Below are 144,179 nucleotides of genomic sequence, written 5' to 3'. Positions count from 1 at the left end.
GTTCAGCCATTGATTGAGTTGTTTGAATTGGGCATGAACTCCACATTACTTTTGTGTTTTATTGTATCACTGTGAGATAGAGTAACAAAGCTTTCATGTTTGAGATTCAGCCATACAATGATGGAACACCCATCCCTCCATCAGTGCACATTTTCCAACACCAATGTCCCAAGTATCACCCCCTCCCTCCCCAGACACCCCCCCCCCCGCCGACACACACACACACACACACACACACACACACACACACACACACACACATCGCAGGCCTCACTCTGCCTCTATGGCAGAAAAGTTCCCTCTCTCTATCTAATTTTGGGCATTAATTTTGCTCAAATTTTTCCACCACCATTCAAATCTACCTGCCAGTGGCAGACTCTAAATAATATATTTTCTATAGCAGATTTCAAATATCACAAGAGCTCATGTGGCCCCAATTATAAATGTAAATTTCTAGGTTGTAAATGGTTGGGTTCCAGAGACGTCTCTGTATGGCACTAATCAATTTTTGGATTCAACTGGGAGTCTCTGGACCAGGGCTGTTGGTGTGCTAGGATGACGTCCGGAGGCAAATTGTGGGCTTGAGAGCCAGTCTTCTGGGTAGGTGGTGACCTGGGGAGCGACAGCCTGGGTCCTCTTCCACCATGAAGCCTGAAGATTTAGTCCTGAACCCGCATAACTGAGCCTTGCTTGTGAAAGATCTTGGTCACCGGGATGCCATCTGGAGTAGGCGGGGAGACTTTACCTGTTCCACCTTGGTGCCCCGGTGATATTGGCTCCATTTGGGGCCCAGAAAGATCTTCAATGCTGTTGTGTCTTCCGGGACTTGCTTCTTTGTTTCTGGGCCTGGGCTGTTGGTGTGCTACGATGGTGCCTGGAGGCTAATTGTGGGCATAACAGCCAGTCTTCTGGGTGGGTGGGGACCCGGGGAGGGACAGCCTGCATCCTCTGCCACCATTCAGCCTGGAGATTTAGTCCTGAAACCACATACCTAGGCTCTTGGTCACCAGGATTGTATCTGGAGTAGGTGGGGAAACTGCACGTGCTCCATCTGGGGTGACTCGGTGATATTGGCTCAGTACGGGGCCTGGAGAGATCTCTGGTCCTGTGGTGTCTTCTGGGACTTGCTGCTGTGTTTCTGAACCAGGGCTGTTGGTGTGCCAAGATGGCGCCTGGAGGCAAATTGTGGGCATGACTGGGACTTGCCTCTGTGTCTCTGAGCCAGGGCTGCTGGTGTGCTAAGATCCACATCACAAAATTTTCAGCAGATTGTATCTTGGTGAGGTCCATCCTGAGACGGTGGAGTCAGGCTTGGGATATGGCAGCAATTTTAGATTGTAGAAGCAAGTGGCCGCTGGGGACTCTGCTTGGGCATGCACTGGCCAACCTGTCCCCTCCAATTTTCTCTGTTCTGTTCAGCCATGTATGGGTCCAAACATAACTGCGGCTTTTGATCTCTTTTGACATTTATTTAGGGGTCTCTGAAGCACGGCCAATAGTAGAGCTTCCAGGGTGGCACTGAAGTTGTTTCGTGGGGCTGACTGTCAGTGCTTCTCATGTATTGGGAAGTCGGGGAGATAGCCCACCCCAACTCTGAGTGAGCTTGTATAGCTGGAGGTGGTTTGTGGGTGTGACTACCACATACCTAATTTTCGGCCATTTAATTTCTTGTTAAACTTGTTCCCAAGTTTTTGGGGTCTGGACAAAGGCACAGCGGCAATTTGGGGGTATCAGGAAGCCTGAAGGCAATATCAGGCTGCTGATGCACTTGCCCCGCAGGTACAGGTTGACCTGTTGGAGGCACCATACCCCCTAAGTACAGTTCTTACCTGAAATTCATTAAGTGGGAATTAATTATATTGTTCTGAAATAACGAAGTGTATTATTCTAAGTTAACGGAAGTAATACTAATGGCATAGCATTTCTGTTCATTGGGGAAGACCATCTATAAAACATTTTCTTTCTCCTTGCCTATTTAGCCTCTACAGCATACATGAGTAACAATAGCAACAGATGCTGAGTCAATGAGCAAATGGAATGTAAAATAATTATAACAATGTGCTTGTGTGCATAGATTTTTCTATCATAAATTACCATGATTATGATCTTAATTCTTCTAGAGGGAAATTTTAGCTCATAGTGTGCTTTCTATGTGTATTAGCTATTATTTTGCATACTTTCAGTAATATCTGTCTCTTGTTATTTGTGATTATGATAAACAGACATGGGTAAAAATATGAAGCAGTTCTGGATTAATAAGTATCTGAGATATGGACAGAATATCAATATACTTTTAAAAATTGGACCTACCTGGCTAAACTTAAACATCACGTGTGTGTGTGTGTGTGTGTGTGTTTGTGTATACACAAAGACAAGGATTTTCAATTAAGAGTTTTGGATGGATGCCAATAAACTCTGGGGAAGGGGAATTGTCTTGTACATATTCTTTCTCGGAGATTTTTATTGCTCACAGAGATAGCCTCTTTAAAATAGTTATTTTCTTTTTTGGGTCTTTGAAGATGCCTTGAACTAGTTATTTTTCATACAAAGACCAGCACAAAGTTCAGAGAGAGTAGGAAGGACCTTCCCTTTAAATTTTTAGTCAACAATTTGTAGTTTCCAAAAGTTAATTGACAATTACAAGGTCTGAGGACCAGTTAAAATTTGTATTGCAAAAATAATAAGAGAGGAAACAAGTGGAAGCTCTGTTAACAGGCCCCTGGTGGCCGTCAAGGATTTGTGGTTGAGTCTTTGAAGTCAGTTTCAATAAATTTTCATGTGAATTAAGTAGAGCAAAATGCTCCCAAATCAGGTTTCAGATGTGAGGCTGTTTCTTGTAAATTTATTTTAGGGAGTTATTTTAATTTCTCTAAATGACTACTATTTGTTATTCTGAACACCAGGATTAACCAAAGCAAAATAGCAGTTGAGATTACATCTCTATTTCTATTTTTATATTGTCAATAAAATTAATTCAAGCACGTTTCTCTGTTTTGTTTCACTTTGTTCTAATTTTGATCCATAATTGATGGTGTTCAGGGCTTACTCCTGGCTCTGCCCAGAGATCATTTCTGGTGGGGCTTAGGGTCCCATATAAGGTGCTGAGAATGGAACACAGGTTGGCTGTGTGAAAAGCAAGCACCTTATCCATTATACTGTCCCTCCAGTCAAAAACATGTGTCTTTTAAAAATGAAAATAGGATATAGTGTAAGAATTAAGGACATTTGTCATGCATGTGACCAACACTGGATTGACCCCTAGCACTGCCTATTGTCCCTGGCAACACTGGGTGAGGCTTCGAAACTAAAACAATTAATAAATACAAAACAGACAGAAAAGTAAATGAATGCAAGGTAACAATCTTCAATTTCTAGAAAGAAACTATTTACAAAGATACAGGTGGCAATAGACAAAATTCATGAGATAATATGAAATAACCTCTAGCTAGTAACTGGTAACTGGGTTATTATCAGCCTCATATCTAATGGAGAGAAGAGGAAACAGAAGGAGAGTGTTAGAGAACAGTTGCCTGGGTTTTATGTTAATGGCCAAACTATTCTGAGGTTTCTCTTATTGCAATATGGATTAGCCAAGTAGAAGCTGAAACACATATCCCTTCATGGGATCCTTACTGGTCATCTCTCTGGACAGAACGGAGGATTAATAAAGGTGAAAAGTAGATTTGAAGGGATAGAAAGTTCAAATAACCCCATTACAAAGTTTACTTTGATTATTACTGATTTCAACAATGATCAATACCAAATTAGATAATAACCCATACACTAACTTATTTTTAAAATTTTAGCAGATGGTTTAGAGTAGCAGTACAGTTAGTAGGGTGCTTATGTAGCACACTTTTGAGTAGAGTTAAATCCCCAGCACCCCATACGGTCCCTCAAACCCTTCCAGGAGTGATTCCTGAGCACAGAGCCAGGAGCAAGCTCTGAGTGTCACTGGGTGTGACCCCAAGAACAAATAAAATAAAATTTCAACAGAATCCAGAAAGGATTCAGCACAGATAATGTCCTTAATAGTCTGTTAAATAAATAAATGGAAGAAAGAGCTGAGGCTGGAAGGGATTTTTGAGCATACCTGGTGGTGTTCAGGGACTATTCCTGAGACTGTGCATGGGAGTAACTCCTGATCAGGCTCACAGGATAATATATGATTCTATATGGATATATGGTTATATAGGATCATGCCAGGGTCAGCAGCATAGAAGGCAAGTGATTTACCTCCGATACTATATTTATGACCCCAAGAAAAAGAATTAACTTGACATTGTATATATTATGTAAGGCAATTTCTTTATTACTAATGGAGTTTTCAGTGCTAATAGTATTAAATTTCCTCCTGGAGAGGGTTGTGATGACACCAGTCTGAAAGCTGAGGTCATACTTACTTCTGTTTCTCTAGTGGATTTATTTACATAGGCTGTCCTAGATTTATGAGATTTTACTTGCTCAAGGATCATAATTGATGGTAATGATTTCAAAATAAAATTATTTAAGTCACTTTTGGTAATTGTCCATTCCTATTTTCTCCCAAGTGTTCTACCCCAACCCACACCCAGCTTAATTGAGTTAAAATTGAAACATAATATCGTGTATATTTAAAGTATGTAGTGTGATTATTTGACACATGGTTATCACAATCAAATTAATTAACACACCTGTCATCTCTGAGTCATCCTGCTCTGCTGAATATCAGATTCTTTTTCCCCAAAATATTCTGAAGATGAAACCAATCATCTTACTAACACTATTATCAACGTAGTACCAACTTCCTGGGTAGAGATGTAGCTTCTTTCCCTGTATAAATCTAGATTATTATTCTTGAAAATTTTCTCTGAACTGATTGATACCTATTTAATATTAGGAATGTTCACATTGACTTGTATTTGTTCTTAAAGAATTAAATGTTTTTAATATAAAAATCTGTTGTCTAGCTACTTGAGAGATTTGACCCTTTCTTTTCATCACACAATGCATAAACATGGAGTATAACACAAAGAAGCCCATTTAAGTGAAACTGAATGGATTCAGTTCAACCTTGTTCTTCCCTTTATGGGCTCTTTCTGATTGATACATTTTTGGAGATGCAACTGGAAAATTGGCACTCATTCTTGCTGAAAATCAGCATGGTAAGAGAGAATAAACTTGGGCTTTGATATAAAGCTGACCTGGAATCACATTAGTTTTGCCACTTTCAGCTTTATAACCTTGAGGTCCATTCAGCTTCTCTGAGGTTACTGGCCAAAAGTAATCGGATTACATATGGAATAAATTCACTGACACTTGAAAAAAGTATTAGCTTATCTTCCTCTATCATCTGCCCCATATGATTAACCTAAACCATGCTTGAGTCAAAGTAAAAAAATAGTCCAGCAGATTCAAATGAGGGATTTAAGAGACTTCTTCGAATTTTGAGAAAGAGGTAGCCCTCTATGGGGATCAGCATTCTTTAAACTTGGAAACAACTTTAACACTTCTTTCATTGAATAGACAACTGAATAAATACTGTAAGAATTTATGTACATTCATTCCCCGTCTTTCCAAATAGGCTTCTTTCAAAATTAGTTTGAGACACATATTTGAATCAGATATTTGGATGTTAGTATCTAAAAGGAATGTGTCTCCTATGCTCATTCAATTGGAAAACTTTATCTTTTAGACCAATCATGGTTTTATTCTTGAGCTAAGGTATCCACAAAACTTATAAAACACACACGCGTGGTAAAGTGAGTTTCACTCCTCTCTTACCTTGTACAACTTTTCTCACTCAACTACCTCACCAGGCCCTCTAGTACCCACATCTCTCAGTCCCATTTAGTCGAATGGATTCAGCATTTTTTGTGCTCATTTCAGTTTTACATAATTACGGGAGTGCTATGATAGATAAAACTATGGTATAAATGAACAAACATCATATACAAATAAAATAGTAAGTACCAAGATACATAATCTGTTCTATTATGTAATGAACAAATTTTGTTCCTAAAGATATAGAAATTATAGTCTCTGGTTATGCCATAGTCCCTTTGCTTCTGTTCACTTCAACAGTCTCATTTCTCACCATGCTTTTGTCTTTCTTTTAAGCCTTTGTTCTAGCCATATTAAACTTCCTTCTTTGGAGTATCCCAAGGAATATTCTTTTTCTTCAACTTAGATTTCTAATGACTCAACCTCTAATCCCACTCATTCCCAAAATCAGTTCCTTTTTGCTCATCCTATAGTTTTTTTCCCCCAGATTGAAACAGCTGCTTCTATGAAAGCCTTTACTGAACCCTCTGCTACTCAGCCCTTCCTCTGTTTAATGTGTCCCCTGTGTTGATGTTTATACTTATACAACTCTCTGACTCTGCACCAAATCTAAGATGAGAAGATCTGGATCTGTCTTATTTTTTGTATCTCCATTGTATCTCCAGTGTCTGACATGGTGCATTACCTATAAAAGATACCCACCAAGAAAACATTACAGATTAAAATTGAAGCAATAGCACAGCAGGTAGGGTGTTTGTTTTACACGCAGCAAACCTGGGTTCGATTCCCAGCATCCCATATGGTCCCCTGAGCACTGTCAGGGGTAAGCCAGAAGTAACCCCTGAGCATCGCTGGGTATGACCCAAAAAAGAAAAAAAGAGGAAAAAACAGTTACTAACTACACCACTACTTAGAATTATTCTTGGCTAGATTTATTTTCTTTTTGAGGACCTATTATAGCAATATATTTTAATATGAAGAGAAGAGATGTCCTCCCACTGTTCATCGATTTGCTCAAGCGGGCTCAGTAACGTCTCCATTTTGAGACTTGTTGTTACTGTGTTTGGCATATTGAATACGTCACGGGTAGCTCTCCAGGTTTTGTTGTGCGGGGAGATACTCTTAATAGCTTGCAGGGCTCTCCGAGAGGGGCAGAGGAATCGAACTTGGCTTGGCTGGGCTGGCTGTGCTCAAGGCAAATGCCCTACCATTGTGCTATCGCTCCCATTCTATTAGGAAAAAAAAACTTTCTCGAGTATCTCATATATCTTTGGCACATAAAGATAGAATGTTGGTAACTGTGCTTTTTTCCCCAAGCCATAAAAAGTTAACTCTCGGAGATGAGAGAGAGAACAGGGTAGCGAGATGGGGCATGGAGAGACTAGCAAGGGGGACAGAGGGAGAAGAACAAAGAAGAATACAGGAGCAGGCACATGGAGAGAAAGAGCAGGGCTGTAAAATGGAGCATGGAGAGATGAGCAGAAGAGACAGGAGGAGATGGGAATGAGGATCAGTGTGAGACTAGAATGGGGGGCTCAGAGAGAATGAAACAGGGGCATGGGGAGAATGGAATAAACTGTAACTGATCAAACAAAAAAATAAAAGTTGACACTCAAGGTCTTATGCAAGGTATGCATTTAATACAATGATGGACATGGGGATTGTCCATGGTTCTTTGGCTCAGAGGCATGTGGGGAGATAAGGGAAACAGGAAAAGAAAGTCCATAGAATGCTGTGCTCTCTGCTCTTCTAAAAATCCATATCATCTTCTAAAATACATATCAATGTCCATGCGAATATGATATATGATGTATCAGGTACTTAGATCTTAAGTTAAGAAATTTAAATCAGGGTCGTATTTCAAGAGAGATATGAGCAAGATTAAATGAACCAGCAACAAACAGAAAAGCACTAAGAACTATTAGACATCCAAGAAACCAAGGAGCAGGGACTTGGCTTACTGGAGTTTTAACAATGCACAAAATGTTGCAATCACTGACAGAGAAAATTTACAGCCCAACTGTGGCCCTGTGAGATGGATAGAAAGGAAACAGCTTGACTTCTACCCCACTTCAGATCTTCTATTTGTACTGTTCCCCTTTAGGACAATTCAAGCTAGAAAGCAATCTGAATGAATTGTTCACCAGGGAAAAGAAGTAGGGACAAATGGAGAGTGCTTCATGGGGGATGTATCTCAAGCATACATGTGTAGTAGATTGTACTTTGTGTGTCTGGCCGTAATCTGAGTGAAACTTTAAGTCCATGCCAATGGAATACACAAATCTCTGGCAGAGGGTGCATTTCTAGGAATTTGGTCCAACATGTTTGGGCATCAATCCTATCTTTGCTCTACTCCAAAGCTTGTGTTGCTCTCTACCTTCTAATGCCGACTCTTTTGGTGCGGGGGGTGTGAGTGAAGTGTGTGTCTCAGTAAAATGTGGTCCCTTGGTATGATGCATTTGGTGACCTAGAGCTTGCCTCCCCAAAGGAACAAAGAGACGGTGTTCACTGACAGGGGGTGGATATTTAATGAATTAAATGGATGTTTAATTCAGATATGAATAGCATACTTACAGAACATCTGAGAAGAGTTGAAGAATAGGACTGCATGTAAATGTGATTGATCATTTACAAAGGTAAAGCATTTCAACAAATGCAGTTTTGGGGGCTGAGGGCATGGTTTCAAAGAGATGTTCTGTCTAGAGGCTTCCACCCAGGGGCGACATTCCATCTATATTGCTCTTCTCTTTCCCTTCCTAATAGTACATATTAAATACATTTATTTCTTATTAATATTTGCAGTTATTTGGATAAACACAAAAATATAGAACCCAAAACTTAGTTTTCTGAGCTCCAGAGGCTAAGGTTAAATGCTGGCTGGGCTTTTACTACACATCCCAGACTAAGTCCTCAGGCAGGTTTAGTTTTTTTCCCTACTCCATGGGGTCCTGTATTTTAGGTTACTAAGGTTTGTATCAAGATAATGCTTTATGACTTCAAAACTGTTCCATTTTGAAGTCAAGATAGTTTTGCTGCTTGCAGCAGATCCATCCAGAAATCCCTTAGTGGGATTCAGCTTTTCAGGGTGTTAAGAATTACAGTGACTGAAGCCTGAACCAAATAACTATGACGGATACCTAGGAGTAAATATATTTCAGAATCAATTGACTTCCAAACATTAGGAGCATAGCATTAACATTCTTTCTGTGCTTAAGCAAAGAACATTGCTCTATAGTAAAATATGAAAAGGTTATAGGGGAAGGAAAAAACAAGTAATTCACTAGAACTACAAAATTCAGAGCTACCAGAAGGTTTGACTTTATAAGTAACCAAGCCTGACTTGGGGGATTTAATAGCTAACAGAATGACAGGTAAAGCACAAAGGAAAGGTTAAAGATAAACTCAGGGATTGGGGGTGCTTGTAAGAGCACTGTAAGCTTCTCTGGGGGGAGGAAAAAGGGGAAGACAATGATGAAGCCTGAAACACTTGAGGTTTATAGTCAACAGTGGGGTTCAGGGTGGAGGTGTTGAGTACTCCTAGCAATATCCAGCACCTACTCCTGGCCCTGTGCTCAAAAGTGACCCCTGATTGTGCTTGACGGACCTCCTATATTATCTCTCTGACCTCCTAAGTTATCTCTTTATGGTAGATTCTCAGCAAAGAATCTGTTGTGATTCCCAAATGGTTAAGAACTAGTTGGTTCTGATAAGAAAATCTGAAATTCTTTTTCCATAATTGTATTTTATCTAGTACATCAATATTTTATTTTTTTTCAGAATATATAAGTAAAATACTATATAATAGTATTTAATGCTAAAGTATTTGGAATGTTAGTTTTTCTAAACTATTAACTGAGTTCAATTTTTTGCATGTTTCTCATTTTATTATGACTGTGGAAAATCACCTGAGTTTTTTGAACTTCATTTTCTGGACATGAAACCAGGAAAACATACTTATACCCTAATATTGTTGTTAGGATTTTAATATTCACAAGAGTGCCTGTAACATTAAGTATTAAAAACTCAACAAATATTATTATTATATGTCTTAGAGAAAATATTTTATCAAACAAAACGTCAGTGAACAGTCCCTCATGGAAATGCATACAAGACATAGTTTTTGTATTGACTTCAGATTGTAAGAGGTAAAATAGACTGTCAATATGTCAGTACATGTAAACACGAAATCATAGAAGTCTGGATTATATTACCCTCAAAGATATTTTTTGTGTTATCAGAACTCATACTTAACAGACTTTGATTAGACAATGAAGTAGGTGTGTGTGGGAGAGGGAGGCAGAGATTAGCTAAATGGTCCACACAGCATTTGTAAGTACTATGGTGACTTTTGGTTATATTGTTTTTGTATCTTTAATATTTTATTTAATTTTTATATTTTGGGGGGATTTTTTTTGTTGGTGGTTATATATATATATTGGATGTTTGGGCATTTGCTCTAGAATTGCAGACGAAAGACATGGCTTCAAATGATAGTCTTCTATTTGCCAGCTCTGGAACACTAGTTCATCCTGTCTGATTATTGATTCCTCATCTATAAAATGAACACAAAACACACCCTTTTTGCTGCCATTGTAGAACACTTTGAGAACTAAATATGCCAAATGGATGTGTCAGTGATTTTAGAATGTCAAGCTTTGGACCCAAAGAGTATTGTGGTATTGCTCTTGCCTTGCACCGGCTGACCTGGGTCTTCTCAGGTAATACAAAGAACCCTGTGAGCTCTGCCCTGGGCTGATGCCTGAGTACAGAGCCAGGAGCAAGTGCTGACCACCTCAGGGTGTGGTCCCAAAACAAAAAAATTAATTTCAGGTTTTTCACAAATGCAAAGATACCTGTTACCCTGCCCCTCCTCCACACATACAGCATGTCCAGTAACAACAAACTACAATTGTTTAGAAGTCAGGTTTTAGATTTCAGACATATTTGGACTGGAATTCTAGTCCTGCCACTTGCTAGCTGTGTAAACTTGCCTGATAATTAACCTTTCTGAACCTTACATTCTTTCCTCTGTTTTCTGGATGATAGATTGCCTCTATTATTTTGAGAGTTTGTTGAAACTGCATACATGTTAAGCAAGTTATTGAATCCATTGTTCAACAACCTCTTCTTATTAACTAGTCCTTCTACTAGAGCATGGTTAGAAATAAGCACAGTAATAAAATGAAGAAGCAATCCGACACATAAATTTTGCTATGAAAAATCTGAACAGGAGTGAAATTATATGAATGTATTTTCCTCTCTGTGGAAGAAGATTTGAAATGTTAGAGTTTGGAGAAAGAATATTGAAGGACAAAACATTATCCCAAATTGTGCCTCAACATAGGCAGAAAATATCATTTAAGGGAAGGAAGTAGATAAGGATCTAGAATTTATGATGAAGTTTTTCTGCCTCTTATCAAGCCATTTTGATGTTTTAAATAATTCTCACTTCTAATGCTATACGGATCATATAATGTTCTTTTATAACCAAGTCTCTCATTTCAGAAGACACATAAATGATTCCAAGGACTTGCAGACAGAACAATATCAGGAGTCAAGGGAATTTGCCTAAAAATTGAAGGTGAGTCAAGTAGGAAGTCTCTGTAACCAAGAGCAACCAGACAGCTTTTAATGTGACTTTGCCACATCAAAGACTCTAACTACAAAAAACCCCAAACAAACCACCAGTGTTCTAAACTTTAGAATGTTGCCAAAAACACATACAAAAAAATTATTTCCTGTCTGTCATTCAGCTACCAAATTGCTCTAACTTTATGTCTCAGGGTATGACTTTTAATTTAGATTAAAAATTTTGCTTTCTTTCCACAGGTAACATAGAATGTTTGAGATATTTGTAAAATTTACGTTAATTTTATTATTAGCTTTCATGTTTTGTATAAATATAAAATATGTTTATGTAAAAAAGATATTCATGTGAGCTCATGCATATTAAATGAAAAACTGGAGAGCATTAAATTTCAAGAACATTGAAGCTAGAAAGGAAGATAATGTTTATTTGTATAAGCTTAATCTTATATACTGAATCTATGATATGATACTGATTTGCTGAAAGTCTCAGTTAGAAGACAAGACATCAAATCTTTTTCTCATTACTTTTTCCACCATTCATCTACATAAAATTACATCTAAACAGAAAAAACTTATCAAAAACAACTTACATTTTAATCAATCAGTATAATGAATATTTGAATATATGGCCATCTTTTTCCTATTCTGGACTTTGAAATTACTGAAGCAGAAGGTCGCATGTCCTAGTCTGCCAAAAGTGGTTTAGGTTTTCACTTTTTACTTGGGTCTAGCAATTAATAGCACCCTATTCTCTCTCAAAAATATATGGTTGAGAAGACACTGTATGTGGTCTTCTTAATTAAGGCACAAGTTGAATGTAGAAAGCCACATTTCACTTGCAAGAAATCTGATGTTTCTAAAACTTAGCTCCCCATAAAAAAAAATACATGAAAACTATTACAAGGGTTTAGGATTTAAAAAAAGGAAGGGGTTTATACTTTGTATTTAAAAACTAGCAATTTTATACAATTGCCATAGTAGAACTATTGCAGAAACACCCAAACATATTTGTAGATATAAGTTTTTTTTGGCTAATTGCTCTAGATCACTAAGTTTTTCATTTCTAGCATCCATACAATGACAGGATTAAATGAGACTCCCAGCTTCCAGCTCTAATTTTACTCTCCTTTAGATTATCAATTTAAATAATTTTATTGTTTCTCAAGAAAAGATATTATACATTATTCATAACCCAATTTGCTGCAAGTTTCTAATAATATAGAAAGGTAGCACTATCGTCCCGTTGTTCATTGATTTGCTCGAGCTGGCACCAGTAACGTCTCCATTGTGAGACTTGTTGTTACTGTTTTTGGCATATTGAATACATTACGGGGAGCTTACCAGGCTTTGCTGTGGGGGCAAGATACTCTAGGTAGTCTGCTCGGCTCTCCGAGAGGAACGGAAGAATCAAACTCAGGTCAGCCGCGGGCAAGACAAACGTCCTCCCCGCTGTGCAAGATGAACACCATTCAGATGTCTCTTGGAATTTGCCTCAGACATTAATTCCCCTCATATGACAAACTGGAACAATGAGAGTCAAATGAGTGGGAGAGTTGTTGCTCAAATCTCTCTCTCTCTCTCTCTCTCTCTCTCTCTCTCTCTCTCTCTCTCTCTCTCTCAACCATTATTAGCTTAATAGCAAACCAGAACTCTCTCAGTATGTACAAAGTGGATAAAACAAGGTACAGCTGACTAGTGACTCAGCTCTGTCTTATTGCCCAGTTGTTTCAGATCACAGATAAGCAAATCATGTTGACAATTAAATTGAAATGAGAGGATTTTATATATATGCATATATATGCTATAACCTTATTAGATTGCATGAATAGACCAAAGTTCTTTTTTTTAGCCTCCATTACTAAGTTTTAATGAGAAGTCTAAAGGTCAATTACTTTTTGACCGACTATGTATGAAGAGAAAACTGATAGCTGGGGAAAGCTGATTGTATTATTCACTCCACACTCATAGCAAATTGGTTTTCTATTTATGGAAAATGCTTTTAATTAGTGCTTGAATAGTAGATTAAAAATGGGCAGCTATAAATAGTTAAAATATGTGATATTTTATACCTTAACATTCAAAACTTTTTCATTTGATGAATTCTAACCCATAGCTCTCTGTTTACATGTTTGCTATTTTGGTTCTGTGTAATTCTAGAAATAACTAGTTTCAGACAGTTCTGGTTTAGTGAGTGCAGGGAATTGCTTTAGCTAAAATTATTGTTGCATATTTCTAAAACCCCTACCAAATAAATCTACAGTCTTCGGAAAAGCAGAAGTTATTTCCAATGACACATACTATTTGCTGAAAATTTATGCTCGATTGACTCATACATCTTTGCATTTTACTTAGATTAAAATACTGTGACTACAGTTGAGGGATAGACATGTCAGTGGCCTCGCTGTGGCTTAACAGTTTGTTTTGATAGCACAGAGAATGTTTACTTAATTATAGGAAGATCATTATTGGTTCTGCAGGAGGAAAGAAGTCAACTCAACATTGATTTCTTCTGGAAATGAATCATGTAATTGTATAACTTTTAGTACCACTGTCTGTCTCCAACTGGAAACTTTTTTTCTCTGTTAGTTAATGTGAAGTTTGTCGCTTCCAATGTCTGATGTCTGGAGCCATGCTATTTGTAGATTTATCTTACCCAACATGTGTCACCCATCTTTGTTTAGAATCTACAACCTTCATCCTAGCAACCTCTATTTTTAATCCTGCATTTGCATGGCTATGTACAGATCACAATGGGCTCTCTCAGTAAGAGCATAATTAATGGTGCATATCCCAAGTCTATAGAGTACAGTGAATTGCAACTCTTGGCATGAATTTGTTTTTTCCCAAATTTTATGAAAGAACCATGATTTACAAAGTTATTCATAGATGGCCTTTAGCCATACAATGTTCCATTACTGATCCAACCACCATTTTCATTTTCCTTCTACCAATATTCCCAAGTTCCCTCTCCTACCAACTTTCCCACCCCAGCCTACCATCTTGACAGGCACCCTTTTAAGTTAATTTAATTTTGAGTTTCATGATTTCAGTGTTGTTGACTCTGTGGTTTGTATATTTAGCTCTACCATTCCTTAACACCAAGATGTACGTTGACCTTGTTCCCTATTGCTTCTCATCAGTCTTTACTCCACCAACCCTCCATTTATACACCATTGCCTTTCCTTCTCCTGTCTATACTTTGGGACAAAGGGTGATCTAGGCATCCACACTTTAATCCATTGCATTTCCTCATCTAATTGTTATAAATACCACATATTCATGACATCTTCTTGTATTTATCCTTATTCTAGCTTCTTTTAACATGATATTTTCCAGTTTAATTCATGTAACAGCAAATTTCATGATTTCATCATTCCTTATTGCTGCATACTATTCCATTGAGTATATATCACATCTTCATGATCCTGATCTGTTGTTGGATATCTAGGTTGGAACCAAATCTTAGCTATTGAACTGAGTGCCTCAATAAATAATGGTGGGCATATTTACTTTTAAATGAATGATTTTCTGTCCTGGGAGTTAAATGACCAAAAGTGGAATTGGTAGGTCACATGGCAGCTCAATTTTAAGCTTACCAAGAACACTTCATACTGTTTTCCACAGGTATTGAGCTGAACAATATTCCCACCAGTAGTGGATAAGAGTTCCTTTTCCGTTACATCTCCACTAACACAGATTGTTCCCATTATTTTTGGTATGTGCCATTCTCATTGGTGTAAGATAGTATACACCATATGGGCTCTCTCAGGAAGAGCATAATTAATTAATTAATTAATTATCTTAAAATTATCCTAAGTCTATACAGTGCAGTAAACTGGAATTCTTAACATGAATTTTTTTCAAATTTTATGTTTGCCTTGATTTGAATTTTCTGAATAAGTAGTGATAATAAGCTTTTTCATGTGACTATTGGCCATTGTTGGGATTACTCATAAAATCCCTGTTTATTTCCTCTCCCCATTTTTCAATAAGGTTTTTGGGTTTTTTGTTGTTGTTGATTATTGTGAGTACTTTATATATCCTGGATATCAACCCTTTTTCTGATGTGTTGACTGAAAATATTTTCTCCCATTTAGTTATTTGTCTTTTATGTTTGCCCATGTTTCTTTTGCCATGCAGGAACACTTTAAGTTGATGTAGTTCCATTTGTTCATTTTTGATTCTGTTGCCTTTGCCATTGGCATTATTTCATTGAAGACATCTTTGAGGACCAGATCTTGGAGCATTATGCCTATATTTTCCTTAGTGTATTTTATAGACTCATGTCTGATCTCAAGGTCAGAATCCATTTTGAATTGATTTTTGTGTAAGGTGTTAGATACAGTACCAGTTTTAATTTTTGCATGTGGTTATCCAGTTTTGCCAGCATCATTTGTTGAAGAGGATTTTTTTTACTCCATTTTATGCTCTCAGCTCTTTTTTCAAATATTAGCTGAAGGACAGACTCTCCGACCAATGGATCAGAATAAAATATTCAAGACAGAACCCCCATCACATATTGACATGAATTTATAATCCCAACGAATATTGACGAATTCTTTCTTCAGAAGTTGCTTTGTAGTCGCCAATGCATCATTTTCGTGGGGTCTCTTAAAAAAAAATAAAGAAGAAAACAAGTTCTAGTGATTCATCCCAAACAGTTAATCACTAATGTGAAACTGGAAATTCTAGAAATTTTCCAAAAAAGAAAAAAGATTATTTGATTTCCAAGCAATTATAATTGTCACATCCTTTTATAGTTTTTATGTAAAGTTTTCTTGGTTTACCTGCTTGCAAGCAAACAAAAGTTTAATTCTAGCATGTTGTTGCTATTGAAGAATTAAATTCATCAGTTGAATTTTGAGTCATTGATTGTCTTCTAGTTAAGGGCCCAGCATAGGGCCATAGAATTTTCTACAACCCTTAAGAATCTAATATGAATTTATATGTCCACAGCTCATATAATAATGTGGTAGTCTTTAGGAATATCATTCCTTTGGGAAGCCTTGAAACACTGACTTAGTTCTCCAAAATAATCATAAATTCCCCAATTATATTCTATTATGAAATATATAATTTGAAATATATGCCAAAAGTTATTAATAAATGTCACTGGGATAATGCATTAACATCACAAAATAACAGTCACTTCCAATTAGAGTAAATGGATCAGTATACAAGGTAAACACTTTGATGATCTGAGTCTTGGTGAACTGGTTTACCACTTTGGCTCTCTTGCCACATGGGTAATAGATCAGGCAACCAGAAAATCATGGACTCACTTCAACTGTGGAAACTCAGGGCACTAATCCAAGCCAAAAGTGTGGCCATGGCCAGCTGTCTCATGCCTCTGTGTGTACTCAGTAACCAATAGTATGTTTTAACATATGTGGTGTCAAATTCAGCCATTTTACCTCTAGAAAAACCTAGCTAGGAGAGTCTTTCTTATATTTGGAAGATAGCAAGGTACTTTGATTAAAGTATAGGCTGATAGTAGAGAGCTTATGTAGAAACGTAAAGAGACCGAAATACAAAATGCAACATGGACTTTTTACTTTCAGGATTTTTTTTTTTATGTAGGAGCACTGCTATTTATTCAGCTACTGATTAGCTGATTGAATTGGGCATGAACTCCACCTTACGTTTTATTTTTTTTTCATATTTTATAATTTTATTTATTGAATCACCGTGAGAGCTGTTACAAAGTTTTTGGATTTAAGTCTCAGTCATACAATGAAACACCTATACCTTCACCAGTGCCCATTCTCCACCACCAAAAACCCCAGTATACCTCCATCTCACACCCTCCCGCTACCTGTTGGGCAGATGATTTCCACATTACTCTCTCTCTACTTTGATTACATTCAATATTTTGACACCAGACCCATCATTATTATTTGGGATTTTACCCCTACACTCAAATCTGCCGAAATGACAACAGTAGACAATTTGTTTTCTATTACTGATTATGAATAACATATGATGTTGTGTGGCTGCAGTGGTGGATGCGATTATGAAATTCCAAAATTTTAACAATTAAATCTGGAAGAATTTCTTGCCAAACCTGTTGGGTTCCGAGATTCGTTCCTGAGTCTCTGGGATCACGGCCATTAAGCAGCTTAATCAGGAGCCAAAAAGGCTGTTCATGGGTGGCAAATTAAGGTCTCATTGGGTTGGGGTGGAAAGGGTCGGCTCCACCCCCATCCTATGAGGCCCCACCCCACATGTCTCATCACTGAGGGCCCAAACCTGACTGTCCAATGGCCTCTGGCAGATGATGGCTACCAAGCTTCCAAGGGGAAGCAGGCGGAGGGACAGCACCCTTTCGCCCCTGGAATGCCCCGGTGACAGTAACCTACTGTAGGGTCTGGAAGCATTTCTGCCAAAAGCCACTGGGATCCGAGATTTGTTTCTGAGTCTCTGGGATCATGGCCATTAAGCAGCTTGATCGGGAGCCAGAGAGGCCGTTCATGGGCAGTGACTCAGGGTCTTGTTGGGATGGGGAGGAAAGGGCCGGCTCCACCCCCATCCCGTGAGGCTCCACATGTCTTGTCACTGTGGGCCCAACTCTGATTGTCCAATGGCCTCTGGCGGGTGGTGGCCACAGATCCCCAAGGGGGAGCAGGCGGAGGGACAGCACCCTTTCCCTGCTGGGGTGACCCAGCGACAGTAACCTACTGCGGGGTCCGGATGCATTTCTGCCAAAAGCTGCTGGGTTTCAAGATTTGTTTTACTTTCAGGATTTTAATAATAACCTATCCACCTTGATATTCTTATTGAACTGATTTTTATTATAATATAAATGCAAATTTTTTTGCTCTTTCCTGTGGCAATTTATTAAATGAGCTTGCCCACCAAGCAAGAAACCAGTTCCAAACAGTGATTTATCATTAGTAGGTTTTTTGGTTTTTATTTTTGTCTGAGTAGATGAAAGCAATAGTTGATGGTTCAAGAAACTGTCTCTAACGTGAGGCTTAAGATGTTTTACATTCTCCTCCTCCCAAGTCCAACACACACGCACACACACACACACACACACACACCCCTTTATTGTTTCTGATACTTATTTATTATATTGTATTATTATAATGCAAGAGAATATCTGAATTATTTTCCTATTTTCACCCAGTGATAGTACCTATTCATTTCTAACATCTATTTATTCACCTTGCTAATTATTAAATTCCTCTCTCTAGTGATTTTTTAAAAATTTTTATTAGTGAGACATGATGAGGTACAGTTGTAGACTACAAATTTTTGTGCTTGGGTTTCAATTATAAAATGATCAAATACTCATCCCTCCACCAGTGCCCATTTCCCACCACCACGGATCCCAGTATCCCTCCCACACCCCATCCCCCCCGTCCCACCCTGCCTCTGTGGCAGGGCAGTCCCTTTTGTTCTCTCTCTCTCTTATTGGGTGTTGTGGTTTGCAAAAGAGGCAATGGGTGACAATCATGTTTGGTCTATAGTCTACTTTCAGCATGCTTCTCCCTTCCTGGGAGATAAATGCAAATTTTTTAACATTTCTTTATGCCTGTCTGAAATGGTGAAGTTTCCTATTTAAAAAATGTTTATAAGCAAAAATAGGATATATTTACTCTCAAGCACAAATCTCAAAGATATTGATTAACTTGAATACTAAAGTTCTCCATTTTTCTATATCTTTCTAGTAGCAAGACTGCCTAGTAAAGAAAGTGTAAGTATTAACAAGAGAAAAATAGTGTATTTGAATAGTGTTCAATATCAAGAATTTCATGCAAATTATATTTTTAAGTGCTCAACTAATAAAAACATAACTCTCAGTACTAATTTAAATAAGATCAACGACTGACTTGCCTTATTTTATTTTTTAAAAAGATCAAATAACAGCTGTATAGTATTCCATTGTGTAGATGTACCATAGTTTCTTTAATCAGTGATCTCAGGTACACAGTTTGCTTCAGATTCTCAATACTGTGAACAGTGCTGCAATGAACATACAAGTGCAAGATGTCATTTCTTCTGTATATTTTTTCACCCTGGGAGTGTATTCCTGGAAGTGGTATTGCTGAATCTTATGGAAGCCCAATTTCTAGTTTTTTGAGGAATGCCCCTATTGTTTTCCAAAAAAACAATTTGGATCAGTCAGCATTCCCACCAACAATGAGTGAGACTTCCTTTCTCCCTGCATCTGCACCAGCACTAGTTTTTCTTATTCTTTTTTGATATGTACCAGTTTCTGTGGTATACAGTGAAATCTTATTGTTTTGATTTTTGTCTCCCTAGTGATTAGCTACATAGAGCATTTTTTATGTGCCTTTTGTATTTCTTCTTTGAGGAACTTTCTGTTTATTTCTTCTCCCCATTTTTTGATGGGGTTGGAGGATTTTTTCTTATAAAGTTGTGCTTTACATATCTTGGATGTTAACCTCTTATCTGATGGGTATTGGGTAAATAATTATTAGAAAAAATAATAAAAAAAACTGTCATGAAATTCTTCTATAAATAAATGGACACAGAAAGTATCACGCTGAGTGAAATAAACTAGTAGGAGAGAAACAGACATAGAATGATTTCATTCAATTGTGGGATATTAAAAAACATAGTATCAGACTAACACCTAAGGACATAGAAACAGGGGACAGAATGAATGTTCTGCGCTTGGGAACCTGCCTCAAGGGCTGGGGGAGAGGGCATTTGGGATAGAGAGGGGACCATTATGACAGTAATGGTTGGAATAGATCACTCTGGATGGGAAATGTGCACTGAAAGTGGGTAAAGGACAAGATGGCCTCTTAGTATCTGTACTGAAAACTACAATGCTCAAAAGTTGGGAGAGGGAGAGAGAGAGAAAGAGAAGAAAAGTGCCTGCCATAGAGGCAGGCTGGGGAGAAGGGGAAATGACAGTAAGGTTATAGTGGGAAATAGACACTGGTGTAGGAGTGAGTGTTGGAACATTGTATAATTGAAACCCAAGCATAAAAACTTTTTAACTCTATCTCATGGTGATTCAATAAAACAAAGATAAAATATAGGAAAATAAGTTTATCTCATACTTATTAAAGTATGGGTCCCAAGGAAATTCTAGAATTAAAATAAATTTAGTCTGCATAGAATGAGTCAGCATTCCTATAATAAACCCAAATCTTCAATACACATTTAACAGAAAAATAATTTTTCACTTAGTGAAAATAAATTTATTTTTCTTTAATAAATGCCAATGGCAACACAGTATGTTTAAATTTTTGTTTATTTTTTCAACTGGTATTTTCACAAAGAGGTAGTCTCAAGTCAACAAATTCAGTAATTCTGCACACTAAACAATAAGGTGTTTACTTATCAATTTCTGATAATCAAAATGATATTCTTTTAACACAATTATTACTAAAGAGCATTTTATTGGTTCTAAAGAAAAAAGTCAACATTTCTTTCACATGGGAAGAGAAATAACGTGCCATAACTTCCAGTAGGATTGCCAATATATATCAATAATCAGAAATTAATTTATATAAAATTTCAGTTTCCTCCAAAATTCAAACTCTCCCATTTTGGGTGAATACACCACTGGTATGGTTGAAATAGGTTTTGCTAGGAGAGACAATGCAACTATCAAAGCTTGAGTTGAGATTTCAAAGCTTACTACATCCTTTAGTACCTACAGAAACTTGGGGAAGCTATGTATCTTCTAAATACTTGTTTTCCCAGAGTGAAAGTGTCTAGTTTCTATTAACCTAGATCGTTGTGAAGATAGATACATTTTTTTACATTAAATTTCATTGAAAAAATGTTACTGGTGTTGATATTTGTCTTTTAAGAAGAGTGTTTTACTTTAGAAGTTATGGGAAAATTTAGTAGGAATCACGGAAGTGAGAAAGGAAAAATATTCTAATAAAATCAAAGCAAAAATCAATTTTTTGAATTTCTTTAGAAATACAAGAAAAAGAAAGGGTGATGTTACCTGAAAGCCAAGAAAGAGGAACAGGGGTAGAATTCTGGAGAAAAATGTTGAGAATGAAAGGTATGAGTGATATCAAAGAGGAAATTCCTATCATATTATTGGCTATATATGCCTCTCAGAGTGCCAGGCAAGCTACCAAGAGTATCCCACCCATACAGCCAGAGTGGTATATTCGATATGCCAAAACCAGTAACTATAACAGGTCTCATTCCCCTGACCCTGAAAGAGCCTCCAATACCGCAGCGCTGGGAAAGACAAGTAAGGAGAGGCTGCCAAAATTTCAGGGCTGGAACAAATAGAGATGTTACTGGCACAAGCTCAAGTAAATTGACGAACAATGAGATGACAGCGATACAGTGATACAGTGATTATTGGCTAGAGAACTATGAACACGAGGAGCACCTAATGCTTAATTTTTAATTGTTTGATGTGTTCTGGAAGCCATCAACCTCGATTATCCTCAATTATTCAGTGGGAAGAAGCTACATCACATTTTTTTATACTAAGTAAAGCTTCAGGGAAAGTAAAGAGCTCGATGTTCTATGTGTGAATGGAATAGGACAGAAATCCTCTGAGATAGAGCAGAGAGGGAGGCTTAACAAAATAGCAGCAGCAGGCTACAGAGCAGAGACTGAACGTTATCTCAGATTAACCATTTCAGTGAGGGGGGCAAGAACTAAGGAAGTTTGTAAGATGGAGGCTCAAGAAAACTTTTATTTGAAGAACACATTAGCACTGTAGCATTGGGCTCCCGTTGTTCATTGTCTTCCTGGAGCAGGCCCAGTAACATCGTGAGACTTGTTGTTACTGTTTGGCATATCAAATACGTCATGGGTAGCTTGCCAGGCTTTGCCGTGCAGGCGAGATACTCTTGGTAGCTTGCCAGGCTCTCTGAGAGGGACGGAGGAATCAAACGCAGTCGGTCAGATCAGCTGCGTGCAAGGCAAACGCCCTACCTGCTGGGAAGAACACATTGATCTTAAAAAAAAAAAAAAAAAGAAAGAGAACTTAAACTCTCTCAGTGCTACATGGGGCTCTGCTTCTCTTGACCTATCCTATATAATGGACCACTCACTTAACGCCCTTCTTATCCCTGAAACATTAGATGGGTCACCAAACTAACCTAGGTCGGTATTCCATTTATAGTGTGCAGATATTATCCACCTCTCAAGATTGCAAACTGTGTAAACTCACAAAAAAAGGGGGCACGACACACAGCAGCGGTGGCTCTATCTCTCCTGCCATCCGCATTTGGTAGTCTCACCCTTCTCCCACTCTGGGGAGGTCGATGGCAATGGGCAGGCAAAGGAAGGAAAGAGGGCCAGACTGTTTATTCCAATCCTCTCTCCATCCACACCAGTCTCCCTTCTCTGCCTCTGCTGTCTCCTCTCCTTCTTCCTCCCCCATGCTACTTCATTCTCCTTCTCCATTCCCCTTCATCCTTCTTCTCTTCCTTCTGATCCCCTGCTTCTTCCTTCTGATCCCCCAGCCCACTCCTACAGTACAGTTAAATACTCTCTCCATGAGGAATTGGGGGAACAATTACACATAGGTGTGGTCACAATCAATAGGGGTAGAAATCTTAGCCTCAGGGAAAGCCTCTCCTAGGACAGATCCTTTCTCAGCAGGACTACCCACCCTAGAGCAGGATTATATGGGCGTGTCTCTCCTCTCCTTGTCCGACAAGCATATAAGAATATATAATATAAATCATTTTGTATGGATACAGTAAGAAATATCTTAAACTTATAGAATTGTTCTCCTAGGGCCATCTTAATCTCAGACTACAGTGCTCAGGCCAGATAGTCTTTCCCACCCCTAGCAGGATCCTAGTCTCGTTGTTACTTTTGGATCATGACAGCATTTGTCTATGATCAAACTCTTAACTTATTGTTAAGAATCATGGCACTTTGGCCTGGCCCATTTCGATGCCAGGGTAGCTCACCGCTTGCCCTGGGTCCATTCAGTCCCTTGTCGGGACACTGCTTTTGGGGTGTTAGGAACTAAGGGCAACTGAGGCTTAAGTCGAGAAAGCAGATGCCCGGGAGTGAATAATATTCAAAGCCAATCAAATCCTAAGTTACAAAGCATAATGTTAATGGTCTTCCTGTATCTATACAAAAAGGATATTGCTTTAAAGTAAACTGCTCATAAGGCATAAGGAGAGGAGAAAGGCAATATTTCATTCATACATATAAAATCATAGATTTCTGGGAATCTGACCTTACAAATTAGCAGAGTCTGTTTAGGGGGAAAGCTGATTAACTGGGTGGGGAAGAGAGCATAGGGAAGACTGTTTACAGATAAAAACAATCAAATGGAAGTGCCTCAGGAGCACTGTGATGGGTGTAACCAGATAAACCTAAGCTTCTTGTGGAAGAAGGACAAAACAATGTTATCCTACAGCAAACAAAATAATATTTAAAGAATTCTTCCTAGGATGACTGGCACACACTTAAACTTGCAAATGGAATCTAGTCTCTCTTTCCCTGTTTTATAAAAAAATTATTTTAGTTACTGTGATGCACAATACTACTGATGATATGGGTTCATGAATATTATATTATAACACCACATCCTCCACTAGTGAACATTTCTCTCCATCATTTTTTCAGGGTTCATCCCCCTTCGACTCCTCCCACCAACTTGCCCCATTTCCACGCCCTGATAAACTCAGTTCTGTAGACCAGATTTCAGACTCTGCTGCCTTTGGCACTTTATTCTGAGGTTGTGTTGCCTTTGGCTTTGCCAGAGGTCTTTCTATCCCAGATATGAGATATGAGAGAGCTCATTCTGTATCTGTCCTCCTTCTGGCTGACTTTACTCAGCATGATAACTTCACTCAGCATGATAACCTCCAAATCCACCTACATAGTAGCAAGTTACATAATTTTGTCCTTTCATATAGCTGAGCAATAGTCCATTGTGTGTGTGTGTGTATGTGTGTACACCATATTGTGAATATACTTTATTTGATAATCTGTTCTTGGACATGGTTGTTTCCAGATTTCGGCTATTGTAAATAGTGCTGCAATGAACATAGAAGTACAAACATCTTTTGTAAATAGAATTTTTAGGTTCTTGGAGTAGATAACAAGATTTGCTGAGTCATATGGAAACTCAATTAGTTTTTGGAGATGTGCCATATTATAAAAGGTTCAACCAGCCAATATTTCCACCAGCAGTTCCTTGTCCCCCACAACACTAGTTGGTTTTTGTTCACTTTTTTTAAACACCATGAGGGATACAGTTACAAAGTGGTTCTTGATTAGGTTTCAATCATACACTTTTCCGAGGCCTGTCCCTTCACTAGTGTACATTTCCCACCACGATTGTGCTTAGTTTTAATTCTTTTGAATATTTTCCAGTCTTTCCTTTTCTATAACTTAATCAAATGATACAAAACAACGTGGCGATATTACTTATCAATTTGATTGTTGTCGAAGGAATTTTTTATTATCAATACATTACAAGCAGGTCATATAGGAATGTTTATAGTACAAAAGAAACGGGCTGAATATATTCATATAGGAAGGACATGAAAGAAACAGAGTACTGTTCACAGATACTCTGGTGCTAATAGTGAAGAAGAGAGCAGAAAACAAAATTTAAATTGAGTTCACTGATAAGCCTAAAATGATGTTAGCCTATATTTATGGTACCAGATACACAGGAAGCATTTTTTCTAACAAGTCAAAAGCATTCTTGGTTCCATCTTTTATAATGGATTTTTGTATCTAAATTTAAAGTGTTTATATATAAATATATACTTTAACAACAAAATGTTCATTTTAAACAAAATAATACCATTGTGTACAATGTGGCATACTCTTGAAGGCTTTCAGATTCTTTGAAAGAAAAGTAATTTCATAAATCAAAGACTTCAGTATGTATGCATATCATAAAGTAGAAATTTTAGTCATTTATGGGAACTTAGAAAATGAAAGTTATCTGTTTGGATCATCTCAAAACCATTTCATAAAAGTATGATTTTGATAATCATATAAGATTTAAGTCACCACAATCTGTGATGAGGAGTCTCTAAAACATAAACAGACTATTTAAGAAGGAGCATGCCATTTATTAGACATAAATTTTCCAGCAGGCTGAAATAAATATTTATCCCCATAATGCAGGAAATATTTTCCTGGAGATGAATTATATCATGTGTTTTAGCAGTTTAACAAATATCTGCTAGTCTCTCTTGATGCCTCTGTGTTGAGCGTCACACAAGTCCACCCGGTTAACTAAACGCTTCTGAGTCTGTGTGCAAACCCTGCTGAATTCTGCTTCTTGCTTCCCAGAACGAAGAAGTAAAGATGAGAAGGTGGTTACAGTTACCCAGAAACACACTCACTCCTGACCTTGTGAACAGCAAAGAGAGGCAATGATGGCCTTGAGTAACTTAATATGAATCTGGTACCTAAACCCTGAAGATCCAGGAATAGGAGTCTTTAATGTGACTGATTCATCTCCATACACAGACCCTGGATATGATTGAATGGATATCCATTTATGAAATGAAGGGCTAATGTAAGGAATAAATAAATCATCTTCCCATAGGCAAAATCTATGATAGAATTGAAAAGTTAGACTCAGGCCTCTTAAATGTCAAGTCCACATCTTGCCTTAATATAATATCCATTAGACATATTAAATTCAATCATGTATTTGTCCTAGACAATGTAAAGCAATTTTTAAGACTGTGCATTTGAACTAACTGCAAAGAATAAAAATGCCTTGTCAAAAAGAGGGAAATGTAAGCCTCCATGCCCGATCTCAGCTATTTCAACAGGTCCAGTTCCACAGCTCACTGCCACACCCGACCTCGCAGATCTATCTTTCAGCTAACAACTCCAAGGCCTTCTGGAATGTAGGTGGGTGGATTCTTCTCCCTTCTGGCAAGGCACAGAAGTCTCCAGGCTCGATTCCAGCATTTCAATAGGCCCAGTTCCACTGCTCCTGAAGACTGTCAGTATAGCAAGAAGGCAATTCCCAACCTAATTTCTCAGGGAGTCCCAGGATCTCTAACTACAGAGATTCCCCCTTAGCCCTCTAAGAGCATGGCAAAGTCAACGGGGAAGACAAATAGAATCCCAAAGTTCAATGAGTGAAAATAATGAGCCATAAGTCTCGAATATCACCAACCAACTCAGTAAACCTCCAGACAACGGCTTTGGCAACACCATTGTGAGGATGTTTATTGAGCTCACAGAAAAGATGCCACAGGTAGTCAACAGAGCACAAAATGTAGGAATGCTGAAATTGTAGGTAATATAAAAAACTCCACAGAATCTCTGAACACCAGATTAACAGCGGATGAAGAAAATATTTAAAATTTCCTAGATGAGAGTGAGGAAACCACTAGAAAACAACTACGGTGTAATCTGAACAGAAATGAAAAGCACACCAGAGAACTGTGGAATGAGTTCAAGAGGAACAATATAAAAATAATCAGAGATCAGAAAGGCAAATTCAATGAAGGAGTAATAATTATAGAAACCATAGAAAACAATTTACCAGGGTTGAGGAATACCGGACCAAGAGATGCAAAGGGTCCCAGCAAAAATACACTCAAATAGGAAAACTGCAAGACACATTGTACTTAACATGACAAAATCCACAGACTGAAAGCAGGTAGAGCAAAAATGAAGCTTACATACAAAGAAATGCCCATTGATTCACACTAAACTTATTAAATGATACTCTATGAGAATGAGAATAGATGGATGTAGTACAAGAAAACTCAAAGAACTGAAATTGTCACCAGAAGTATTCTATCCAGCTAGATCATTCAGATTTGAAGAAATGATATTCAGGGACAGGTAACACTTTGGGGAATCCATTGTTTTTAAACAAGGCATATAAGAAATATTAAAGGATTTTCTTTTTATTTGTTTGTTTGTTTGTTTGTTTACAGAGCATTGCGGGTAGAACATTTGCTTTGCATGTGGCCGACCCAGGTTCAATTCCTCAGCCCCTCTCGCATTGCCCTGCAAGCTATCGAGAGTATTCTGCCCGCTCAACAAAGCCTGGCAAGCTACCTGTGGCATAATCAATCTGCCAAAAACAGTAACAATAAGTCTCACAAAGGAGGCAACACTGGCACCCACCCGTGCAAATCGATGAACAATGGGAAGACAGTGCTACAGTGCTATTTATAGAGCATTACAAAGCTGTTCATCATTGGATTTCAATCATACAGTATTCCAACACCCATGTCTCCAGCAGTGTACCTTTCCCAGCACCAGTGTCCCCAGATTCCCTCCCCTCACCCCCACTGCCCACCCCTTGCCTACTTCTGGCACTTTGTCTCTCTCTCTCTCTCTCTCTCTCTCTCTCTCTCTCTCTCTCTCTCTCTCTCTCTTTCTCAAGGATTTTGTTTTTTAAAAAAAAGCAAGACAAGCTTGTCAGTACTAGGCATTGAGTATGGCACTCACGCATGGCACTTATGGTTAACCTCTATCAGAGTAAGAAAAGTTTGTTTACTCCTCTCCTGCTAAAGGATTTTATATTCACAAAAACAAATTGACATTTTTATACCAAATGTTATATATATGATTCATTGATTTTAGTTTTAACCCTAGAGATTTTTTATTATAATTCTATTAATGCAGACACTTAAGCAGTATCTATATAAACATAAAGCAAATATTCCCTTTCTTAGGATAAAACACACTTTATACATTTAAAAATTATTTTATCAAATCACATGACTTACAAAGTTACTCTTATTTAGGTTTAATACATACTATGTTCCAGCCCCATCTTCACCACCAGTGTCTTCTCCCTCAACCAGGGTTCCCAGGTTCCCTTCCCTGCCTCTTGCCCATGCCCAGGGTGCCACCTCGACTGTCACATTTTAAGTTTTGATTATTGAAGTTTGGATTTCTTATTTTCAATATTGTTGACTCTGTTGTTTGGATATTTACCTGTACTACACCTTTAGACCACCAGTGTGTTCAGATACTCTTGACTCCTGCTCCCTGTTACTTCCCATCTACCTCTTTAACCCCTCAATTTATTTTCTTCTCTGCCCTTCTCCTCCCGATACTCTGGGCCAAGGATGTTCTAGGCATTTCATCATCCAGTACTTCTACGACCTAAATTCTCCCCTTTAATTTTTCTTAACTATTTTCACTCTTTCTAATTTCACATTTGTACCATTTATCTATTTTATATAAATCTTAAAATGTAGTAGCACAAAATTGTGCATAATATTGATTTTTAATTTATCTTCCTGTAAAACAAATATATAGTTTTGAAAATTTTTTTCTTAATGGATCACTTGATCATTGATTTACTATTTTGTGAAATTCCAGTAGTTCAGCTCTATTAAACTGTATGAGTAGGGGTCACCACCACCACAATTGAAAAAAAAAGATCTTTACCAAATATATTTTTTAAAAAGAAACATAGGAAGGGAACAACAAATGGTTAAAATCCTCAGAACGGAAGATGCTGCCTACAGAACTGAGCTTACATGTGTGTGGTGGGGATGGGTCATTGGGACACTGGTAGAGGGAAGTAGGCTCTCAATAGTGGCGGATGTGGTATTGGAATGATGTATCCATGAAAAGTATGAGTAACAAACAACATTGTAATTCCCAGAAACTTAATCAAAATGGTTTTAAAAATTGGAGAGAAGGCTACAAAGTACTAATTTTCCTTTTGTGTTGCCCAAAGTTTCAAAAGACTCTTCCAATTATAAAATCCAAACTTACTTCCCCTACACATACATGACAAGCTATCAAAGTCTATTTATTTCTTCCTTAAATATGCTCCAACTGTCTTTGTTTTAAGATCTCATTTATTCTGATGACTTTAATTACAAACTGCATGTAGATGACATCCTAAACTGTACCTGGGACTGAGATTTCATTTGGACCATCAAATATAGCCCCAGGAAAATTCCCAAAGAATGTTGAACTTAGCATATCACCAATTTAATTCATCATTTTTTCCTTCAAATTAGCACTCCTCATCTAAGTAAATGGCACCACATCTAATTGTATAAGCCAGGAACCTATAAATTACCCTGACTTCTTCTCCATAACCAAACAATCAGCAAGTCTTGTCACTTCCCTTTAAAAAAAATTCCTTTGATTCTTTATACTCCCATTACTTATGCCAAGGACAGAACATTTAAAGTGTTGAATGGTACTTAAGACTCATTCTTGTTTTCAAAGCCCTGATGTTCCTCATTAAGATATTTTATCTATGAATCTCCCTTGGCTGATAGCATAGGACATAATCCAGGTAAATGAGATATAAGTGGATTTCACTCCCAGTTTTCCAGGAAGTTTCTTGAAGAAGGTGAGTAACTTAGCTAACTGGTTTACTTAGTCTACATTCACTCCTAGAATATGAATGCAGTGTTTGAAATTGCAAATGCTCTTTCTTGACAAAGGTAAGAAATGTAAACTGCATGTAAACTGCAGTGCAGCCAGAAAGAAGTCTTGCTTCCTGGTTATAGCACAATACTGCTGTGTTAAAGTTCACTGGTTTTGGATTTTTTTGTCTGAATAAAGAAAAAAAATCTTATTTCCTGAAGCCAAAGTTTCTATTGTGGAATCATGAATTTCTATTTCTGACACAGCTCTCATATTCTGATCTTCAGCTATAAAAATGGTATCCCCTTTCTTATAATCTTTCATGATTCTACCACCCTTATGGCATTTTCCAATAGACCAAGGGAATGATTGACAGAGCTGGAGCACATTCTTTCCATGTGAGAGCCCCTGTTTGGTCCCCAGTACCATACGATCCCTAAACACAATCAGGATTGCCCCACCTCTACAGTAGTTAATGTATCTGAAACTGAACTATGGACGCTTTACATTTAAAATACTTCCATTCTAAACATTCTTAAAAATATTTTTTTCAAACTTCTAAGCAACATAGAATGCCCATAAGTTTCTAATCCTTGTCTTCAATTTGAGTCTTATCTATATAACTTCCCAAACTCTAACCTAAAGAAACTGCTTTCAGGCCCCATGCAACCATTTAAGATCTTGCATTTTCTAGTCTGTGTGGATATCTTCCTTTTATTCCTTCTCAACTTTATTTAGTAAATAACACTTAAACAGTCATATACTCAAACTCACACACACACGTGTCATATACATACACAACTTTCTTAACCCACTAAACCTAGATCAGGCCCTTTATTCTGGATCATCTTAACATCTATATATCGATTGTTTTATTGGCTGAAATAGGCGTAAAGTAATGGAAAATTTTGGTGGTGGTGGTGGAGGGGGTTGTCCAGGCCACACCTGAAAGTGAGGGTTACTCATGATTCTGTGTTCAATTCTCTCTGGTGGTGTTCGGAGGAACATTTGTGGTGCTGGGGATCAAACAAGTGTTGCTTTGGCAAGGCAAACCCCTTATCTGTTATATTATCTCTCCAGTCCCAGTAATGGAAGGTTTTAAACTTTCATGCCTTGTCCAGTAAAAGAATAATCACTGTCACTGTCACTGTCATCCTGTTAATCACTGATTACTCAAGGGGACTCCAGTAGCATCTCCATTTGTCCCTGCCCTGAGATTTTAGCATTGTAAACTTTATGCTCTCTCTCCACAGATACGTCAGGCCAGATGGACATCCTTGGGCATAATGGTGATGCGCTTGGCAGGAATGGGCAGTGGTTGGTGTCCTCGAAGAGTCCCACCAGGTAGGCCTCACACACCTCCTGCAGCACCATGACAGCAGAGCTCTGGGAGTGCAGGTTCATCTTGAAGTCCTGCGTGATCTTGCACACCAGCACGGGCCACTGTCACTGCTCCACGCTTGATAGTGCTGTGACCCGGCTCAGCCGGGATAGGCAGTGATGCTGCGGTCGCAGCCATGGTCTGTCCTTGCCCCACTGAAGCGATTCTGTCCCTATCCCGCAAAGCAGTCAGCAATGTCCAGCAGGAACCATGCACAGAGCTCCAGCAGGGATCACACGCAGAACTCCACGCCCAGTGCGCTGAGCTGTGCATCACCCAGAGCGAGATGGTGAGCCGGGTTCGGGAGAGTGCGAGGGGTTCAACCGTCATCAGTGCCATCTTGCTTCAATTATGCAGGAGCACAAGTTTGATATACAAAACTCTAAGGACCTCCCAGGTACTGTTAGGAGTGGCCCAAGCATCACTGGATGTGGTCTATAAATTAAATAGGGCTTCAGAAAGGTAGCACAGGGGTAAAGGCGCATGCTCACCTTTGTCAAGAATAATAAGATAAAGACTGTCTTATTATCTATTGTAACTCCAGATGTTACATCTAATCAGCAAAATCTCATTAGATGAGTTGATGAATGTACTTTCATTATAACTATCTATCATTAAAATCAGCTTCCGTCATTGTATGCCTGTATATTTCTACTTCATCCAAATCTATTCAAGAGATGACTATGTATAATTAGTCATAAAATGAAAACAATGAAACTCAAGAACTTGACTCTACCTCTATGAGTTCCAAAAGAATGTAGTGATTCTTTAAGAAGGAGAAATGGTTGAGAATACTTGAGCTCTTTACCATAATTAATTTTATAATGTTATATACTTAGAGGTATTTATATAGTAAAATTTAGCAACATGTATTATTTGTCTTCTCACTAGTTGTTTTCTAGTGATTCCTAGGATTGGAAAGTCTAGCATATGGACATCGTTCAGGTGTGCTGAATAAGCACATATCCAAATGGAAACAATCTTAAGATTGATCATCTATTGAATCTACAGGAAATTCTTTTCAAAGCATAGGCAAAATCAAATTTAACAGGCTTATAAGCAAAATTTGAGTACTAAACTATTGAAATGCAATTTACTAATAGAATTTTTAAGGTTTTATGGAGAAATAAATGATATACTATCAGCCAATTAAAGGTGCAAAGTAGAATTTTTTAATATACCAGTGTAATTGTGCAACCATTACTATGATCCAGTTTTATAAAACAGCCATCACTCACCAAAGTGTCTATGATTCTCGACCACTGTTTTCTCACCTCTGATCTATTTTTCATTTCTTCCACTGCTAATCATTTTTTGTAATCAAAAGACAAGAACTTTTCATTATTTGGTACTGCCAATTCCATTGTTTGGCTCTCTGTAGTCCAGAGTTCTTCTCCCTCTGACTTATTTCACTTAATGTGGTATCCTCCAATTCCATCCACATTGCCTAGAGCTGCATAATATCCCATTGTATATAGTCACTACAATGTCTTTATTCATTCATCTGTTATTGGATTTGGTTCATTTGCATATCTTGGTTCTTGTCCTAAGTGCTACAATAAACATACATGTGCATATATCTTTTTAAATTATTTCTCTGTTTGGTGGGGTATATGCCAAGGAGTGGAATCACTGGGCCATATGAGAGCTCTGTTCTTAAATTTTTGAAGAATATGCATGCAATTTTCCATAGAAGTTGAGCCACGTGACATTCCCACAAAGAAATCGCAGTTTCTTTGCATTGCAACCCTACAAAACATTGGTTGTTTTCAGGTGTTTTTTTTTTTTTTACAATATATGCCATTCTTACTAGTATGAGATGATATATAAATGCTATTTTGATTTGTCTTTCTCTGATAATTAGTGACAATGAAAACTTTTTCATGTCTCTACTATATATACCTATTGGCTGTCTATCCATCTCTTTCAGAGAGAAAATAAATTTTCCCTCTTCCCAGTTGTGATGAGATTATTGGCTTCTGTTGTTGAGCTTTCTGTTTTGTATGTGATTAATATCTTGGTTAATAATCTACCAGTTTTTGTCTCTATTAATTAGATGCTGTTTATTTTTCCCAAGTTTTCTTTTGCCATGCAAATCCTTTTTAATTTGATGTATTTCATTCACTTTTTTTGTGTGTTGGTTATCTTGGAGAATAGAATCAGATCACTGAAGACACATTTGAGAACTATATCCTGTAGAATTTTATCTATGTATTTCTCAAGGACCTATTTTATGAATTAATGTTAAATCTAGAGATCTTTAATCACTTTGAATTATTTTTTTGTGAATCATGTGAAATACATTTCTAGTTTTATTATAATTTCCATATAACTACCCAGCTTTAGTTTTCCTGGCACCATTTACTGAAGAAGCTTTCCTTTCTCCACTTTACACATCAAGCTCCTTTGTCATAGATTAACTGTCCATAAATTCATGGGTTTATTTCTGACTCCTAATTTCTGTCACAATAGTCTTAAAGTGAATCTTTTCTCCAGTACCACCCAATTGTGATTAGCATTAAACTTCTTTTCAGTATATCTATTCAGAGATATAACTTTATTATTTAATGATTTATATTCTTTTTATAAGGTTGGATAAAAGACTTTTATTGGATTTGTGATTTGCAAATATTTTCTCCTAGTGTGTTATTAGTTTTTGTTTTCTTTATGCTAAGAATATTTTTAAGCACAATTGTTTAAAATTTGAAGAGTATAAGTTATTAATTTTTATGTGTACAGTTTGGTGTATTATCTAAAATTATTTTCGCCCAATGAAAGGTAACAAAATAGTAATAGTTTATTATATTTTTTCTCTAAATTTCATACTATCTCTTTTATTTAGTGTCTGATCCCCTTCTAGTTAATTTTTGTGAACAGCATGAATTATGATTCTAAATTTGTTTTCTTATGTGATGATCCAATTTGCCACATGACATTTTTTGAAACGATAGTTTTTCTGCTGAATTGCCTAAATACCTTTGTTGCTGATCAATCAACGTTTAATGTGAAGGATGCTTTTCATACTCACTAGTTATTTGCCTTTATTGATTTGTGTGTTTTCACACCCACTGCATATTGAATCTGCCAACAATTTGGCCAACTACATGCAAATAAAACTACTCTTCCAGCCACCTTAGACAGGGAGAGATGTAGCTGACTTCATTCATACATTTAATGTTCTTGTACAAAGCTATAGCATTTTGTCAGTAATAAATGTTTCTAAATTTGTTTTCTATCATAATTAATAATTTAATCGCTGTCATCGTATTTGTCAATATTTTGTCTAATTTATACATGCTATGCGGAAGAAATGCTTTATCTATTTATATATTGTTGAGAACACATCCCACGGATAATTTATAGAAGAAATATTCTTAATGAGCCTCATCTTGACACATTATCATAGGAGTTATCTAAATTATGAGATAATCTTTAGAATATTTGAATGCATAGGACAAATTTAATTATTTTTTGTTTTGGTGCCAAACCTGACAGCTTCGAGGCTTACTCCTGACTCTGCTCAGGGATCACTCTTGGTAGTGCTAGAGGAACTGTAATGCAATCCCAGTACTGGGGATTAAACTCATCAACCACATTCAGAACAAGCACCTATCACTTGTATTCTGTTTTCAGCCCTAACATATTGAATCTTTCTGTTTATGCTTTGCTCCATTGAGAAAGTCCGCAGAACAACAGTAATGGAATAGAAATATAATGTCACTGACACCCCGTTGTTCATCGATTTGCTCGAACAGGCCCAGTAACATCTCCATTGTGAAACTTCTTGTTACTGTGTTTGGCATATCAAATATATCACGAGGAGCTTGCCAGGCTTTGCTGTGCAGGCGAGATACTCTGGTTAGCTTGCAGGGCTCTCTGAGAGGGGTAGAGGAATCAAACCCGGGTCAGCCCGTTTGGCCGTGTGCAAGCCCTATCCTCTGTGCTATCGCTCCAGCCCGATAACAGTAATGGAATACAAATATAATAAACAACAGTAATGGAATAGAAATACAATAAACCACAGTAATATCACTGCAGCACTATCCCGTTGTTCATCGATTTGCTCGAGCGGGCACCAGAAACCACAATAATAGCAACAACAACAACAACAACAAAGTAAGTACATATGACAGTACAGTAACTGTGGAAGAGTCCCATATTAAAAACATGTTTTAAATTTGAAAGTCTGAATCTACAGAGAACGCAATGCATCTAAATAATGCAATGTGTAAAGATTCTAATGCCATCAGTTTTTCTACATTAAAACTAAATGTAAAAGAAAATTAATCCTTTTTACATTTCAGGTTAACATTTTCCTTTTAACCTAGACATGTTATATATATCTACTCATCACAAAATATGAAGGTAGAATTTTTTGTATTTTCACAAACTTAATATCTCAATGTCACATCCTCCACCCAGATCCTCCATATTCCAGTAGACAGGGGTCACACCCACCAACTGGCCCCCTGGCGCGGTGTAATCCCATCAACGGCCAAGACCCAGAGACTATAAAACCCAGAACCAGGAAGAGAACAGCGCAGTCTCCTGCCCCCGCACCTGGCTGTCCTTGCCGGGGCCCCTTGGAGGGGAGCAGGTTGAGTTTCCCTCCCTGCCCCGACCAGGGCTCCAGCAGCCGAAGACCTCCAGAACCAGCCACCACCATGGAGAGACCACTCTCCACACACATGAAGGTACTGGCAGAGGAACAAAGGCATGCAGGTTCCGGGGCTGAAATCTCCAAGCCTGCTCGGATCGGGGCTGAGCATCCTCCACCCAAATCCTCCATATTCCAGTAGGCAGGGGTCACACCCACCAACTGGCCCCCTGGCGTGGTGTAATCCCATCAACGGCCAAGACCCAGAGACAAAAAACTCAGCTCCCGGAAGCACATGGCCGCATTTGCGGCCACGCGACATCTTATTATCTCATCCTTACTTTGGACAAACTGGCAGGCTACCGAATGTAACCTGCCCACATGGCAGAGTCTGGCAAACTCCCTGTGGTGTACCCAATATGCCAAATACCAGTAACAATGATAGGTCTCATTCTCCTAACCCTGAAAGAGCCTTGAATGTCAGGGCTAAGATGAAGGAGATGTTACTGGGGCCTGCTCAAGGCAATCGACGAACAACAGGATGGTCGTGATCGTCATCCTGATCGTGATAATATCTCAAAAATATATATATACCACTCTATTCTGTTAGAATAGAGAATATAGAGTCTTCTAACACTCTAAACTGTTAGAAGAAATGCTAAAGCAAAATGAGAAATAAAATTAAAAAAAAGTGGATACAGGAAAAATGTACATTATAGATTTTTAAAAATGCTGAAGACGCATCCCAAGATAAGACCTTGCATTAAGTCTAAAGAATATTAGATGAAGTGAGAATTTGAATTTTCTAGAAAAAGTATTTCTAAGAAAAGCAATATAAACTAATTAAACGATTTTTAATTCCCACAGAACTGACAAGCCTTAAGGTTAATATGGAGTTTTACATTAAAAGCTATGAAAAGAAAACAACATAATCATTCATTCTTGTGAAAACAAAATTAGTACAAGAAACAAAATGTAATTGTATTGCACTATGTAGCTCAGCCATGAATAATTGTTAACAGTCATTATAATACAAACACTGAATCAAAGTGATAATATTGTAAAACAAAATAAAAATAAGGAAATGTATACAGAGAAATGTAGAGGAAGAAAAAGAAATCTGTGTTTTCTGGAATAAGAATGAAATTGAAAAACAAACTCTGGACTATCAGTAAATTTTGTTTTCTAAACAGAATGCAAGTAAAGAAGAAACATTAAAATTGCTAATAGTTTCCTTATGGGAATAAGAATCAGTGATGGAGAAGAAATGGCAGAAGGCATTTGTTCCTCCTAAACCTGTTATAACCTCTTGATTTTTAAAAATATTTTCTAAATATGTTTTTAAACGTGAAATGTAAAAAAAGTTATCTTAGGGGTACACATTGCTTTAAATGTATGCCATTAAAAGCATTCTAATTTTCATTATTTTATAAAAGGTTTTAAATTACTGATTCGCAAGAGAAAACCTTAATCCAACAAAAAACTCATGTGAATGGAAAAAAAAACCCGAGTCTATCAGAGAGTTATTATCAATTTGTCAGTATATTCCTTTAGGATCTGAGGTTGTCATTCTGTGAATATTCTGTTTTAGCTAGTAAAACACTCTGCCTTAGGATACGCTTGTTTCATATCCTGTATTTTATTTCCCTCCAGGTATCATTTAAGCTGGATGCATGTAATTAAAATGCATGAGAACAGATGTTGCTCCCCTCTCTGTCAGGCTCTGAGTAAATGTTTCCATGTATTATTTCTTTCAGTAACTGTGGATCAGTCTCCAGAAGAATGGTGTATTTGTTCCTAAATGTGCGGAGACAGAGCTTGTCAGAAGCTTAATGACTTAAAACAATATAAATATATTATTTTATAGTTTTTAGGGCCAGTTGTAAAAAATTGAAGTATAGGAGTGGCCAAGCTTTTTCTGTAGGATTCTTCTTGGCTCAAAACTTTTAGTTTCAGGTAATTGTGTTTCCCTTAGTTTGTAGCTCTGTAATTTCAACATGTCTCTGATTTCACAAAGCTACCTTTCATCCATGTATCCTTTTTTTGTGTATCTCTTATAAAGACACTGATCATTGAATGTAGGTGGTTCAGATAATCCATTTCCCCAAGCTTCCATGCCCTTTCCCTCTGTACTTATTTTATCTTGAGATTCTTGGCTTAATTATATCAATAAAGACCCAATTTTCCAAATGAAATCACATTTACAGAATTGGGGGAATCAGACATAGATATATATTTATAGGACCACCATTTGATCCATGAAAAATGAGTTTTAATTGAAGGGAAATATCACTTCTCATTCATTTTTTGTGAAGAAACACACAATATTTGAAGAACCATCAAGCTAAGTCTAGAATTTCATCACATTGACAATAGAAGGTGAAAACATTTAGGAAAATATAAAATTGCAACAAAAATTTTATAAGAAACTCATTTATTTTTTTATTTAGATTTTCCATTGAATCTCTTCCAATATGAGAGTAGCTTAATTTATGTTTGGTTAATAATAGAACTGTCTTAAAGAAAAATGCAAAATTGATTTGACGTTCTCAACAACTTCATAGATAACAATAAAGTTTTACAAGTGTTAAATTTTTTTCTAGCTGATATTAAATAGTTTTCACATACCAAAAAGAATGCATTTAACATAATTTGATGACTTTCTTCATTTATTCAATCATATCTCTTTTAATTTTTTATATACTTATTCAATCCACATTCATTGGATTGATAAACCTTTACAAACTTTTAAGTTGACTTTGGCATCAAGTTCTCAACTTTCATTTCCTGTCTTCTTCAGTGATTCATAGTCCTACTAATAGTTCGTAAGCATCATTTTTATTTTATTCATTAACAAATTTCTTGGATATTTAGTCTAGATTCCTTTGCCTCACTTGTCATGCCAATCAATTTTAATTGCATTTTTGTTTAAATGCTTTAGAAGAAATATCACACATTTGGGGGGTGTTAAAAGAGACTAATAGGAAACCAGTAAAAGCAATGAAATTGTTTATCTTTATCATTATTCCTATTCAAAAAGAACTTTTTGTGTTCTTGGTACTCCTTTCTCACTTCCTTCTTATTATTAAGCAATTTTGTTACTGAATGGTCTCTTTCATTTATAAGGTTATATTTGTAAATTACTGACTCATAAATCTCATAAATGTTCTCAAACCTCATGGCATGCTTTCTATACTAGTTGGCACAATTCGTTTAAACTTTTTTGTTCCTTTGCTTCCAAGTTATTTTGCTACTCTTTGTGGTTTGCTTTCTAGCACTTCTCTCTCCTTCTGGTCCCAAATAAAACTGTCAAAATTTATATTTTGGTATCTTCTTTCTCCCACAACATTTTAATACTCATACATCTAAGACTCTCAAATGGAAATCTTAAGTTTTAGATTTTCCCCTAAAATCAAGATCAGTTTTCCAAATTGTCTGTCTATAATCTCCATCCTATTATATCCCTGATCCTTATATTTACCCTTCCTCATTATCTCCGTTTCCCTCACCCCTCACCCCAGAAACTATCTTTCCATGGCCAGGGTTTTTTTAGTGGCAGTTGTATTTTCTCAGTTATCCATATTGAAGACAAAGAGTGATTTTTAGTCACATTTCTTGGTTAATTTTATTCTATTTTATTTTATTTTTTCTTTTTGGGTCACACTTGGTGATGCCTGAGTTCCTCCTGGCTTTGCACTCAGGAATTTCTTCTGGCGGTGCTCAGGGGATCATATGGGATGTTGGGAATCGAACCCGTGTAGACTGCATGCAAAGCAAATGCCCTACCCACTGTTCTATCGCTCCAGCCCCACTTGGTAAATTTTAGATAAAAGTAGAAAAGCCCTATATCCCCTGTCGAATTATTCTTCTTTAAATATTATGTTTATAAGTGACACAAATACCTAATCCAGATGGGAAGAAAATCAGTATTGTAATCCATAATCTCCTAGAGAAAAGAGAACTCAATAGGAAAACAATATACAGTAACTGGTAACAGTAAGTACAAATGAATAATTTTGCTCATTAATAATCAGAAAGTGACCAAAATCCAAGCATTTGTCTTTCTTAAAGAGTGAAAGAAAGAGAAACTGAACTCTAAAGTCAGTAATTACAGCCCTACTTTATTGACAATATTAGAAATTTTAAATTCCCAGCAATAGGCCATTAATATTTTAGATGTAAAATATGTGATGAATCAACTAAAGAATTTTAAATATTAGTGTACTCATCTATCAATACTATTGAAAGATATTTATATGCATTGCTGATTTGGCAGAGAGTGAGAAAGAGACAGAAAGAGAGAAAGAGAGAGAGAGTGAATGGGTCTGGAAAGAACAGGCACAGGATATTCTTTTCCTACCCAAATACTGAGGACTACTATTTGCCTCAAACTTTTACCTAGTGATTTATCAATTTGCTCGAGCAGGCCCAGTAACATTTCCATTGTGAAACTTGTTACTGTGTTTGGCATATCAAATACGTCACGGGGAGCTTGCCAGGCTTTGCCGTGAGGGAGAGATAATCTTGGTAGCTTGCCGGGCTCTCTGAGACGGGCGGAGGAACTCAGATCTGCCATGTTGGCCGCTTGCAAGGCAAACACCCTACCACTGTGCTATCACTCCAGCCCTAGTGATTTATATACATATATAAATGTAAAGAATCTATTGTTTTACTTTGTGCTAGGGAATGCCTGAGAAAGAAAAGAAAGAAGTGAAATAGATTTATATGGTAAAAATAACAAAGAACAACAATTTTCAAAGAATAGCAGAACTTGGAATGTCGTTCGTATGAAATAAACTTGCTTTATAAGTTTTGTGACAATTAAAGTTGAGTGATTTGCTTTAGTGTCATATCTAGTTATGACAGATTTGAAATTTGAGGCTTTTAACGCCATTCTATTTATTCCCACGATTTTTGTCACTATTAATCTGACAAATGCATCTACATTGGACATTTTTAGCATGTTTGAAAATTAATGTAACCACAAAACTTGAATATTCATATTTATGAAAACCAAACAGCATTTTAAAATAGATATTTAGGGAAAGGATTTGTACTCAAATTATTTCTCAGTGGGTGGCTATTAGGACAACAGAACCAATAAAATATAGCCATATCTATAATTGTAGATATAATTTTATCTATAATTACAACTACATAAGTAATTGTCCCTTTCTGCAAATATCTATATACTGATGTCTATATCTCCATCTAGCCAGCAAAATACTTGTTATAAGGACTTGACACACCATAATAGAAATTGGAAAATTCCATAATCTGTAATCTGTCAGCTGGAGACCACAAAAAATGGGGGCATATTTAATCCAAGCTCAAAGGTCTGAAAGTGAACATCACTGGTATAAACTTAATCAATCCAAGGTGAAAGACTTAAGAATCAGTCGAGTGGAAATTCAACAGTTCCAAAGCAGATGATGCTGTAAACTCTCTGAAAAGTTCAAATGGAAAAGAAAAACTGAGTTTCAGTGTTAGTAGAGAGAGACAAATTCTTTTTTTGTGTGCTTTTTGTTTTGTACAGGCTCTTAACAGATTTAATGAACATAGCAATGTTGGAGAGAAAAATCTGCTTTACTCAATATATTGATTCAAAGCCTAATATAATCCATAAAGCCTCACAGATGCATTGTGATAATATCTAGTCAATTATATGGATACCTAAAATTAGACATCACAGTCATTTTAAGCAAACTGCCTATCTTTACTCAATTTCTGGTACAGTTTTGGCAAAATTGGACATTTACTATACATTGCACAGGTCTATTTTAAACTTAAGTAAGATAAATTTAGCACAAACCTATCTTTGCACATAATAGCCATTAAATCAACGTCATTTTCTCTTTCTCTCCTATTTGGTAAATAAAAACAGTCTTACTATAAGCCATTATTTGGAGATTAGTCATTTCTTCCAGCTTAAAAAAATATCTTTATGTTAAAATATTAACCAATGAGGTATCCTGAGTAAAACCTCATAAAGAAACTGCATTTGAAGATAGGCACTCTAGAGGTAATCAAGTTATCGAGGTAAATAAGTTAAAATTAGTGTAGTATGTTTATCAAAAGGGAAAATTTTCAAGACAGAAATACATTTAGGGATCCATGTCGATGCTGGAGTTGTGCTACTATATGCAAGAAGCTATAAGAGGGACCTAGAATAAGTACCCTCTAGCTCTTTCAGAAGAAGCATGATCCTGTCAGTGCCTTGATTCCAAACTTCTAGCCTCCAGAATCATGACACCAAATATTTTTATTATTTAATCCACTGTTACAGTACTTTCCTAGCAAGTAAATATATCTATATTTCCAAGATTGATCATTAGGTTGATAATATCAGAAATACATGGAAAGACTTTCAGAAATCCTCCTATATGAGTTCTAAATGGGAATCTCTGGGTTCCTTCTTTTCCAATTTCAAGGAAAAATAGGTCCACAACTCACCCGAGTCCAACTCTTATTTAACATGCCTCTTTAAGGGTGGAGAAAGTTACACTACTTGTGAAAGTTTCTGCTACTTGTGATTTTAGTTTTAGCTTTTCAATATCTTACTGAGCCTAAAATACTCATACAGGTCAAAGATTGATGGCATAAGTAGACTAAGATAAATAGATGAATGGATGACTGGATGCCTGGATGGATGGATGGATGGATGGATGGATGGATGGATGGATGGATGGATGGGTGGAGAACTGTAAAAAAAAGGTGAGGTATACCTCTATCCTGAACTATAATATCAAAAACTCTTATGAACCAATTTTAATGAGGTTATGTCATATTCTCAATTTGTATCTATGATGATTTGCCAACCATTAACATCTTATTAGGCAACTGATCCCTCTTTAATTTGCTACATCCTTACAAATAAAATCTGATACACATTTCAGAGTATTTTCTTAGCATACTATGTCAGAAAGGCAATCACTAAGCCAAAGGCTATAAACATTTTTAATATTTTTGATACTTGCTGCCAAATTGCTTTTCAGAAAAGCTGGTGTTCTTTCTCTTTGGGTTAAATCCCAAGACATTTCTTTGTAAAAGAAGAAGAAAAAAAGTTTCTGGTAAAAAAGTTTCTAGTAAAAAAAGTAGGGAGCAGTGGGAAATTCAATGTCCAAACTCCATGACAGGTAATGAATATTATTCTATAAAAAAAACTCAAAAGGTTTTCACTACACTTATATAACATGTTGGTAATTCAAGAAATCCTCGGCCCAAATTTTTCTGGAACCAAACATCTAAATGTAATTTAGGGTATTAAATTGTCAGCTCATGGACTAAGTAGAAGTGTGTTCTTTGGGATGTTTCTCCTAGCCTGCACATTTAAGTGTTTAGCTCAGAGATAATTTTCAATAAACTCTTGTCACTTGAAAATAAACAGTCTGGACAATGTATGGGCCATTGAGAAGCCTGAGAAAATAAACAACCCAAGATCTATTTCCTTCTTGTCTCTTTTGCAGTCCTTTTTGGAATGTGTTCTCTGGATACTTCATCTTCTTCTTCAACACAGGTTTTATTTCATGTAAGGCTATTTGTTTGGCACATCTAGGTGGCTTTTGTATTTTTCGAAGAAGCACAGCAATGGGTGGCTTTAGATTGAGAGCCCCACTTCGAAGAAACCAATTGGTCCTCCTGATGCTCTTTCTCTTGCAAATTGAGATTCTGGGTCTGGACATGGATAGTCGTCCTGCCACTGAAGTCTGTGCTACACACACAATTTCACCAGGACCCAAAGGTGAGAAAAGAAAATAGGTTTCGTAAAATGCAAAGAAGCTCTCTTGGGTCATCTCTCGAATCCATGCTCTCTTTGACTCCTGTACTCTCTAGTCCCTTCCCTTCTCTTGTGGCAAATCACACCATGTTACTTATTTTAAATCTCCCTTAATAACAGGTAAAAGAAGATTGGGAAAGGGTAGAAACCAAGGGCAGAGATGTGTTGACACTCTCCAGGGAAGGGGGAAAAAATACCCTTCCTGCTACCAGTGGTGAATAAACAGGCAAAATGACAATCTTAAGAAATCATTTTCTTAAGCACATCTCTACACTTGAACAACAGTTTTTCCGAATGCCTTTCTCATGCTGATTCTGGTACAGCTTCTAGGCAAAAGCTCTGTAAAGTCAAAATTAAGTCTTTCGTTTATTTCACAACTTGGTGGGCTCCCAAGTTCCAAAGAAGAGGAAAATTCTTGCCAGAGTTTTGGAGTTAATGTAGAAATGAACATTTCTCTATTTAGTGGATGGAGTCTTTGGGGCCAAGTGCCTTTAGCTGAAAGATGATAGAATTTTGCAGAATATTTCAAGTGGAGCTAAAGTACAAATATGCTTCAAGCAACTGGTTGATAAAAAATGTTGCTGTTTTCCTGGTTTCAGTTCTGACCCTTTTGTTCTAAAAGTGGTCACTGCAGTACAAATCGGTGCTCTCTCATTAGTAATTCATGCTATGTTTCTCCAGGGCATAGGGTAGAAGAATTGCAGCTGTTTAAAATTTTAAGTAGAAAAAAGGGTCTTTCAAAAGGAAAACCAGAAATACAATGCCCTATGCTTGTCAGCTATTTAAATGTGTATTGCTTAAAGTGCATGTTTCTTAATCAGTGAATTAATTTCTCCTAAGATTGCAATCCAAGTTTTAACCTTTGATACCATAAAATAAATGCAGGGAGGAAGAATGAGACCTTAGGGCTTCCAAATAATTTCTTGGGTGAATAAATGAATAATGCGAGGGCAAATGTTCAGAAAAGAAAGCCTTGATTAGAAATATTTACTTAAAACCATTACTGGAGTTGCCAAAGAGTATAGGAAACTTTGTATTTTTTCTGTAGTATTCCTGAGAATGTGGAAAATTTAGGATTTCCTGTCCCTGAAAATGGGAGAAATAGTATGAAAACTGTTAAATAAATTTCCTTGAAGAGGAATTGCAACCACAAAACTGGAGGAATGGATAAAGTTTTGCTAAAATAATATCCAAAGCATCATTCATTTTATCTGCCAGCATTTATTATTGTTTACCTACTAAGGATTTAAGGATTGAGCCTATTTTAGGCACAAGAGATTAGTTAAATTGTGTATGTGTGTGTGTGTGGCAAAATAAAAGAGAGAAATAATTCAGAATGGAGAATGAAGGGTAATTAATAATTGTGAGATACAAGAAGGGTATCTATCATTAATATTTCTAATTTCTTTACCTAATACATATTTTATACCTTCCCTTTGGTAATCTTGTGGAGATTTTAGACGATTCAATTACTTTATTTTGATGTGTATGTTGGAGGAAGTTTACATACTCAGCAGGGCTCAGGGCTTACTCCAGGTTCTGTGCTCGGGGGTCATTTCTGGTGGTGTTTGAGGGCCCAGGTGTTTAGAGATTCATATGAGATGCTGAGAACTGAACTAGGTTTGAAGCAGAAACAGCTGAATGGAAGCAAGTACCTTACCTCCTGCATTATCTCTCCAGCCACATCAAATAGCTTAGCTCTTATATGATGATATAGGCTAGAAGTATGGCAGGATGGGGAAGTGGGGACTGAGATTTGTGAAGACCCTCTAAATAAGTGATGGACTTGTTGTTTCTTTTTCCTCTTCCCAGAGGCTATATTTTTTGCATAAAAAATTCTATCTTCCCTTCTTATGAGGGAGTTTCTGCTACTATGGAACATACTATATATCTAGTAGGTTCCGGGTATTAATATTTGAGATTAAATATTTGAGACTTCTTCTAAGGAAGAACTTGTTTTAATATTTGTATCTATATTTTTAAGCTGGTTACCTACTTAGGTTGCAGACTCTTAGGGTCAGGTCCCAGCTATTTCATGTTGCTTTCTCTTTATTTGCAAATTGCCCAGACATTTTATGGAACAAGTTGGGTTCAATTCCCTGCATCCCATATTGTCCCCTGAGCAGCACTAGGAGTAACTCCTGAGTTCAGAACCAGGAATAACTCCTGAGCACCACCAAGTGTGGCCCCAAAATGAAAACAAAGAAAACAAAACCACAGAAAAAGGGACAGTCTTTTCTCTTATTTCAAGATACATCTACCATACTATATTTGTCCATGACCATGATGATTTTTATTTCTCTAACCCCAGAAAACGTAGATTTACCAATTGAGCTTTATAGAATGAAACAAAAAAATATGAGGTCTCAGTAAATATTTTAAAGGACTGAGTTATTTTTCCTAAGAAAATTTTGCCTAAGGTCAAGAATTTGTTTTTCATAGCTAACCATACCAATACTATACTTACCAGCACTGCACTTGGAAATTTCTAGATACTTAAAAAATTAAAATTTCTCTAAATTCATTTGAGATTCTTGGACATAGTAAATTACTTCAAGTTTTAGGTTTAAAAGAAAAACTGTAATGCCAACATTCATATGATACATTGTTCAATATAGACACCATTTTTTACTGTATTATTTTCCCAGCATAGTTTAGTTGAAAGAAAAACATTGGATTCATATGTCTGATCTTCTATATATTATTTAATCTATTTATGCTCCAATTTCTTTATTTACAAAATAAACCATTTTAGATCTGTTTTAAGAATAATACAAGATAATCAATATAAACTTTCAGTTGTATCTTAGATACTTGATGCATTCTCTTTTACTTTCCTTTCTCTTCCTATCTCTTGATTAACAGCTTTGATAATAAACATTGTTTCAGTTGTCAACACTTTTTTTGTTCAAAGCCATCTTTGTTTTTCTTTCTACCCCTTAAATATATTATTGTATGTCTGGTAGGAAAATGTTCTCTGACTTTTTCCTACATTGGTGCTTTCTTTATACAATTGATGTATAATTCTGACCTCTAGTGGTTAACTTGAAAACAAGAATAATAAAACATTTTTTAAAAGCAATGTTAGAAAGAATTCTGAAAGCAATAAGAAATATTTGGGTGGTGTGTTAAAATTTCCAAGGAGCTTTCAAATGCATAATCTTGTTGGTGTTCACATTTGCCTGTGTGACTTCAATTACTTTAAGCTTATAGATAAGAAAACAATTACAATGAGGCCAAGTACTCAAATGCTTTCAAATAGGTGCAGGCATACAACTTGAAATTTACTTTAGCACTATGGTTCTGGCTTTTTCATTGCATGGTGTGATCTCTGTTAAAGGCTTGAAAACAGAGACCATTGATTTCTTTTAGATTTTTTTAATGGTTTTAAATTACTATCGTTTTTTATTAGCTTATCATTGATTCACAAAATTATAATTTCATTAGTTAGGACTTTAGCTGATGTGCTAAAGTAACACCTACAAGGTATGGTAACACCTACAAGGGTGATTAGAGATCACCCCAAAAGCCTCTATCCCTCTCGGAAAGACTGGCAAGCTACCGAGAGTATTCCGCCCGCACGGAAGAGCCTGGCAAGCTATCCGCTGTGTATTCGATATGCCAAAACCAGTAACTACAACTGGTCTCATTCATCTGACCCTGAAGGCTTCACCGACATGGCAGCACTGAGAAGGATGAGAAAGGAGAGGCCGACAAAATCTCAAGGCCGACCTAGGCTGCCACAACGAAGGAAGACAAAAATGATCGTCTGTACTTTCAATGCACGTACGCTAGCATCAGATGCATCCATCGAGGACCTGATGGTACAAGGACGAATGATCAAGTACAACATTATTGGTCTGACCGAGACAAGAAGTCACGAATCTCACCATGCCGTTTTCGACACTGGAGAAGAATTGTTCCTCGGAACATGCGATAAAAGAGGTGTTGGAGGCGTCAGTGTCCTTGTCAACACAAACTTGGCCAAGAGCATTGATTCATTCGAATGCCTAACAACCCGAATCGGACGTTTACATTTGAATAGATGTGACTCACTGCCTGCAGTTTCTATCTTCGTTGTCTACGCACCAACATCTCATTATGATGAAAGAGAAATCGAGAAGTTCTACATGGAGCTAGAGAAGTTCTATAAAGAAGACCACACCTTCTACAAGATCATTGTGGGTGATTTTAATGCCAAGATAGGACCGAGAAGATCAGCTGAAGAACTTCACATCGGGACCCATGGCCTAGAATGGAACGAACAGGGTGAGAGACTGTCTGAGTTCATCATGTCGACCAAGACCATTCATGGTAACTCACAGTTCCAGAAGGCAGAATCTAAACGATGGACATGGGAGTCTCCCAGTGGACGATTCCACAATGAAATAGACCACATCATATTCAATCGACGGTTTTGCCTGACTGATGTTGCTGTTGTCCCAAAATTTCGAACGGGATCGGACCACCGTCTCCTTCGTGCAAAATTCTACTTCACAGAGCGGGGAGAAAGGGCTGCAAAGTTCAAAAAGAGAACTCCCAGAATGACCACCACCTGGGAACTCTTTGGTACTATTGCGGCAACATGGGAAGATGCCATTGTTGACAACATTGACGAGGAATACGATCGACTGGTTCAGCACCTCCATGAATGTGCGAGGAACGCCAAGAGAGAGATAGCCACGAAAAGTCGCCTATCTTCGAAAACTCTTGAGCTAATTCGCCAGCGTGGTTTGGCGCATGCCTCAGGCAACCGCAAGCTAACGTCCGAGCTTGCAAAGCAGTGCAGAGATGCGATCAAGGAAAACCTCAAAGAGAGAAGAGCAGAAGTACTGGTAGATGCGGCAGAAGCCGGGAAAAGTATTCGTAAGGCCCGCCTGTCCTTCGCCAACTATAAGACCAAAATGACTGCCCTCCGACGTCCTGATGGATCCATCACATCCTCCAGAACGGCAATGGAGAAGATTATCCATGACTTCTACTCAAATCTCTTCGATAGCCATGTCCACTTGCCGACATACCAAATTCCACAGGATGGGTATGTTGTTCCCAACGTTCTCCCTTCCGAAATCCGACACGCCATTTCGTCGGTAAAGAAACAAACAGCACCCGGCCCAGACAAGGTCAAACCTGAACACCTGAAGAACCTGTCGTCAGTACTCATCAATACGCTGGCTCGGCTCTTCACTCGCTACCTGTCTGAATGCAAGGTTCCGTCCCAGTGGAAAACCAGCAGGACCGTACTACTGTTCAAGAAGGGAGACATCCATGACATTGGCAACTATTGCCCGATCTGCCTATTGTCTGTCATCTACAAGTTGTTCACTCGAGTCATCCTGAATAGGATTGGCAGAACACTAGATGAAGGACAACCATGCGAGCAAGCAGGGTTCCGCAAAGGATTCAGCACCATCGACCATATCCACACGATAACCAAGCTCATTGAGGTTTCTTGGGAGTTCAAGATGCCGCTCTGCTTAACGTTCATTGATTTAAAGAAGGCCTTTGATTCTTTTGAGACGGAAGCGGTCATTGAAGCCCTAGCCAATCAAGGCATTCAAGCCCAATACATCAGGATCCTCTGTGAGCTGTATTGCGGATTCACTACCAGGATCTCACCATTCTACAAAGAAGTGATCGTTGATGTCAAGAGAGGGGTGCGGCAGGGTGATACCATTTCACCGAAACTCTTCAGTGCCACCCTCGAGAACATCATGCGACGACTGGAATGGGAAGGAATGGGAGTGAAGATAGATGGTCGGCAACTACACCACCTCCGCTTTGCTGATGACATTGTTTTAATAACACCAAACATCAGCCAAGCGGCACAAATGCTGGCCGACTTTGACCGTGAGTGTGGAAAGGTAGGACTACAGCTGAATCTTACGAAGACAATGTTTATGAGAAACAGCCTCATTCCTGACGCCCCATTCGCTCTCAACGGAACGACCATCTCCGAATGCAACAGCTATGTCTACCTAGGTCGAGAGGTCAACATGACAAATGACCTGGCACCCGAGCTGCGCAGGAGGAAGAGAGTGGCTTGGAACGCCTTCAAGAACGTTGAAGAAATAGCTAAGAGGACGAAGAACCTCCGGCTCTGGGCACATCTCTTTGATTCCACTGTTCTTCCTGCATTAACATATGCCTCAGAGACCTGGGCCCTACGCAAACAAGATGAGAATGCCATTCAGGTCTCCCAAAGAAGAATAGAAAGAGCTATGCTTGGAATATCACGTTTCACTCAAATGAGAGAACGAATCCGGAGTTCTGACATCCGTCGACGATCAAGGATCAGGGACGCTGTCTCATTTGCCAAGGTGTCGAAAATCAGATGGGCTGGTCACGTAATGAGATTTAAAGACGACCGTTGGACTAGAGCTGTTACTGATTGGATTCCACAGGATGTCAAGAGACCGCGTGGCCGCCCACCTACCAGATGGTCAGTCTTCTTCGTCAAGATCATGAACGATTGGTTTGAGGCCCTTCATGTTCCTGGAGCGAACAGATGCCATTGGGCTACACTAGCACGCGACAGGGACAAATGGAGACGTTACTGGCACCCGCTCGAGCAAATCAACGACTAACGGGAAGTTAAGTGATTAAGTGATTAGTTAGGACTTAGTTTTATACCTTATATGTATATTATTCTCACCATTGTCATCAATTTGCTCGAGCGGGCCCAGTAACATTGTGATACTTGTTGTTACTGTGTTTGGCATATTGAATACGTCATAGGTAGCTTGCCAGGCTTTGCCTTGTGGGTGAGATACTCTCGGTAGCACCAACTCATCAAATTTCCACTGCTATCCCATCACCAGGAAAAATCCCTCTCCTCAGTTCTCCTAGGATCAGTCCTGGTCACTACTAAACTGTTAATCAAACCAGGAGTTAGTTTTATTGTTTCTCGCCAGTCAGTTCATTTGCCTCAGTTTCTCACATTCTGTATAAGAGTAAAACCATCAGCTGACTGTCTTTCACTTCCTTATTTCATTAATAGAATAATCATCTCAGATTCCATCTCAGTTCAATAAAATGATCCTAACATAATTCTATCTTAACTTTTAATGACAGAATAATATGCCATTGAATATTTTACAGTTTCTTTCTTCAGTCATCTAGTGATGAGCATTTAGGTTGACCCCATATTTTGGTTATTGTGAATAGTTCTGCTATGAAAATAGTGGTGGAATATTCTTTCTTTTTTAGAAATACATAAAACCATGTCTAAGAACATAAAATTCCTATATGCTCAAAGCTAACATAATATTGGATACCAAAATATACTGAAAGCAGTAGCATGCTCCTCTTTGATAATTGACCCTGGCACATCAGTTTGTTTAAAAATTAATAATATCTCATCCTATTATTTTAGCTTTCTACTAAGGCTTTTAATTTAGAGATTTTATTTTCAGTGATCTTTTTGTGCATTACTTAAAAGGTCCTTTTCAGTACACCTGGCTTCTCATTGTTTTTCCCAGGTCATTCCAAACTGCTTTTCTATGCATTTGCTGCAGGCATCCTAGCTTTTCACCCCATTCCTGGTACAGGATCTTTGCACTTGATCTTTCCTCCATTTTGTTTGTAGGAGGAAAAACATAACCTCACTCAAATTCTTCCCCCAGAAGAGTTTCCTTTCTTTTTTTTTTTTTTTTTCCCTTTATTTTATTTTATTTTTTTTAAAGTTGTAGATTTACAATTTTTTGTGCTTTGGTTTCAATTATACAATGATCAGATACCCATCCCTCCACCAGTGCCCATTTTCCACCACCATGGATAATATCCCTCCCACCCCCATCCCCCCATCCCCCCGTCTCTGTGGCAGGGCAATCCCCTGTGTTCTCTCTCTCCTTTTGGGTGTTGTGGTCTGCAAAAGAGGCATTGAGTGGCAAACATGTTCAGTCCATACTCTACTTTCGACATGCATCTCCCCTCCTGGGAGGATCCTCCAAACATCCTTTATTTGGTGCTCCCTTCTCTATCTGAATAGCCCTTTCCTCTAGGATACCCGGCTGGCCTCTAAGTTATGGAGTAATCCTCCTGGTGCTGATCTCAGCTATTCTTGGGTATTAATCTCATACTTTGTTACTTTATATCCCCCAGATGAATGCAATCTTTCTATGTCTATCCCTCTCTTTCTGACTCATTTCGCTTAGCATGATACTTTCCATATTGTACCACTTGTATGTAAATTTCATGACTTCATCCTTTCTAAGAGCTACATAGTACTCCATTGTGTAGATGTACCAAAGTTTCTTTAACCAGTCATCTGTTCTTGGGCATTCAGGTTTCTTCCAGTTTCTGGCTATTGTAAAGAGGGCTGCAATGAACAAACAAGTGCAGCTGTCACTTCGACTATACATTTTTGCCTCTCTGGGATATATTCCCAGGAGTGGTATTGCTGGGTCAAATGGGAGCTCAATTTCTAATTTTTTGAGAATCGTCCATACGGTTTTCCAGAAGGGCTGAACCAGTGGACATTCCCACCAACAGTGAAGGAGTGTCCCTTTCTCGCCACATCCACGCCAGCATCGGTTGCTTTTGTTCTTTTGAATTTGGGCTAGTCTCTGAGGTGTGAGATGGTATCTCATTGTGGTTTTGATCTGCATCTCCCTGATGATTAATGATGTAGAGCATTTTCTCATGTGCTTTTTTGCCATTCGGATTTCTTCTTTGAGAAAGTTTCTGTTCATTTCATTGCCCCATTTTTGGATGGGGTTGGATGTTTTCTTCTTGTGGAGTTTAACCAGTATTTTGTATATCCTGGATATCAACCCCTTGTCAGATGTGTATTCGGTGAATATCCTTTCCCATTCTGTAGACTGTCTTTGTATTTTGGTCACTGTTTCTTTGGAGGTGCAGAAGCTTCTTAGTTTAAGATAGTCCCATTTATCTATCTCTGTTTTCACTTGCTCGGCCAGTGGCGTGGCATCTTTGAAGATACCATTAGCTTCAATGTCATGGAGGGTTTTGCCAACTTTATCTTCAATGTACCTTATGGTTTCTGGTCTGATGTTGAGGTCTTTAATCCATTTTGATCTTACTTTTGTACATGGTGTTAGGCAGAGTTCTGAGCCTATTTTTTTGCATGTAGCCGTCCAGTGATGCCAACACAATTTATTAAAGAGGCTTTCCTTACTCCACTTCACATTACTTGCACCTTTATCAAAGATTAGATGAGCATATGATTGAGGAGAGATGTCAGTGTATTCAACCCTGTTCCATTGGTCTGCAGTTCTGCCTTTGTTCCAGTACCATGCTGTTTTAATTATTACTGCTTTGTAGTACAGTTTGAAGTTCGGGAGGTTGATTCCTCCCATTTTCTTTTTCCCAAGAATTGCTTGAGTTTCCTTTCTATTTGTTTAGGTTTCAGCTTGAATGCTACCTGCACAGAATCTTCACCTCCACTCTCTGTCATGGTTTTTAAGACATTACATTATTTACACAGAAGTATACTGAATCTGAAAAGCTCTTTTCTATATATTTGTTACAATATTGCATTTATTGTCTTCTGACCGAGAAGACAGGCTTCCAGAAAGCAGGAACTCTGTTCATTTGCTGAGGATGATTTTCAACTGCTTTCAAGAGCTCTAGACACATACAAGTGTTCAAGATCAAAAAAAAAAAAAAAAAAAGAACTCAAGAAATACCCTCAAATATCTAAGGTGTCCCAGTTTGTGGCTTTGACTGATAAAAAATGCAGTGCCCTGATAATACTCCCCAAGTATGTCTCAGACTCCCCAAATATGAGTCTGAGGAAGGACTCCCAGGGCACCACTTCGCCAGTGATCAAACAATTTCTACTGATGGCCACGGACACTGTCGCCTGGTCGTAGCATCGCCTGCCCACAACATCGATGCTGATTCCCTCAGTGTGGAAGGTGTTCCTCTGCTTCTAAAAGCATCAAAACTCCTGCAATTAACCATCATGACTCCTGCACCTAGTGAACCATGGTGAACTATTAGGGTGAAGTACAGCTCTTCCTTCTGCAGGTCCCTGATCATGGTAGCTGGAGCAGGCATTCTAACAGAGGTTGAACTCCTGCCAAATGCCTGTACGTGTGCCTTTAGAGTCTCTTTAGACTTAAATTATCTCAGTCGACTTTGAGAAAGAAGGCATTATAGTTCTCATTTGGCTTTTGAAGAAACTGAGGTTCAAACTATACAGTCACCAATCTCAGGCCAGACAGCTGAAAGGTACAAGACTATTGCTCAATTCAGATCATTTGGACACTAGGTAAAAATCAGCCTGCTCAGTTCCCTATGCGATGCTGACTGTTCTACCCTATTTATTTATTTAATCATTTATTTTTGCTTTTTGGGTCACACCCGGCTATGCACAGGGGTTACTCCTGGCTCTGCGCTCAGGAATTACCCCTGGAGGTGCTCAGGGGACCATATGGAATGCTGGGAATCAAACCCAGGTCGGTAGCATGCAAGGCAAACACCCTACCCGCTGTGCTATTGCTCCAGCCTGTTCTACCCTCTTTAATGGGACTAAGTGAAAGAACATTTTTTTTTCTTTGCTTATACTTCCCAATGATCCTTAAGAATTCATGTAGGATCAACCAAGGTGTATATCTGAATGACAGATAATATGAAATCAGCATGGTTTTGCCATGAGGGAAGCCTAGTAGAGCTCCCTGCTGGGTTTGTGTGTGTATGTGTGTGTATGTATGTGTGTGTGTGCATATGCGTGTGTGTGTGTGCGCGCATGCGTGTGCATGCACATGACTATTCCTTCAGCAAACCCCATTAGCCTCCAGGAAATGGACTTCTCTCCAGTCACTCACAGTTTTAGTCACTATGGCTTTGGATTCCAGCAATGAGCAGCGTGGAATCTTCTTGGCTTCCAGAATAACAGCTTTTCTTGTAACCTTGCAAAACAGATGGTCAGATTGGCCCAGGTAGATGTGGATTTGTTTCACATCCAAATGACAAATCTCATAACCTAGAAGCTAACTCTGAGAAACCATTAGGTTTTTAACCCCAATATGAGATTTCCAAGCCTGCTCAGATCGGGGCTGAGGCCTTCTCCACCCAGACCCCCAGTTTTCCAGTAGCTTGGCAGTCACACCCACAAACTGCTCCTCGCGACATGTAATCTCATCAATGGCCAATATCCAGAGACTATAAAAACAAAGCTTCCGGAAGAGAGCAACACAGTATTTCCAGGACGCCACAAAAGCCTCCATCCCTCTCGGAGAGCCCGGCAAGTTACCAGGAGTATTCCACCTGCACAGCAGAGCCTGGCAAGCTACCCATGATGTATTCGATATGCCGAAAACAGTAACAATAATGGGTCTTATTCCCCTGATTCTGAAAGAGCTGCCAATACGCCACTGGGCTAACTATCATGTGACAGGGACGAATGGAGACGTTACTGCACCCACTTGAGCAAATCGATGAACAATGGGATGAGAAGTGACACGTGATTGTTAAATTTATATAAAGTAAGGCCTAAAGCACAGCGGTAGGGCATTTGCCTTGTGCACAGCCAGCCTGGCTGAGCCAGGTTCGATTCCTCCAGCCCTCTTGGAGAGCCTGGCAAGCTACTGAGAGTATTCAATATGCCAAACACAGTAACAAGAAATCTCACAATGAAGATGTTACTGGGCCCACTTGAGCAAATCGATGAACGATGGGAGGACAGTGGACAGTGTGAGGCCTAAGGAGTAAAAGAACTCATTCTAGAAACACAGCTTCTAATTGGCGGCAGGACTAGAACAAAACTCCATTCCAGATTCCTGGATCCATCATTATTCCATTTGTCCATGTTATATCATTGTCCTCACGTTTTATCATTCTCATTAGGTGTGAAATGATATTTCCTTCAGTTTCAGAAATTAACATTAGAAAAGGAGTTCTGTGAGGTCAATGTATAAACATGGCACGAAATTGCTTTAACTCGGTCACCTTGATATAAATTAAGTGGCTGATTTCTTTCTGGTGACTCTATCAGAGGGGTTAAGCAAGCAGGCATTTTCCCAAAACTTTTATATTAATTGCATTAATTCACTGGATTTTTTCCATATGAATTTTAATATGTATTTCATGCATAAGGACAGATAAAAATCTTAAGTGGCTTGACATTTTAACTTTTATATTACAGTGTGTGAGTATTCTAAAACATTTTCCTCTTTTTTTTCCTTTCGAGTAGATGCCTAGAAAACATTTCCAGATTAGGTCAGGAAAGGAAGAGCAAAATTCCAATTAAAGTGAGGCAAAAATGAGTCAAGAAGTAGTAAATGGCAATGATTTTTTTAAGTTTGCATTTGAATAAGGGTCTTTTCATGCCCACAGCATTTTCCACCCCCCCCCCCAACTCTCTCACATAATTTGACTTTCTATATTACTTGCATTTAGGGACCATATTCATAGTCATTTGCATATTGGTTCAGATTTGGGGCTCTGGAAAAAGAGTCTGATTTTAAGTTTACTTACTATGTGACCTTAACTCTCAGCAACCACACAACTTGCATGATGCTGCAGCTGCTGCTGCCCATCTCAAAAGTTTATTTTTAAAACCAGATGCATTTGAGCATTTGCTTAGCTGTCATCATTTTTCATTAAAATAAAGTAAAATATAATGCCCAAAACCTTTCATAAAACCATCTTCACTTTTTCTCTCATTGAACACCTTCTTCACTCTGATAATCTTATAAGTGAAGTCCTCTGTCTTTTTTATTAAGTTGTATGTTTGTTGTTGTTGTGTTTCATAAGTTCTTTATACACCCTGGATATTAAGCCCTTATCAGATGTACAGTGTGTGAAAAGATATTCAGTAGGCTGTCTTTTCTCATTCTGCTATTTTCTTTTGTTCTCATTTTTTTTTATGTCTGCTTTCATTTCCCTGTGGTTGCAGTTATCATTTCTTTCATTAGTTTCTATTGCAATTACTATTCTCCATTAGCTTCCTCTCTTCTCATCTTCCCAAAGAAGGGCTCATAGATTATAAAGCTTTCTTTATAAACAGAAATATGCCAGGAAATGCTGATACCTTCTACTTCTTATTGGTAGTTTCTTATTGATTTTTTTCTCCCAATGGAAGCCAACTTTTATTTATCAATAACACACATTTGGGTTCTAAAACCACCTCCTCTCTTCACTTGTATGCCCACCTTTGTGTAGCTTCCAAGCTGAACCTCGTATTTAGTATCATTAAAATGGAAATAATAACTGTATAAAGATATCCACAGATAAAACAAAGATTAAATGAATTCACACACTGGTACAACCCCTGTGGAAACAGTATGGAGAGTTCTCAGTAAACTTAGAATTAAACTGCCATATGACCCAGCAATTCAACTTTGGACCATCTACCCCAGGTCATAAAAGCACTCTCTCAAAGGAATCTATGCACACTATTATTCATTGCTACACTTAATACAATAGCTAAGATATTGAATAAACCTAGGTGCCCAGTGACAAATGAATTATGAAGATGTGATATGTATATGTACACAATGGTATACTATGCTAGGGATGTTAAAATCATGCAATTTGCTGCAACATGTTTGGGACTGGAGTGAAGTAATTCAGAAGAAGAAAGACTAACACAAGATGATCTCATTCATTTGTGGTGTATCAAATGCTGGGTAAGGAAATGTGCTGCACTTAAAAGGGGATGGCTAGATCAACCTTGAGCCCGGTGTTCATAGAGGAGGACAGAGAAGGAAAGAAATCAATGGGAAGAAGAGAATGGGAAGTAATGGGTGACAAGGCAACAGGGCTTTGGTTATACTGGTAATACAGTGAAAGGTATAACCATATATCCAAACACACACTCAACAACACTGAAAACATGAGATGTAAGCCATAAGCACTGAAACTTTGTAATGTGCCTATCAAGGTTTTGGGCAGGGATGGGGTGAGGGTTGCTGTGGAGAGGAAATAGGGGAGCACACTGATGGAGGAAAGTTGTCACTGGTGGTGGAATTTGTGTTGAAATATTATATGCCTAAAAAAATTATCAGTAACTTTGTAAATCACAGTTATGTAATAAAAAAAGAAAAATAAATAAATGCTGATACACACACAAATCTGGCCTAGGTTTTCTCAACAGAAACATGGGATGATAATAGTGGTATATGTAAAGATAACTGCACTGACATAGTATCACTGTCCACTGTCCTCCTGTTGTTCATCGATTTGCTCGAGTGGGCCCAGTAATGTCTCCATAGTGAGACTTTGTTGTTACTGTGTTTGGCATATTGAATACGTCACGGGTAGCTTGCCAGACTTTGCCGTGCGGGCGAGATACTCTCGGTAGCTTGCCGGGCTCTCTGAGAGGGGCGGAGGAATCGAACTCGGGTCGGCCATGTTGGCTGCGTGCAAGACAAACGCCCTACCGCTGTGCTATTGCTCCAGCTCACTGACATAATATAAAAATGATTACTTTTATGTAAAGTTTTCATAAGTCATGGCAAGAAGAATGGAGTGTAGCCACATAAAACTTTGTTCATTGATACACTGTTGAGAATTCTGCAATTATTAGTGATCTAGTATAAAGCAAAACTCTGTAGCACTGTAGCACTGTCCTCCCGTTGTTCATCGATTTGTTCGAGTGGGCCCAGTAACGTCTCCATTATGAGACTTGTTGTTACTGTGTTTGACATATTGAATACGTCAAGTGTGGCTTGCCAGGCTTTGCCATGTGGGCGAGATACTCTCAGTAGCTTTTCCGGCTCTCTGAGAGGGGCGGAGGAATGAAACCCAGGTTGGCTGGGCCGGCTGGGTGCAAGGCAAATGCCTTTCTACTGCGCTACTCCAGAAATGAAAATGTTTTTCCTTATTAATTATTAATTGTTATTTTCTTTCTCTAATTTTCTTTTGCAACTGTCTGTGCCCCAGGTAGTTTTGTTGGCCTTGAGTCATTAATAATATTTATTATCCAGTTACTGTTTAGCTCTCTCTTGCTCTCCTTGCTTAAACTGATAAAATTCTGCTATTGAAAACTTGCTAGTTTTGTTAAATGATTTATTTGGTCTTTCTAGTTTCTTTTCTGAATATTTCAATACATAAATAATCTGGTTTGATGCCACATATTTTATCTAAAATTTCTATGATTTTGAAAAATTCTTCAAATTGTCTTTAATAGCTTAATTTAAATTTTTTTTTGCTTTTTGGGTCACATCCGACGATGCACAGGGGACCATATGGGATGCTGGGAATCAAACCCAGGCCGACCACGTGAAAGGCAAATGCCCTACCCGCTGTGCTATCACTCCAGCCCCGCTTTATTTAATATTTTGTAAAAGGATTGCACATGGATGGCAAAAATCTGAGACTCACGTGAAGTACCATCTGAATAATTTCATTATTTTCAAATTATTTATCTGATTGTTCTTGATTTGAAAAAAATCAGAAATATCATTTTAGTTCTTTTGTGTTCCCTTGAGAAACCTGTATTTGTTATGCAAATTATGTAAGCAAGTCTTTAGAATTATCAAGGTGTTCCTATTCTCTTGCTTTAATTGCATTGACACATAGAAATTATTATCCCTAAGTAAAAGAAAGAAACCTTGGGACTCTTATAAAGTATGGTATTTGGTAGCATTCAGGAATGAGTGTACATATGTACGAGTCATTTCAGCATTTCAGGTAATCAAAAACAGTGATTGGAAAGTTGTATTCTGGAGGTTAAAGAAGTACAAAAGTTTAGGAATTAAATGGGAACTGGAGGTTAAGGAAACAACATTTTACCATGTCAGAAAACATTAATAATCCAAGAAAGTTATCAATTCATGTTTTTTGATCACTTAGATTGATACTTGGAACAGCCCATTGGAAGAAGAACTAAGTGTTATCTTACCTTCTTTTAGGTGGATAAGGTTGGTCTTATAATAATCCAGAGTACAAAAGTATTTTTTAGTATATTTCCCATGGTTTTGACATATGTAGAATTCATCATTCTCTGCTAATCCTATTCACTGTAGCTTGAGTTTTATTTTTCACTTTTTTCTTTGTTTTTCAATTTTCATAGCCATTTTAAAGAAGTTGTGGTATTGTATTGGAACTGTCCATCTAAATGATACTAGAAGAGTTTATGGAAGTTTATAAGTAGAAGGATATAATTAGATTTGTTTTTCAGGCAGATAAATCTCTTGGCAGGGCTGAAGATAGATTGAAGGTTGTGAGAAATTCCTGGTGGGAGATGAATTAAAAACAAGAGCTGAATTAGGACTGCTGGGATAAGGAAAAATTGAGTATTTTAGAGAGATGTTTTTGAAGCAAAATTGACATATTATAATGAGTTCTAAATCTGTGTTTATGCTGCCTGTGGACACTCAAATAGAAAAGTCCAGTAGGCAGTTAGAAATAGTTATTATAAGTATTTCTTAGGACTTTTTTTTCAATCTACAAAAGCTGATTACATGACCTATATTCTTGACCTCTGCTTTTAATGATTTAAAAGCTCATAACCCACCTAAATGGAGCCCCAACAGCTGAAAATCTCCATAACCTAATTGCCACCATGCTCACGGCCAATTTCCACAGTCTTGGACAAGCCTCATCCAGAAATGAATCTGTTGAAAAACTCATTGTATGTGAATTTTGTGTCCAAAATCTCCAGACTCTCATGGAATCAGGGATAGACAACCTCCCCCTATCACCTGTTCTTCTGGGACCATGGAAGTCATGCCCACAAACTGCCTCTGGCACCATATAAGCTCATTAACCAGCCATGATTCAGAGTCTCACAAATAAATCTTGGAAGAGATCAGAAGCTCCAGAGATGCCTCCAGTCCTTAAAGTCACTATCCATTTAAAAATTTGACTCCAGCTATTATCACCTATTTAAAATTTTAGAATTTCTGAAGCCATGGCGGCATTTTGCTGCCAAACAACAGCTCATACTCTGCATCACTGATGTTGCAAGAGTAACACAGCACTTTGGATTGGATGTAAAGTAGAAGGCAACCAATCTCAATTAAAAAAATATTAGCACACAAGACTCAATCTGTAACAACAACTTAGTAATCTCTTATGTAAGGGCTTAATAGCTCCTGGGTGAGATACAGCATTTTTCACACACTTTCTTCTAAGTAAATTTTTTTTGATAATTTTAATAAATTATTCATAACAAGCAATACAAATAAATTATTTAGGGCCTGCTATTGGGGCAGGCTTGGGTGGTGATTGGGAAAATTCAAAATAATGGTGGTGGAAGGGTATAATTGTGAAATACTGAATGTAATAAATTTTGCAAAAAACTTAAAAAATAGGTATCATGATTTATAATACCGTTAATGTAGGGTTTCATAAAAAAATTTTCCAGCACCAAAGTAAATAAAGACATCTTCATAGAGAATTGGGATGTGCATGGATTGAATATTGGTATAGTAATAACACAATTATTACTTATACTTAATATTTTTAATTTTTTCTGCTTTATTGAATACTTAAGGGGGTTTTAGATAAAATTTTGTGTGTTGTATTCATAGAGTAATTTTTATGTTTTAATGTCAGAAAAACAAATCTCAGAAAGCAACAGTATTCAGGCTAGGAAGTTGCGAATCTGCAGTCATGATTTGGGATAAAGGGGCATTACAGAGGCAGAAAATTAGTATAAGGGTTAAGGCACTAGCCTTGCATCTGGTCCATCTGTGTTTTGATCTAGTTCACTGCATCTGATCCTGCAAGACCCCAGGACTGATTCTTGAACAATCAGTAGTAACCCATGAGTATAGTTAGCTTGTAGTCTAATTAATAATCTCACCCATCCCCCATAAAAAAGATATCACTTCCCTTTGGCCTCTTTTTTCCTTTACAACTTCTAGTGATACCAAATTCAAGGTGTCTTATTGGATGATACTGTTATAATGCAATAGTCCTCAAGTGTTCGCTGAATTTTAATATCATTCAGCTCTTTATATCATTCTCACATTTCCTTCTCTTGACAACACTGTGAAAGAGTTGGTTCATTATTCTGAAATAGTAACAAGGGAATAGAGGCTTCCAGAATTTAAGTGAATATTTCTAAGCATTAGCCAACAATATGCAAAAACATTGTTTCAAAAGAAAAAATTTTAATACCTAAGTTCACTGTATTACTTATTACAATAGTCAAAATATAGAAACATACCAATTGTCCAACTATGGATGACTGAATCAAGAAGTTGTGGTTCATTTACATAATAAAGACTATGAATCAGTAAGAAAGAATGAAACCATGCAGTTTGCTGCTACATAGATAGAACTAGAGGGTATGCTGAACAAAGTCAGTAAGAAGGAGATAGGTACAGAATGACCTTTCTCATATGTGAAATATAAACATATATAGTTAGTGAACAACAAAAGGGAAAAGGAAACAAAACTGGATAGTTTATACACAGAATTGAGTTGAGGGTCAGGGATTTGATGAGAGTGATTGCTCAGAAGGAACACAGCTGTCCTGGCACTTGGATTGGGCATTTTAAGACTCCAGAGATCCAGCTGAATCCCCTGAATTTCTGACCTAAGAAAATTGAAAGACAACAAATCTGTAACTTTTAAGGAGCTAAAATTATTTTTTAAATTCTTAAGTGAAGGGCCAGAGTGATAGTACAGCAGGTAGGCATTGGCCTTGCATGCGGCTGACCTGGATTCACAGCATTCCATATGGTCCCCCCAAGCACAGTCAGGAGTAGCTCCTGAGAGGAGAGTCAAGAGTAACAACCTGAGCATTGCTGGGTGTAACCCATAAAAAGCAAAAAATAAAAAGAATTCTTTTTTTAAGTGAGTTACTTCACTCTCACAACCGAAGAATGATGGGCCAGTGATAGAATTCATTTCAGTCAAGTCTTCTGATACCATATCATATATTCTAAACAAGGTGTGTCACCTGGTTCCTGTTACAAGCCCTCCTTGCATCTGTTTCTGCTGAGCTAGGTAAGAATGTATTCTAAAGAATTTTGTGTTTATTTGGGGGCCATACTTTTCTGTGCTCAGGGATAATTTCTGGCTCTATGTTCAGGAGTCATACCTAGTGTTGATCTGGAGACTATATGTGGCGAACTGTGTAATCACTATGCCACCAGGAATAATTGGCTCTCTCTCGCTGGCTGCATTCAGTGGCCTCGCACCACTTCCCCACCAAGGATGACTGAAGCCATTAAGAGGACAAAGAAGGAAGCTAGGGCCAGGCTGGTTGATGATCAGTTGCCTTTTATTCCATTCTCCCCATGCACCTGTTCCAATCTCACTAATCCCCTCATTCCCCTCTCCTCCTGTCTCTCTTGCTTGTTTCTCCGCCCTCTGACTTGCTGCCTTGGTCTCTCCCTAGTATCTTTCTACTTTTTTGCAACTACACCCAGGTCCAGTAGCACGATCAATGTATGAAAGCCCTCCATTCAAACGCCACCTAGGGGTTTTCTCCTTTCATTAATCCAATAACTTAATTAACACCTTAATTAACATCATAATTCTACTTTTAATATTAGTTATTTTGTATGGACACAGAAAAAGATACACTAAGCTTGTAGGGTGGCTCTCGTAGGGACATCTCACTATAGATCTCAGACTACAGTGCTCAGGCCAGATTAATCTTTCCGAACCCTAGCAGGGTCCTAATCCAGTTGTTACTTTTTGGATCATGACAGAATTTGTCCATGACCATGCTCTTAACTTGTAGTTAAGTATGATGGCTCTTTGGCTGGCCCATTTCTATGCAGGGGTAACTCATCACTTGTTCATCCAGTCCCTTGATGGGACCTTGCTTTTGCGGTGCTAGGAAGTAAGGGCAACTGAGGCTTAAGTCGAGAGAACAGATGCCCCTGAGTAAATATTATCCTAAGTCAATTAATCCCCCAAGTTATAAAAGCATAGCACGAACTGTGTATATACAAAAAGAACATTGCTTTGAATTAACTATGCAAAGGACGTAAGGAGAAGAGAAAAACAATATTTACAAGTTAACAGAATTTCATTAGGAGATAAAGGTGATTGACCAGTTGGTTACAAATAAGCACAGAGGAATGGGAGTGCCTCAGGAGCACTGTGATGGGAGTAATCCAATAAATCTAAGCTCCATGTGATGTGGCAAAACAGAAAGGACAAACCAATGTTACCCTACAGTGAACCAGGTGGGCCTCAAGCAAGGCAAGCCCTTAACCTTTGTACTATATTCCAGGCCCAAGAATAAATTTTTATAACAAATGTTATATGAAAGCAAAAGAAAACTTTCCTAAAAAACCTTGATGATGTATTTACCAATAAGTGCAACTCCTGAGACATGCAAAAATTGCAAAAGATGTGCTAAATCCAAAAATTCCTTTTGAACCAAGTAAGCCTAAAACAAAGGCTTGGTGCATTGTAATATAAGCAGGAAAGATTGTTTGCATTCTTGAAATCCTCACTGTTCTATGCTCGTTATACAGGAACCTGCTGAAGTAACCTCATGGCCATTGACATTAACAACCTGCTGTGGGGAAATATTATGCATCTTACAAATATTAGCAGCTATAATTCTTGACACTGATGGTGTTACTGCCAATTAATTGTGCTCTATTTCATTACATGTCTTGCATTCATTATTACATTAATACTGTTAAAAAGTACTTTTATTTGATTTTCTTATTGATTTTTTTTTCTGAGAAGAGAGCAATATAAATAAGAAATGCCATTTCTTCTTACCTCTTACATAACTGGTATATCTAAAGATTTTCCTTGTTAGAAACCAACAAACTATCTGGCAATTTCCCTTGGTGACATTTACCAGACCCTACGCAGAGCTTTCTTCTTAGCCAACTTTGAGATTCAGGCAAGTCTAGTCTGAGGTAGTGTTATATTCTCAGCATCCAATATAGAAATCGCTATCTTGTAGAAATGCAATACCTGTTCAAACACTGAATTGTAAAGCAAATCTGTGAAGTTTTAAAAAACTCGAGAATAAAGTATAGCATGTCTGTCTTTATCAAAAAGATACTAGCACCTTAATTAAATAGTTGTGCTTACTGCAAAAATTAAATATAAATATATTTTTGTGGTTTTTTTGTGGGGGCATTATACATTGTAGTTGCCAGGGTTTAGTCCCGGCTTTGTGCCCAGGAATCATTCCTGGTAGTGTTCAGGGGAATATATGTGGTGCCCAGGAACAAAACATGTTCAAGGTAAGAGCATTACCTAATATACTATCTCTCCTACCCAGGAATAAAGTATTTTTAAAGAATGCTTCAAGGCATGGAGAGGAAAAACAATTTTCTATATATTTTTCTTTTTTTTTCAAAATAGGATCATATGCATATGACTATCTAAGAGATATGTTTTATATAACAAAGTTCACTTTTTACAGAAATTTTTTTTATATTTTCAACAATTACTTAATATTCTTAAAATTTTCATCAGTTCCTTGATGATAAAATGCCAAGTTGTTTAGGGGACTTTTGTCACTACACTATAGACATTTCCACATATGACTGCATGTAAAATTTTCATATATAAATTTTCACATATTCATTTGTTCTTGAAGTTTTAATCGTAAAGTAGGTCCAAGGTAAGAGTGTGAATAATTTAATTTTAATTGTTATTGAACAATTATCTTCAAGACATATTGTAGTAATTTATATTACCAAAAAATGACATTTCTGTCTGCAACTATTAGGATGTCATCACTATTTTTTTAGTTATTACTATATTTAATGAGAAATTATGATATGAACTCTTTCTTATATATGGACATATTTTTTCTGATCAATGGTGAGTTATACATTTTCTCCCTGGTCTACATCTTTAAGTTTTAAATGGTTTTATTTTCACTGTGCATTTTTTCTGAAGCAATTTACAAAATGACTTTGAATGTTAACAATATTAATCATTTTGTTTTTATTTTTATTTCTAAATTTTGCTATCATATATCAGTTTATAAATTTTACTATAAAACTCTTAATTTCTCAGATGATCATTAAGTCTATCTTTTCTTTTAGTTTTCTTTTTTTTTAATCTTTTTGAGATGATAAATTCCAAATGGACAGAAAACAATCGCTGCTTCTGTTTGTAAGCAGCAACTTAAAGACATTTTGATTAGAAAATTGGAAGTCTTGCGAATCAGTGTCAGGAAATAATGTTTAAAAGTTCCACTATTGCCAGTCTGTGAAAAGGTCCTAATGTGAGATTCCTTCATTTGACATGGTCTATAATCACTTGAAGTATTTCAAATGGGGCAGATTTTTTGTTATGGAAACATAGTTTTATGAAGATTGGTTTCCAAAGCAATTTTGAACAAAGCACTTAAGTTATGACAGTGAATAAAACACTAAGAAGACCATTTAAGATCAGCCATAAAAAACAGAGTTGGAGCATGAGAAGAGGAGGAAATGAAATGATTACACAAGCCTGAGAGTTAAAAAAATGAAGGGACGTGAGAAAAAGTAGGAGTCAAGAAGAGAATTATGAAATAGAAATCATGAGAGCTGATTGAGTATTGAGCCTGGAAGAATAGGACATGAAAGTGATATTGGAAGACATAGGTCAACTTGTTATAAGGACACCAAAATATGACATTTAGAGAAATAGAGAAACAGTGACGTATGTATTTCTCTGGACTGCTTTTGTTGACTATAAGTCATCACTGCAAACCTCCCAGCAGATTCAAGTTATTTCATTAGTCAGCCATTATTGAGTATGACATTTCAATCAATGACTAATTTATTTGACTGTATTGTCATTAAGCTTACATCTATCCATCTTGTTTTTAAGGATTTTATTCCTTTCATGTTGAGAACAACTGGTGAGCAAGAATCAATTACAACCTAGACTATGCCCAGTGCTAAGGATGCAAAGAAGAAGAGTGAGGGGAGTTTCCTTTCAATAAGAGGTTATGCTAACTACTGAAACGGGAAATTGGAGGGACAATTAAGTCTCTACTGAGAAACTCTGGGATAGAGGAGGTGACACAGGCATGCGCTGTACCTTGAGGTGTATCGGTTTGGAAAGAGATAAAAATACACAGAAGTCCTCAAGGGACTCCATGAGAAACCCATTTATCCCAATTTCCAGAGCCCGGCAAGCTACCGAGAGTATTTGATATGCCAAACACAGTAACAACAAAGTCTCCAATGGAGACGTTACTGGGCCCGCTCGAGCAAATCGACGATCAACGGGAGGGCCTTTACCTAATTTCCAGAATAAGTAATTAAAAAGGGAGATAATTTAAAACTATAGAGTTGTTAAGTGGATATTTAGGATTGAAATCTGGGCCTGTGGGACTATTAATCCATTTGCTAAGGATGCAGTAAGAATAGAGCAGTCATTTTGATTTCAACAATGGACATCCATTTTCACACCTTCATGGGGGCCTGTTTTCTAAGAATAAGGTGACTGCAGATTTGGTCTCTCTTAGCTGTGACTGCTCTGTTGCCCTTGCAGTGAGGTGAATTCCCATTGTGTCCTCACATAACCTTTTCTCAGTGTGAGCATCTCCCTGATGTTGGGACTGAGTTTTTTTTCTCCCATAAGGAAACCATTTCCAATACATTAAGGCTCATCCTCAGAGTGAAATTTTAACATACCATCTTTTGTATCTCCCCCCAAAACATCAATTGAAGTGCTGGGAGGTAGAGTTTCAATTAAAGTTAAGGAAAGGAAATGACATCTGCACTTGTATGTCCATTGCTGCACTGTTTACAATAGCCAGAATCTGGAAAAATCCCGAGTGCCAGAGAACAGATGACTGGTTAAAGAAACCTTGGTACATCTACACAAAAGATGTACTATGCAATAGAATACTATGCAGAAGTTAGGAGAGATGAAGTCATGAAATTTGCTTATAAGTGAATCAACATGGAAAGTATCATGTTAAGTGAAATGAGTCAGAAAGAGAGGGGAAGACATAGAAAGATTACACTCATCTGTGGAATATAAAGTAACAGAATGGGAGACTAACACCCCAAAATAGTAGAGATAAATAGTAGGAGGTTTGTTCCATGGCTTGGTAGCCAGTCTCACATGCTAAGGGAAAAGGCAGCTCAGATAGAGAAGGGAACACAAAGTAAAGAGTGTTTGAAGGGCCCACTCAAGATGGGAGATGCATGCCAAAAGTAGTCTATACACAGACCATGATAGTCATTCAATACTTGCATTGCAGACCATAACACCTAAAGTAGAAAGAGTAAAGAGTAAAAAGGAGTGTGCCTGCCACAGAGGCATGGTGAAGGGCAGGGGGGTGGACTGGGGGATATGGGGAGGGATACTGGGAACATTGGTGGTAGAGAATGGGCACTGGTGGAATTTCATCATTGTATGACTGAAACATAAGCATGAAAGTTTATAAATCTATAACTGTGCCTCATGGTGATTCACACACAAAAAAAAACTTAAGGAAAGGGAGAGAGAAGTATGCTAATATGATTCTAGAATGTCTGTGCTGCTCACTGCAGCAAGCATGTCCCGGGCCCAAGAAATGGCTTAACAAATTGAGCTCATGCTTTGCATGCTGGAGGTGTGTTTGATCCCATGCATAATACCGTGAGTATTAGAGCCAGGAGGGACCCCTGAGCCCACCCAGGTGTGATCCCAGAACAAGACCAAATAAGTGAGTATTTTCCCTTATAATAAACACGGACTTTGTGTGTGTGTGTGTGTGGGGGGGGGGGGGTTGTCTGGATTTTTTTATTGATTGTAGGATTTGCATACAAAGCTCAAATGCATAAGGAGTTAGCATTTATTGCAGATCAGATAGATTGGCCAGGTCCCTCCCCAAAGTCCAGATCTCTCCTTTTTATTGTGTATGACGTCACTCAACTCATCTCTCTGCTCAGATCCTGGTTGCCTCCAGTATATTATGGCCTGGTCTGGAATCTTGTCACTGGGTCTTTTTTGGACTGTGCCCCAGCAATTTTCTGTCTTTCTGGCTTTCCTTAATCTCCGGCCATGGCCACGTGTGCATGGGTGAGGCTCTTATGCTCAGTACCTTGTCAGTGTCTAGGATTCTGAGCCCTCCTTGATCCTGCAACCTGTCCCACTTACAAGCCTGGCCTGTGTTCTGCCATCTGTCTCAGTGTAAAAGCCTTGCCTCATTCTGCAGTTCATCTTGGGCATAGCAAAGTATACAGAAAGAGGGATGGGCTGAGGGCTTCCTTTTATCTGCTGCCATTTCCCACCCACGGCCATCCCATTATCTATGTTGACTGGATACCTTCTCCATGGGTGAGATTGAGAGTGATCAACTAAATTAATTAGTTCACTTAGCACTCCACCCTTCTACTCTCACTGTAACACCTCCACCATTATCTCAAGGCTCCTTCCCTCCCAAAGGCCGAGTTCTCTTACAAATTGCATCTTTCTTGCTTCAGAGCTGCTATTTTTCGTATAGACATTTCCCCGGGACAGCTTAAAGGCATGTGATTTTCTTTGAAATGAGATAAGCATGGTTCTTGACTATATCTGCACTCCGATCCAGATAAACAAAATACTGACCATGTTCCCAATGCTTCCAAAGATTGTTCATTGTTTTAAAAGAACAACATTATTCCATGCACATTCATTTTAGCTGGAGAAAGTAATAGCACTGTAGTACTGTCCTCCCGTTGTTCATCGATTTGCTCGATTGGGAAGCAGTAATGTCTCCATTGTGAGACTTGTTGTTACTGCTTTTGGAATATCGAATACGCCACGAGGAGCTTGCCAGGCTCTGCTGTGCGGGCAGGATACTCTCAGTAGCTTTCCAGGCTCTCTGAGAGGGACGGAGTAATAGAACCTGGGTCGGCCACATGCAAGGCAAATGCCCTACCCGCTGTGCTATTGCTCCAGCCTGGAGGTAGTAATACAAGGGGGAAAATGTCAGAAAATTTTCCTGAGGGCATCTGTCCTACTATACATATAGTTTTTCTATTTTTGAGAAGTATCTTGCTATTTACTGTTTTTAGGATTGGCTCGGCTCTAGTTCTCTCCTGTGCACAGTTAAGCTGGTTCATGGCTACGAAGATGGCAGGCACAATGTCTACTGGTAATTTCCAGAGGGACTTCCTGAGCAGTTCCTCAGGGGGCCTGGGGAACCAGTGTGTGGACTGGGATGGACATTTCCAAACTCAGGCCCAGCACCGCTAGAGGCTGGCAGGGTTTTCCCTAGTGGTGGAGACCCTTTTGTGTCTAGGATCAAACACTGAGCTTCATGCATGCAAAGCATATGCTCCAGCCTGTTGCACTGTCTCCCCAACCCCCACAAATCATTCTTCATCTGGAACAAATGTTCGCTGCTTTTACTTCTCTTAAAAGAAATATGAAGAAAACTGCTCCTTTGTGTTTCAAATAAGGAAAAAGAGCTGTGATAAAATCCCACCAGAGCTCTACCATCTCATTGGTCTATAACCACTGCTATCAATGGGGACCTACGAACCCTATTCTCAGCTGTCTGGTTTCAACTCAATGTTACTGTTTCCACTAGCTCCCTTAACTAAGAGATGTGTGTCATAGTAGAGTATAGGCTCTGTTACACTACTGAAGAATCCTATGTGCAGGCAATGGGCAGGAGCATGTAACACCAGAAATCACCTGGCAACACATCTGACAAGGAGTAAAAGAAGTGAAAAGTCTCTTTATTGATTTCTTTCTCTACCTGCAGTTTCCATCACAAGCTATTAAAATGCATCACAGTATCAGATGTCTCAGAGAAAAGAAACAGACCTTAGTTTGGGAAGCTCTAGAATAAGTAACAACTACAGCTATTTCCAACTGCAGATAGAAAGATTCAGTGACATTAAATATCATACCAAGGTTAATAAAGTTCAAGTGCAATAATATTAAGACTTTAATTGGGGATGCATAAGTGTAGAATCCATAGGTTTTATCAATGGGCCATCCCAGTTCTCTAGGCACCCATTATCTATCTGCTGTGAATGGCCAGTGGAAATTTTTCTTTTCAGGCACTCTCTTCATGGCAGTTTCTAGGCCTATTAGTCGTTTCAGAATAGGGAAATAAATTATTTGTCATAATCTATTATAAACTAACCTGCACTGTTAGCACTGTACTGTCTTCTCATTGTTTATCGATTTGCTTGACCACGCAGCAATAACATCTCACAACAAATGGTGAGACTTGTTTTTACTGTTTTGGGCATATTGGATACACCACGGGGAGCTTGCCAGGCTCTGCCATGTGAGCTGGATACTCTCGGTAGCTTGCCAGGCTCTCTGAGAGGGATAAAACTAACCTAGTTTTACTAAACTAAATTTCTGCTGCCTCTTCAAAGGGCTCACCTATTCTGCATTAGACTATGTAGAGCACAACAGTATGGGTCCAAGAGGAACAAAATCATAGACTCTTAGAAAGTGACTTTAGCAAACATATGTAGACTATTGTCTACATATATGTAGACACACATATAATAATATGTGTGTGATTTAGAGACGCTTTTTGAGGAAGCAGACAAAACCAGTTGAAAATATCAAGTTTGGAATCAGACCACTAAACTGAGGTTGCCAGAGTGGAACAGAGAACTGAAAGGGGGGTGCCAATGTCCAATGGACTGTTATGAAAAGATAGCCATAGCCATACTTTTCTGAGGTGTGCAGTGTACCATGATGATATTCTGAAGAGGTGTGAAATTGTACCCCTAAAACACGTCGTCTTGTAAATCAACATTACCACAACCAAAGTAGCACTGTAGCATTCTCCTCCCATTGTTCATCGATTTGCTCATGCGGGCACCAGTAATATTTCATAACAAATTGTGAGACTTGTTGTTACTGTTTTTGGCATATCTAATACGCCATGGGAAGGCCTTCCAGGCTTTGCCATGGAATACTCTTGGTAGCTTGCCAGGGTCTCCGAGAGGGGCAGAGGAATCGAACCTAGGCCAGCCACGTACAAGGCAAACGCCCTACCCGCTATGCTATCACTCCAGCCCACCACAATAAAAAGTTAAAAGTAATAATCAATTTGGTGCTAGTGAGGTAGCACAACAGACAGGGAACTTGCCTTGCACATAGCTGACCAAGATACAGTCTTTGGTACCCTTTAGGGTCCTCCAAGCCTCCCAGGAGTAGCTCCTTGAGTACAGTGATCCCAAATACAGGCAGGTGTGCACCCCAATCCAAACTAATTTAAAAATAAAAAATGAAGTTGATCAAAGCACAAATTTGTCATAATATCTGTAATTTTAAGTATATCAGCAAATAATAAATAGATGAAACAATGACAATACTTTGGTAATTCACAGTAGAGGACATAAATTTATTTCAATCTATCTTTGATTGAAATTTTTCTTAGTGTGCAGAGCACACACTCAAGGAAAAAACAAGTAATGCCTGTAAAGTAAAGTAAAGGCCCTCCCGTTGATCATCGATTTGCTCAAGCGGGCCCAGTAATGTCTCCATTGGAGACTTTGTTGTTACTGTGTTTGGCATATCGAATACGTCACGGGGAGCTTGCCAGGCTCTCCGAGAGGGGCGGAGGAATCGAACTCAGGTCGGCCATGTTGGCTGCGTGCAAGGCAAACGCCCTACCACTGTGCTATCGCTGTGCTAATGCCTATAAGATAGGTATTGATATAGTAAAAAAGAAAGAAAAGTTGCAAAAGGGAAGTTATTTCTCTGATGGTGTTTATGACAATGACTATCATTTTTATTCCTCCTTTGTGTTCTCCTTACAACAAAAGCAGAGGATTTTTCTAAGTGTCAGACATGATGCTAAACCTAGTTTATATGTTGCCTCCCTCTAGTCACACAGTCCTATAAAACTAGAATCTTTTCTCCCATTTTATACATGGAATAGACTCAGAGAAATGAAAGAACCACCTTCTTTAAGCCAGGTTGCCCCCTACTTTTGCTTTAGGGAGTACTGCGTGGAAGTGACTGTTGAAAAAAACTTCAGTACAGAGATGTAGGTGAAGGTACAATAAATCTAATGAACTGAGAGAAAGGGGAGAAGGCAAATTATAGCAGGTCCCACGGAGGCTCAAATATTTCAATGAAATGAAGTTGTAATTGGAGAAGGAAAAGTACTGGAAGGAGATCCATAGATCAGTGGCACTGGTAGATTATGCAAGTTATGCAGTATAATTGATAAAACTATCAAAATTTCTGAAGGTAAGGATGCAATTTGCATGCACAGAAAGAAATTGTAAAGAAAGGTAGAGACGATTTATTTTAGGCAGGGATCTTGGCCTCATCAATAAAACATACCATATTTCCTATTCCACTCAATTCAAAAGCTGATGAGAAGAAGGATTCTTAACAACTCCTCCTCCCCCCCCCCCAAATAAGATTATTGAGCTGTCAAAAAAGTCCAACTTCCAGTGAATTTTCTTTAGCATTTTCAAAACCAGTCTGCTAATTTTTAATAATTGCTTTCTTTGAGCAGGAGGTACTGACCTGGGTTTGCTATTTGATTTCAAACTAAGATTTAATTGCAAAACACTTTCTGCTTATTGAGAAAAATAATGGGCAGGAGCACAGTGGTAGGGTGTTTGCCTTGCACACGGCTGGCCTGGCTGAGCCAGGTTATATTCCTCTGCCCCTCTTGGAGAGCCCAGCAAGCTACAGAGAGTATCTCGCCTGCATGGCAAAGCATGGCAAGCTACCCATGACGTATTTAATACATCAAACACAGTAACAAGTCTCACAAGGGAGACGTTACTGGGCCCGCTCGAGAGCAAATCGATGAACAACGGGGTGGGGGGGAGTGCTACAGTGCAGTGCTACCTAAAAAAAAAAAATTAGTCAACGGTGTACTCTGCTGGAATTCTTCTGGAGAGGTTATCACAGCAAGCGTGTGGTCCTGGGGCTAGGGTGTGTGTGTGTGTGTGTGTGTGTGTGTGTGTGTGTGTGTGTGTGTGTGTTGGGGGGGCAGGGGGAGTGAAACAAATCATTTCTATGAAATTGGAATTAGTCCATTTCATTTGATAGCTTTTCATTTAATTTTAAAATGTAAGTGGCTATTTTAAAAGGAAGGAAAGGAAGTCTAAATTGCTCTGCTAATCCAATGAAATATTGCCAAGAGAATAGAAGCAGACTACTGTGAACCAAGCGGGGGATCCTTTTCAAAGCTTGCTTTTATACCTCTCTTCTATTCTCATTAAAGCAAGTCCCCGAGATCAAATGAATTGCAGACGGAAGCTGAAGGCAAGGGCACAAGTTGTTTACTCCATCTCTGCCAGTATCCTGCTCACCACTAGGCTGGGATGCAGGCACATAGGTCACGAGAATAATAATCCTATTTTCACCCTCCCTCGAACCACCAGGGAGCAGCAAATGACTAAGTCATTCATCTGATGGCCTTCAGTTAGGTACTTGCTTGAAAGTGAATGAGAAAGCTCACAGGAAGTGAAGGATGAGAAATAAGAATTCACACACATGTGGTTTTTGGAGTCAGGAAGTGCTTCTCATACATATTTATCTTTAATCTCTCGATAAGCATGATTTGCAATTTTCCCCCATTTTATAAAATAACCCTAAAGGTCCCAGAAATGTGAATACAGTGATTTGTTTCCAATCATCTAGCTCATTCAGAACATGGACTTTGTAAGAAAATGTCCTGCTTGGGATCCTGGCTATCTTACTTACAATTTATTTAATGCTGAGAAGTTGCCTAACCTCTCTTTGACTCACTTTCTCATCTGTAAAATGGAGCTAAGAACAATATTCATATCGAAGGCTGATGGAAGATGAAATTCCAGGATGCATGCCAAGGACTAGGATCCCTTTGACACAGAGTATACTATACAGTATATTATTAACACTGTAGCACTGTCTTCCCTTTGTTCATTGATTTGCTGAAGCAGGCACCAGTAATGTCTCCATTGTAAGACTTGTTGTTACTGTTTTTGGCATATTGAATACACCACTGTAGCTTGCCAGGTTCGTCGGCCCCGTGCAAGGCAAATGCCCTACCCGCTGTGCTATCGCTCCAGCCCACTATTAACACTATTCCTGAATTTGGAAAAATTTTATGGCTCACAACTTATATTTAACTCCACTCTATTTACTAAGCATCAAAGCAAAGCACTGTGCTAAATTCAAAGGATGCTAGAATAAATTATTCATAATCTCAGGCATCCTACAGGACACAGCTGATTGTGAGAGATTGCAGAGATTATGAGAGGTGACTCAATGAGTAAAAAGTGTTATTTTAAACAATAAAGTAATTAGAGAATAGAACCCACCCTGAGACTTTTCATGAGAGAATCCTAAAGGAAAATACTTTTCTAACTTAATCTTTATTAAAGCCTTTGAGAATTATAAGGTATCATTTTGTTCATTCTCCCAGTTAGCAAAACAAGTCTCAGGAAAGGTCAAGGATTTCCCAGCACTCCTTAGCGGGTGTGTGGCAATGCCAGGTCTCAGTTTTACCAAATTATTTTAATGCATTCTCTGTGAATTAAGTCATTAAGAAAATAAACTGGGTTTTAATTTTTTGTATTCTTTTCCACTTTCTTGATTAAAAAGACACAAAAGCTACCTTCTCTTCCCCTTTCTCCCTGTGAAAATGGATTAGGGTATGTTTTCTAAAATCTACCATCCTTCAGGGTCACAGAGCCTTGGCTGAAAGAAAAAAATATTTTCCAGTGATGATTTGGAGGGATAGAGACATATTGAATCCTGTTTCTACCACCATCAAGCTTTATAGCTCTAGGAAGCACTTAACCTCCATGACACTCCTAGTTCTACATCCTACAACTGCTGTGACATTGACGCTAGTGTCCAGCACACATTGTAACTTCTGGGTAAACATAGACTATTCAAGTTAAGTAGAAAAATGCCATCTTGTCCATCCACATCAATCCTCGATCTAATCACACAAATCATCTACTCTTTTTCAAAAGTTTGCACAGGTATTCTAGAATTTCACTGCATGACATGTTGCAGTACTTGAGCAATCGCACAACCCAGAAATCTAATACTTCATTCTTTGCTTGTGATTTCATTTAAAAGATCAACATTTGGCATCACTGGACGGCTACATGCAAAAAAATAGGCTCAGAACTCTGCCTAACACCATGTACAAAAGTAAGATCAAAATGGATTAAAGACCTCAACATCAGACCAGAAACCATAAGGTACATTGAAGATAAAGTTGGCAAAACCCTCCATGACATTGAAGCTAATGGTATCTTCAAAAATGCCACGCCACTGGCCGAGCAAGTGAAAACAGAGATAGATAAATGGGACTATCTTAAACTAAGAAGCTTCTGCACCTCCAAAGAAACAGTGACCAAAATACAAAGACAGTCTACAGAATGGGAAAGGATATTCACCGAATACACATCTGACAAGGGGTTGATATCCAGGATATACAAAATACTGGTTAAACTCCATAAGAAGAAAACATCCAACCCCATCCAAAAATGGGGCAATGAAATGAACAGAAACTTTCTCAAAGAAGAAATCCGAATGGCAAAAAAGCACATGAGAAAATGCTCTACATCATTAATCATCAGGGAGATGCAGATCAAAACCACAATGAGATACCATCTCACACCTCAGAGACTGGCCCACATTCAAAAGAACAAAAGCAACCGATGCTGGCGTGGATGTGGCGAGAAAGGGACACTCCTTCACTGTTGGTGGGAATGTCCACTGGTTCAGCCCTTCTGGAAAACAGTATGGACGATTCTCAAAAAATTAGAAATTGAGCTCCCATTTGACCCAGCAATACCACTCCTGGGAATATATCCCAGAGAGGCAAAAATGTATAGTCGAAGTGACATCTGCACTTGTTTGTTCATTGCAGCCCTCTTTACAATAGCCAGAAACTGGAAGAAACCTGAATGCCCAAGAACAGATGACTGGTTAAAGAAACTTTGGTACATCTACACAATGGAGTACTATGTAGCTCTTAGAAAAGATGAAGTCATGAAATTTACATACAAGTGGTACAATATGGAAAGTATCATGCTAAGCGAAATGAGTCAGAAAGAGAGGGATAGACATAGAAAGATTGCATTCATCTGGGGGATATAAAGTAACAAAGTATGAGATTAATACCCAAGAATAGCTGAGATCAGCACCAGGAGGATTACTCCATAACTTAGAGGCCAGCCGGGTATCCTAGAGGAAAGGGCTATTCAGATAGAGAAGGGAGCACCAAATAAAGGATGTTTGGAGGATCCTCCCAGGAGGGGAGATGCATGTCGAAAGTAGACTATGGACTGAACATGTTTGCCACTCAATGCCTCTTTTGCAGACCACAACACCCAAAAGGAGAGAGAGAACACAGGGGATTGCCCTGCCACAGAGACGGGGGGATGGGGGGATGGGGGTGGGAGGGATATTATCCATGGTGGTGGAAAATGGGCACTGGTGGAGGGATGGGTATCTGATCATTGTATAATTGAAACCAAAGCACAAAAAATTGTAAATCTACAACTTTAAAAAAAATAAAATAAAATAAAGGGGAAAAAAAAATAAATAAAAGATCAACATTCTGATTCCAGAAAAAAATTATTAGAGAATTCTTGGTCATGTTTTTTCTGGAGAAATAAGTGAAGACATCTCCCTTTTCTCTATTAAGCCATTTAATTCTAGGAATGTTTTTTCTGTCTCCTTTCTACTCTCGTTTCATAATTGACAGGATTCCTCACTGTCTTGATATTACTGTGATGATAACTCAGGTCATAATATTGTGTTATTCGCTTTATTTTCAAAGTACATCCCGATATTTATGTTGTTGATTCAAAAATAACTCGTAGAGTTATTAAAGGGCAGGATTATCCTCAGGTTAAAGATGAGAAAACTGAAGTCTAGAGAAAGAAATAGTATTAAGCATTGATGCCAGATCTTCTTATTTTGTGTGTGAAATTTCTGGAAGTGGGACTCTATGACAGTACTGCAGGTAGGGTCTTTGTCTTGTACGTGGATGACCTGGGCTTACCTGGGTTCAATCCCTGGCATCCCATATGGTCGTGCAAGCTCTGCTAGGGACAATTCCTGAGTACAGCACCAGGAGTAACATGTGCATAACTAGGTATTACACAAAGAATAATAATTATGATGATGATAATAATAGTAATAATAATAATAATAACGGCAAGCTACTGAGAGTATCTCACCCGCACGGCAAAGCCTGGCAAGCTACGCATGATGTATTCGATAGGCCAAACATAGTAACAATTGTCACAATGGAGACGTTTCTGGGACTACTCGAGCAAATCGATGAACAATGGGAGGACAGTGACAGTGACGACAATAATAATAATAATAATAATAATAATAATAATAGCACTGTAGCACTGTCCTCACATTGTTCATCAATTTGCTCGAGTGGGCACCAGTAACGTCTCCATTGTGAGACTTGTTGTTACTGTTTTGGCATATCGAATACGCCATGGAGAGCTTGCCAGGCTCTGCCATTCAGTTGGGATTCTTTCAATATCTTGCTGGGCTCTTTGAGAGGGACAGAGGAATCGAACCCGGGTGTGCAGCATGCAAGGCAAACGCCCTACCTGCTGTGCTATCGCTCTGCCCAATAATAATAATGAATCTAATAAAAATTAAAAAACTTCATGGGAGTCCTCTCAAGTAGATATTTTTAAGTTAATGTTGTAGGAGAAGATAAGACTCAGAAAGGGAAGTTATGTCTCCAACTTTCTCAGAAAATAAACTGAGACTCAAGCCCATATCCACAACCAATAAACCCAATCACTGACTCTAAGTTTCCTTAACTTCTCAGTGATCATTCTGATATTGAAATTCACAGCTCCTGATGTACTATCCAGGACATTTTTTATGAAGGCCATCCATCATTGAGCCAGCTTTCCTTGACTGGGTCCAACGCAAGAGTGAGACCTCTGATTTTGAGTCACTGCTCACCATAACTGCATTTCAGCACTTCCCCATTCCGCGTTCATTTTCTGTTCCTAGCTTCCTGGTTTATGCCTACACTCTGGAGGTTCCCAAGCATGCAAACAGCAGTGGATTTATACACAATAGCTACCCCTTATACATAGTCAACCAAAGTCCAACAATAGTACATGCAATCAAATTCCATGTGAGATATTTGGAGAACACATTCACAAACCTTCTTGTGAAGGTGAATTATTATCAGTTATTGTTACTCATCTCTTACTATGTTAACTTACATTTTTTTAATTTTTTAATTTATTTTTCATTTTTTATAATTTTATTTATTGAATCACCGTGAGAGCAGTTACAAAGCTTTTGGGTCTAAGTCTTGGTCATACAATGAAACACCCGTACCTTCACCAGTGCCCATTCTACACCACCAAAAAGAGCAGTATACCCCCATCCCACACCCTCCCCTACCTGTGGGGCAGATGATTTCCACATTAGTCTCTCTCTACTTTGATCACATTCAATATTTTTACACTAGACCCACCATTATTGTTTGAGATTTTATCCCATCACTCAGATTTGCTGAAAAGGCAACAGTAGACAATTTGTGTTCTATTGCTGGTTATGAATGATATATGATGTTGCACAGCTGCAGTAGGGCCATGTGGTTTTGAAATTCCGAAATTTTAACACTTAAATCTGGAGGGCTTTCTGCCAAAAGCCACTGGGTTTTGAGATTAGCTCATGAGTCTCTGGGATCATGGCCATTGAGCAGCTTGGTCAGGAGCCAGAGAGTCCGTTCGTGGGTGATGACTTGGGGTCTCGTTGGAACGTGGAGACTAGGACCAGCTCCACCCCCATCCTGTAAGGCCCAATGAGTTTCGTCACTGCAGGCCCAGACCTGACTGTCCAATGGCCTCTGGAGGATGATGGCCACCGAGCCGCCAAGAGGGAGCAGGCGGAGGGACAACACCCCTTCTCCCCTGGGGTGGCCCCGCAACAGTAACCTACTGCAGGGTCCAGACGCATTTCTGCCAAAAGCCGCGGGGTTTCGAGATTTGTTTCTGTTTCTGAGATCATGGCTGTTAAGCAGCTTGATCAGGAGCCAGAGAAGCTGTTCATAGGTGATGACTTGGGGTCTCCTTGGGGTGGGGAGGACAGGACCGGCTCCACCCCCTTCCCATTTCATTTTTCATTTCATCATCCTGTTAATCGTCGATTGCCTCGAGCAGGCCCCAGTAACGTCTCTTTCATCCTAGCCCTGAGATTATATTCAGGACTCTTTAGGAGAATGAGACCCATCATTGTTACTGGTATTTGGCATATTTGGTAGGCCACGGGGAGTTTGCCAGACTCTGCCCTGTGGGCAGGCTACATTTGACAGCCTGCAAGTTTGTCCAAAGTAGGAATGAGATAATAAGATGTCGCGCGGCCGCGAATGCGGCCGCGCGGTTCCGGGATCTGGATTTTATAGTCTCTGAGTCTTGGCCGCTGATGGGATTACACGGCGCCAGGGGGCCAGGTGGTGGGTGTGACCCCCGCCTACTGGAATTTGGAGGATCTGGGTGGAAGATGCTCGACTCCAATTCGAGTAGGCTTGGAGGTCTCGGCCCCGGAACCCGCGTGGCTTTGTCCCTCTGCCAGTACCTTCAGGTGTGCGGAGAGTGGTCTCAGCATGGTGGTGGCTGGTCCTGGAGGTCTCCGGCTGCCGTAGCCCTGGCCGGGGCGGGGAGGAAAGCTCAACCCGCTCCCCTCCAAGGGACTCCGGGAAGGAACACCGCGGCGCGGGGGCAGAGACTGCACTGCTCTCGTCCGGGATCTGGATTTTATAGTCTCTGAGTCTTGGCCGCTGATGGGATTACACGGCGCCAGGGGGCCAGGTGGTGGGTGTGACCCCCGCCTACTGGAATTTGGAGGATCTGGGTGGAAGATGCTCGACTCCAATTCGAGTAGGCTTGGAGGTCTCGGCCCCGGAACCCGCGTGGCTTTGTCCCTCTGCCAGTACCTTCAGGTGTGCGGAGAGTGGTCTCAGCATGGTGGTGGCTGGTCCTGGAGGTCTCCGGCTGCCGTAGCCCTGGCCGGGGCGGGGAGGAAAGCTCAACCCGCTCCCCTCCAAGGGACTCCGGGAAGGAACACCGCGGCGCGGGGGCAGAGACCCCCTTCCCGTGAGGCCTCAAATGTCTCGTCACTGCGGGCCCAGACCTGACTGTCCAATGGCCTCTGGAGGATGATGGCCACCGAGCCGCCAAGGGGGAGCAGGTGGAGGGACAACACCCTTTCCTCCCTGAGGTGGCCTGGCTACAGTAATGCACTGTGGGGTCCAGATGCAATTCTGCCAAAAGTCACTGGGTTTTGAGATTTGTTTCGGAGTCTCTGGGATCATGGCCATTAAGAAGCTTGATCAGGAGCCAGAGAGGCCGTTGGTGGGTGATGACTTGGGGTCTCGTTGGGGTGGGGAGGACAGGACTGGCTCCACCCCCATCCCATGAGGCCCTGCGTGTCTCATCACTGGGGGCCCAAACCTGACTGTCCAGTGGCCTCTGAAGGATGGTGGCCGCTGGGCCGCCAGGGGAAACAGGCCAAGGCATGAAACCTATTCCCACCTTGGTTGCTCAGCACTGGTAACCTATTGCAGGGACCGGATGCATTTCTGCCAAAAGCCACTGGGTTTCGAGATTTGTTTCTAAGTTTCTGGGATCATGGCCATTAAGCAGTTCAATCAGGAACCAGAGAGGCCATGCCTCCAATTATATAGCTGAGCCGGAGGTGGTTTGTGGGTGTGTTTCCCACATACCTAACTTTTGGCCGTTTAATTTCTTTGTAAACTTTGCCCCAAGTGTTTGGGGTCTGGCCAAAGGTACAGCAATAATTTTGGGGTATCTGGAAGTCTGAAGGCGCCATCAGGCTGCTGATGCACTCGCCTCACAGGTACAGATTGACCTGCTGGCTGCACCATACCCCCCTTAACTTAAATTTTTAACTGTACTGTAGATACATATGTACAGAAAAATCACAAGATAGAAAGTTCTGTACTATCCGATATCACTGAGGCGGGTCTTAGTATAATAAATCCCTGATCGATAAGGGGTACCACTCTAGAGCCATAAATATGTATAAAGGTAAAGGCCCTCCCGTTGATCATCGATTTGCTCGAGCGGGCCCAGTAACGTCTCCATTGGAGACTTTGTTGTTACTGTGTCTGGCATATCGAATACTCTCGGTAGCTTGCCAGGCTCTCCGAGAGGGGCGGAGGAATCGAACTTGGGTTGGCCATGTTGGCCGCTTGTAAGGCGAACACCCTACCTGCTGTGCTATCGCTCCAGCCCCATAAATATGTATATACACAAAATTATGTTATATTTTAATGCTTATGTTTATACAATTTATCATTCATTCATTCATTCATCATCCTGTTAATCGTCGATTGCCTCGAGCAGGCCCCAGTAACGTCTCTTTCATCCTAGCCCTGAGATTATATTCAAGGCTTTTTAGGAGAATGAGACCCATCATTGTTACTGGTATTTGGCATATTTGGTGCGCCACGGGGAGCATATTTGGTAAATTTGTAAATTTATAATTTGTAAATTTATAATTTACAAATTTATATTTTAGCATGCATCTACATGCTGAAAGTAGACTATGGACCAAACATGATGACCACCTACTACCTGTATTGTAAACCATAACACCCAAAAGGAGAGAGAGAGTAAAAGGAAATGTGCCTGCCACAGAGGTGGCAGGGGGAGTAGGGGGAGGGATACTGGGATCATTGGTGGTGGAGAATGGGCACTGGTGGAGGGATGAGTATTCAATCATTGTATGACTGAAATGTAATCACGAAAGTTTGTAAGTCTGTAACTGCATCTCAAGGTGATTCATTTAAAAAATAATTAACTAATTAAAAATTAATTTATATTTTATATAGTTCCGATATTCATGTGTATCTATGTACATATGTGTGCATACTTCCAGAATTTGCCAGTTTCTCTAGAAAGAATAAAGTTTGCCAGGCAAACTATTAAAGAATTTGAAGGGATTCACCCACAAGTATATTCCTTCAGACATAAAATGTAGAAAAGTGAAAGAATAAAATATAGGAGTTTGTTTTCTTGTCCCAAGTGTTCCAGGTCCCATATAAGTTTACACGCAACTGAGACTTGTAAGGCAAACCTTTACTGACAGATGGATTTCAAACATGTTCTTCCTCTTCGGGGTGGTGGTGGTGGGGATGTACTTATGTTTCCATTTGAACTCTTCCATTATTTTATTTTCCACTTCTAAAGGAGATGATGGTGAGAAAGGAGACCCCGGCGAAGAGGGAAAACATGGCAAAGTGGGACGCGCGGGCCCAAAAGGTAGGTCAAATAGCACAACGTTCAAACTATGCTTCATCCTCTCCTGACCATCCTTATTCAGGAAGTGAGTTGCTTGCATGAAATCCTCCACTTCAGATTCATGAGATGCCAACATTTTATGGTGTAGTTTTCAAATCGAATCCCTGGCTGATGGGAGAGGGACTTCTGGGGAAATCCTGGAAAACAGTAGCCTCTAGGCCATGTAAAAATCATTCTATTTTAGAAACATATGTGTGTTCAGCGTTGTGGCTTTCATCGCCAGCCAATCCCAAGCAGCTCTTTTTGTCTGGCCTAAATTCAAAGAGTAAAAGAAGAAGCCAAAGAGTTCTCTGACCCAAAAGTCTATTTTCCTTTCTCCAAGACATCACAGTCTCTGGTGATATAGGAAAGAATTAAGAGAATCTAGATGAGAGCAATTAGAGATGTCTCTACCCACAAAGTGAAGAAGAGTAAGCCCCACCCAAACAAAACCCCTGGCATTTTGTGAATGTGGGTCTTTTAAGTCCTAGAAGTATTCCCTAGGGTTTGTTGAAGTCAGCTGCAGTAAGGTGGTGGTCTACAATATGATCTTTAAATCTTTAGCAATTTAAAAAGCCTCACAGTCCTTTGAAACCTCAGTAGAGAAGTTCTGAATTAGACTCTGTTTAGTTTATTATAACAATAACAATTGCAAATTGTATTTTTTATATACAGCCAATTTCAATCAATTGTATACAACCCCAAATCATGTATAATCAATTGCAAAATTATTCTCACAAAGGTATAACTTTATAGTTGGTAATTATATTTGGTAAAGGTAAAGGCCCTCCCATTGATCGTCGATTTGCTCGAGCGGGCCCAGTAACGTCTCCATTGGAGACTTTGTTGTTACATTTAGACCATCATGGAAAAAACATGACAAAATTTATAAAAGTTTTGAAGGGCCTTTCATCAATCCTAAGGTATTTACTTATTTAATAAAAGTCCAGTAGGGACGATCTCTTTATATTTTTATTTTACTTTATTTTATTATTGCATATTCCTTATTTGTCCTTAATTTGGAGGTGTGGTAAAGGGTTATCAGGAGCTAGGAGATTGAGAAATGGGTAGTTTAGTTGTTTTGTTTAGTGGTATCAAGGATCAAACGTAAAATTTCACGTGTGTCAGACAGATGCCCTATCAATAAGCAGTTAGTTCCTCTCTACTGCTTTATTAAGATGGAAAAGAGTCAAAACTCATTTTGTATTTTATTTCCCCTCATCAGAAATAGCAAATCAGGGGCTGGAGAGATAGCAAAGCTGGTAGGGAGTTTGCCTTGCACGCGGCCGACCTGGGTTCGATTCCCAGCATCCCATATGGTCCCCTGAGCACCGCCAGGAATAATTTCTGAGTGCATGAGCCAGGAGTAACCCCTGTGCATTGCTGGTTGTGATCCAAAAAGCAAAAAAAAAAAAAAAGAAAGAAATAGCATATCATGGGGCTACTACGCTCTGTACCGCTGTCTGAACTCACAGTCTATTTCTAGTAAGGTAGGCCTTTAAATTACGGACCCATCTTCCAGGCCTTTGAAATCCTATTCTTCTATAGAGAAGAAGTAGAATCTCTATGATGCTCTAGAAAGGAATAGAATTTGAATAGGAAGATTTTTCAAAATCCTTCCTCTGACCTTGGGATTAACATTACCTTTTAGAAGCACTACCATTGGCAAGCCATTTTTTTTTTTGTCTGTTTGTCTTCTTGGTTTTTTTTTTTTCTCTTTGGGTCACACCCAGCAATGCTCATGGGTTACTCTTGGCTCATGCACTGGAATGCTAGGAATCAAACCTGGTTCACTGCATGCAAGGCAAACGCCCTACCTGCTGTGCTATCACTCCAGACACTGGCAAGTGTTTTAATATCTGTTCTGACACAGCATTTTAATTTTAGTGCCTATATTATAATGATCTGAAAAGAAACCAGGCAGTTTCTCCTTCTCAGAGAGCTCGGCAAGCTACCAAGAGTATCCTGCCCACATGGCAGAGCCTGGCAAACTACCCGTGATGTATTCGATATGCCAAAAACAGTAACAATAACGGATCTCATTCCCTTGATCCTGAGAGAGCCCCCAATATACCACTGGGCTAAGCTAGCACGTGACGGGGATGAATGGAGATGTTACTGGTGCCTGCTCAATCAAATAGATGAATAACAGGAGGACAAGTGATACAAGTGATATTAAAAGGATATCAACGTAGATAATATAGGTACAGGACAGACATATAAATTTCATAGAAGAATAACCTTCTCTGTCTTACATTCAGGTGACTATGTTAGCCATATCTTTAGAGTGAATATAAAAATCTCATGCATAAAGATAATATGCTTTGTCTTTCAGGAATTAAGGGAGAACTGGGCGATATAGGAGATCAGGGTAATATTGGCAAGACTGGGCCTATTGGCAAGAAGGGTAAGAGTTATTTTACAATTCTTAAAACATCAGAGAATTGAATACTTAATTACTTGAATAGAATATAATAGTCCTCTCTACGTCTATTTATCTGCACCATTTTGTTTTGGATACTGACTGAAGTTGTACATTGTAAAATCTTATCACGCCAAAGGTTGTATGTTCACGGGCTCACTGGATGGCACTGTCTTACCACCTGTGTTCGGTGCTCTTGAGCTGCTGTGTGTGGCCTGGATCGGAACGGCTGTTGGCCAAGGGCAGAAGGAAGAAGAAACGAGGGCCAGGCCGGTCTATATCAATAGTAGTTTATTCCAATCCTCTTCACTCCTGTCTTTCTCTGCCTCCTTCTCTCCTGGGCCCCAATCTTGGAACCTCTCTCCTTCTGGCTCTGACTCTGGATCTCTGGAGCCCGAGCTCTCTCACTTCTGACTCCCTTTTCGAGCTTACGTCTTAGTTTATATAGCAGTCATATAAGGCAGTGACATAAAGGTGGGTTGAATACTGACGAATCAACAAAGAGAGGTAAGACCACTCCTCTAGGAGATTAACTCAAGGATAAAATCTCATCTACAGAGATTACTTCAGATTACTAGGAGATCCACCCAAGGGTGGAATCCCAACAAGGGTGTGTTCTTCCCTCAGTTAGTAATCTACTTAAATAGTTGTAATAAATCTACTTTTAATATTTCTAGCAATGTCATTCTGTATGAGCACAGTAAGAGATATAAATTTAGTTTGGTTCTTCCTGAGAACATTTCACTATACATTTCGCAGTCCTCAGGCCAGGTTAATCTTCCTAGCTCCAACAGGGTCCTAGTCTCGTCGTTACTTACTTTTGGATCATGACAGCATTTGTCCATGATCATGCCCTCAATTTATAGTTGAGTATCGTGGCTCTTTGGCCTGGCCCATTTCAATGCCAGGGTAGCTCACTGTTTGCCCTGGGTCCATTCAGTCCCTCGTCGGGACCCTGCTTTTGGGGTGCTAGGAACTAAGGGCAACTGAGTCAAGAAATCAGATGCCCAGGAGTAAATATTTTTCGGAGTCAATCAACTCCCAAGTTACAAAGCATAATATTAACTGTCTTCCTGTGTCCACACAGAAAGGACATTGCTTACAATGCAAGTTCAGTGTTCTTAGATGGGTGTGACCTGACAAACCTAAGCTACCTGAGGAAGGACAAAAGAGTGTTATCCTACAGTACATAATTTTAGCTTCTATATAAAAACAGAAGGGAGCTTCCTCTATGTCTAAGCAATCCACCCCTAGCAGCCTCTCATAAATCTCCTCAATAGTAGCAGTTCCTAAATTGACTATTCAGTTAATTATACACACACTGCTCTACTTGGTTTGAATAATCAAAGAAAGATGTAAATACATTGCAATGAACCCATTGACTATTTAAGAAGATAGGACTTGCTCAGAAAGCATTGCTCTCTCACTACTGTGGAAACCATGCGGGAGAATAAGGCAAGGTGGGAACAAAGAAATGACCTAAGTTTTGAAAGACAGTTCTAAGTGACTGGGGGTGAGACGTGAAAGGTAACAGCAAAAAGAAAATGCTGAATTGCAAAGTGGTTAAAATATAGTAATCTGAAAATCAGAGGGCTAACTAGTTTCATCATGTTCAGGTCCTTTTCTCATTCACACTTAGATTCATGGTCTCCTTCTGCAGACTACCTGTCATCACTGTATTCACTGCCATGGCTTGTTAACTTGCCTGTTTTCTTCTGAAACACTATGAACTTAGGAGGCAATAAAAGAAAGAAATGCATACTTGTTCCATCTGCTTAAATCAATAGCAACTCTGTGGAAACCGTACTTTATTTATTTATGCATTTATTTAGGTTTGGGGGCTACCATCGACTGTGCTTAGGTTTCCTCCTGGTTCTGTGCTCAAGGATCACTCCTGGCAGTGCTTGGGGGTTCCTAGATAGTGTCAGGGATCAAATCAGGTTTGGCTGTGCACTAGATAATCCCCTCAATCCCTATCCTATCTCTCCAGTTCCATGGGACCCCATTGTAATGTATATTATACAAATATTTAATATACAGTACAACTTTTTAAAGGTACATTTTTAAGAACGAAAATGGATGGAGAAATAAAAAAAATACATAAAATTTCTGTGGTGTGGCCTTCTTTTCTACTTTTGATTTTTGTAAATATAAAGACAATAGGCAAGGTTCTGCAGATCTCCTGTGATGACTTTCTCTTAGCACTAATTTCCTTTTTTTCTGTTCCAGAGATTTGCCATCAGAATATATAAGCATCTACGAGAATTATTTTTTTAAGGAGACTAAATGTTTTGGTTCATCTGGATTAATTTCCTTTTTAATCTGTATTTTGAAATGTCTTGTCCTCATTTTGTCAATGACCCTTCAAAATGTTTCACTGACTGAACTTAACTTTCTGGACTGGCTTAATGCTGTCACTTGCAATGAAAAGTTAGCTTTCTGAATTCTAACATTTACTCTAAGGAATAAGAAAGAAAGATTTAGTGTAGGTTAATACAATCTCCTAGCAAACTAAATGTTTTTTACTTACAGTCAATCTAATGCTTTTACAGTGAAAACATTGTGATTGTTTGTTTAAATGCAACCAGTAATTCTTCACCTTAAAGACAGTTATTGCAGATATGTTCCCACTTTGGGGCCCAAATAAGTTTTGTTTATAGTATTCAGCCAAAATTCATTTGGGTGAAATAATCATTAGAAGTACACATCCTTCATGTACTAAGTACTAACTTGCTTTTCTTTACCATCACTCTGATTTAGAACACAGAGGCTAACTTATGTTGAAGTAGTAATTAAGCAAAGAGAGCATCTTAAGAGACAAGATAGCATTGCATCATCCTTTCTCTGATTTTTTTTATTAGTTACATACCATTATTTATTCATGTAACATCATTTTCACTTGTTTATTGAATCACTGTGAGATGGAGTATTACAAAGTTGTTCATTATTGTGTAAAAATCATACAATGTTCTCACTTCAGCCCCTATTTTTACTTTAAGAATGAACAAATGAAGCTAAGGAATAGTATAATGCAATAGGGTGCTTGATTTGTATGCAGTTCACCCAGATTCAATCCCTGGCATCCTGTATAGTCCCTCAAGTGTGCCAGGAGTGATCCTTGAGTGAAGATATAGAAGTAAGCCCTAAGCACTGCTGGGTGTCCCCATCCCCATCCCCCTAAAAAAGAAAAAGAATGAAGAAATGGAAGCTTAAAAAAATCAATAACCACGTACATCAAAACATAAATATTAAAACTATTTTAACTAAACTATCTTACCTAAACTATTATATGTGTGTATACACATATATAGCTTTTGTAATGATAGTGTTAAAATTATGGATATATATAGAGAGAGATAATGTGGTCATGTGTTAAAATAGAATTTGTGAGGGTTTTTATCTGATTTTACTTGGAAAGCCTAAAATTTATCAATATAAAATATGCTGCTAGAAGTATGTTATAGGTAGTGGTTCTTTATCAAGCTGAGGGTTTCAGTTCTTTTCTGTGTGTTCTTTCCTTTTTCAAAATAAAAAATGTATATTGGTTTGTAAAATTATTTTTCTGCACATCTTGATAGGATCATCTATTTTTTCTCAGTCTTTTGGTATTTGGGTTTTTATTTATTATTTGAAATTGTTGATTTCAAGTGTCCAAACTAAATTTCAATGTTGAAATTTTAGTCTTGTATAAATAAAATAAGTTCTTTGAATTTATGAATTTCTTTTCAAAGTAATTAAGAAGCCTACCCACACTTAGCTAGTAAGTGGCAGCGCCAAGAATCAAGCTATGTTTTTTTTTCTTTTTATTTGTGTTGTCTTTCACTTCACACCTCCACCCCACACCTACTTTGTCTTCTCATCTGTTGACAAAAGGAAAGGCAATTCATGTGAAAATGCCAGAAAATCAAAAAATTGAGGCAGTGCTTACATCTGTTTTCCACATTACTAAGATGCAACTAAAGGCTACCACTTTGGAGAAGCCCTCTCTTCTGTATTCACAATGGTATCTGCTGCCTCTGAAGGCCTACCAGGCATTTCCTTTATTTCACTCTATTTGTACATGACAGGTGTACCATCTCCTTGGTTGCCAGTGCATACTTTATTTTCTTTTTAAAAGTCTACAATTTTGTCAAAACAAATATTGAGTTCATCATTAGGGTTAGCTCAGAACCAGAATTATAGCAGAACTAGAATCATCTTCCAGTCTAGATGAAATTGAACTGAATTTGCATATAAATATTATTTTAAATAGACTAAACTATATTCATATATTACTTTATGTAATTATTTTTTGGTGATAACAAAAAGTGGCTGTTTTTAGTTGTTTTTGGTTTCTGGGTCACACCCAGCAGTTCTCCGGGGTTACTCCTGACTCTGCACTCAGGAATTACTCCTGACAATGTTCAAGGAACCAAATAGGATACCAGACTTCGAACCTAGGTTGGTCATATGCAAAGCAAGTGCCCTACCCACTGCATTATCTCTTTCAACCCCCTAAAACACCCTGTTATTTCTTATACATTTACTTATATTTTTTAAAACTATGGTTTTCCTGTATTAAATCATTGGCTAACTCAATGGGGAAGCACCAGGACCTGAGAACTCAGAATGCTTGGGCTTCAATACCAGCACTGCCACTAAGTGGCTTATGTCCTTTAAAAGTTAATTTACTTCTCTAAACATCAATGTCTTCAGTTGTAGGATATAGTCATTGTAGCTAGCACATTGGATTTAATATGTTAATGCCTATAAATCATACAAAATTATTGCTGAAATAATCTGGAATAGTACTTAGCAAATGTGTATTCCCTTTCTTACATTAATATAACCTAGAAATATGGTCTTATCTTTTGAACTTTATGTGTAAGGGAAATGAGGAAACAAAACAGTTTTCAATATCAGGGTGCTTGACATAAGTTCATGAGTTTTACCCAACTGGATCTTTGTTATACATTGTCTCCTATCTCACTCCTCTCCTTAGCTGCTAAAATTTTTGATAACCAAGATTCAATGCTCCCTCCGCACTTTTTTTAACCTTCCATCTGAAGCACTATTGCTTCCAAAATATGTTCTCTCTAACATCTCTGTGATGTATTTATCACATTCTATTGTGATCACCTTCCCTTTGTGTTCAAGTCCTAAAGTTTTCCTCTATGCATTTTAAATGGTAGTCTTGGTTTCAGGGCCTCTCCATCTAAGATTTTGAGGAGTTTGTGAATGTTTGATATCACTATAAAGAAAGGCCCTTCGGTGAAATCAGCTTGAAAGGCTCCACAGTCCTAGAGACCCTAGTAGCTGTGGATTTTTGGGTGATCAACAGGCAGTATGTAGTAGTCTTTTAATGGAAAGCCTTCAGCAGTGATGAAGATATGAAGAGAGGATGCAGGCACTGAGGCTTTGAGAGTGGCTCCAGGTTTTTCTCAGGTAAAGATAGGGTAGGCAGACAAACTACTGTGAATCCGTTCCCTTTCTGCTTTGCCCCATTGGTCATACTATCGATTTAGTCACACCAAGTTCCAGTGAGGGTCCTCTTCGCTCTGTTTTCTAGCCTGGCTGACCTCCATTCTGTATTCATCTTTCTTGGTTCTTTATTTTCTTTTTCTGGATTGCCATTGAAGCATAAATTCTATTTTACTTCTATCAGGGTCTTTTCTTTTGATTATCAGGAACTTCAGCCAAGCATTTTCTCTTATAAATCAAAAGCCTTTGCTTTCAATTATTGTGTCTGATGTGAGCTTCAAGAGCTTTTTTTGAAGTTGAAGAATATCACCACCTTTTCTCTTTGCTTTAATAATCTCAATTCTCTGAGTATTATTTTTGTGGATGTCTCTGAGTGACTAAGAATATGGTCACACACAAAGCAGGGAAAGCAGATGGGGAATTTATCAAGACTTATCAACTTATCTTACCATTTGCATGTTCAGTTAAACATGTTTGACAAAACTTTATATAATAGATATTTGCACACATCACATTTCTTCTAAAAAGTGCAAATTGCTTTAAGTCAAAGTTTAATCTTGTCATGCTTTTTATTCTCATAAATTACAAACTCTTTTGTTTAGAATAGAGAAAAGTAAATACTAAATATAGGTTGAATTAAAAATTTAAAAGGTACAGTAAAATTGTTTAAAAATCCAAGGGTTAAGTTACATAGATAAGCTTGGTTTATCCAAGTTTATTTCTTAAAAATATATAAACACTGCAATATGATAGTTAATTGATTTAAATATGCTATATAAGATAATATTGAAATCCAAAATATGTGGACAATTAAATTAGTCTTGCTCAGAAGACCACATTACAAAAATGTATCTTTAGGGTAGGTGACACAAAAAAAAATTCTTCTTACACATTCTTCTAGAATTCCACACTTAATCTAAGTAAGTCATGACTTCTTTGATTAGTTGTATCAGTGCAGTCAACTCAAAATCAAATGATATTAAAATGAAGGATATCAGTTGTGACATTGCAAATGCACTTTTAAAATTGTATTCTTTGATCTTTGGCATATAAGATATAATCTGGCTAAAATAATATACAATTGTAATGATTTTTTTCTTTTTGTGGCTATGTATATGTATTTTTAGGAGATAAAGGAGAAAAGGGTTTGCCGGGAGTTCCTGGAGGGAAAGGGAAAGCAGGTATGTTATGTTCACTTTTATCTCTATGTTCTTGTGTCATTCTAAATGTCAATAAGGTAAAGGTAAAGGTAAAGGCCTTCCCGTTGATCGTCGATTAGCTCGAGCGGGCCCAGTAACGTCTCCATTGGAGACTTTGTTGTTACTGTGTCTGGCATATCGAATACTCTCGGTAGCTTGCCGGGCTCTCCGAGAGGGGCGGAGGAATCGAACTCGGGTCGGCCATGTTGGCCGCTTGTAAGGCGAACGCCCTACCCGCTGTTAAAGATATTTTAGGGAAAAGTGAGAATTTTTTTAGTGTGCCTAATCTTGTGTTATTTGGGCCAAAGATGTAGAATACAGGGATTTTCCTCTCTATCCACTGGTGACTTTCTAGATACTGAGTAAGGGGATGATAACACATTCTCCCTCTATCATCCTCAGTGTTGAGAATCAAACCCAGCACATCAATAAGACTTTCATCCTCTAAACAGGAGCTCAGCAACAAGGCTGTGTCTTTTACTGACATTTTAACTAAACACTGGTCATCAGTTTGCCAGCAACAAATGAACCAGATATACAGCAAAAAAAAAAAAAAAAGTGGTCATACCATGCCTTCAATAGCCTGGAGGAGATTCCTGAGCCTCTTCCTGTTCGTCTCCAATGCTGTGCTGGTCATCTTCCCCTCCCAGGTCAGTTACCCCTCCAGTAGTCAAACCTGGGACTTGGTTTTCTCTGCGCAAGCGCCCCAGGTGTCCACTAGGTTGCCCAGCATCCCTGAGCCTCTTCCTGTTTGTACCCAATGCTGTACTGGTCTTCTACCCATCACAGGTCAGTTGAGGCACTGTCCTCCCGTTGTTCATCTGATTTGCTCGAGCGGGCCCAGTAACGTCTCCATTGGAGACTTTGTTGTTACTGTGTTTGGCATATTGAATACATCACGGGTAGCTTGCCAGGCTCTGCCGTGTGGGCGAGATACTCTTGGTAGCTTGCCGGGCTCTCCGAGAGGGGTGGAGGAATCAAACTTGGGTCGGCCATGTTGACTGCGTGCAAGGCAAATGCCCTACCGCTGTGCTATCGCTCCAGCCAGTTAACTCACCAGTATTCGAACCTGGGATTTGGCTTTTTCTATGCAAGCACCCCAGGCATCCTCTAGGACCCACCATCAGTGAGCCTCTTCCTGTTCATCCCCAATAATGTGCCCATCTTCTTCCCCTCTCAGATGGTACCCCCACACACGCCAGGTACCCATGGGGGCATGGCCTCTTCAGAAGTGGGCGTAGCTTCTGTAGAAGTGGGTGGATAATTTGGGGCCACCAATGCTCACATGGCCGCAGGCAGTTTAGTCATACCAAGAAATCTAGTGTAACATCTCAGTCTCCATACCTCCACACCAACATAAAGAAACAACACAAATCCCCACCATGTGGGGAGGACTATGAAAAGAGTCCAGTAGCCTCAGTAGGTGCTACTAACCTAAAAGGCCCCTCCGAGAAAGAATTCAGATATGAAGTAATGAAGATGTTCAATGGACTCAATGAAACAGTAACAGATATCCAGTAACATGAGAGAAAGAATAGATAAATTACGAGAAGTAATAAGAGCAGAAATTGGAAAGCTACGCACAGAAATGTCACTAATAAAAGATTCTGTAGATGAAATAAAAAACTCAGTTTGTGCCCTCAACAGTAGAATGGCCACAGCTGAGGACAGAATCAGTGAGCTGGAAGATCAGCTGCACCAAGCCAACAGGCAACAACAAACAACTGCAAGAAACCTCATGATAGCTCTAGAGCGAATCAGGGTCCTAGGTGAATCCAAGAGGAACAACATTAGAATTATTGGAGTACCAGAAGGTCAGGGAAACAATCCCAATGATAAAGCCATGGTCAAACAAATCATTGATGAAAAATTCCCAGAGCTGGACAATGCAAGCATTCAGATTCAAGGAGCCAAAAGGGTGCCAGCTAAAAGAGACCCTAACAAAAACACTCCAAGACATGTCAGAGTTAGAATGATGGATGCCACCGAGAGAGACACAATACTGCAAGCAGCAAGGGCAAAGAAGGAAATCACATACAAAGTAGCACCCCTTAGATTCACAGCAGACCATCAGAGGAAACCCTCCAAGCCCCAAGGCAATGGTGGGATATAGTGAAAAAACTCACTGAAATGAATGCTTCACCAAGAATATTCTATCCGGCTAAACTCTCACTCAAACTCAAAGGAATGGTACACTATTTTCTAGATAAACAGCAGCTCAGGAACTTCATAGACTCAAAACCAAACCTAAAAGAAGGGCTAAAGGGGCTACTATAAGACAAGACAAACCCTACAAGCACAACAGACCCTTATAGAAAGATGTCACAAAACCCCATAACAATAATCTATCTCAACATCAGCGATCTAAATTCACCAACTAAGAGACACAGAGTTTTAAAATGGATTCAGAGACAGAACCCAACATTCTGCTGCCTACAAGAAACTCATATCAATAGTCAGAGCAAACATAGACTCAAAGTTAAGGAATGAAAACAATCTTGCAAGCAAACAGCTCCCTCAAAAAAGCTGGGACAACATAAATTTCAGGTTGAAAAAGATTAGAAGGGATAGCGAAGGCCATTTTCTATTCATCAAGTGATACATACAACAGGAGGAAATCACACTATTAAATGTATACGCACCTAATGAGGAACAGCTAAATATTTAAAACAACTGCTAACATATTTTAAGGAGGACATTGCTAGCAAAACAACAGTAGCCAGAGACTTCAACATCGCCTTATCATCTCTGGATAGATCAACAAGAACAAAACTCAGCAAGGAAACATTGGCTTTAAAGGAAGAAAAGAAAAAGAGAGGACTTATAGACATATACAGGGCTTTAAACCCCCAAAAGAAAGAATACTCATTCTTTTCCAGTACACACGGAACATTTTCCAAAATATCAATGTGCTAGGACACAAAACATACCTCAATAGTATCAGGAAGATATAAGTAGTATCAACAAACTTTTCAGACCACGATGCACTGAGAATAGAAATGAATCACACACAGACATGGAGAACCAAATAAAAAACCTGGAAATTAAACAACTCAATGTTGAACAACTTGTGGGTCAGGAAGGAAGTCAAGGACAAAATCAAAAGATACCGGAAACAAATGAGAATGAAGACACGAGCTACCAGAACCTATGGGATGCAGTTAAAGCTGTGTTAAGGGGAAAATTTATAGCTCTGAAAGCATATCTCAGAAAGGAAGAAAGGGCACACGTAAACAACTTGACGTCACAGATCAAGAGCTTAGAAAAGGATCAACAAAAGAAACCTAAATCAGTCAGAAGGAAAGAGATCATAAAACTTAAAGCAGAAATCAATGGCACGGAAACCAAAAAAGAAATCCGAAAGATTAATGAAACCTAAAGCTGTTTTTTTGAGAAAATAAATAAGATAGATAAACCACTAAAACCACTAACAACACTCACAAAGAAAGAGAGAGAACCCCAATAAACCAAATCAGAAATGAGAAGGAGAGATATCACAGCAGAAACCAAAGAAATTCAAAAGATCATCAGAGACTACTTTGAACGTCTTTATGCCACAAAACAAGAGAACCTAGAAGAAATGGTTGGATAAATTCCTGAAATCCTATAATCTCCCAAAGCCTAATCAAGAAGATCTAGATTACCTGAATAGACCTATTAACATCAATGGAATTGAAACTGTAATCAAAAGTCTTCCCCCAAACACTCAATGCCTCGTTTGCAAACCACAACACTCAAAAGGAGAGAGAGAACAAAAGGGTATGCCCTGACAGAGAGGCAAGATGGGTTGTGGGGGTCTGGGGGGTGGGAGGGATACTGAGATTCGTTGTGGTGGGAAATGGGCACTGGTGGAGGGATGGGTATTTGGTCATTGTATAATTGAAATCCAAGCACAAAAATTTGTAAGTCTACAACTGTACCTCATGGTGTCTCACTAATAAAAATTTTTTAAAAAAGTATTCCCCAAAACAAAAGCCCAGGTCCAGATGTCTTCCCCAAAACAAAAGCCCAGGTCTAGATGGATCAAAAAAAGAAAATATAAAACCATATTATAATATAAATAGATGCAGAGAAAGCATTTGACAAGATCCAGCACCTGTTTATGATGAAAACCCTTGCCAAAAAGGGGATAGAGGGGACTTTCTTCAATATAGCTAAAGCCATCTGCCACAGACCTACAGCATGCATCATCTTCAAAGACGAAAAACTCAGAGCCTTCCCTCTAAAATCGGCGACGAGATTTTAGAGGGAATCTCTCCACTGCTGTTCAATATAGTACTGGAAGTACTTACAATAGCGGTTAGGCAAGAAAAAGATATTAAGGGCATTCAAGTAGGAAAGGAAGAAATCAAGCTCTCACTATTTGCAGATGATATGATACTATACTTAGAGAACCCTAAAACCTCTATCAAGAACCCCTTGGAACAATAGACTTGTATAGTAAAGTTACAGGCTATAAAATCAATACCCAAAAGTCTATGGATTTCCTATATGCAAATAGTGAGAGAGAAGAAAGTGACATGAAAAAAACAATCCCGTTGACAATTATGCCCCATAAAATCAGGTACCTAGGAATCAGCTTACCTAAGGAAGTAAAGGAGCTGTACAAAGAAAACTACAAAACGCTACTTCAGGAAATAAAAGAGGAATCGTGAAAATGGAAAGATATCCCCTGCTTGTGGATCGGGAGAATGAACATTGTCAAAATGGCAATACTTCCCAAAGCATTGTACAAATTCAACGTGATCCCTATTAGGATACCCATGACATTTTTCAAAGAAATGGAGCAAACACTCCTGAAATTTATATGGAACAATAAGCCCCCACAAATAGCCAAAGAAATTCTTGGGAAAAGGAAAATGAGAGGAATCAACCTCCCTAACTTCAAACTCTTCTACAAAGCAGTAATATTTAAAACAGCATGGTACTGGAAGAAAGGCAGAGCTGCAGACCTATGGAACAAGGTAGAATATACTGAGATCTCCGCCCAAACATATGACCATCTCCTCTTTGATAAAGAAGCAAGAAATGTGAAGTGGAGCAAGGAAAGCCTCTTTAACAAATAGTGCTAGCAAAACTGGACAGCTACATGCAAAAAAAATGGGCTCAGATCTCTGCCTAATACCATGTACAAAAGTAAGATCAAAATGGATTAAAGACCTCAACATCAGACCGGAATCCATAAGGTACATTGAAGACAAGATTGGCAAAACCCTCCACGACATTGATCTGAACAGTATCTTTAAAGATGTCACAACACTGGCCAAGCAAGTGAAAACAAAGATAGACAAATGGGACTATCTTAAACTAAGAAACATCTGCATCTCAAAAGAAACTGTGACCAAAAACAAAGACAGTCTACAGAATGGAAAAGGATATTCTCCAAATACACATCCAATAAGGGGTTGATATCAAGAATATACAAAGTACTGGTTGAACCCCACAAAAAGAAAACATCCAACCCCATCAAAAAAATGGGGCAATGAAATGAACAGAAACTTTTTCAAAGAAGAAATCCAAATAGCAAAAAGGCACAAAAGAAAATGCTCTAGATCATTAATCATCAGGGAGATGCAGATCAAAACAACAATGAAATATCATCTCACACCACAAAGACTGGCCCACATCCAAAAGAATAAAAGCAACCAGTGTTGGTGCAGATGTGGCGAGAAAGGGATCCTCCTTCACTGCTGGTGGGAATGCTGACTGGCTCAACCCTTTTGGAAAACAGTATGGACTATTCTCAAAAAATTAGAAATTGAGCTCCCATTTGGCCCAGCAATACCACTCCTGCGAAGATATCCCAGAGAGGCAAAAATGTATAGTCGAAGTGATATCTTCACTTGTTTTCATAGCACTGTTTACAATAGCCATAATCTGGAAAAAGCCTGAGTGCCTAAGAACAGGTGACGGGTTAAAGAAATTTTGGTACATCTACACAATGGTGTACTACGTAGCTGTTAGAAAAGATGAAGTCATGAAATTTACATACAAGTGGTACTACATGGAAAGTAACATTCTAAGTGAAATGTGTCAAAAAGAGAGAGACAGACATAGAAAGATTGCATTCATCTGGGGAACATCACTGTCACTCTCACTGTCCTCCCTTTGTTCATCGATTTTCTCAAGTGGGCCCGCCCAGTAACGTCTCCATTGTGAGACTCATTGTTACTGTGTTTTGGCATACCGAATACGTCACGGGTAGCTTGCCAGGCTCTGCCATGCGGGCGAGATACTCTTGGTAGCTTGCTGGGCTCTCCGAGAGGGGCGGAGGAATCAAACTCGGGTCGGCCATGTTGGCTGCGTGCAAGGCAAATGCCCTACCCGTTGTGCTATCACTCCAGCCCCTAGGGAACATAAAATAACAAAATAGGAGACTACCACCCAAGAATATCCAAGATAAGTACCAGGAGGTTCACTTCATGGTTTGGAGGCCAGCCACACATGCTAGGGGAAAAGGCAGCTTAGATAGAGAAGGGAGCACCAATAAAGGGTGTTGGGAGAATCCTTCCAGGATGGGATATCCATGCTGAAAGTAGACTACAGACTGAACATGATTGTCAGTCAATGCCTTTTATGCAAACCACAGCACCCAAAAGGAGAGAGAGAGAGCTAAAGGGAATTCCCTGCCACAGAGGCAGGGTGGGACTGGGGGGATGGGGTGTGGGAGGGGTACTGGGATCAGTGGTGGTGAAGAATGGGCACAGGTAGAGGGATGGGTACTTGATCTTCGTTTAATTGAAACCCAAGCGCAAAAATGTGTAAGTCTACAACTGTACCTCATGGTGTTTCACTAATAACAATTTAAAAAAAATAGCCTGGAGGAATCTCCATCAGTGATAAAGAAATTTTTATTTCTAGTGCCACAGCAGGAAAAGAAAGTACATTGCTCATAGGGCTCTTTAATCATTTCTATCCACAGGAGTGTAGTGAAGAGAAATTCTAACTGATATTTTACATTTCTTATATTAAACTGTGAATGTGGATAAGTAGAGCCACAGTTTTTTCACATTGGTGAATGAAATTAATTTTGTTTCTCAGCTACCAAAGGAAAAAAACAAATGAAAAGATGTTCATGAAGCAGTCATTAAATAAAAAGAAGTTCAATCATTTTTAATTTTTTATCTTTTTTTTTCCTGTCAAAATATTAGTAGGTAGCTGGAAGGAATAGAGGAATGAATGACTGAGATTAAAATCATAGTTGAACCATAGATGGAACAATGTTCTCTTCAAAATATAATTTGGACCTATTCACAGATTAAATTTAGTACTTGAAGCATTCAAATTATATTCTAAATGTGTAATCAGAATTAACATTTTAATTTATCATGAATAATCTCTTCTATCTTGGGAAATTTGGATGAGTCAGTGAATAATGCAAAAACAGAAGAGAAGACTGGCTCGAAATATGTTTTAAGAAAGCTGTAAAGATTTTATTCTGAAATCAGAGAGGCACATTCTGTGTTCAGCAAAAATGCCAACTGGTCCACAATATGTGTGAATTAACTTGTTGTGTTTACTGTTGATTTTATTTTTCTTTTCTTATTTTTGTATGTGGTCTTATTTTTTATTTGGGGGTAATCTCTGGAGGTACTTAGACCCCCTTATGAACTGGGCAATGGATCACATAGTGTCAGGGACAAAATCAGGACCTCTCAAGCGCCAGGCCTGGGCTCTGTCTCTTCAGTTGAATTCCCTACCCTCCACTTCTTTCTTAAAATTCTAATTTTAAATTGTTTTAGCTCATTTAAAATAGTTTAGTTGTTTCTGAATTTCTAAAGCTAAGCTTAATTAGAAACCTTGCTTCTAAGATTAAAAGCAGGGGAACGAGCTCAAAAGACCTGGAGTTCATACTTTGCATGCTGGAGTCCAGGATTTGATCCCTGGCACCATATGGTCCCCCGAACACCTCCAGGAGTGACCATTGAGAATCTAACCTCAGACAACTGTTGAATGTGACCCAAAGCAAACAGATGAATAAATAAATAACTAATAGGTCTAAAATGTAGTATTTCATAGAAAGACATATAACCAAACCAGCAAAAGCTAGAAGACATTGGGAAGAAAGAAATTTATTTTTTTCCGTGGAAAACGCAAGTACTTCAGTATAAATTTGCAGTTCTTATCCTTTGAAAGGCACCGTCTGTGACTGTGGCAGATACCGGAAAGTCGTTGGACAACTGGATATCAGTGTTGCTCGTCTCAAAACATCTATGAAGTTTGTTAAGAATGGTGAGTATATTCTCTTTATCTTGGTGCTATTTGTCTGTGGACTTAGACTCTTTTAACATTGCATTCCAATATTTCTACCCAAAAGAATGTTGGGCTGGACACAGAACTGCTGAGTGTCACCTGTTTAAAGGCCTCTCAAAATGTACTTATTCACTCGGATGCTAGCATCCTTCAGGTCTATAACATAAATTCATATATCTATGCATTGCCACTGATTAGAGAACTAACTTTCCCAAGGAAGGAGAGTGAAGAAAAGGACAGTGTGACGGGACATGACTTCTGAATGAAAAGGGATGGAAGAGCCAAACAGGGATAGTGATAATGATGTAGGTACTCAGATCAAATTTAAGCCTGAAGAAACGACCTTGCCCAAAGACAGAGTTAATGAACAGAGACTTGAATGTAGATTGCACTGATTACATGTCCTCGGGGCAAATTAGTAAAAAAACCTCTCTAAACGTTTGTACCCTTTTGCAAATTAGTCATTTTTGTTATTAGTTATACTTTTAGCCATTCGAGTTAGCAGTGAAGCTTTAAAGTTGGATTTGTCTATTTCTCTTCAGAGACAGTTTGAAAGTGAAAACTTGTAGTTGCTGTTATAATTTATTTTATTTGTTGCACTCTTAGTTATTGCAACCCAGCTATATTTGTTGTACATTATTAGAAGCACACAGATGCCATCTTGTGTTCATCCTCAATTTGCAATATCTAAAGCATTGAAAATACCTGATATGAACTAACAACCCTTATTACATCTCAGGTTATAGTTCCCACAATAGAGGCTGTCTCTGACTTGGAGTCTCATGAGTAAACCAAATACCAGAGGTTCAATATACATCAATAGTGATAAACACTTGAGTGAACATTTTTTAAGTAAATTTTTATTTACAGATCTCAACTGTATTCTCTCTCATTTTATGAAGTCAGAATGATTTTTAGTCCCCAGTTCTATTTGGAAATGCACTCGGTTTAGTGCATACAGCTGCAGTGAAGTGGAATCCCACCATTGATCTTTAGCCTTGAAATTTGACCAATAGTGGACCAAATTTTTAATTATTTCCATATCAGTTCTACAATCTTTAATAATTTCCATTCCATGCTATGCTGCTACCTGCAATGTTTCAGACCAGCAGAAATGCACTCCTTGTGCTCCAGACCTTCACAGTTTAGTGAAAGTAATCTACCAACAGGCTAGACTATGTTGAGTGCTCCGTAGCAAGAAGTAGGTGGAGAAAAGGGAACATGTGAGACATTATGCAGGCTCCTCCTTGTGTGTAGCCCTGAAAGACGCTTATAAGAGAAAACACTTCATCTGATATTTAGAGGAGTGAAAGCCTTCCGAAGAGAGAATTAGTGAATCTTCCTAGATATGAAAGGGACAAGGAGTCGCTGAGAGAAGAGCATGCTCCTGGGAATCTGCATTTGTAAAGCATAAGCATGGATGGGAAATATTGTTTGAGATTAGCAGGGTGGACCCTCAGTTAACCACTGCTTCCCAGTAACTGGGAACTTATAAGAAAGGGCAGGGGAGAACAAATATTAGCCGTCAGTTCTCCAAGTTGGTGATGAAAATGGTGGCAAAAACCACTAAGCCAGTTTCTATCTGATAATTGGAGCTTGCAAAATAATTGTTGAGAGTGGAAAAAATCTGTTTAAAGCCAGAAATGTTATGTACTTGCTTTTTTATTTATTTATTTATTTATTGAGATTTGAGATGTATAATCACACCCTTCTTCTCCTCCCTGCAAAGTCATAGCAGGGATTAGGGAAACAGAAGAGAAGTTCTACTACATTGTGCAGGAAGAGAAGAACTACCGGGAGTCCCTAACCCACTGCCGGATCCGTGGTGGAATGCTAGCCATGCCAAAGGATGAAGCTTCCAACACACTTATTGCAGACTATGTGGCCAAGAGTGGTTTCTTCCGGGTGTTCATTGGGGTGAATGATCTTGAGAGGGAGGGGCAGTATGTGTTCACAGACAACACTCCACTGCAGAACTACAGCAACTGGAAGGACGGAGAGCCCAGTGATCCCTATGGTAATGAGGACTGTGTAGAGATGCTGAGTTCAGGCAGTTGGAACGACACCGAGTGCCATCTTACCATGTACTTTGTCTGTGAGTTTGTCAAGAAGAAAAAGTAATTCCCTTATGTTACACAGTGGTTATATCTCTTGGAGATCATTGCAGTTATTCTTATACATCCTTGCCTTCTTAGTCCTGCTACATTGGTTCTGATTCAAGACACATAGATAATGTGAGACTGAGGTTTAGGATTTCCATCACAGTGCTTCACTGTGATAATTCTACATCTTATCATGCATGGTATTTTAATGAGCCAATAGCTCACCAGGTTACATGGGTCTGAAAAAAAAAACAGCCAGCATTCTTGGTTGTCTATTAACTGTCTCTAAAATGAAATGCTGTCACTGCATTTGTGTTATCATATCCCCCTAGATTTCTAAAATATTCTAAATCTAGTCCTGAAGATAATTGGGAAGTTTTGGTGATTATTAGTCCCACTTGTCCTTGCCCAAAGCAAGTCACAGGGGAAAGGTTTTGGTTAAGAATTATCAGCTACTGAAAGTAGATAAAGGATCAAACATGATAGCCTCTCAGTATCTGTATTGCAAACCATATGCCCAAAAGAAAAGAGAGAGTATGTGAAAAATTGTCTGCCATAGAGGCAAGGGGAGGAATGGGTTGAGGGGTGAAATACTGGGGACAATGGTTGTGAAAAATGTGCACTGGTGGAGGGATGGTTGTTCAATCATTGTATGATGGAAGCTCAAACATGAAAGCTTTGTAACTGTATCTCACAGTGATTGAATAAGAAAAAGGAATTAGGACGCGCGGCCCGCGAGCGAGCCCAGCAGGAGAAGGGAGGGAGGAGAGCGAGGACCCCCAGCGAGCCCAAGCCCCAGCGCGCGTCCAGAGCCGGAGCCCCGCGCGGCAGCACACCGGCCCCTCCCATCCAGGTGGGTCGGAGGACCCGAGCGGAGCCCCGCCCCTGAACCCGGACGCGCGGCCCGCGAGCGAGCCCAGCAGGAGAAGGGAGGGAGGAGAGCGAGGACCCCCAGCGAGCCCAAGCCCCAGCGCGCGTCCAGAGCCGGAGCCCCGCGCGGCAGCACACCGGCCCCTCCCATCCAGGTGGGTCGGAGGACCCGAGCGGAGCCCCGCCCCTGAACCCGGACGCGCGGCCCGCGAGCGAGCCCAGCAGGAGAAGGGAGGGAGGAGAGCGAGGACCCCCAGCGAGCCCAAGCCCCAGCGCGCGTCCAGAGCCGGAGCCCCGCGCGGCAGCACACCGGCCCCTCCCATCCAGGTGGGTCGGAGGACCCGAGCGGAGCCCCGCCCCTGAACCCGGACGCGCGGCCCGCGGAGCGAGCCCTGCCAGAGAACAGCGCGGATCCCAGGATCCTGGGAGGGAGTGGCCTGGGATTATCTAGGGGCGTGGCCTCTAAGAAGGGGGCGTGGCCTAAAAGTGGGCGTGGCCTATTTCCGGGCGGGCGGCCGCTTACGCGGCCGCAGGTATATTACTCACTTCAATCAACTTGGACCTGCATCCTTTCATCCTTTACATCAACTTGTTACCTAATACCAAACAAAATTTCTCACCTCTTCCACTACAATTCAACAAAATCCCACTCGCCTACTCCATTTCCAACAAAAGTTCAGTTCGAAAACAGCTATACAAGTTCAGTAATAAATAGTAACGCCTCTAAAAGTTTCACTCAATGTCAGTTATAAAACAAAGAATAACGCCTGATTGAGAAGAAGGTCAGACTCAGAAAGGTAAAGAGGCGCATCTAGCAGCAACAAAGCTGGACGGCTCCTGGCAGCCTCTCCTCACTCAACTAGAACAGTAGCAGCAAGTGTGACGGACCAAACCACACTGGTCACAATGGTAAAGCAACGCAAAAGTCCACCAAACTTTCTTATTCACGAGGCTAGCCCAGACGACACCAACAGTACTATAGCGATAGACAACCTCTCTGACAAGGAATTCAGAATGGAGCTACTCAGGATGCTTAGGGAACTAAAAGAAACAATGGAAACCAATGCCAATAAAAGACAAGAGGAGTTGAAGGCAGAAATGAGGAAAATGCAATCGGAAATGTCGGACCTGAAAAACCTGGTAGCTGAATTGAAAACCTCAGTGGAAGGCCTCAGCAGCAGAGTAACAGCGGCTGAGAACAGAATCAGTGAGCTCGAAGATCAAGTTCAGAGTCTTGTCAGAAAAGAGCAGAAAATGGAAAAGAGACTCACAGTTCGAGAACAGATGGCAAGAGAAGATCGTGATGAAGCCAAGAGGGGTAACATAAGAATTATTGGAGTCCCAGAGGGACGGGAAGAAAACCTTGATGAAGAAGAAACTGTCAAAGAAATCATTGCTACAGCGTTTCCAGAGCTGAAGAAAACTTGTGACCACATCCAGGAGGCCCGAAGGGTACCGGCTAGAAGAAATCCAAATAAAAATACCCCAAGACACATCCTGATCAAAATGACCAAAACTTTAGACAGAGACAAAATTCTGAAAGCAGCAAGATCGAAGAAAGAAATCTCTTACAAAGGAGCATCCTTAAAATTCACTGCTGATTTTTCTGATGAAACCCTCAGGGCCCGAAAACAGTGGTGGGACATAGTGAAAAAACTCAATGAAATAAATGCTTCTCCAAAAATACTTTACCCAGCGAGACTCTCATTCATAATAGAAGGAACAACACACAGTTTCACGGACAAACAACAGCTCAGGAACTTCATAGACTCAAAACCATGGTTACAAATACAACTAAATGGGCTACTTTAAGGCAAGACAGACCTCTCAAATACACCAAATTTCAACAGAACAATGGGACAAAATCCCATAACAATAATCTCTCTCAATGTCAATGGGCTAAACGCACCAATTAAAAGACATAGAGTGGCAGGATGGATTAGAAAATTGAACCCAACATTCTGCTGCCTGCAAGAAACGCATCTCAATAGTCAAAGCAAACACAGACTCAGAGTCAAAGGCTGGAAAACAATCCTACAGGCAAACAGCTCCCAGAAAAAAGCTGGGGTAGCTATCCTAATATCAGACCACATCGATTTCAGAGTGAAGAAGGTCATAAGAGACAGTGAAGGCCATTTCCTATTGACCAAAGGATCTGTACAACAGGAAGAACTTACAATAATAAATGTATATGCACCTAATGAGAGACCAGCAAAGTACTTAAAACAATTACTCATAGATTTGGAAAAAGACATCGATAGCAACACAATACTAGTGGGAGACCTCAACACCGCTTTGTCACCTCTTGATAGATCAATCAGACTCAAGCTTAGCAAGGACATACTTCATCTGAGGGAAACAATGGAAGAAAGGGGCTTAGTAGATATATACAGGACACTTCATCCACAAAAAGCTCAATACACATTCTTTTCAAGCGTACATGGAACGTTCTCCAAGATAGACCACATGCTGAGCCACAAAACATGCCTCCATAAAATTAAGAAGATAGAGATTATATCAACAATCTTCTCAGACCATAATGCGCTGAAATTAGAAGTAAATCACACACAAAAACAGAAAACTAAATTAAACACATGGAAATTAAACAGTGCGCTATTAAACAACGAGTGGCTTAGACAGGAAATTAAAGAGGAAATCAAAAGATTCCTAGAAACGAATGAAAATGAGGACACGAGTTACCAAAACCTATGGGACACAGCAAAAGCAGTCTTAAGAGGAAAATTTATAGCTCTACAAGCATTCCTCAGGAAGGAGGAGCGAGCCCACATAAATAAACTAACCTCACAGCTTAAGAACTTGGAGAAGGACCAACAAAAGGAGCACAACCCTAACAGGAGGAAGGAAATAATAAAACTCAGAGCAGAGATTAACGAGATGGAAACCCAGAAAACAATCCGAAAGATCAATGAAACCAAGAGCTGGTTCTTTGAGAAAATTAACAAAATCGATAAGCCCCTAGCAAAACTCACAAAGAAAGGGAGAGAGAAAACCCTAATAAACCGAATCAGAAATGAAAAGGGGGTCATTACAACAGAAACCACAGAAATTCAAAGGATCCTCAGGGAGTACTTTGAAAAGCTTTATGCCACAGAACATCAAAACCTCGAGGAAATGGATAAATTCCTAGACTCCTACAGACTCCCAAGGCTGAACCAAGAAGACCTGGAATACCTGAACAGACCTATCACCATCAAGGAAATTGAAATGGTAATAAAAAGTCTCCCCAAGCACAAAAGCCCTGGCCCGGATGGATTCACCAGTGAATTCTTCCAAATCTTTAAAGAAGACTTACTCCCAATCCTCTTTAAGCTTTTCCATGAAATTGAAATATCAAACACACTTCCGAACAGCTTCTATGAAGCAAATATCACACTGATACCAAAAGCAGACAGAGATAACACAAAGAAAGAGAACTACAGGCCGATATCCCTGATGAACACAGATGCAAAGATCCTCAACAAACTACTAGCAAATAGAATCCAACTACTCATCAAAAAGATCATACACCATGACCAAGTAGGATTCATCCCAGGGATGCAAGGATGGTTCAACATTCGGAAATCAATCAACATAATCCATCATATCAACAAAAGAAAAGATAAAAAGCATATGATCATATCAATAGATGCAGAGAAAGCATTTGACAAGATCCAGCACCCCTTTATGATGAAAACCCTAGCCAAAATGGGCATAGAGGGGACTTTCCTCAACATAGTTAAAGCCATCTACCACAAGCCTACAGCAAGCATCATCCTCAATGGTGAAAAACTGAGAGCCTTCCCTCTAAGATCAGGGACGAGACAAGGATGCCCACTCTCTCCACTGCTGTTCAATATAGTACTGGAAGTACTTGCAATAGCAATTAGGCAAGAAAAAGACATTAAGGGCATTCAGGTAGGAAAGGAAGAAATAAAGCTCTCACTATTCGCAGATGATATGATACTATACTTAGAGAACCCAATAACCTCCACCAAAAAACTCCTAGAAACAATAGACTTGTATAGTAAAGTTGCAGGTTATAAAATCAATACCCAAAAGTCCATGGCTTTCCTATATGCAAACAGTGAGAGAGAGGAAAGCTACATGAAAAAATCAATCCCGTTCACAATTGTGCCCCAGAAAATCAAGTACCTAGGAATCAGCCTAACTAAGGAAGTAAAGGACCTGTACAAAGAAAACTACAAAACGCTACTTCAGGAAATAAAAGAGGACATGAGGAAATGGAAAGACATCCCCTGCTCATGGGTCGGAAGACTGAACATTGTCAAAATGGCAATACTACCGAAAGCACTGTACAAATTCAATGCAATCCCTATAAGGATACCCATGACGTTCTTCAAAGAAATGGAGAAAACACTCCTGAAATTTATATGGAACAATAAACCCCCACGAATAGCTAAAGCAATTCTGGGGAAAAAGAAAATGGGTGGAATCAACCTCCCGAACTTCAAACTTTACTACAAAGCGGTAATAATCAAAACAGCATGGTACTGGAACAAAGGCAGAACTACAGACCAATGGAACAGAGTTGAATACACTGACATCACCCCCCAACCATATGATCATCTAATCTTTGATAAAGGTGCAAGAAATGTGAAGTGGAGTAAGGAAAGCCTCTTTAACAAACTGTGCTGGCATCACTGGACGGCTACATGCAAAAAAATGGGCTCAGAACTCTGCCTAACACCATGTACAAAGGTAAGATCAAAATGGATTAAAGACCTCAACATCAGACCAGAAACCATAAGATACATTGAAGACAAAGTCGGCAAAACCCTCCATGACATTGAGGCTAATGGTATGTTCAAAGATGACACGCCACTGGCTGAGCAAGTGAAAACAGAGATAGATAAATGGGACTATCTTAAACTAAGAAGCTTCTGTACCTCCAAAGAAACAGTGACCAAAATACAAAGACGGCCTACAGAATGGGAAAGAATATTCGCCGAATACACATATGACAAGGGATTGATATCAAGGATATACAAAATACTGGTTGAACTCCACAAGAAGAAAACATCCAACCCCATCAAAAAATGGGGCAATGAAATGAACAGAAACTTTCTCAAAGAAGAAATCCGAATGGCAAAAAAGCACATGAGAAAATGCTCTACATCATTAATCATCAGGGAGATGCAGATCAAAACCACAATGAGATACCATCTCACACCTCAGAGACTGGCCCACATTCAAAAGAGCAAAAGCAACCGTTGCTGGCGCGGATGTGGCGAGAAAGGGACACTCCTTCACTGTTGGTGGGAATGTCCACTGGTTCAGCCCTTCTGGAAAACAGTATGGACGTTCCTCAAAAAATTAGAAATTGAGCTCCCATTTGACCCAGCGATACCACTCCTGGGAATATATCCCAGAGAGGCAAAAACGTGTAGCCGAAGTGACATCTGCACTTGTTTGTTCATTGCAGCACTCTTTACAGTAGCCAGAAACTGGAAGAGACCTGAGTGCCCAAGAACAGATGACTGGTTAAAGAAACTTTGGTACATCTACACAATGGAGTACTATGTGGCTCTTAGAAAAAATGAAGTCATGAACTTTACATACAAGTGGTACAATATGGAAAGTATCATGCTAAGCGAAATGAGTCAGAAAGAGAGGGATAGACATAGAAAGATAGCATTCATCTGGGGGATATAAAATAATAAAATATGAGATTAATACCCAAGAATAGCTGAGAGCAACACCAGGAGAATTACTCCATAACTTGGAGGCCAGCTGGGTATTCTAGGGGAAAGGACAATTCAGATAGAAAGGGGAACACCAAGTGGAGGGTGTTTGGAGGATCCTCCCAGGAGGGGAGATGCAGGTTGAAAGTAGACTGGGCTGAACATGTTCGCCACTCAATGCCTCTTTGGCTGATCACAGCGCCCAGGAGGAGAGAGAGAACAGGGGGGAATGCCCTGCCACAGTGGCAGGGGGGGATGGGGGGATGGGAGGATGGGGGGGGAGGGATATTATCCTGGTGGTGGAAAATGGGCACTGGTGGAGGGATGGGTATTTGATCGGGGTATGACCGAGATCCAAGCACAAAAATTTGTAAATCTACAACTGTACCTCATGTCGTTTCACTAATAAAAAAGAAAAAAAAAAAAAAAAAAAAAAAAAAAGAAAAAGGAATTATCAGCTACTGTCCTTGAACACAAGAAGCCCAATTCTTTTTTTTTTAATTTAATGTAGGAGCACTGCTATTTATTCAGTCATTGATTAAGCTGAATGAATTGGGTATAAAATCCACATTACATTTTTAAATTTTTTAATTGAATATCTGTGAGATAAACCATTACAAAGCTGTTCACTGGTTCAGCCCTTCTGGAAAACAGTATGGACAATTCTCAAAAAATTAGAAATTGAGCTCCCATTTGACCCAGCAATACCACTCCTGGGAATATATCCCAGAGAGGCAAAAATATATAGTCGAAATGACATCTGCACTTGTTTGTTCATTGCAGCACTCTTTACAATAGCCAGAAACTGGAAGAAACCTGAATGCCCAAGAACAGATGACTGGTTAAAGAAACTTTGGTACATCTACACAATGGAGTACTATGTAGCTGTTAGAAAAGATGAAGTCATGAAATTTACATACAAGTGGTACAATATGGAAAGTATCATGCTAAGCGAAATGAGTCAGAAAGAGAGGGATAGACATAGAAAGATTGCATTCATCTGGGGGATATAAAGTAATAAAGTATGAGATTAATACCCAAGAATAGCTGAGATCAGCACCAGGAGGATTACTCCATAACTTAGAGGCCAGCCGGGTATCCTAGAGGAAAGGGCAGTTCAGATAGAGAAGGGAGCACCAAATAAAGGATGTTTGGAGGATCCTCCCAGGAGGGGAGATGTATGTCGAAAGTAGACTATGGACTGAACATGTTTGCCACTCAATGCCTCTTTTGCAGACCACAACACCCAAAAGGAGAGAGAGAACACAGGGGATTGCCCTGCCACAGAGACAGGGGGGATGGGGGGATGGGGGTGGGAGGGATATTATCCATGGTGGTGGAAAATGGGCACTGGTGGAGGGATGGGTATCTGATCATTGTATAATTGAAACCAAAGCACAAAAAATTGTAAATCTACAACTTTAAAAAAAAATAAAATAAAATAAAGGGGAAAAAAAAAGCTGTTCATAATTGAGTTTCAGTCATACAACGATCTATCATCCATCCCTCCACCAGTATACATTTCCCACCACAAATATCTTCTGTTTTCCTACCACTATCCCCCAAAATCCATGCCCCCATCCTCAGCCTCCCTCTATGATCTATGAGAGGCACCTTCCTTCTTGCACTCTCTCTCTCTCTCTCTCCCTCTCTCTCACTCTCCCCACCCCTCTCTTTCTCTCCTTTTCCTTTTGTGCATTATGGTCTGCAGTACAAGTGCTAAGATGTCACAGTGTTTGTTCAGGGCATTTGGTATTTTTACCAGGATGGTAAGGCTGGAGTAGCTTTTTAATTGGCTAAAAAGCCCAATTCTTTTATTTTTTATTCATTCATTCATTCATTCATTCATTCATTCATCATCCTGTTATTCGTCGATTGTCTCGAGCAGGCCCCAGTAACGTCTCTTTCATCCTAGCCCTGAGATTATATTCAAGGCTCTTTAGGAGAATGAGACCCATCATTGTTACTGGTATTTGGCATATTTGGTATTCCACGGGGAGTTTGCCAGACTCTGCCCTGTGGGCAGGCTACATTCGATAGCCTGCAAGACATTCGATTTTTTATTAAAAATAAAACATACTATTTTTTATTAAATTTATTTATTTATTTTGAATACCCATCCCTCGACCAGTAACTATTTCCCACCACCACGGATCCTAGTAACCCTCCCACCCCCCATCCCACCCATCCCACCCTGCCTCTGTGGCAGGGCATCCCCTTTTGTCCTCTCTTTCCTATTCTGTGTTGTGGTTTGTAAAAGAGTTAAGCCTGATTTTCAGGGAGAAACGTTGGATAATTTCCTTTGCATTGATCACTTTATATATAAGGAGATGTTGCAACGGCCGCGTAAGCAGCCACGCGGTTTGGAGTAAAAGTCCTGGTTCTTGCATAACCGAGCTATGCTTGTAGAGGCTCATGGTCACCCGGGTTCCATCTGGAGGAGGCAGGATGTGAAGAAGCCCAATTCTTGATCTTGTCACCTGCCCTGCTGTAGTCATAGTTGCAAACACCTCTTGTTTACATGGACATAGAAATCCTTTCCCCCCAAACCTGTATATGAGCAATAAAAATCAGCCCAATGAGGTGTTTCAGATTACACAGAATCACACAGACTCCTTCTGTTCTTCTGATCTACGTATGGTCTTCACTGAAGGATACCAATTAGACCAAGTTGTCGCTAGTTCTATAACTTAACCCCCAGTTCCCATATACTAATACTCTAACTTGAGTCATGGTCACGGTCCTCCCGTTGTTAATCGATTTTCTCGAGCGGGCCCAGTAACGTCTCCATTGTGAGACTTGTTGTTACTGTGTTTGGCATATCAACTACGTCACGGAGAGCTTGCCAGGCTTTGCCGTGCAGGTGAGATGCTCTTGGTAGTTTGCTGGACTCTCTGAGAGGGGTGGAGGAATCAAACTCGGGTTGGCCATGTTGGCTGCGTGAAAGGCAAACGCCCTACCCACTGTGCTATCACTCCAGCCCCAACTTGAGTAAGGAGAAATTTGAAAGAAAAAAACTTATAGGGAAAAAAAGTTTTTTTTTCTGAGTATGTAAATTTTATGAACTAGAAAATGGTTTAAAATAAGCATCATAAAGATACTGAAGATCATGATGACACATCATTCACAAATGAAGGAAGAAAACATTAAACAAGAAGTTACGTAGAATAAAGTGGATCTTAAAAAAATCAAATTAGATAATGTGAAGCAAAATATAATTTTTAATTTTTTTAATAAATCACCGTGAGGTACAGGTACAGACTTACAAACTTCCTTGCTTCCCTTTCACTGATACAATGATCGAGTACCCATCCCTACACCAGTACCCATTCTCCACCACCAATGATCACAGTATCCCTCCCACCCCCCCACTCCACCCCACACTGGGTCTGTGGCAGGGCATTCCGTTTTGCTCTCTCATTCCTTATGGGTGTTGTGGTTTGCAATAGAAATATTGAGTGGCCATCATTTGGTCTATAGTCTACTTTCAGCACGCATCTCCCATCTTGAGCGAGCCCTCCAAGCACAAGAAGTTTATTTCTAATCAAAATAAATGATCTTCTAAATTACCTCCTATTAATAATGGGCTCCATTTTCACTGTATTTAGTTGTCATTCAACATACCAGATTTCCTCTCCAAAGGCAAAGGAAAGGAGGGAAAAGCATTATGAAACTTTAAGAGAGTTACAGAAGCCTCAGGGATATCAGCATAGTATTCTATGATCTCACCTTCTTGCTTTGGACATGTCACTCATGGTCACTCAGACACTTTACTCCTGTATGTTGGAATATTTCCACCTCAGAGATACTCTCACTAGTATTCTTACAACACAAGAATATACTAGGCTTGAAGTTTAGAACTTGTCTGAAATCCACCTTTATTGAGCTGGTAAAATTCTACTCTGAACTACAGATTAAACCTTCTAAGCGGCTCCCATATGGACTTTAAAAATAAACAGTTTAACAAACTCTAGATTATTCCCTTATAAACTGCTGCTCCAGTTATAGTGTGTGACATATGATTAGGCTGTTTAAAATTCTGGCAAAATGGTTAATGAAATAAAAGAGAAACAGATCAGCAACATATGTTCACCTTAAACCATCTGTCCATGATTTTACCCATGACTAACTGGTTGTGAGACAGGATTTAATTAGGTTATTTCTGAGGGCCACAAACTCAGGACCTTCTGGGACCATACAGATGACATAAATAAATGGACTGGAACAGGTGGGAATTGTAGCACTAACACAGTTTGCCCCATTTTAAGGAAACAGCTGCTCTTGAGTCATTGTTATTATTGCCATGCCGATCCAGTGTCACGGCATGTTCTGCTTTTATTTTATTTTATTTTATTTTTATTAGTAAAACACCATGAGGTACAGTTATAGACTTACAAATTTTGTGTTTGGGTTTCAGTTGGACAATGATTGAGTACCCATCCCTCCACCAGTTCCCATTCTCCACCACCACTAATCCCAGTATCCCTCCCACCTATCCCATCCCCCCATCCCACCCTGCCTCTGTGGCAGGGCACTCCCTTTTGTTCTCTCTTTCCTTTTGGGTGCTGTGGCTTGCAAAGGAGTCATTGAGTGGCAATCATGTTCGGTCTGGAGTATACTTCAGCATGCTTCTGCCATCATGTGAGGAGCCTCCCAACACCCTTTACTTGGTGCTCCCTTTTCTATATGAGCTGCCTTTACCTTTAGAGTATGTGGCTGGCCTTCAAGCCATGGAGTAAACCTTTGGTATTTATCTCAGCTATTCCTGGGTGTTAGTGTCCTATTTTGTTACTTTATGTTCCTTATATGAATGCAATCTTTCTATGTCTGACCCTCTCTTTCTGACTCATTTCGCTTAGCATGATACTTTCCATGTATGTAAATTTCATGACTTCATCCTTTCTGATGGCTACATAGTACTCCATTGTGTAGATGTACCAAAGTTTCTTTGGTACCAAACTTTCTCACCTCTAAAAAAAAATTTTGAAGTTTATAACTATATCAAATGCCACTGGAATGCAGTGTCCACAAAGCCAATATCTCTCATTAATACTATTTTTAATTCAACATAATAATACAAATTTATTCAGTGTTTGTCATTCAAGTTAGTACCGTAGTTATTCAGACCTTTGATAAGTAGTTTACAAAGCTTTGAATATGTAGTACTTTATTTCAAAATTAAAGAACAGGGGCCCAGAGAGATAATACCGTGGAAGGCATTTGCATTGCACATGTCCCACTGGAGTTTGATCATTGGCACTGCATATGGACCCCTAAGCACCACCTGGTATGATCCCTGAGTGAAGAGTATAGAGCAAACCCTGGGCAGGATTCAGCGTGGCCCCAAAATACCCCACAAAAAACCCCTGGAAAACAGGACACAATACCAAAACCAATAATTTTGAGTTAGAAGTCAATCAAGATGAGGAACAAAAGCCTATAGACATTTGGAGGGGAAGAAAAAGAGATCAGAAAAGAGAAACGGAATGGACAGCAAAGACTACTTAGGGGCATTTGTACTGAGAACTATATCACAACTTGTTCTAAGCCCCCAAAGTTTGAGTTATTGTGTGCTAAGTGCCACTAGTGTTCATTCCTATTATGGCTATTAGAATCATAACAGTATTTCAGTGACTTATCTTCACTGCCAATGCTTCTAAGAGAGGACAGCCTTTAAAAAATAGGGTTTAATTCTGCAGACTTGTCTGGAAGAAATTTTCAAGGCATCACGTACTTAATTAGATTTACTATGAAACTTAGATTTTGTGAGCATCTTGTGCTTTGCAAAATAAATGCCTTGACAGATCATTTCTCATTTGATCCCAGTAAACTCTAATGTATGAAGGGCACACATTTTTACTGTCATTTTCCCAGTGAGAATACTGAAGCCCAAAGAAGCTAAGCAATTTACCAAATCAATGTACTCTGAGAAAAGAGGGATCCCAAGCTGCTGATAGAAACTGCCAGTTCACTGTTCTCTCTTGCCTCTGTTTACTGCTGGGAGTTTATCACAATTCCCTCATGATAGAGGGACTCAAATAAAATGCCTTGTTACTTTTCAAAGTTAAAAATTAATTAGTAGAGATTCTTGGATTCATAAAGCTGCTTACAAATTTAGCATTTACTACTTTATCTTTTGATTCACAGATGTATGTACACGGAATTAGTGTTGAAGATGTGACTTAATGCTGCTTACGATGATATCATAGGTCACTCAGATTTAGGGGAAAGAAAATCAGATATCAAGACTTCCCCAAAATAAAAATTATTACGAAATTATTTACCCTTTAATACAATTTTTTTAATCTCTCAGGTAAATAGCATTTAATATAATTTTTGTTCTCAAAGGGTTTGATTTTTTTAGAGGCATATCTTTTCACAGGAACTTCTTGGCAATTCCAAATCCTAAAAAAGTTTGCATGAAAAAAAATTAAAAAAAAACTATTACAACACTGTCTTCTCAAAACAAAACATTTTATAACTAGATAAGAAGAAACATGCCAGACTATTGTTTAAATCCTGCAAAAATGTGTATGCTCTGTCTTGAGACAAAAAGAAACTGTTTACACTTTGGACAACTCACCCATATGAATGATAGGTATTAAAATATCTATTTAATTCGGCTCTGATTTGAATTACACAAATATAGACTCTTTTGTTATTAAACGACTGATTTTCAACTCAAAGAACTTCAACTCAATACAACGGATTATATACTTTGAAGCAAAAAGATACTGATAGACTAAGAAAGGTTAACTAAACAGTAACATCTGCACACAGGTCTAACGTTATTGCTTTAATATTTAAAATCTAGGACTGAATTTCCAGATGGTTTCACTCCTATGTGGAATAATCAAAGCAATCAAATTGGTAAAAATCAGTCAACTAAATTTCACACTTTATTAAAAGTGTGGTGGATATGTGAACCTTCTTGAAAAGGAGAAAAGTGCATAAGAATGAGTTGGATGGGTATTTTTAAGTGGAATGGTACTGGAACTTTAGCGGTTGATGCATCAAAGCTCATACACATATAAAGGTGGGAAGCTGTACTCCTTTTAGAATTTTATTGTACTGAATAACAGCGGCAAATTAATAATAATATTTTAATTGAAAGACTTTTTTTTTGTTTTTTGTGTCACACCCAGCAATGCACAGGGATTTCTCCTGGCTCATGACCTCAGGAATTACTCCTGGTAGTGCTCGGGGGACCATGTGGGATGCTGGGAATCGAACCTGGGTCGGCTGCATGCAAGGCAAACGCCCTACCCTCTGTACTATCGCTCCAGCCCTAAAGACTCTTTTGATAATGAAGTTTATCTGAACCTGTTTATCACATAAAACTATTTTAAGCTTAAAATTTAAGTGGGGATGAAGAAAAGAAATAATTTGTCACAGGTATACATATACGGCAAGCTACCAAGAGTATCCCACCTGCACGGTAGAGCCTGGCAACCTCCCCATGGTGTATTCTATATGCCAAAAACAGCAACAACAAGTCTCACGATGGAGACATTACTCGTGCCTGCTTGAGCAAATCAATGAACAATGGGAGGACAGAGATAGAGAGATAGATGATAGATAGATAGATAGATAGATAGATAGATAGATAAGATTTAGAACTTTCTTTTGCTGCACCCCTAAGAACTGGTATGCAGTTCACATTTTCATGTGTTTTGTCATTCAGTAGCCCTGTTCCAAGGTTTTTTCCTTTAGAGTAAAGCACAGCGGTAGGGCGTTCGCCTTACAAGCGGCCAACATGGCCGACCCGAGTTTGATTCCTCCGCCCCTCTCGGAGAGCCCGGCAAGCTACCGAGAGTATTCGATATGCCAGACACAGTAACAACAAAGTCTCCAATGGAGACGTTACTGGGCCCGCTTGAGCAAATCGACGATCAACGGGAGGGCCTTTACCTTTACCTTTACCTTTCCCGCTGAATATAACATTGAGAGTTCTGGCCTTGAGTACAACTTGGGCTTAAGGAAAGTGTGGAATAGGGCAGGGAGAATTGTCTTTACTATTGAACCAATTGAGTTGTTAGAATATTTATGCAGTAGTGTACATTTCCTTGCAACTAGATGTCATACCCACTAGTTAATAAATTTAGACGTTATGGGTGAGGTATGAGGACCACAGTTGTAGAGTAGGATTGATATTCAGTCATAAATAATGTGTTCAAAGTGGGTTTGTTGTCAGCAAGATGAAAAGGAAGACAATTTTAAGAGGTATAATATTTGGTACAACTTCCTTGAAAGTTTCAGGACAAGTATCAAGCATGAGCAAAGGAAGGAATTAACAATCAGAGCCTTGCACATAAAGAATACAGGGCAAAACATTGAGAAGGCTGTGACTTAGAAGGATAGAAAAGTTCCCTGGCTCATAATTCATCAAATGTATTTGTGTGCGAAGAGGCACCATGAGAAGGTGAAAATGGCTGTAGAAACAATGTGAAAGAAAACAGAACAGGTTTGTACCATCAGGAGAAGATTGTCTGTCAGGCTCTTTGAATAAATCTACCACATTCAAGTCCAAAATTTAATTCATTGTCAGGTATTGAATTTATAAACCTGTTCTATTTTTTGAGATGACTTCCCCTCCAACTTAGCACCTTCCCAAAGAAATACTGAAATAAATTGGACAAGAAAATTTTTTGAAGTACATTATCCTTTCTTGAAGCATAAAAGTGACATATCCCTAAATGCATTTACACTTTCATTCTGTCTGACTCATTTGATGTGAAAAAAAGTTCTCATATCATTTTGCATTTTTCACCCACATCATTTCCTGAAATCACAGACTATATCCACAGACAAATAATAATATCTATTTTATTTATATAAGGAAACAGAAAGCCCTCCCTTCCCCAAGGGACCCGGCAGCCAATCTCCACTACCCAACCACCGCCATGCTCCAGGCCACTTTCCACATGCTTGGGCCGAGCCTCACATATGAGTGAACATATTCCTGGACCGTGCATCTGAGAAAGACTCTCCCTACCCATTTTCCATAATTACCACACTATATTTGATGGGATTCAGCAGCAGGCAACAAATCACTGTCACTGTCACTGTCCTCCCGTTGTTCATCGATTTGCTCGAACGGGCCCAGTAACACTGTGAGACTTGTTGTTACTGTATTTGGCATATCGAATATGTCACAAGTAGCTTGCCAGGTTTTCCAGTGCGGACGAGATACTCTCAGTAGCTTGCCAGGCTCTCCGAGAGGGGCAGAAGAATTGAAGGTAGAGGAATTGAATTTGGGTTGGCCCAGTCAGTTGCATTCAAGGCAAACGCCCTACCCACTGTGCTATCGCTCCAGCCCAGGCAACAAATAATAGAGGGAACCTCTCGGAGAGCCTGGCAAGCCACCAAGAGTATCCGCCCACACGGCAGAGGCTGACAAGCTACCCATGACATATTCAGTATGCCAAAAACAGTAACAACGGGTCTCATTCCTCCCTGAAAGAGCCTCCAAGACGGCAGCTTTGGGAAAGACGAGTAAGAAGAGGCTGCTAAAATCTTAGGGTTGGGATAGAGATGTTACAGGTGCTCATCTGAGTAAATCAATGAACAATGGGATGACAGTGATACAGTATGATACAGTGATTTTATATAAGGTAGAATATAACCATATTTTAATGTATAACTATAACAAGTTATGTCACTCAACACCACTAGATTCGGGGATGGGGGTAGTAGGTGAATTGGAGGTGACTCAGGGACATGGGTCAGAGGCCATAAGTCCTCTGGTGGAGGTGAGGTGAAATAACTGTATACACCCAAACCATGAATGTTAACACTAGTATAAACCTAATTATAATTATAACCTATTCTATAATTTTAAAAATTATAAATGGGATACGTAGCTCTGCAGAAATGAACATTCACCCAGCATGTGTCCCTTTGCTTTATATTTTATTAATCACTTACACCTAAACTTCAGGAAAAGCAGATTCCAGAGACTCTCACTTTCATCATAAAATAAAGAGTGGGTAGCAAAATGAGTCAGACATTTTGTAATTTATGAAAATGTGAGTACTGCTACCTAAATTCATCACCATGCTGAAGCCTGCAGTCGGAAAGAATGCAGATGGATGTGCTTCTATAGAATTTTAAAATGATCTCACCATTTGGCATACATATAGATTTTTTTACTTTAGAACCATTAAAGACGACTTTGCCAGGAGTGAAGCCTTCTTTTCTGTACAAAGTTGTTAAGTAGATCTTTGAAAAGGAAATGAGGACTGTCCACCATCCACTACCCACTCCTCATGGTACAGCTAAAACATTATTTCTAGGAAAGAGTATGCATGACCTCTGTTATAATGTAGAGAAAGAAAAGTTCACTGATTCATTGATTCATTAAATATATTTGTGTGTAAAAAGCTCAGGTATACACAAAGTTCTCAGTTTTTCAATCCTGAGAAAATGAAGTAAAGAGATGTATAATTGTGAGATATATTTCAATTTAATCCTAAGAGAGTCCCAGGAGTAATTTCATTAAGTATGCTTGACACAGAATTGTGACATCTCCAGACTAGTGGATCACACAGAAAATCAGTTCTGAGTTGAATCTAGAAAATTCTCCCAAGGAGAGGCAAATGTATTTTCATATTGAATGCTTTCTTGAAATGTCTATATTTTAAAATGTTCCCATAAATCCCCTGTTTCTTATGAACTTTGACTTTGCTGACCTTGGGACTTTTCAGGAACTCAACCTTCAGGATGGGTGAAGGACTTTTGCTAGCACTGAAAGCACCACAATTCTCAGAATAGCCACATTGTTCTTGTCATAAAGGACTTTAGGACTTAAAGTATTGAGTGAAGAAACACAAAAAGCTATTTCCAATTTTGGTCTCTATATTCAGAGTGAAATAAAGGGCATAAGCGGGTATGTCCAAGTATAGCTTGAAACATTGAAATGAAGTTCTAAAGATCAGGATTTTAGCAAGCTTGGAAGTAAATGAATTTCTTAAGCATAAACACCCTTCAAAGTAATTTTATTAAAAAAGTAATATGGCATATATACTTACGTATGCATCTTAAAAAGTGTAAAGATTTTATACCTAAGCTTTTTTCCCTCATCAAGAAAACCTATATTAAGAAGACAGTGCATTATATTGCTGCTTTTCTTTTTAAAAGTTGTTATGTATCTTTCCTTTATTCTTATGATTTTCTTAATTCAGAAATTCAATATTCATTTATGTTTCGGTCTCACTAACTTCAAATCTCTATGTATTATTAACTGAATAATTCCAGGCTGAAAAGACATGAAACCAACAATATGTTACTTTGATCTCTACAATCAAACTCTCAGTTTCATATAAACAGAAATTACATTGATCTAGAATTTTGTATGTCTAAGTTCTTATATTGCAAACATCCATTAGAAAATTGTCTACAGTCACTAATATAATTTGCCTACACCTGTTCCCTGCTTGGGATTCTGGAGCATCCTTACATTTAGATCAATCCTTATATTTAGATCAATCTGGATAATTGATCCACACAATTCTAAGCCAAAATTGCTAGAGAATATTTTTATCCTTAGTAGAAGTTATAATTGCTACATCACTATAAGAATTATAGATCTGTAGTTATTCAAAGTTAATACAACTTCTAGGCCTGGAGACCAATAGTGCAGAGGATAAGGTACTTGCTTTGCATAGAGCAACCTCAGTTTGATCTCCAGCACTATGTATATTTTTCCAAGGCCTGTCAGGTTTGACCTGTGAGCACAGAGTCAGGAGTAATCCCTGAGCACTGCTCTGTGTGTCCCCAAACAAAACAAACCCACATACACATAAGTAATACAAATTTTTCCACTGTCATCCATAGGTGGAGAGTAAAAAGACAATTTCATTCTATGTTGTATGAATATAATTGGGCTGGAGCTATAGCACAGCGGTAGGGCATTTGCCTTGCATGCAGCCAACCCGGCAACCTGGTTCGATTCCTCTGCCCGTCTCAGAGAGCCTGGCAAGCTACTGAGAGTATCTTGCCCACACGGCAAAGCCTGGCAAGCTACCCACGATGTATTCGATATGCCAAGCACAGTAACAGGTCTCACAATGGAGACATTTCTGGGCCCGCTCAAGCAAATCGATGAACAAGGGGAGGACAGTGCTAAAGTACTATCTATCTTCAGTTTTATGCACTTAATGCCTACAAATGATCTGATAAGCTTTTGTTCTAGTGACTCTTCTTACAAAACTCAGTAAAGGTCATCTCGACTTAACAAAACTAAAGTGAAGCCCTAAATTGGTATCCTGTCTCCTAGAAACAGTTTTCTCCAGAGAAAGTCATGTTTACAGGTACACTAACTACATTTGTTATCATATCCTTACTCAATTGACATTTCTGGCTATGGTCAGGATTATATAGAAAATGTTCAGTATCAGATAGCGTAATAAATCCAGGATTCCAATGGACTTCTAAAGTCCATGAGGATTAAACCTTATGGACTTTCGCCAGATTTGATCATGTACTGTTTCACAGATCTTCTAGAGATTTCCTCAGAAGTCTCATGTTTAACCAATAGCATCTTCCTTAAATATGTCTGATGAGTCTTAAGATTTTTGCCCTTGGCTCTGTCACTTGTATAATCAGTTATTCTAGGTACTGTTCCCTTGATTTATGCTGCATTCTGAGGATATGTAGATGTCTGTTTTCTGTCTCAGCATTCATTTCCTCAGAGTTCTTCCTCTCTACTAAACTTGTTCTCTTCAATTTGTCCAGGACAGTAGCTAGGAGTTAGTCTCTATCTTATTTAGGATATATCAAATTAAATCCCCCACCACTCCTAAACTGGAGTGTGCCCACTATGTATTTAAATCTTTTATCACAATGTTTAGCACTAGCCCACTCCAACATGGGAGAGTGCTGTATTTTTCTTGTTTATTTTGTTCCTCCCCTAAAACTAGTAAACTATTTAGTAAAAACACCTAGCTAAATACCGTAGGCCTTGTTCCAAATATCCAGAGATAAATTTGAGGAGTGAAAAAATAAAATTAATCATGATCTTATTAATTACCAAGAGTGGTCACGGTCACGGTCCTCCCATTGTTCATCGATTTGCTCAAGCGGGCCCAGTAACGTCTCTGTCGTGAGACTTGTTGTTACTGTGTTTGGCATGCTCACCAAATTATACAATTTTCAAATTGAATAAATGTATACCAAATTATACAATTGAGCAATTTTCCTTTCTATTTCTCCCTAGGATTCATTCAGAACAGAGGTAAAACTCAGCAATTCCAGTAGATGAGAAAAAATGCTATGCCTAACAAATCCTGAGCAGCCAAATTTCTTCCTTTTAAAGATGTTTTTAGAAATAATTTATGTTACTGTGTAAGGCAATAATTCTTCAGCCAGCAAGTCATCTCATATATATCCAAAGATCAGGCACTTGAAAATTCGTCTGTACTGCCAACCTTGTAATTTTATCTCAACCTGCTATAAAAGATAGATATTTCTCATTTAGATTACTTTAGGTACTTTCCATGGATAGTTCTTACCTTTGGATACCACAGTAATCATGGGCATAGAGATAATTTGGGGAAGTGCAGAAATGAATGAGCTTGCTAAAAGCAAGTTTGATGAGTGATAAGCACAAATATTGCAGAACTAAAATTTGAGTTATTCAAATATTATTGAATTGGGAAGAAGAAAGAAAGAAGAGTTCTTAAATAAAATCAGTGAAAAATGGTTTTCACAGTAACAACAGAATCTGGTATATTTCAGGACAAAGGGACGGTTAATCTTACTGAACATTTTGGAATTCTAGTATAAAACAATGATAACAGATATTTATTGGATTTAGTAACATGAAACTATAGAAAAACGTAGTCAAAGAAATCTTAGCAGTATGCTAGAGTCAGAATACAGAGTTGGTATGATAGGTAAATAATGAGTACAGGGACTGAGGTTAGTTGGCTGAGATTTCACTGTTGGCTGTTCATTGTTTGTGTTGTTCATGTTCTACTATTCTATCTCTTCATCTGACAATAGGCATATTTGGAATGTCCAGAATTACAGCTATGGCTGTGCTACTCCCCTACAACTTCTCACATTCAACTAATTAACTTTTTCTGAGTGTGTTGCCTACATCAACTCATAGGGGTTTGAGGAGTAAAGTCACAATAACATTAAACCATATCACTGTATCACTGTCATCCCGTTGATTGTTGAATTACTTGAGCAGGCACTAGTAACATCTCTATTCCTCCCAACACTGAGATTTTAGCAACCTCTTCTTACTCATCTTTTTTCCAACAATTGGAGGCTCTTTCAGGGTCAGAGGAATGATACCTATTGTCATTACTGTATTTGGCATATTGAATACCCCACGGGGAGCTTGCCAGGCTCCGCCCTTGAGGGAGGGATGCTCTCAGTAGCTTGCTGGGCTCCCCAAGAGGTACTTTGTGATATTAAAGATACAATAAATATTAACAGTACCACCATAGTCAATCACAAATAGTCTTGAATCCACTAATCAAAAAGAACTAATAGATAACTACAGCATTCTAAAGGATTCTGATTTTTTCTGTCCTGAAGAAGGCTAAGTATAGGACCTCACAGCAGGCAGCATAGGTCCATGTAATCGCCACGCCCCACAACAGGTACTGCTGGCACGCACCCCCCACCCCAACTCAACACAGGACCCAGAAGTCGCCAGTGGTGGCCCTGGCAGGGGGTCCCCAGCAGCTCGAGCCACTTCTGCAGGGAGTGCAGGTCTATGTAATCGCCGCCCCCGCCCCCACTACAGGTCTGTGGACTAGCATCTGGACTGGCTAGGGGCATGGTCATTACTGTAGGGGCGTGGTCTCCATTGCAAATGGGCGTGTCGTCCTCAAAAGTGGGCATGGCCTTCTCCAGAGTGCTGCCGCTTATGCTCCGCAGTTATATTTCCCACCCCCAGCACTCTGGACAATTACCCCAGCTCTTGACATCTAATTCTGTGGGAAAAAATTCCAGCCACCTACACTATAATATGATAATAATCCACTGGCCTACTCCAAGTCTAACAAAAGACCAATACATAATAGAAGCTGTATAGAACACCTCCTATAAACCTTCACTAGATGCCCGTCATAAGTCAGAGAAAGAAATGCCAGAAAACATGCTCAGACCATAGAAAGAGAGAAGGGTGTCCACCAGCAACCAGCCTTATCCAGAATCCTTTCCCACAATAAGAGTGAACAGTGCTGGTGAATTCCAGGGTTTTACCACTAGACAAACAAAACAACATGAAGAAACAACGCAAATCTTCACTACAAGGTGAAGATGAAGAAAAGATTCCCGAACCCTCAACCGGAGTCGCATAAAATATGCTCTCTTCGATAAAGATTGAAATGCAGAGGATGTTCAAGGACCCACTCAAAGAATCAATGGAAGAGATAGCCAGAAAACTAAAAGAAGAAGTGAAAGAAACAATAGAAAGGTTAGTAGAGAAAATACAGGAAGAAATGAGAGCAGAAACAAAAAAGCTACTGAAAGAAGTGTCACAGATAAAGGACTCGGTAGATGGAATTAAAAACTCAGTAAGTGCCTTTAGCAATGGGATAAGTGCAGCTGAAGAGAGGATCAGTGAACTTGAAGATGAGCAACAGAAATCCCATAGGGAAAAACAAGCAATGAAAAAAGATCTCAAAATGGCTCTTAAGTGAATCAGAGACCTAGAGGATGACACCAAGAGGAAAAACATTAGAATCATTGGAGTACCAGAAGGGCAGTGAGTCAATCCCATTGAAAAGGTCACAGTCAAAGAAATCATTGCCGAAAAGTTCCCAGAGTTAAAGAATGCAGACATACAGATCCAAGGAGCCAGAAGGGTGCCAGCAAAAAGAGACCCTAATAAAAACACTCCAAGGCATATCATAAGTCATAATGATGGATGCTGTGGACAGAGACACAATACTATAAGCAGCAAGGTCAAGGAAGGAAATCACGTTCAAAGAAGCACCCCTTAGATTTACAGCAGACCTATCAGAGGAAACCCTCCAAGCCCGAAGGCAATGGTGGGATATGGTGAAAAAACTCAATGAAATGAATGCCTCATCAAGAATACTTTATCCAGCTAAACTCTCACTCAAACTCAATGGAACGATACATCATTTTGTAGATAAACAACAGCTCAGGAACTTTATAGACTCAAAACCAAAACTAAAAGAAGGGTTACAGGGGCTCCTGTAGGATAAGAAGGAAAACAATTAGAAACACAACAGCCCCTACAGAAACATGGCACAAAATTCCATGAAAATAATCTCCCTTAATGTCAACGGCCTAAATGCACCAATCAAGAGACACAGAGTGGCAAAATGGATCCAGAAACAGAAACCAACATTCTGCTGTCTACAAGAAACTCATCTGAACAATCAGAGCAAAAACAGACTCAAAGTAAAAGAATGGAAAACAATCCTGCAAGCAAACAACTCCCTCAAAAAAGCTGGGGTGGCCATACTAGTATCAGACAACATTAATTTCACGTTGAAAAAGATTAGAAGGGACAGCAAAGGGCACTTTCTCTTCATCAAGGGATACGTACAACAGGAAGAAATCACACTCTTAAATGTATGCGCACCTAATGAGGGAACAGCTAAATACTTGAAACAACTGCTAACAGATTTTAAGGAGGACATTGCTAGCAACACAATAGTCGCTGGAGACCTCAACATCTCCCTATCACCTCTGGATAGATCAACAAGAACAAAACTCAGCAAGGAAACATTGGCTTTGAAAGAAGAAATAGAAGAGAAAGGACTTATAGATCTGTATAGGGCTTTACACCCCAAAAAGAAAGAATACACATTCTTCTCCAGTGTGCATGGAACATTTTCAAAAATAGACCATGTGCTAGGCCACAAAACATACCTTAGTAGAATCAGGAACTACCAACAGTCCTTTCAGACCACGATGCACTGAGAATAGAAATGAATCACACACAGACACGGAGAACCAAATCAAACACCTGGAAACTAAACAACTCAATGCTGAGCAACGAATGAATCAGGAAGTAAGTCAAGGAAGAAATCAAAAGATTCCTGGAAACAAATGAGAACAAAGACACGAGCTACTAGAACTTATGGGATGCAGTGAAAGCCGTATTAAGGAGGGAAAATTTATAGCTCTGCAAGCATACCTCAAGATGGAAGAAAGGATGCACATAAACAACTTGACTTCACAGCTCAAGATCCTAGAAAAGGATCAACAGAAGTCACCCAAAGTAGGCAGAAGGAAATAGATCATAAAACTTAGAGAATAAATCAACGACATGGAAACCAAGAAACAATTCGAAAGATCAATGAAACTAAGAGTTGGTTCTTTGAGAAAATAAATAAGATAGATAAACCACTAGCAACACTCATAAAGAAACAGAGAGAGAAAACCCTAATAAACCAAATAAGAAATGAGAATGGGGATATCACAACAGAAACTAAAGAAATTCAAAAGATCATCAGAGGCTACTTTGAAAGTCTATATGCCACGAAACAAGAGAACCTAGAAGAAATGGATAAATTCCTGGACTCCTATAATCTCCCGAAGCTGAATCAAGAAGATATAGAGTACATGAATAGACCTATTATCATCAAGGAAATAAAAATGTAATCAAAAGTCTTCCCAAAAACAAAAGCCCAGGTCCAGATGGATTCACTAGCGAATTTTTCCAAACATTTAAAGAAGACCTATTACCAATTCTTCTCAAGCTTTTCCAGGAAATTGAAAAAACAGAAATTCTCCCAAACAGTTTCTATGAAGCCCATGTCTCCCTAATACCAAAAGGAAACAAAGACACCACAAAAAAAGAAAATTACAGGCCGATATCCCTGATGAACACAGATGCAAAAATTCTCAACAAAATGCTAGCAAATAGAATTCAACAACTCATCAAAAAGATCATACACCATGACCAAGTGGGGTTCATCCTGGGGATGCAAGGAAATCAATGAACATAATCCATCATATCAACAAAAGAAAAGAAAAAATCATATAATCATATCAATAGATGCAGAAAAAGCATTTGATAAGATCCAGCAGCGGTTTATGATGAAAACCCTCGCCAAACTGGGGATAGAGGGGACTTTCCTCAATATAGTTAAAGCCATCTACCACAAGCCTACAGCAAGAATCATCCTCAATGGGGAAAAACTAAGAGCCTTCCCCTTAAGATCAGGGATGAGACAAGGATGCCCACTCTCTCCACTACTGTTCAATATAGTACTGGAAGTACTTGCAATAGCGATTAGAGAAGAAAAAGATATTAAGGGCATCCAAGTAGGAAAGGAAGAAATCAAGCTCTCACTATTCACAGATGATATGATACTATACTTAGAGAAGCCTAAAACCTCTACCAAGAAACTCCTAGAAACAATAGATCTGTATAGTAAAGTTACAGGCTATAAAATTAATACCCGAAAGTCCATGGATCTTCTATATGCAAATAGTGAGAGAGAAGAAAATGACATGAAGAAAACAATCCCATTCACAACTGTGCCCCAGAAATTCAACTACCTAGGAATTAGCTTAACTAAAGAAGTAAAGGACAAAGAAAACTACAAAACGCTCTTCAGGAAATAAAAGAGGACACAAGGAAATGGAAAAATATCCCCTGTTCATGGATCGGGAGGATTAACATTGTCAAAATGACAATACTACCCAAAGCACTGTACAAATTCAACGCGATCCCTATTAGGATACCCATGACATTCTTAAAAAAAACTAGAGCAAACACTCCTGAAATTTTATGGAACAATAAGGCCCAACGTATAGCTAAAGCAATTCTTGGGAAAAAGAAAATGGGAGGAATCAACCTCCCTAACTTCAAACTCTACTACAAAGCAGTAATAATTAAAACAGCATGGTACTGGAACAAAAGCAGAACAGCAGACCAATGGAACAGAGTTGAATATTCTGACATCTCCCCCCAAACATATGATCACCTAATCTTTGATAAAGGAGCAAGAAATGTGAAGTGGAGTAAGGAAAGACTTTTTAACAAATGGTGCTGGCATCACTGGACGGCTACATGCAAAAAAATAGGCTCAGAACTCTGCCTAACACCATGTACAAAAGTAAGATAAAAACGGATTAAAGACCTCAACATCAGAGCAGAATCGATAAGGTACATTGAAGACAAAGTAGGCAAAACCCTCCATGACATTGAAGCTAATGGTGTCTTCAAAGATGCCACACCACTGGCTAAGCAAGTGAAAACAGAGATAGACAAATGGGACTATCTTAAACTAAGAAGCTCTGCACCACCCAAAGAAACAGTGACCAAAATACAAAGACAGTTCACAGAATGGGAAAGGATATTCGCCAAATACACATCCTATAAGGGGTTGATATCAAGGATATACAAAGTACTGTTTGAACTCCACAAGAAGAAAACATTCAACCCTATCAGAAAATGGGGTGACAAAATGAACAGAAACTTCATCAAATATGAAATCCGAATGGCTAAAAGACACATGAGAAAATACTCTACATCATTAATCATCGGGGAGATGCAGATCAAAACAACAATGAGATATCATGTCACACCACAGAGACTGGCCCACATCCAAAAGAATAAAAGCAATGGGTGCTGGGGCGAATGTGGCAAGAAAGGGACCCTCCTTCACTGCTGGTGGGAATGCCGACTGGTTCAGCCCTTCTGGAAAACAATATGGACGATTCTCAAAAAAACTAGAAATTGAGCTCCCATTTGACCGAGGAATTCCACTCCTGGGAATATACCCCGGAGAGGCAAAAATGTATAGTCGAAGCGACATCTGCAGTTGTCTGTTTATTGCAGCACTGTTTACAATAGCTAGAATATGGAAAAAACCTGAGTTCCCAAGAACAGATGACTGGTTAAAGAAGCTTTGGTATATCTACACAATGGAATACTATGTAGCTGTCAGAAAGGATGAAGTCATGAAATTTACAAACAAGTGGTAGTACATGGAAAGTATCATGCTAAGCAAAATGAGTCAGAAAGAGAGGGATAGACATAGAAAGATTGCATCCATCTGGGGAACATTAGGTAACAAAATAGGAGACTAACGCCCAAGAATAGCCGAGATAAGTACCAGGAGGATTACTCCATGGCTTTGAGGACAGCCGCACATGCTAGGGGAAAAGGCAGCTCAGATAGAGAAGGGAGCACCAAATAAAGGGTGTTGGGAGGTTCCTCACAGGATGGGAAATGTATGATGAGAGTAGACTATAGTCCAAATAAGATTGTCACTCAATGTCTCTTTTGCAAACCACAACACTCAAAAGGAGAGAGATAAAAAGAGATAAAAAGAGATAAGAAAAAGAGAGATTAAAAAAAAGACCTGCCACAGTGATAGGGTGGGATGGGGAGAAGGGGAGTGGGAGAGATACTGGGACTGGTGGTGGTGGAGTATGGGCACTGGTGGAGGGATGGGTATTCGATCATTGTATAACTGAAACCCAAGCACAAAAATTTGTAAGTCTACAACTGTACCTCATGGTGTTTCACTAATAAAAATTTAAGGAAAAAAAAGTATAGGACCTCACATGAAAGAAATGATCAGAATAGATCTCTATTCCACCATGCCAGGAGTTTTGATTGAAAAACATTTAAAGTAATACATAATGGAGATCTTTAAAAGAAATGTGAGAAGCAACTCTTCTGACTAGAGAGAAAGAGTTTCATAAAAAAATGGGGTTCCCTAGACTGGAGTGATCTAATTCTGGACTGGAATGTGTTGGAAAGCTGGATAATATAGGGCTCCTTCCATAGAGGGCACCATATGTTCCTCTCCACCTTCTTGTGGAGCCTATGTGATGAGAACGTCAAGGTTTTGGAACTAGGAAAGTATTAGAGTTCCTTTGCTCTAGACAAAGTATTATAGATAAGAAAAATGGTCCCCTAGAAGTTTTAAAATACTCCTATCTCCCACTCTTATTACTATGATATATGTAATGAGATGTGCTATGTTTTTGTTTGTTTGGAGTCTCCATGGCTATGCTCCAGGCTTACTCCTGATTTTCTGCTAAGGCGTAACTCCTAATCATGCTGAGGAATCATTATATATGCTGGGATCCAAGCCTGGTGGGCTGCATGTAAGGCAAGTGCCCTACCTACAGTACTATCTCTCCCAGCCTGAGATGTGGTATTTTTAACTAAGAATGATATAATAAATCACTTATTAGATACATCATGAGAGTGATGATTTTATCCCTTTTTAAATTATATGATTACTAAGTCTTGCTTCCAATACTATCTCCTACTCTCATAAAATCTTATAGAACAATATCATAAATTCATGAAACCACATATTATGAAACCTATCCATATGATGAATGAATACACATGCTGTAACATGATCTCTGACTACATTTTCATTCTCCCTTTGTTACCATCTTCCAGATATCACTTGATCACTTGACTTCCCGTTAATCATCAATTTGCTTGAGAGGGCACCAGTAATGTCTCCATTTGTCCCTGCTGTGTGCTAGTGTAGCCCAGTGACGTCTGTTCATTCTAGGAACACTGAGAGCCTCAAACATATTGTTTAGGGTCTCGATGAAGAAGTTTGACCATCTGGTAGGTGGGCGGCCACGTGGTCTTTTGACATCACATGGAATCCATTCAGTAACGGCTCTGGTCCAGCGGTTGTCTCTAAATCTCATTACATGTCCAGCCCATCTGATTTTTGACGCCTTGGAAAACGAGACAGCGTCCCTGATTCTGTACCATCAATGGAGGTCGGAAGTCTGGATTCTTTCTCTAATTTGAGTGAAACGTAATACTCCAAGCACAGCTCTTTCGATTGCTCTTTGGGAGACCCAAATAGCATTCTCATTCTGTTTGCGTAGGGTTCAGGTCTCTGAGGCATATGTTATGCAGGAAGAACAGTGGAATCGAAGAGATGTGCCCAGAGCCAGAGGTTCTTCGTCCTCTTAGCTATTTCTTTGATGCTCTTGAAGGCGTTCCAAGCTGCTCTCTTCCTCCTGTGCAACTCAGGTGCCAGGTCATTCGTCATGTTGACTTATTGACCTAGGTACACATAACTGTTGCATTCGGAGATGTTTGTCCCATTGAGAGTGAATGGAACATCAGAAATGACACCGTTTATCATAAACACTGTCTTTTTGAGATTCAGCCGAAGTCTGACCTTTCCACACTCATGGTCGAAGTCAGCCAGCATTTGTGCCGCTTGGTTAATATTTGGAGTTATTAGAACGACGTCATCAGCAAAGCAGAGGTGGTGTAGTTGCCGACCATCTATCTATCTTCACTCCCATTCCTTCCCATTCCAGGCGTCACATGATGTTCTTGAGGGTGGCACTGAAGAGTTTTGGTGAAATAGTATCACCCTGCCAAATCCCTCTCTTAACTTCAATGATCACTTCCCTGTAGAATGGTGAGATCCTGGTGGTGAATCTGTAATACAGCTCACGGAGGATCCTGATGTATTGAGTTTGAATGCCCTGATTGGCTAGGGCTTCAGTGACTGCTTCTGTCTCAACAGAATTAAAGGCCTTCTTTAAATCAATGAACGTTAGACAGAGCATTCCAGATATGTAATTTCAAATTTGCATATACACTAGCACCTACCACAATAAGCTCATCTCTGATTTTTGTGTGCTACCTGTGTCTTGTTTGTTCCCTATTGTCTGCTTAAGCAAACAGTCACTTTCCTGCTAAAATAAAGTTCACAGATCTCAACTTCCCAAGGGAGCTCGAATTTTTCGCAGACTACTGTCTCAGTACAGTTGTAATTTGTCCTGTTGTGGGATTTTCCATTGAGGACAGCAATTATGACATATTCATCTTTATAGCATGAAGGTAATGGCAAAGTGGCTACAGTAAGGTATATATTTACTCAATAAACTATCTTTGCTGGTGGTGGAGGCATGGCTGGGAGAAGGTTGGGGGTTGGCAAGGACTCACAAGTTCAATGATGCTCAGGTCTTGTGGTACCACCCCTGCAGTGCTGGCAGCCCCCAGGTCTTCCATCTGTGAAGCTCAGGGATCCACATGGTGCTGGAAATCAAACAAGGGTGAGGAACATGCAGGGGGTTACCTTAACTACTCTACTCTCTCAGCTCCTCAATAACTATCTTAGAAAGGGCAAATTCAGGAACAGAGTTCAAGTTCTCTAGTGCCTCATAATCCTTTCCTACCATGGTTCAGGAAAAATTGTAGAAATTAAGAGGATTCTTGCAAAATCTATGTGGCACATATAAATAATTTAACTAAGAGTCACTGTCACTGTCCTCCCATTGTTCATCGATTTGCTCGAATAGGCCCAGTAATGTCTCCATTGTGACCATTGTTACTGTGTTTGGCATATCAAATATGTCACGGGTAGCTTGCCAGGCTTTGTCGTGTGGGTGAGATACTCTGGGGAGCTTGCTGGGCTCTCCAAGAGGGGCAGAGGAATCGAACTTGGGTCGGGCATGTTGGCCGCTTGCAAGGCAAATGCCTTACCAGCTGTGCTATCGCTCCAGCCCAAGAAGAGTCAAAAGAGAAAACATTTTACAAGGATATAGACAGATTTAAGGACAATAATCAAGGAGTAATGAAACATGTAAAATAGTAAAAAGCAAATACAGAGCCTATAGGGTCAATGTGAGGATAGAACCTGGAGAGATTTGCTTGTAAATGACCAGAGAGGGCTTATGGACTTGGAAAGAAGAAAGAGTTTATTTTCAGACAGAGTGGAAGGGCAAGATAGTATTGTCTTACTCATGTTTCTTATAATTCTGTGCTTTGATAAGTGCTTTCCTTTGGCCAATCCCAAGAGCAAACCACAGCATAAATTTGGATCCAGTTCTTTTGAGCTCTAAATTGAGTCTTCTGAGAGGACCTGAGTGCAGAAATAAGTAAGGAGCTTATGAAATACGTGACATGTTCCAATTCTCTTCAGTAAGCAGAAACTTAGGCTGCTCTACTGAAAATTCTGGGAAATGGGTAGTATACAGAAGCTGGAAGAGTTTCAAATTTGGGAAGTCAGCAGGCAGGGATAGTTTAAGGTTAGTGAGCACAAACCTAATAATGCATCAAATAATCAGGCAGAATGGTGGATACCAGAAGATAAACACTGGGACATAACCTCACAACTGAACAGGAGAGTTTTAATAGAAAATTAGAAACTGGTGTCAGAGAATATACTTTGATAAAAGAGCTGGTTAAGGGAATTTTAACAAATATATCTACAGACTTATCCGTAGGTGAAAAAGGAGGTTCCATATCTGCATATCTGATTTTAGGAGAAACAAAGGAGACTAAAATATAACTTCTACTTTCAGGACTTTCCTAAATTGCTTTTGTAGCTGTTTCTTCCGTTATGTGAAACAATTTATGTTAATGTAGATCAGTTTCTTTATACTTTCTTTTGTTTCCCTGATCATTCTCTAAATACATCTTTGAGTTTCAATCCAGGAGTATAACTCCTCTTTTTCAGATATTGTGTTCATGTCCTTGGTTAATTTTTGTGTGTGATATTAGCTGTTTCTTGGCCTAATTTTCCAGAAACCATTTGTTAAAAAGAGTTTCATTTCTCCATTCTATGGTCTTGAATCCTTAGTTGAAAAATTATTTTTTTATTTGAGGGCCACACCTAGAGATGCTTTGGGGTTACTCCTGGCTCTGCACTCAGGAATTACTCCTGGAAGTGCTCAGGGGACCATATGAGATGCTGAAAATTGAATCCGAGTTGGCTGCGTGCAGGGCAAGCACCCTACCTGCTGTACCATTTCTCCAGCTCCTAAATGAATATTTTTAAGTGTACATGTTTATTTTTGAACTCTTTAGTCTGTTATTTAGTGTATCTGATTTTGTTCCAATGCCATACCATTCTGATTAATATTGTTTTGCAGTTTAATTTGATGTCAGGCAGAACAATGCCTCAATTTTTTCTTTTGATAACCATAACCACTCTTAAAACATCTTCAGGTAACCCTGAAGTTTTTTTTAACATCACAGACAATATGCTTGCAATATATAATTGCATATAATAAACCATAATATGTCATATATATTATAATATGATCATAAAATGTAATTTATGTTCTTCAAAATAATTTCCATATATTTGTTATTCTGAGTCTCATCAAATTCAAATAAAATGTCAAAACATAAGGAATGACTCAAAATTTTAATTTCAATCACAATCAGGTCAATTAAAAAAAGGTCATTTGCATTAGCCATGGTTACTTTAGAAATATGTTCCCCTTCTGTGCCACCAGTTCTGTACTTATAACTCTCCTATAGTGCTATCTTAACCCACTGAACATGGCTGAAAAAGAAAAACAAATAACCCATAGTATCAACTTAGATTAACCGAAGGGGAGAAAGAAATTGGGAAAGGGATGCAATTGTATGGTGGCTTATCTGGGTCTGGATTCTAAAAGATCTCTGCATTCTCCAGTTTCTTTGTCTTCCTTTATTATTTTATATAGATTCTCATTCTACGGCAGAAAAATGGTCATCTGCCAACCCATATTCTGAGACAAAATATTTTGCTCTTTTCTCTAAGTATCTTGGTCTCATGCATATGACAACAGTTGACATAGAAGGATGAGTAGTGATTCCAATAACTTATGGGATATCTGTGTATCTGTCATCTTTCATTATACATATATATTCAACTCACTATGCAGAATTAAATATATCTTTGTATGGAGTATCTGTTTGAACTCTGTTGATTTAGATTTAAATTGTACTGAAGGACTGAATGGGAAGGGGAGAATGAGAAGAGATAAAAAGGCACAGATATACTGTTACTCCACCTTTATTCTGCCTTGGGGAATATACATCATAATCAGTTGCAATTATATATCATAATTGTACATAAGAATTAGCTGCAATATTCATGAATAGAAGTCATAAATGTGGAGTTGTTATTCTAACATTGACCAAAGATCAGTGGTTTTATATATGTTTGCATATATATATATGCACACCACACACACACAAACACACACACATACATATATATGTGTATATATATATACATATATATATATATATGGAGAGAGAGAGATGCCAATACTCATCTTGTTAAATTGCAGGGGCCTCCTACACCACATCTTTCCTTCTGTTCTCTCTCAGCTCCCTGTTTCTCAGTTTCTGCCTGCAAATGTGTCCCTGCCAAGTGATTCAGCCCTGGGAAGATGAAGTATGTGATTTAAATGTGCTTGTAATTCTGTGTTTTTATCTAAAAGAATTTAGCGAGATATTGCTATCTTATCTACAGTGATTGTTTATTTGTTATAAAACAATGTGCTTACCAAGCATGAAAGTAAACCTGGGAGAAGAGAGATGCAGACTGTATTTTGTTTTTGCACTGGACCTCCTTGGGACACTATTCTGAATTCCTCAATCCAGTAAACAAGGCTGCCTCACTTCAAAACTAAGCATGAATAAGGTCGAAGAAACAGACTGCCAACTAGAAATCAATCTTATTGTACCAGATAGCTTTCATAAACACTGAAATTTTTTTTTGGCTTTTTGGGTCACACCTGGCAATGCACAGGGGTTACTCCTGGCTCTGCACTCGAGAATTACCCTGGCGGTGCTCAGGGGACTATATGGAATGCTGGGAATTGAACCCAGGTTGACCACGTGCAAGGCAAATGCCCTACCCTCTGTGCTATTGCTCCAGACCCAACACTGAAATTTTAATTCTCCTGAGTGTTTTGTCAGCTACCTGAAAGTTTCTAAATAAGGAACTAGCACTTACAGTTTTCAAAAGAAAAAAAAACTACCATAAAGTATTTCAAATTGTTTTAATGTCCTACCTTTTTTTTTCCACCAAGCTGACATTTTTAGGTGAACTAGACTTATTTGTGAATAAAGGAACATATTGCTATTAAACTGACATTATACTTTGCAATCTGACAGGGTCATTAGTCAATTTGAGAACATGGTCTTTTTAAGGCTGCAATATAAGAGCACATGTATGCTTCTTTATTCTGCTGACCCACTGTTCTCCATCTGCTCCTAAAGAGAATGCATTTGATTATACCTCATTGTTCTCTACTGCTGCTGGTTTTGTCTGCAGGGAAGCCCCTCCTTATTTATTATTCTCCTTTCACATCTGATGTAGTGATAGAGAGAACATGCCAACTTTCGGAGTCAACTAGCTTTTGATGCCTGATTCTTTCCCTCAAATCTTTGCATCCTAAAGATTTTTTTTATGCCTCAAACAACCAGTGTATTTTTGAAAGCAGAGTTATGGTTTCTTTGGAATTGAAATCCCTCAAGAATTAGTAGGCTGGTGATATTTCTTTTCATTTCATGTGCCAGCAACCACCCACAAAGTTCTTTGATAAGAATTCTGAACTTCTCTATTTCCTTTCTATGTCTGCCCTATCCCCTCTTTCAAGTTTGTGCTTCTCTAAAGCTATTGGTAAGAAGTCTTCAGTTTTCCTCTCATTTTTGCCCTATATCACGTTATTCACTTGAGTTATTTGATAATACCTATTTCCTGGAATATATCATTAATCATTTTCCTGCTTCTTATACAGAAAGACCCCACCTTCTGGAATTCATTTTCTTTCAATATTATTTATATACTAGCCAGTTCTTTTCTGAATTCTTTTGCAATAATCTTACCAAAGGCAGCCAACAATGTCAATAAATACCAATGCTCTTAAACTATTCATCCATGTCTCCTAAGACTCACGGTAAAGACATCCGCTCATTGCTCCATTACTAGAGGTAAGTTTTTCCCACTGCTCTTCCATTATAAAATTGATATCTAGATTCTTATATATCCTGAACTCAGATATTTCCCTTTCTGTTGCCTAACAATGAATCCCATCACATGTTTTTCTTTAAAGACATCTGATTTAATATACCAATATTAAGTCAAAACATACCAGTCTGTTTTTAAATAAATTTACCCTCATCACTTAATCACTTAATCACTTAATCCCCGTTATTCATAGATTTATTCGAGCGGGTGCCAGTAACGTCTCCATTCATCCCGGTTGCGTGCTAGTGTAGCCCAATGGTATCTGTTCGTTTTAGGAACATGTAGAGCCTCAAACCGATCATTTAGGGTCTTGACGAAGAAGTCTGACCATCTTATAGGTGGGCGTCCACGTGATCTTTTGATGTCTCGTGGAATCCAATCAGTAATGGCTCTAGTCCAGCGGTTGTCTGTAAACCTCATTACGTGTCCAGCCCATCTGATTTTTGATGTCTTGGCAAATGAGACAGCGTCCCTCATTCTTGAGCGTTGACGAAGATCAGAACTCCGGATTCTATCTCTCATTTGAGTGAATCGTGATATTCCAAGCATAGTTCTTTCGATTCCTCTTTGAGAGACCCAAATAGTGTTCTCATCCTGTTTTCGTAGGGTCCAGGTCTCTGAGGCATATATTAATGCAGTAAGAATAGTGGAATCAAAGAGATGTGCTCGTAGCTGGAGGTTCTTTGTCCTTTTAGTTATTTCTTCAATGCTCTTGAAGGCATTCCAAGCCGCTCTCTTACTCCTGTGCAACTCAGGTGCCAGGTCAATCATCATGTTGATTTCTCGACCTAGGTATATATAACTGTTGCATTCAGAGATGGTGGTTCCGTTGAGAGCGAATGGAGCGTCAGGAACAAGGTAGGACCAAGAAGATCAGTCGATGAACTCCACATCGGAACCCATGGCCTGGAATGGAACGAGCAGGGTGACAGACTGTCTGAGTTCATCATGTCAACCAAAACCTTCCATGGTAACTCACAATTCCAAAAGGCTGAATCTAAACGTTGGACATGGGAGTCTCCCGATGGACGGTTCCACAATGAAATAGACCACATCATATTCAATCGGTGGTTTTGCCTAACCGATGTTGCTGTTGTCCCAAAATTCCAAACGGGATCAGACCACCGTCTTCTTCGTGCAAAATTCTACCTCACAGAACGAGGACAAAAGAATGCAAGGTTTAAGAAGAGGACTCCCAGAACAACCACCAACTGGGAACTCTTTGGCTCTGTTGCGGCAACATGGGAAGATGCCGTCATTGACAACATTGATGAGGAATACGATCGAATGATTCAGCACCTCCATGATTGTGCAAGGAATGCCAAGAGAGAGATAACCACAAAAAACCGTCTTTCTTCGAACACTCTTGAACTTATTCGCCAACGTGGCTTGGCACGTGCCTCAGGCAACCACAAGCAAACGTCCGAACTGGCAAAACAGTGCAGAGAAGCCATCAAGGATGACCTCAAAAACAGGAGAGCAGCAGTACTGGTAGATGCAGCAGAAGCTGGGAAAAACATTCGTAATGCCCGCCTGTCCTTCACCAACTACAAAACCAAGATGACTGCCCTCCGACATCATGATGGATCTATCACATCTTCCAGAAGGGCAATGGAGAAGATTATTCATGACTTCTACTCAGATCTCTTTAATAGCCACATCCACTTGCCCACATACCACATACCACATGATGGATATGTCGTTCCCAATGTTCTCCCTTCCGAAATCCAACATGCCATCTCGTCTGTAAAGAAACAAAGAGCACCTGGCCCAGACAAGATCAGACCTGAACACCTGAAGAACTTACCATCAGTACTCATCAATACATTGGCTCGACTCTTCACACGCTACCTGTCTGAATGCAAGGTTCCATCCCAATGGAAAACCAGCAAGACTGTACTACTATACAAGAAAGGAGACATCCACGACATTGGCAACTATCGCCCAATCTGTCTATTGTCTGTCATCTACAAACTATTCACTCGAGTCATCCTGAATAGGATTAGCAGAACACTAGATGAAGGACAACCATGTGAACAAGCTGGATTCCGAAAAGGATTCAGTACCATCGACCATATCCACACAATAACCAAGCTCATTGAGGTATCTCGGGAGTTCAAGATGCCACTCTGTCTAACGTTCATTGATTTAAAGAAGGCCTTTGATTCTGTTGAGACGGAAGCGGTCACAGAAGCCCTAGCCAATCAGGGCGTACAAACTCAATACATCAGGGTCCTTCGTGAGCTCTATTGCGGATTCACTACCAAGATCTCACCATTCTACAAAGAAGTAATCATCCATACCAAGAGAGGGGTTCGACAGGGTGATACCATTTCACCAAAACTCTTCAGTGCCACCCTCGAGAACATCATGCGACGACTGGAATGGGAAAACATGGGAGTGAAGATAGATGGTCGGCAACTACACCACCTCCGCTTTGCTGATGATATCTTTCTAATAACACCAAACATCAACCAAGCGGCACAAATGCTGAACGACTTTGACCGTGAATGTGGAAAGGTCGGACTACAGCTGAATCTTACGAAGACAATGTTTATGAGAAACAAATTTACCCTCATAGAACAGATATTTCATGTAATAAATATTTGTCATTCATATCATAGTTGAAACAGATTCCATTCCTATCTTTTAATTGCCTCCCCCCATAGAACCAATAGAGAAAATAGAGAGTTGAATGGTTGAACAGTTCAGAATAATTTTAAAAGCCAAGCCTAGAATGGGAAATCTCATCATCCTTTCCTACTTACCTCTGGTAAGGAGGTAGTTATGAGCCTTACTTGGTGTCAAGAAAATCTAAGAAAGGTAGCTTTTTTGTGTAAAGAGGAATCGGGAGAGTACACTCATAAGATTTTCTGTGTTATGGGGAACCATAATTGAGTTGTTAAGAATACTGAATCTGATATTGCATGCTTTGACCAAGGGACATTACAATTACAAAAGTTTTTAACCTCATGTATTTCATTTTTCTTCTCTATAAGATGGGAATAATAAAAAGACCATAACCAGAAGTTCATAGGTGTGTGTGTGTGTGTTCTCGCACATGTGCATGCAAAGTACTTTAAATATAACTAGAACAAGTCTGGCACACAGAAGGTGTTATTCAAGTGTGACATAGAAAATAGATTAAATATTAGTACAGATAAAACAAGGGTAACTTGAAAACATATTTTATAGTAAGTTTATTTGCCTGGCAAAATGTTGTGTGTCCATTTTGAACCTTTTTAATTTTTCTCATTTCAACTTTTCCATGACTTGTTTTAGATTGTGTGTCATTGGGATGAGACACTGGTGAAAGTTTATCAGATGGAACCAATCAAGTTCTCATTTAAGAATGTTATCCCTAAAAACTGTAGTGGAGTTATCTAATCAATGACTGTCATATTCACCAGGAAGTCAGTTTAGTCTTTTTGTTCGCCATATACTCATACAAACTTTGTCTACATGGGAAAAGAAAATGCCTTTCATTCATAAAATATTTGTTTTCACTTAATGCAATTTAAAAGCTGTTATTATGGGACAGACCCTGAGCTAAATAAAATAGTTTTTATAAAAAGTTGACTTTCTCTAGAGAGTAAAAGGACAATGCATGCCTATTGAGTGGAATTTATTAGTAATTGCACTTTTATACATAAAAAAATGAATTTGAAAATGTTCCCTAGATGCTCCACTTAGCATAGGAAATGAGTTAAGATCTACATTCAGCTCTTTCAACTTGCACCCACATTCCTTGTACTCCTCCAGCACGTTATTCAGGATGCAGATGGTACACGCAAAGTGGGGAAGTCAGGATGATTTCTAAAAACAGACTGTGAACAAAACTATGGACAAATTATGAGGAACACAATGGATGCTGTAGCCCAAGTGACAGGATTATAGATGATTAACAACTGAGAACCTTTAATTCCTATGGTCCTGAGAGGCAAAAAGACTATGATATGTTACCAGAAGTCATAAGGAGAACGCTGGCTCCCAGTCAGAAAGTGAAAATGTGGTCCAGAGTTGTAAATAGCCTAATGCAACCCAACAGGGATGAATCTGGATCAATAACTATTGAGTATTTCTCTTCTTTTAATCTCCTTCCACTGCTTCTAATAAGTCCAAACAAAATGGAAACTGAGAGCAACGAATCCAATGAGTATGTAAGACCTTAGAACTATAATTAATTCAGCCTCCTGAAGATTAGAAGGTGTAAAAGAGAGAGTATGAATGGGGAATCAGACATGGGGTCAAAGAGAGAGTATAGAAAGTAGAGTGCTTGCCTCGCATGTGGATGACATGAATTCTATCTCCAGCATCACATATATTTTCCTTAGCCAGTCAGCAGTGATCCCAGAGTGCAGAGCCAGGAGTAAACCCTAATCACAGCTGTATGTGGCCCCCAAAGAGAAAACAAAAAAGATATCCAAACACTGCCAGTTAGATGAATGATATGCAGTATAGGGCTTCTTTTCTCTAATTTTTGTTATTTTTTAAAAAAAAAATTGGGTCGGCCACGTTGCCTGGGGTGCTTGCATAGAGAAAGCCAAATCCCAGGTTCGAATACTGGTGAGTTAACTGGTTGGAGCGATAGCATAGCGGTAGAGCATTTGCCTTGCACGCAGCCAACATGGCTGACCCGAGTTTGATTCCTCTGCCCCTCTTGGAAAGCCTGGCAAGCTACCGAGAATATCTCGCCCACACGGCAGAGCCTGGCAAGCTCCCCGTGACGTATTCGATATGCCAAACACAGTAACAACAAAGTCTCCAATGGAGACGTTACTGGGCCCACTAGAGCAAATCGATGATCAACGGGAGGGCCTTTACTTTTACTTTACTTTTTAAAAAAAATTACTTTATTTTAAGAACCATAATTTACAAATACTGTCAATGGAGCTTCATGCATAAAACATTCCAGTCCCACACCCTCCACCAAAGTGTCTGCTTCCTTCCACCATAGTCCCAGTCTCCTCCCATGCACTACTCTCTCCTCCTACCTATCTTCTTGCTGTGGTAAGCTTTATACTGAAGATCAGGTCTCCATTTCTGTTGCCTTTGAACTTTGCTACTTCCTTAATATGTTTATTTGTATCATGCACAGGAGAGAGATAACTCGGTATCTTTTCTGCCTAACTTGACACTATGATACACTCCAGAGCCATCCATGAAGGAGCAAATTTCATGATTTCATCTTTTCTTATAGCTGCGTATATAGTGACTATGGACCATAGCTTCATTATCCAGATATCTGTTCAGGAAGGACATTTGCACTGCTGTGTTCATTGCAGCGCTAGTCACAATTGTCAAAATCTGGAAATAACCCGTGTTCAAAAACAGATAACCAAATAGAACACCCTTTAGAAAATGTTATTTGTCAAGATTTTGCAGCAGATTTGTCATTACACAGAAAACGACCCTCTTTTTAACTAAAGAAATTATGTCCATTTAATAACATTTAATCATTTAGTGGTAATACTAAGTGAATAAGCAGAAATAGGTTTTGGAACAAAGAGTTTATTTTCAGTAAGCCCAATTATCAATGGTTATAACTGAAGTATGGAAACACTAATGCATATGCCTACTCTCTGCAAGAATTTTGTGGTCAGTAGAATGGGTGATTGCAACTTAAGAAGTGATGAAGCATGTCAATTAAACTGGAAAATCAGAGAGGAAGGGCAGAAAAAACTAAGCTCTAAACTGATCATCTGTTCACTTTTCTTGATAAAAAATATTGGAAATGAAAACAGGAAAAAAAAACATGTATCTGTCTAGAATGCTCCGTGTCATTTTTCCTAATCTTTTCTTCCTTATAGTATAAACAATCATCAGTTTCTTATTGAAGCTGTCATTGGTGCTTAAAATCTGTGTGGTTCTTATGTCTGAGATTTTCATGGTTCAGCATCTTCTCCACCGTGTCTGCTTGGTTCATTTCAACAGACCAGTTTTACAGGCAGCATAAATGATTAATGAATCCTGTGTGGTGAACTAGCAGCTTGTTTGGTCTTTCTGACCTAGATGCTTTAAAACTCATTACTGGTACCTATCGAAGCATTTCTAATGGATTTAAAATAGATTTTGCTACTGTTAACATGATTTTGCTCTTATGTGATCTTGATTTTCATGTTCCTTGTTTATGTGTTGTAACTTGTCATTGTTAGTCTATCTACGACATACATTTTTTTTTAAAAGTCAATTTACATTCTGGGTGACAATTTACCATGTTCCATTTATGAAAGAAAGACATTTACTACAGACTAACAGGTGCAAACAAGGGACATTTGACTCAAGATAACATTTTTTAGTGTAATATTCATGTCTCTAATATTGTAGCTAAAGATATATATATATATATTATATATATATATATATTTAATCATCCTGTTATTCGTCGATTGCCTCGAGCAGGCCCCAGTAACATCTCTTTCAACCTAGCCCTGAGATTATATTCAAGGCTCTTTAGGAGAATGAGACCCATCATTGTTACTGGTATTTGGCATATTTGGTACGCCACGGGGAGTTTGCCAGACTTTGCCCTGTGGGCAGGCTACATTCGATAGCCTGCAAGTTTGTCCAAAGTAGGAATGAGATAATAAGATGTCATAAAAAAAGATGTGTATTTTGAGTATACAAAATAATGGGCAAAGATATCAGTGGGAAAAAGAAAGAAATCCTGTTAAAGGGATGCTGGTTTTGAAATGGAATAAAGGAAAGTTACAGGTTTGAGAAAGTAAAGGAATATGTAGAAGGTCTGAGGTTGTGTTTTTTTTTTTTTTAAATAACACCATTATTTATTTTATTTTGCTTTTAAAATTGTTCTATCACTCCAGTCCGAGATTGTGTTTTAAGGAAAGAATCTATGATTAAAAGGGATTGTTATTTAAAGATCTCCTTATATCTTTAAATTGTTTCTGTACAATTGTTCTAATGTCTTTTTGGCAAGTCCATGGAAGAGGTCTGATGATCTGGACTCCTGTTACAGTGTTCTTAAACAATTGGATAGTAAATCAAGGTTTTAAACAAGCACTAAATTAATTAAACATGATATTGTTAAACTGTTTATTCTATCTCTACAGATCACAATGCCTCTTTTGACTGGGGCCCATAGCAAATGGGTAAACTATCTAAAAAAAAAAAAAAGGTGTGGCTGATTTTACTCTGGATTCTAACCGGAAGTTTTATTTCCCTCTGTGGACCAAGAATATGGGTTTTCACACCAAAACCATGTCCGTGAAATGAACCATGGTTTTTTCTCCACCTTTACATTTAACATAGGAGACTGTTTGTCTTTAATAAAAGTGGCTGTTTTGCGAAAGCGCAGGGAGACCTGGAGTAGTAATTTGAACATTAGGTTCAAGTTTGATTAGAGCAAGGTGGCTTTTCCCAGGAAGGATTTGGGGCCTCAGGCTCGTCTGTTTCAGTTTGCCTAGCCCCAAGGGTCCTTGTTCTTGGTGTCGGTGATAGAGGTTCCACTTCTGTCACTAGAGACGGCCTCTTTAGATGCTGCCTCCTTCCAGTGTGCTTTTTGAGGCAGGATGGCACGCCTGCCCAGGCTCCTTCTGAGGCCCTCGTTGGAACCCATGCTTTGGCGTGTTAGGTCTAAGGCCATCTTAGAGCAACTGAAGCTTCAGTCAATATGACAGAGGACACCTGCAGCTGATACGTTGGAGTTCAGAGCTCTCCCTTGGAGGTTTCCAGTTATTTAAGTGGTACTTGCTTACTCTGTTAATAGAGTAACAGAGGGCCCTTTACCATCCTTGCGTAAGATATCCCATTTTACCAGATCTCTGCAAAATGATGTTGACATAGAGGATTAAATATGATAAAGGTGTTAAGAAGAGAAAAGCAAGCTGTCCACTCTTACCATATATATATGTATATATATATATGTACAAAATAGCATCTTACAGTATAAGGGGTATTTTTAATTTTTTAGCATCTCTTCCATGTGGTTATGGTGGTACAGGCAAACTTGAAAACTTTCTTGATCTTTGACCTACC

The 144,179-nt window shown here is 39.0% G+C and overlaps 1 protein-coding gene across 1 annotated transcript; it reads left to right on the top strand.

The window, feature by feature from the left end:
• The first annotated feature begins 43,083 nt into the window (after positions 1-43,083).
• COLEC10 (collectin subfamily member 10) lies at positions 43,084-102,611 on the top strand. The gene is made up of 6 exons (XM_056111462.1): positions 43,084-43,344; positions 82,371-82,442; positions 84,796-84,867; positions 91,470-91,523; positions 99,678-99,773; positions 101,524-102,611. The coding sequence occupies exons 1-6, from the start codon at positions 43,191-43,193 to the stop codon at positions 101,913-101,915; spliced, it is 840 nt and encodes a 279-aa protein (XP_055967437.1). The 5' UTR covers positions 43,084-43,190; the 3' UTR covers positions 101,916-102,611.
• Positions 102,612-144,179: the final 41,568 nt, after the last annotated feature.

Source organism: Sorex fumeus, unplaced genomic scaffold, assembly GCF_029834395.1.
Source record: "Sorex fumeus unplaced genomic scaffold, SorFum_2.1 ptg000002l, whole genome shotgun sequence".
Taxonomy (NCBI): domain Eukaryota; kingdom Metazoa; phylum Chordata; class Mammalia; order Eulipotyphla; family Soricidae; genus Sorex; species Sorex fumeus.
The sequence above is the reverse complement of the archived record's forward strand: the minus strand, read 5'-3'. Positions and strand labels throughout refer to the sequence as shown.

Bases quoted from the DNA above. Each gene is read 5' to 3' on its own strand.
- COLEC10 (XM_056111462.1), top strand. From the start codon at position 43,191: ATGGGTGGCTTTAGATTGAGAGCCCCACTTCGAAGAAACCAATTGGTC. The intron at 84,868-91,469 runs GTAAGAGTTATT...ATGTATTTTTAG, and splicing joins TGGGCCTATTGGCAAGAAGG to GAGATAAAGGAGAAAAGGGT. The intron at 99,774-101,523 runs GTGAGTATATTC...CTCCCTGCAAAG, and splicing joins TATGAAGTTTGTTAAGAATG to TCATAGCAGGGATTAGGGAA.